The sequence below is a fragment of the Phocoena sinus genome, chromosome X (assembly GCF_008692025.1).
Source record: "Phocoena sinus isolate mPhoSin1 chromosome X, mPhoSin1.pri, whole genome shotgun sequence".
NCBI classification, from domain to species: domain Eukaryota; kingdom Metazoa; phylum Chordata; class Mammalia; order Artiodactyla; family Phocoenidae; genus Phocoena; species Phocoena sinus.
In genome coordinates, this window is record NC_045784.1 from 49957543 (window position 1) to 50086215 (window position 128673).

Consider the following 128673-nt stretch of genomic DNA (forward strand, 5'->3'; position numbering starts at 1 on the left):
TGACGAACAACACAATAAATGAAATTTAAAATTCTCTAGAAGGAATCAATAACAGAACAACTGAGGCAGAAGAACAGATAAGTGACCTGGAAGATAAAATAGTGGAAATAACTACTGTAGAGCAGAATAAAGAAAAAAGGATGAAAAGAATTGAGGACAGTCTCAGAGACATCGGGGACAACAATAAACGCACCAACGTTCGAATTATAAGGGTCCAAGAAGAAGAAGAGAGAAAGAAAGGGACTGAGAAAATATTTGAAGAGATTATAGTTGAAAACTTCCCTAACATGGGAAAGGAAATAGTTAAGTCCAGGAAGCACAGAGAGTCCCATACAGCATAAATCCAAGGACAAACATGTTAAGACACATATTAATCAAACTATCAAAATTAAATACAAAGAAAATATATTAAAGGCAGCAAGGGATAAACAACAAATAATATACAAGGGACTCCCCATAAGGTTAACAGCTGATCTTTCAGCAGAAACTCTGCAAGACACAAGGGACTGGCAGGACATATTTAGGGTGAAGAAGGGGAAAAACCTCCAACCAAGATTACTCTACGCAGCAAGGATCTCATTCAGATATGAAGTAGAAATTAAAACCTTTACAGACAAGCATAAGCTAAGAGAATTCAGCACCACCAAACCAGCTTTACAACAAATGCTAAAAGAACTTCTCTAGGCAGGAAACACAAGAGAAGGAAAAGACCTGCAATAACAAACCCAAAAGAAGTAAGTAAATGGTAATAGGAACATAAATATCGATAATCACCTTAAATGTAAATGGATTAACTGCTTCAACCAAAAGACATAGACAGGCTGAATGGATACAAAAACAAGAGGTGTATGTATGCTGTCGACAAGAGACCCACTTCAGACCTAGGGACACATACAGACTGAAAGTGAGGGGATAGCAAAAAATATTATATGCAAATGGAAATCAAAAGAAATCTGGAGTAGAAATTCTCATATCAGACAAAATACCCTTTAAAATAAAGACTCTTATAAGAGACAAAAGAGGAAACTACATAATCATCAAGGGATCAATCCAAGAAGAAGATATAACAATTGTAAATATTTATGCACCCAACATAGGAGCACCTCAATACATAAGGCAAGTGCTAACAGTTATAAAAGGGGTAATGGACAGTAACATAATCATAGTAGGGGACTTTAACATCCCACTTTCACCAATGGACACATCATCCAAAATGAAAATAAGTAGGGAAATACAAGCTTTAAATGATACATGAAACAAGATGGACTTAATTCATATTTATAGGATATTCCATCCAAAAACAACAGAATACACTTTCTTCCCAAGTGCTCATGGAAAATTCTCCAAGATACATCACGTCTTGGGTCACAAATAAACCCTTGGTAAATTTAACCATTTAACCATGAAATCGTATCAAGTATCTTTTCTGAACACAGTGCTATGAGACTAGATGTCAATTACAGGAAAAAAATCTGTAAAAAATATAAACACATGGAGGTTAAACAATACACTACTTAATAATGAAGAGATCACTGAAAAATCAAAGAGGAAATCAAACAATACCTAGAAAAAATGACAATGAAAAGACGATGACTCAAAACCTATGGGATGCAGCAAAACCGTTAATAAGATGGAAGTTTATAGCAATACAATCCTACGTCAAGAAACAAGAAGCATCTCAAACTAGCAACCTAACCTAACACCTAAAGCAATTAGAGAAAGAACAAAAAAGAAACCCAAAGTTTGCAGAATGAAAGAAATCATAAAGATCAGATCAGAAGTATACAAAAAAGAATTGAGGGAAACAATAGGAAAGATCAATAAAACGGAAAGCTGGTCTTTAAGAAGATAAACAAAATTGATAAACAGTTAGCCAGACTCTTCAAGAAAAAAAGGGAGAACACTCAAATCAACAGAATTAGAAATGAAAAAGGAGAAGTAACAACTGACACTGCAGAAATACAAAAGATCATGAGAGATTACTACAAGCAACTGTATGCCAATAAAATGGACAACCTGGAAGAAATGGACAAATTCTTAGAAAAGCACAACCTTCTGAGACTGAACCAGGAAGAAATAGAAAATATAAACAGACCAATCACAGGCACTGAAATTACGAATATGATTAAAAATCTCCAAACAAACAAAAGCCCGGGACCAGATGCCTACACAGGCGAATTCTATCAAACATTTAGAGAAAGTGCTAACACTTATACTTCTCAAACTCTTCCAAAATATAGCAGAGGAAGGAACACTCCCAAGCTCATTCTACAAGGCCACCATCACCCTGATGCCAAAACTGGACAAAGATGTCACAAAGAAAGAAGACTACAGGCCAATATCAGTGATGAACATAGATGCCAAAATCCTCAACAAAATACTAGCAAACAGAACCCAACAGCACATATAAAGAATCATACATCATGATGAAGTGGGGTTTATCTCAGAAATGCAAGGATTCTTCAATATATGCAAATCAATCAATGTGATACACCATATCAACAAATTGAAGGATAAAAAACAAATGATCATATCAATAGATACAGAAAAATCTTTTTACAAAATTCAACACGCACTTATGAAAGAAACCCTCCAGAAAGTAGGCATAGAGGGAACTTACCTCAACATAACAAAGGCTTTATGTGACAAACCCACAGCCAGCATCATTCTCAATGGTGAAAAACTGAAACCATTTCCTCTAAGATCAGGAACAAGACAAGGTTGTCCACTCTCACCAGTACTATTCCACATAGTTCTGGAAGTTTTAGCCACAGTCATGAGAGAAGAAAAAGAAATAAAAAAGGAATCCAAATCGGAAAAAAAGAAGTAAAACTGTCCCTTTTTGCAAACTACCAATGGCATTTTTCACAAAACTACAGCCAAAAATATCACAATTTTTATGGAAATGCAAAAGATCCCAAATAGCTAAAGCATTCTTGAGAAAGAAAAACAGAGTTGGAGGAATCAGACTCCCTGACTTTAAACTATTCTACAAAGCTAGAGTAATCTAGACATTATGGTACTGGCACAAGAACAGAAATATGTATCAATGGAACAGGATAGAAGTCCCAGAGATTAACCTACGCACATATGGTCATCTTACGTTTGATAAAAGAGGCAAGAATATACAATGGACAGAAGACAGCCTCTTCAAAAATTGGTGCTGGAAAACCTGGAAAGCTACATGTAAAAGAATGAAATTAGTACACTCCCTAACACCATACACAAAAATAAACTCAAAATGGATTAAAGACCTAAATGTAAGGCCAGACACATATATAAACTATAAAACTCTTACTGGAAAACATAGGCAGAACACTCTATGACATAAATCACAGCAAGATCCTTTTTGACCCATCTCCTAGAGAAATGGAAAAAATAATTAAAAATAAATAAATGGGACCTAATGAAACTTAAAAGCTTTTGCACAGCAAAGGAAACCATAAGTAAGACGAAAAGACAGCCCTCAGAATGTGAGAAATTTGCACATTAAGTAAAGGACAAAGGATTAATCTCCAAAATTAACAAGCAGCTCATGCAGCTCAATATCAAAACCAAACAAACAACCCAATCCAAAAATGGGCAGAAGACCTAAATAGACATTTTTCCAAAGAAGATATACAAATTGCCAACAAACACATGAAAGAATGCTCAACATCACTAATCATTAGAGAAATTCTAATCAAAACTACAATTAAGTCTAACCTCACACCAGCCAGAATGGTCATCATGAAAAAATCTACAAACAATAAATTCTGGAGAGGGTGTGGAGAAAAGGGAACCCTCTTGCACTGTTGGTGGGAATTTAAATTGATACAGCCACTATGGAGAACACTATGGAGGTTCCTTAGAAAACTAAAAATAGAACTACCATATGACCCAACAATCCCACTACTGGGCATATATACTGAGAAAACCATAATTCAAAAATAGTCATGTACCACAATGTTCATTACAGCTCTATTTCCAATAGCCAGGACATGGAAGCAACCTAGGTGTCCATCGACAGATGAATGGATAAAGAAGATGTGGCACATATATATACAATGGAATATTACTCAGCCATATAAAGAAACAAAATTGAGTTATTTGTAGTTAGGTGGTTGGACCTAGATCTGTAATACAGAGTGAAGTCAGAAAGAGAAAAACAAATACCTTATGATAACACACATATACACTACTATGTATAAAATAGATGTCTAATGAGAACCTACTGTATAGCACAGGGAACTCTACTCAATGCTCTGTAATGACCTAAATTGGAAGGAAATCCAAAAAAGGGGGATTATGTATACATATAGCTGATTCACTTTGCTCTACAGCAGAAACTAACACAACTTATATTGTAATGCATGTATACTCCAATAAAAATTAATTTTAAAAATCCAGACCTAAATGTCCATCAGCAGATGAATGGATAAAGAAGACATGGTATATATACAATGGAATATTACTCAGCCATAAAAAAGAAATGGAATTGAGTTATTTGTAGTGAGGTGGATGGACCTAGAGTCTGTCATACAGAATGAAGTAAGTCAGAAAGAGAAAAAAAATACCGTATGCTAACACATATATATGGAACCTTAAAAAAATAGCTCTGAAGAACTTAGGGGCAGGACAGGAATAAAGACTGATACATAGAGAATGGACTTCAGAACACGGGGAGGGAGAAGGGTAAGCTGGGGCGAAGTGAGAGAGTAGCATTGACATATATACACTACCAAATGTAAAATAGGTAGCTAGTGGGAAGCAGCTGCATAGCACAGGGAGATCAGCTTAGTGCTTTGTACCCACCTAGAAGGGTGGGATATGGAAGGTGGGAGGGAGACGCAAGAGGGAGGATATATGGGGATATACGTATATGTATAGCTGATTCACTTTGTTATAAAGCAGAAACTAAAACACCATTTTAAAGCAATTATACTCCAATAAAGATGTTTAAAAAAATTAAATAATGCCATCTGCAATAAAATGGATTGCCATAGATCATCATACTAAGTAAGTCAACAGAGAAAGACAAGTATCATATGATATCACTTATATGTGGAATCTAAAAAGATGATACAAATGAACTTATTTACAAAACACAAACTCACATACTTAGAAAACACTCAATGTTTACCAAAGGAGAAATGGGGGGGATAAAATAGGAATTTGGGATTAGCAGATACAGCCTACTATATATAAAAGAAATAACAAGGACCTACTGTATAGCACAGGGAACTATATTCAATATCTTGTTGTAACATTTAATGGAAAATAATCGGAGAAAGTATATATATATATATATATATATATATATATATATATATATATATATAGCTGAATCACTTGATGTATGCCTGAAAATTTGTACATCAACTATACTGCAATTTAAATATTCCAAAAACTAAAATAAAATCCACACATAGCATACACACCTTACCCTGTATCCAGGGTAGTCCCTAGGATGTGTACAAACTGGGGCACCTTGGGGGAGAAGCAGTTGTAGTACTAAACATGCCCAGAGGATGTCGGTCTTTTCCAGCCATCTAATAACTATCCTTGACTCACCATTGTACTGATGCAGTACAATGGTGAGTCAAGGATTAGTACAGAGTAAAATTTTAAATCCAGCCATACTGGTAGTCTCTATATTTCCATCAGTCACTTTTCTCCTTTCCTTAATTAGCCAAATGCATTCCAATCCTGAAGTTATATAAACAGAAAGAAGTGGCTCAAAAAAGATAAGGAATTTGAAAGTGGGGCACTGTACAGTTTTTTCAAGTCACATTTCCACTGACGAAGAGGGCAGCAAATTCTCAGAGTGCAAAATTGACCTGTCAGATACCTTGTTCCTTCTTGATTCTGAGTCTCTGGAATTTTGAAAGTGAATGGTGCAATCAGAAGTTCTTGCATAAAGAAAGTTGTACTTCATTTTTCCCCCCATGGATTGGTTTTGAGAAACAAACATCCCTCAACCAAAACAAAATCTATCAAGTATCATTACACTAAAGTTGACTTTCAAGTGAAGATTGAGAAAGTACATCTCTTTCAATCCCCCTTCACCTTAACAATCAAACCATGAACCTACCTAACTGATCCTGAAGAACAAAGAAAAGATGAATTCTAATGAAGAGAATGTCAGACTTCAGTTTTGGCATAAACATGTTTATGCTTCATTCTCTGTGCTTTTTACTACACTCAGTGTAGCATAGTTATATTGACAAGGCAAAGGAAGTCTCCTTTTCATTTCAACTTTTAAGGAAATGACTGATTTGACAAATCCAGTAAACTACCAGTAATTTCAGTTTCAGTTTATGTTGCTGTCTTGAAACAGTATAATTGCCAATTAAAGTTTTCGTATAACCACACTTACCTGTTTCTATCACATTTCAGTGATAGGTGAATCCCGAGGAAAAATGGGACTGTTCTTCACATTGCAAAACTTTTGGCTATCCTGGTTCCATGTTTCTGTTTAGGTTACCCTGTCCTACACACGAAGGCCCTCACTTTTGGATCCTTGTCTATGTGAATACTGTAGATATGCTGGTTCTGCATATGCATCCTATTTCCCCCCCTCTAAAGTTGGAAAAGTCCAGCAATGTAAACTATCATTGAAGCAAAACCTGAAACCAGGATAGCCAACCATTTTACAAGGTGAAGAACAGTGTTTGTGTGCTGTGGGCTCCATGCTTGGAACAACCCCATTTTCCCACAGGACTCACTAATCATTGACATCTTATATTGAAATCTGACAAAATCAGGTAAGTATGGTACATGATGTGTACACCAGTTATGTAGGGCAGAATTTGAAGAAGTAAGATTTCCCTGGACAACAGAAAGATGTGGGAGTTATTTGTGTCAGCAGAAGGAAAAGTCAACCTGCAGAGACACCACTACTACAGTAATTCATAAAGTACTGGGATCCATGTTTCAGTTAATAATTGATAGTTTATTTGGAAGGTTGAGATAACTTATCTCTCACACAGACTAATTGCAAAAGAACATTTTGAAATATGGACTGGGAAGAAGAAGTACACTTTTCCTTATTCAGTTAGCTATTAGGTATGCTATTATTTAACCCTGGCTGTCTTCTTTGAGAGAGGTGTTGTTTATTTTTGTTATTTTTTTACCTTACGATGTTGCCAATATTGGCTATATTTAGAGTATCCGTCTTCCATCCATAGGCTTTGTCCCCTCCTGGCTGTCACCCAGCACCAGGGTGTGTTTTGGGGGCAGGAAGGTTATAAAGAAATCAGTAATTGTTGCTAGAGTTGAGGATTTGATACCAGCATGCCCTCAGCAATCCCTATATTCAAGTTCCAGGCTATGGATTATCCCACTAGCAGACTCATTTATCCCTGACCTAACTCAGCTGCTCTCCTCACTAATCACTGTAGGTCTCAGTATTCACAGTAGGGACCTTGCCTACCATCTTCCCCCAGTCTGGGTGTCTTCTTTTTTTTTTTTTTTTTTTTTTAAACATCTTTATTGGGGTATAATTGCTTTACAATGGTGTGTTAGTTTCTGATTCACAACAAAGTGAATCAGCTATACATATACATATGTTCCCATATGTCTTCCCTCTTGCGTCTCCCTCCCTCCCACTCTCCCCTTCCCACCCTTCCAGGCTGTCACAAAGCACCGAGCTAATATCCCTGTGCCTTGCGGCTGCTTCCCCCCAGCTATCTACCTTACTACGTTTGTTAGTGTGTATATGTCCATGACTCTCTCTCGCCCTGTCAAAACTCACCCCTCCCCCTCCCCATATCCTTAAGTCCGTTCTCCAGTAGGTCTGCGTCTTTATTCCTATCTTACCCCTAGGTTCTTCATGACATTTTTTTCCCTTAAATTCCATATATATGTGTTAGCATACGGTATTTGTCTTTTTCTTTCTGACTTACTTCACTCTGTATGACAGATTCTAGGTCTATCCATCTCATTACAAATAGCTCAATTTCATTTCTTTTTAAGGCTGAGTAATATTCCATTGTGTATATGTGCCACATCTTCTTTATCCATTCATCCGATGATGGGCGCTTAGGTTGTTTCCATGTCCTGGCTATTGTAAATAGAGCTGCAATGAACATTTTGGTACATGACTCTCTTTGAATTTTGGTTTTCTCAGGGTATATGCCAAGTAGTGGGATTGCTGGGTCATATGGTAATTCTATTTGTAGTTTTTTAAGGAACCTCCATACTGTTCTCCACAGTGGCTGAACCAATTCACATTCCCACCAGCAGTGCAAGAGTGTCCCCTTTTCTCCACACCCTCTCCAGCATTTATTGTTTCTTGATTTTTTGATGATGGCCATTCTGACTGGTGTGAGATGATATCTCATTGTAGTTTTGATTTGCATTTCTCTAATGATTAATGATGTTGAGCATTCTTTCATGTGTTTGTTGGCATTCTGTATATCTTCTTTGGAGAAATGTCTATTTAGGTCTTCTGCCCATTTTTGGATGGGGTTGTTTGTATTTTTGTTATTGAGCTGCATGAGCTGCTTGTAAATTTTGGAGATTAATCCTTTGTCAGTTGCTTCATTTGCAAATGTTTTCTCCCATTCTGAGGGTTGTCTTTTGGTCTTGGTTATGGTTTCCTTTGCTGTGCAAAAGCTTTGAAGTTTCATTAGGTCCCATTTGTTTATTTTTGTTTTTATTTCCATTACTCTAGGAGGTGGGTCAGAAAGGATCTTGCTGTGATTTATGTCATAGAGTGTTCTTCCTATGTTTTCCTCTAAGAGTTTGATAGTTTCTGGCCTTACATTTAGGTCTTTAATCCATTTTGAGCTTATTTTTGTGTATGGTGTTAGGGAGTGATCTAATCTCATACTTTTCATGTACCTGTCCAGTTTTCCCAGCACCATTTATTGAAGAGGCTGTCCTTTCTCCACTGTACATTCCTGCCTCCTTTATCAAAGATAAGGTGTCCATATGTGCGTGGGTTTATCTCTGGGCTTTCTATCCTGTTCCACTGATCTATCTTTCTGTTTTTGTGCCAGTACCATACTGTCTTGATTACTGTTGCTTTGTAATATAGTCTGAAGTCAGGGAGCCTTATTCCTCCAGCTCCTTTTTTCGTTCTAAAGATTGCTTTGGCTATTCGGGGTCTTTTGTGTTTCCATACAAATTGCAAAATTTTTTGTTCTAGTTCTGTGAAAAATGCCAGTGGTAGTTTGATAGGGATTGCATTGAATCTGTAGATTGCTTTGGGTAGTAGAGTCATTTTCACAATGTTGATTCTTCCCATCCAAGAACATGGTATATCTCTCCATCTATTTGTATCATCTTTAATTTCTTTCATCAGTGTCTTATAATTTTCTGCATACAGGTCTTTCGTATCCTTAGGTAGGTTTATTCCTAGATATTTTATTCTTTTTGTTGCAATGGTAAATGGGAGTGTTTTCTTGATTTCACTTTCAGATTTTTCATCATTAGTATATAGGAATGCCAGAGATTTCTGTGCATTAATTTTGTATCCTGCTACTTTACCAAATTCATTGATTAGCTCTAGTAGTTTTCTGGTAGCATCTTTAGGATTCTCTATGTATAGTATCATGTCATCTGCAAACAGTGACAGCTTTACTTCTTCTTTTCCGATTTGGATTCCTTTTATTTCCTTTTCTTCTCTGATTGCTGTGGCTAAAACTTCCAAAACTATGTTGAATAAGAGTGGTGAGAGTGGGCAACCTTGTCTTGTTCCTGATTTTAGTGGAAATGCTTTCAGTTTTTCACCATTGAGGATGATGTTTGCTGTGGGCTTGTCATATATGGCTTTTATTATGTTTAGGAAAGTTCCCTCTATGCCTACTTTCTGGAGGGTTTTTATCATAAATGGGTGTTGAATTTTGTCGAAAGCTTTCTCTGCATCTATTGAGATGATCATATGGTTTTTCTCCTTCAATTTGTTAATATAGTTTATCACATTGATAGATTTGCGTATATTGAAGAATCCTTGCATTCCTGGAATAAACCCCACTTGATCATGGTGTATGACCCTTTTAATGTGCTGTTGGATTCTGTTTGCTAGTATTTTGTTGAGGATTTTTGCATCTATGTTCATCAGTGATATTGGCCTGTAGTTTTCTTTCTTTGTGACATCCTTGTCTGGTTTTGGTATCAAGGTGATGGTGGCTTCGTAGAAGGAATTTGGGAGTGTTCCTCCCTCTGCTATATTTTGGAAGAGTTTGAGAAGGATAGGTGTTAGCTCTTCTCTAAACGTTTGATAGAATTCACCTGTGAAGCCATCTGGTCCTGGGCTTTTGTTTGTTGGAAGGTTTTTAATCACAGTTTCAATTTCAGTGCTTGTGATTGGTCTGTTAATATTTTCTATTTCTTCCTGATTCAGTCTTGGCAGGTTGTGCATTTCTAAAAATTTGTCCATTTCTTCCAGATTGTCCATTTTATTGGCATAGAGTTGCTTGTAGTAATCTCTCATGATTTTTTTTATTTCTGCAGTGTCAGTTGTTACTTCTCCTTTTTCATTTCTAATTCTATTGATTTGAGTCTTCTCCCTTTTTTTCTTGATGAGTCTGGCTAGTGGTTTATCTATTTTGTTTATCTTCTCAAAGAACCAGCTTTTAGTTTTATTGATCTTTGCTATTGTTTCCTTCATTTCTTTTTCATTTATTTCTGATCTGATTTTTATGATTTCTTTCCTTCTGCTAGCTTTGGGGTTTTTTTGTTCTTCTTTCTCTAATTGCTTGAGGTGCAAGGTTAGGTTGTTTATTCGAGATGTTTCCTGCTTCTTAAGGTGGGCTTGTATTGCTATAAACTTCCCCCTTAGAACTGCTTTTGCTGCATCCCATAGGTTTTGGGTCGTTGTGTCTCCATTGTCATTTGTTTCTAGGTATTTTTTTATTTCCTCTTTGATTTCTTCAGTGATCACTTCATTATTAAGTAGTGTATTGTTTAGCCTCCATGTGTTTGTATTTTTTACAGATCTTTTCCTATAATTGATATCTAGTCTCATGGCGTTGTGGTCGGAAAAGATACTTGATACAATTTCCGTTTTCTTAAATTTACCAAGGCTTGATTTGTGACCCAAGATATGATCTATCCTGGAGAATGTTCCATGAGCACTTGAGAAAAATGTGTATTCTGTTGTTTTTGGATGGAGTGTCCTATAAATATCAATTAAGTCCATCTTGTTTAATGTATCATTTAAAGCTTGTGTTTCCTTATTTATTTTCATTTTGGATGATCTGTCCATGGGTGAAAGTGGGGTGTTAAAGTCCCCTACTATGAATGTGTTACTGTTGATCTCCCCTTTTATGGTTGTTAGTATTTGCCTTATGTATTGAGGTGCTCCTATGTTGGGTGCATAAATATTTACAATTGTTATATCTTCTTCTTGGATCGATCCCTTGATCATTATGTAGTGTCCTTCTTTGTCCCTTTTAATAGTCCTTATTTTAAAGTCTATTTTGTCTGATATGAGAATTGCTACTCCAGCTTTCTTTTGGTTTCCATTTGCATGGAATATCTTTTTCCATCCCCTTACTTTCAGTCTGTATGTGTCTCTAGTTCTGAAGTGGGTCTCTTGTAGACAGCATATATAAGGGTCTTGTTTTTGTATCCATTCAGCCAATCTGTGTCTTTTGGTGGGAGCATTTAGTCCATTTACATTTAAGGTAATTATCGATATGTATGTTCCTATTTCCATTTTATATATTGTTTTGGGTTCGCTACTATAGGTCATTTCCTTCTCTTGTGTTTCGTGTCTAGAGAAGTTCCTTTAGCATTTGTTGTAAAGCTGGTTTGGTGGTGCTGAACTCTCTCAGCTTTTGCTTGTCTGTAAAGGTTTTAATTTCTCCATCAAATGTGAATGAGATCCTTGCTGGGTAGAGTAGTCTTGGTTTCAGGCTATTCTCCTTCATCACTTTCAGTATGTCCTGCCATTCCCTTCTGGCTTGTAGGGTTTCTGCTGAGAGGTCCGCTGTTAACCTTATGGGGATTCCCTTGTGTGTTATTTGTTGTTTTTCCCTTGCTGCTTTTAATATGCTTTCTTTGTATTTAATTTTTGACAGTTTGATTAATATGTGTCTTGGCGTGTTTCTCCTTGTATTTATCCTGTATGGGACCCTCTGTGCTTCCTGGACTTGATTAACTATTTCCTTTCCCATATTAGGGAAGTTTTCAACTATAATCTCTTCAAATATTTTCTCAGTCCCTTTCTTTCTTTCTTCTTCTTCTGGAACCCCTATAATTCGAATGTTGGTGCGTTTCATGTTGTCCCAGAGGTCTCTGAGACTGTCCTCAGTTCTTTTCATTCTTTTTTCTTTATTCTGCTCTGCAGTAGTTATTTCCACTACTTTATCTTCCAGGTCACTTATCCGTTCTTCTGCCTCAGTTATTCTGCTATTGATCCTATCTAGAGTGATTTTAATTTCATTTATTGCATTGTTCATCGTTGCTTGTTTCATCTTTAGTTCTTGTAGGTCCTTGTTAACTGTTTCTTGCATTTTGTCCATTCTACTTCCAAGATTTCGGATCATCCTTACTATCATTATTCTGAATTCTTTTTCAGGTAGATTGCCTATTTCCTCTTCATTTGTTAGGTCTGGTGGGTTTTTATCTTGCTCCTTCATCTGCTGTGTGTTTTTCTGTCTTCTCATTTTGCTTATCTTACTGTGTTTGGGGTCTCCTTTTTGCAGGCTGCACTTTCGTAGTTCCCGTTGTTTTTGATGTCTGTCTCCAGTGGCTAAGGTTGTTTCAGTGGGTTGTGTAGGCTTCCTGGTGGAGGGGACTAGTGCCTGTGTTGTGCTGGATGAGGCTGGATCTTGTCTCTCTAGTGGGCAGGTTCACGTCTGGTGGTGTGTTTTGGGGTGTCTGTGGCCTTATTATGATTTTAGGCAGCCTCTCTGCTAATGGGTGGGGTTGTGTTCCTGTTTTGCTAGTTGTTTGGCATAGGTTGTCCAGCACTGTGGCTTGCTGGTCGTTGAGTGAAGCTGGGTGCTGGTGTTAAGATGGAGGTCTCTGGGAGATTTCCGCTGTTTAATATTATGTGGAGCTGGGAGGTCTCTTGTTGACCAGTGACCTGAAGTTGGCTCTCCTACCTCAGAGGCAGAGCCCTGACTCCTGGCTGGAGCACCAAGAGCCTTTCATCCACACGGCTCAGAATAAAAGGGAGAAAAAGTAGAGAGAATTAGTAGAAGTATGAGGAAAGAAAGAAGGAAAGGAGGAAAGGAAGGAAGGAAGAAAGAAGCAAAGAAGGAAAGAAAGGGAGGGAGGGAGGGAGGGAGGAAGGAAGGAAGGAGGGAAAGAAGGAAAAAAAGACAGAAAGAAAGATGATACAGTAAAAATAAAATAAAGTATAATATAGTTATTGAATTAAAAAATATTTAGAAAAAAAAAAAAGGGACGGATAGAACCTTAGGACAAATGTTGGAAGCAAAGCTATACAGAGAAAATCTTACACAGAAGCATACACATACACCTTCACAAAAAGAGGTAAAGGGGGAAAAATCATAAATCCTGCTCCCTGAGACCACCTCCTCAATTTGGGGTGATTCGTTGTCTAAAGGAGGGAGGGAAGGAAGGAAAGAAAGAAAGAACGAAGGTAAAGTATAATAAAGTTATTACAATTAAACTTAATTATTAAGAAAAAGAATTTTTAAAAAAAAGTCATGGACGGATAGAGCCCTAGGACAAATGGTGGAAGCTAGAGTATACAGACTAGATGTCACACAGGAGCATACACGTACACCTTCACAAAAGGAGGAAAAGGGAAAAAAATCATAGATTTCGCTCCTAAATTCCACCTCTTCAATTTGGGATCATTCCTTGTCTATTCAGGTATTCCACAGATGCAGGGTATATCAAGTTGATTGTGGAGCTTTAATCCGCTGCTTCTGTGGCTGCTGGGAGAGATTTCCCTTTCTCTTCTTTGTTTTCACAGCTCACAGGAGCTCAGCTTTGGATTTGGCCCTGCCTCTGCGTGTAGGTCGCTGGAGGGCGTCTGTTTTTTCGCTCAGCCAGGACGGGGTTAAAGGAGCCGCTGATTCGGGGCCTCCGGCTCACTCAGGCCGGGGGTTGGGGGATGGGGGTAGGAGGGGCACTACGTGCGGGGCGGGCCTGCAGCTGCAGAGGCAGCGTGACGTTGCGGCAGAGGCCGGCGTGACGTTGCACCAGCCTGAGACCCGCCGTGCGTACTCCCGGGGAAGTTGTCCCTGGATCCCGGGAACCTGGCAGTGGCGGGCTGCACAGGCTCCGCGGAAGAGGGGTGTGGAGAGTGACCTGTGCTCGCACACAGGCCCCTTGGTGGCGGCAGCAGCAGCCTTAGCGTCTCCCGCCCGTCTCTGGGGTCCGCGGTTTTAGCCGCGGCTCGCGCCCGTCTCTGGGGTTTGCGCTTTCAGCCGCGGCTTGCGCCCGTCTCGGGGGCTCGCGCCCTCAGCCGCGGCTCGCGCCCGTCTCTGGGGTTTGCGCTTTCAGCCGCGGCTCGCGCCCGTCTCGGGGGCTCGCGCCCTCAGCCGCGGCTCGCGCCCGTCTCTGGAGTTCCTTTAAGCAGCGCTCTTAAACCCCTCTCCTCGCGCACCAGGAGACAAAGAGGGAAGAAAAAGTCTCTTGCCTCTTCGGCCGGTGCAGGCTTTTCCCCGAACTCCCTCCCGGCTAGTCGTGGTGCACTAACCCCTTCAGGCTATGTTCAAGCCGCCAACCCCAGTCCTCTCCCTGAGCTCCGTCCAAAACCAAAACCCGAGCCTCAGCTCGCAGCCCCGCCCGCCCCGGTGGGTGAGCAGCAAGCCTCTCGGGTTGGTGAGTGCTGGTCGGCACCGATCGTCTGTGCAGGAATCTCCCCGCTTTGCCCTCCGCACCCGTCGCTGTGCACTACTCCGCGGTCCCGAAACAACCCCCTCTGCCTCCCGCAGTCTCCGCCCGCGGAGGGGCTTCCTAGTGTGTGGAAACTTTTCCTCCTTCACAGCTCCCTCCCACTGGTGCAGGTGCCGTCCTTATTCTTTTGTCTCTGTTTTTTCTTTTGCCCTACCCAGTTACGTGGGGAGTTTCTTGCCTTTTGGGAGGTCTGAGGTCTTCTGCCAGCCTTCAGTAGGAGTTCTGTAGGAGTTGTTCCACGTGTGGATGTATTTCTGGTGTATCCGTGGGGAGGAAGGCGATCTCCGCGTCTTACTCTTCCGCCATCTTCAAGGTCCCCCCTGGGTGTCTTCTTGCACCTCTTTCTCTGAACCCCCTTTTTGCTCTATCTCCAGTTAGCTGATTATAATCACTGAAAACATTTTCTAACCTGATTTTCATAAAAGTGTCCTTACTCATAGCCAAAGCCATCCACCAGCCAAACAACACTGGATAGACTGGGTTGATCTCACAGGAAGATGGAAGAAGGCAGGGTGGCTGGTATATGATTGTCTTGGTTCATTAATCGAAGGATTCTGGGGGATGAGCCTCCCAGTCATTCCCAAACAGTAACAATTTGTCTTTCCAATCCTAGCTGTATGAATGCTAAAGACAGGTTTGAAATTACTTTTAGTGTCAATAAAATACTAATCAGCCCCTTACCCTCTAGCATGCTCCTAAGATACATCCCCAGTATGTTTAGAGCAAAGCGTGTCTTATTTGCTCCTAGGTTGACCAACGCCCGGTTATTCTCTGAATCTCAGCCCTGGCACTGCACCCAGCCTGCCATGGCCACAGGGTCACTGCTTTTCATCATGACCTGGAACTCCTGGAATCTATGATTAGATAGATGGTCCTGCAAACAAGCTCCTATTGAGAAGTGCATTTAGGCTTTTCCAGTCCTTCTCTAAAAGTTCTGTGTGCAGCTGCTCCATCAACGTGAGCTACAGATGGGCTTGCTTACAAGCCAGGTATCCAGCAGGTATATACATATACATGTACACCCAAACCTATGCCGTGAATAAACATCATCTCAAAGACTCACAGTCTAAACCCATGAGGAAACGGGTTCAATAATGAGCCACAGACCACTTCATAACTACCCTCAGCTACACAGACACCCAGGAGAAGCTTTAAAATGCCACCTATACAGGCATGATTTGCCACCCACATATGCATCCATCCTTCTCTTCAGGATACAACCTGAGGAAAGGTTTATTTTTCTAGTGACAAATATTTAACACCTTTGGAGTAAGCCAGTCCTGAATTTGAGTCAGAGTTCTGCTCTTTATTATTGCTATGGCTATGACATCATTTTCTTACCTATAAAATAAGAATGACAACCACGTCTTAGAGTAGTTATGAAAATTAAATGAGTGGGTATATATGAAGCTTTTGATAGACAACTTAGTTCAAAGAAAGACTCAATTCTGCTTTGAAATAGAATTAAACCCCTTTAAAAACGAGGGAAAAGGTGGTGTGGGAATAACACATTTCTTCGAACCATCCATTCATTCAGCAAGTGGGGTTTTTTTGAGCATATTACATTTTCTGCACAAACCAGGTACTAAAGCTGTTCTGAGTGAATAAGACACAAGCTTATAGTTTACATACAGCACAATAATAAAATCATTTATTGAGTAAAAAACAAAAAAGAATAGGTGTTAACTCTTTTCTAAAGGTTTGGTAGAATTTGCCTATGAAGTCTTCGAGTCCTGTACTTTTGTTTGCTGGCATTTTTTAAATCACAGATTTAATTTCAGTACTTCTAATTGATCTGTTTATATTTTCTTTTTTTCCTGCTTCTGTCATGGAAGATTGCACTTTTCTAAGAATTTACCCAATTCTTCTAGGTTGTCCATTTTATTGGCATATAGTTTCTTGTAGTAGTCTCTTATGATCCTTTTTATTTCTGTGGTGTTCATTGTAACTCATTTTTGATTCTAATTTTATAGATCGGGGCCCCTTCCATTGTTTTCTTGATGCGTATGGCTAAAGGTTTATCAATTTTGTTTATCTTTTCAAAGAACCAGATTTTAGTTTCATTTATCTTTTTTTTTTTTTTTTTTTTTTTTTTTTTTTCCGTACGGGGGCCTCTCACTGTTGTGGCCTCTCTCCCGTTGCAAAGCACAGGCTCCGGACGCGCAGGCTCAGCGGCCATGGCTCATGGGCCCAGCCGCTCCACGGCATGTGGGATCCTCCCGGACCGGGGCACGAACCCGTGTCCCCTGTATCAGCAGGCGGACTCTCAACCACTGTGCCACCAGGGAAGCCCTCATTTATCTTTTCTATTTTTTTCTTAGTCTCTATTTCATTTATTACTGCTCTGATCTTTATGATTTCTTTCCTTCTAGTAATGTTTGGTTTTGTTTGTTCTTTCTCTAGTTGCTTTAAGTGTAAACTTAGGTTGTTTACTTGAGATTTTTCTTGTTTCCTGATGTAAGCTTGTATCACGATAAACTTCCCTCATAGAACTACTTTTGTGTCTCCCATAGGTTTAGGATCATTGTGTTTTTTATTTTCATTTGTCTGTAGATATTTTGTATTTCCCCTGTGATTACTTCAGTGATCCATTGGTCATTTAGTAGCATATTGTTTGGCCTCCACGTGTTTGTGTTTTTTGCAGTATTTTTCTTCTATTTGATTTTTAATCTCGTAGTCTTGTGGATGGAAAACATGCCTGATATGATTTCACATTTTCTTAAATTTACTGAAGCTTGCTTTGTCTCCCAGACTGTGATCTATCCTGAAGAATGATCCATGTACCCTTGAAAAGAATGTGTGTATGCTGTTTTTGGATGGAATGATCTATAAACATCAACCAAATCCTTCCGGTCTAATATGTCATTAAAGTCCTGTGTTTCCTTACTGATTTCTGTCTTGTGTTTCTTTATTGATTTGTGTCTAGATGATCTGTCCATTGATGTAAGCAGGGTGTCAAGGTCTCCCACTATTATTGTGTTACTGTCAATTTCTTCTTTTATGGCTGTTAATATTTGCCTTATATATTGAGGTATTCTTATGTTGGGTGCATATATATTAACAATTGTTATATCTTCTTCTTGAGTTGATCCCTTGGTCATTATGTAGTATCCATCTTTGTCTCTTGCAACAGTCTGCATTTTAAAGTCTATTTTGTGTGATATGAATATTGCTACTCCAGCTTTCTTTTGATTTTCATTTGCATGGAATACATTACTCCATCCCTTAACTTTCAGTCTGTATGTGTATCTACATTAGAAGTGGGTCTGTTGGAGAAATAATATATATGGATTGTGGATTTGTACCCATTCATCCAGTCTATGACTTTCAGTGGGAGCATTTAATCCATTTATATATAAGGTAATTAATATGTATATTTTAAAAATATGTATAATGTATATATTCTTATTTCCATTTTATTAACTTTTCTAGATTTTTTTAGGTTTTTTTTTCTTTTCCTCTTTTGTTCTCTTCTCTTGTGATTTGATGACTATGTTTAGTGTTATGTGGTATTCCTTTTCTTTATTATGTACATATCTATTATAGATTTGGTTTTATTTTTTAAACATCTTTAATGGAGTATAATTGCTTTGAAATGTTGTGTTAGTTTCTGCTGTATAACAAAATGAATCAGCTATATGGATACATATATCCACTTATAACCTCCCTCTTGAGTCTCCTTCCCACTTTCCTTATCCCACCACTCTAGATGGTCTCTAAGCAACTGTCTGATCTCCCAGGGCTATGTACCTGCTTCCCACTAGCTACCTACTTTACATTTGGTAGTGTATATATGTCCATGTCACTCTCTTACTACGTCCCAGCTTACCCTTCCCCCTCCCCATGTCCTCAAGTCTATTATCTATGTCTGTGTCTTTATTCCTGTCCAAACCCTAGGTACTTCAGAACCACTGTTGTTGGGTTTTTTTTTTTTAGATTCCATATATATGTGTCAACATATGGTATTTGTTTTTCTCTTTCTGACTTACTTCACTCTGTATGACAGACTCTAGGTTCATCCACCTCACTACAAATGACTCAATTTGTTTCCTTTTTGGCTGAGTAATATCCCATTGTATATATGTGCCACATGATCTTTATCCATTCATCTGTTGAAGGACATTTAGGTTGCTTCCATCTCCTGGCTATTGTAAATAGAGCTGCAATTAACATTTTGGTACATGACACTTTTTGAATTATGGTTTTCTCAGGGTATATGCCCAGTAGTGGGATTGCTGGGTTGTATGGTAGTTCTATTTTTAGTTTTTTAAGGAACATCCATACTGTTCTTCATAGTGGCTGTACCAATTCACATTCCAACCAACAGTGCAAGAGGGTTCCCCTTTCTCCACAACCTCTCCAGCATTTACTGTTTGTAGATTTTTTAAGGATGGCCATTCATTTTTTTTTTTTGAGAAAGAATTACTTTGTTATTTATTTATTTATTTTAACATCTTTATTGGGGTACAATTGCTTTACAATGGTGTGTTAGTTTCTGCTCTATAACAAAGTGAATCAGTTATATATATACATATGTTCCCATATGTCCTCCCTCTTGCATCTCCCTCCCTCCCACTCTCCCTATCCCACCCCTCCAGGCTGTCACAAAGCACCGAGCTAATATTCCCGTGCCATGCGGCTGCTTCCCACTAGCTATCTACCTTACTACGTTTGTTAGTGTGCGTATATCCATGACTCTCTCTCGCCCTGTCGAAGCTCACCCTTCCCCCTCCCCATATCCTCAAGTCCGTTCTCCAGTAGGTCTGCGTCTCTATTCCCGTCCCACCCCTAGGTTCTTCATGACATCCTTTTTTTTCTTAAATTCCATATACATGTGTTAGCATACAGTATTTGTCTTTTTCTTTCTGACTTACTTCACTCTGTATTACAGACTCTAGGTCTATCCATCTCATTACAAATAACTCAATCTCGATTCTTTTTAAGGCTGAGTAATATTCCATTGTATATATGTGCCACATCTTCTTTATCCATTCATCCGATGATGGGCACTTAGGTTGCTTCCATCTCCGGGCTATTGTAAACAGAGCTGCAATGAACATTTTGGTACATGACTCTTTTTGAATTTTGGTTTTCTCAGGGTATATGCCCAGTAGTGGGATTGCTGGGTCATATGGTAATTCTATTTGTAGATTTTAAGGAACCTCCATACTGTTCTCCATAGTGGCTGAACCAATTCACATTCCCACCAGCAGTGCAAGAGTGTCCCCTTTTCTCCACACCCTCTCCAGCATTTATTGTTTATAGATTTTTTTGATGATGGCCATTCTGACTGGTGTGAGATGATATCTCATTGTAGTTTTGATTTGCATTTCTCTAATGATTAATGATGTTGAGTATTCTTTCATGTCTTTGTTGGCAGTCTGTATATCTTCTTTGGAGAAATGTCTATTTAGGTCTTCTGCCCATTTTTGGATTTGGTTGTTTTTTTGTTATTGAGCTGCATGAGCTTCTTGTAAACTTTGGAGATTAATCCTTTGTCAGTTGCTTCATTTGCAAATATATTCTCCCATTCTGAGGGTTGTCTTTTGGTCTTGTTTATAGTTTCCTTTGCTGTGCAAAAGCTTTGAAGTTTCATTAGGTCCCATTTGTTTATTTTTGTTTTTGTTTCCATTACTCTAGGAGGTGGGTCAGAAAGGATCTTGCTGTGATTTATGACATAGAGTGTTTTGCCTATGTTTTCCTCTAAGAGTTTGATAGTTTCTGGCCTTACATTTAGGTCTTTAATCCATTTTGAGCTTATTTTTGTGTATGGTGTTAGGGAGTGATCTAATCTCATACTTTTACATGTACCTGTCCAGTTTTCCCAGCACCACTTATTGGAGAGGCTGTCCTTTCTCCACTGTACATTCCTACCACCTTTATCAAAGATAAGGTATCCATATTTGCATGGGTTTATCTCTGGGCTTTCTATCCTGTTCCATTGATCGATCTTTCTGTTTTTGTGCCAGTACCATACTGTCTTCATTACTGTAGCTTTGTAGTATAGTCTGAAGTCAGGGAGACTGATTCCTCCAGCTCCTTTTTTCGTTATCAAGATTGCTTTGGCTATTCGGGGTCTTTTGTGTTTCCATACAACTTGCGAAATTTTTTGTTCTAGTTCTGTGAAAAATGCCAGGGATAGTTTGATAGGGATTGCATTGAATCTGTAGATTGCTTTGGGTAGTAGAGTCATTTTCACAATGTTGATTCTTCCCATCCAAGAACATGGTATCCATCTATTTGTATCATCTTTCATTTCTTTCATCAGTGTCTTATAATTTTCTGCATACAGGTCTTTTGAGTCCTTAGGTAGGTTTATTCCTAGATATTTTATTCTTTTTGTTGCAATGGTAAATGGGAGTGTTTTCTTGATTTCACTTTCAGATTATTCATTATTAGTATATAGGAATGCCAGAGATTTCTGTGCATTAATTTTGTATCCTGCTACTTTACCAAATTCATTGATTAGCCCTAGTAGTTTTCTGGTAGCATCTTTAGGATTCTCTATGTATAGTATCATGTCATCTGCCAACAGTGAAGCTTTACTTCTTCTTTTTCGATTTGGATTCTTTTCATTTCCTTTTGTTCTCTGATTGCTGGGGCTAAAACTTCCAAAACTATGTTGAATAAGAGTGGTGAGAGTGGGCAACCTTGTCTTATTCCTGATATTAGTGGAAATGCTTTCAGTTTTTCACCATTGAGGATGATGTTTGCTGTGGGCTTGTCATAATTGGCCTTTATTATGTTGAGGAAAGTTCCCTCTATGCCTACTTTCTGCAGAGTTTTTATCATAAATAGGTGTTGAATTATGTCAAAAGCTTTCTCTGCGTCTATTGAGATTATCATATGGTTTTTCTCCTTCAATTTGTTGATATGGTTTATCACATTGATAGATTTTCGTATATTGAAGAATACTTGCATTCCTGGAATAAACCCCAATTGATCATGGTGTATGATCCTTTTAACGTACTGTTGGATTCTGTTTGCTAGTATTTTGTTGAGGATTTTTGCATCTATGTTCATCAGTGATATTGGCCTGTAATTTTCTTTCTTTGTGACATCTTTGTCTGGTTTTGGTATCAAGGTGGTGGTGGCCTCGTAGAAGGAATTTGGGAGTGTTCCTCCCTCTGCTATATTTTGGAAGAGTTTGAGAAGGACAGGTGTTAGCTCTTCTCTAAACGTTTGATAGAATTCACCTGTGAAGCCATCTGGTCCTGGGCTTTTGTTTGTTGGAAGATTTTTAATCACAGTTTCAATTTCACTGTTTGTGATTCGTCTGTTCATATTTTCTATTTCTTCCTGATTCAGTCTTGGCAGGTGTTCATTTCTAAGAATTTGTCCATTTCTTCCAGATTGTCCATTTTATTGACATAGTGTTGCTTGTAGTAATCTCTCTCATGATTTTTGTTATTTCTGCGGTGTCAGTTGTTACTTCTCCTTTTTCATTTCTAATTCTATTGATTTGAGTCTTCTCCCTATTTTCTTGATGAGTCTGGCTAATGGTTTATCTATTTTGTTTATGTTCTCAAAGAACCAGCTTTTAGTTTTATTGATCTTTGCTATCGTTTCCTTCATTTCTTTTTCATTTATTTCTGATCTGATTTTTATGATTTCTTTCCTTCTGCTAGATTTGGGGTCTTTTTGTTCTTCTTTCTCTAATTGCTTGAGGTGCAAGGTTAGGTTGTTTATTCGAGATGTTTCTTGCTTCTTAAGGTGGGCTTGTATTGCTGTAAACTTCCCCCTTAGAACTGCTTTTGCTGCATCCCATAGGTTTTGGGTCGTGTGTCTCCACTATCATTTGTTTATAAGTATTTTTTTATTTCCTCTTTGATATCTTCAGTGATCACTTCATTATTAAGTAGTGTATTGTTTAGCTCCATGTGTTTGTATTTTTTACAGATCTTTTCCTGTAATTGATATCTAGTCTCATGGCGTTGTGGTCAGAAAAGATACTTGATACAATTTCAATTTTCTTAAATTTACCAAGGCTTGATTTGTGACCCAAGATATGATCTATCCTGGAGAATGTTTCATGAGCACTTGAGAAAAATGTGTATTCTGTTGTTTTTGGATGGAGTGTCCTATAAATATCAATTAAGTCCATCTTGTTTAATGTATCATTTAAAGCTTGTGTTTTCTTATTTATTTTCATTTTGGATGATCTGTCCATTGGTGAAAGTGGGGTGTTAAAATCCCCTACTATGAATGTGTTACTGTCGATCTCTCCTTTTATGGCTGTTAGTATTTACCTTATGTATTGAGGTGCTCCTATGTTGGGTGCATAAATATTTACAATTGTTATATCTTCTTCTTGGATCGATCCCTTGATCATTATGTAGTGTCCTTCTTTGTCCCATTTAAGAGTCCTTATTTTAAAGTCTATTTTGTCTGATATGAGAATTGCTACTCCAGCTTTCTTTTGGTTTCCATTTGCATGGAATATCTTTTTCCATCCCCTTACTTTCAGTCTTTATGTGTCTCTAGGTCTGAAGTGGGTCTCTTGTAGACAGCATATATAAGGGTCTTGTTTTTGTATCCATTCAGCCAATCTGTGTCTTTTGGTGGGAGCATTTAGTCCATTTACATTTAAGGTAATTATCGATATGTATGTTCCTATCCCATTTTCTAAATTGTTTTGGGTTCATTATTATAGGTCTTTTCCTTCTCTTGTGTTTCCTGCCTAGAGAAGTTCCTTTAGCATTTGTTGTAAAGCTGGTTTGGTGGTGCTGAACTCTCTCAGCTTTTGCTTGTCTGTAAAGTTTTTAATTTCTCCATCAAATCTGAATGAGATCCTTGCTGGGTAGAGTAGTCTTGGTTGCAGGTTTTTCTCCTTCATCACTTTCAGTATGTCCTGCCACTCCCTTCTGGCTTGTAGGGTTTCTGCTGAGAGATCAGCTGTTAATCTTATGGGGATTCCCTTGTGTGTTATTTGTTGTTTTTCCCTTGCTGCTTTTAATATGCTTTCTTTGTATTTAATTTTTGACAGTTTGATTAATATGTGTCTTGGCGTATTTCTCCTTGTATTTATCCTGTATGGGACTCTCTGTGCTTCCTGGACTTGATTAATTATTTCCTTTCCCATGTTAGGGAAGTTTTCAACTATAATCTCTTCAAATATTTTCTCAGTCCCTTTCTTTTTCTCTTCTTCTTCTGGAACCCCTATAATTCGAATATTGGTGCGTTTAATGTTGTCCCAGAGGTCTCTGAGACTGTCCTCAGTTCTTTTCATTCTTTTTTCTTTATTCTGTTCTGCAGTTGTTATTTCCACTACTTTATCTTCCAGGTCACTTATCCGTTCTTCTGCCTCAGTTATTCTGCTATTGATCCCTTCTAGAGTATTTTTAATTTCATTTATTGCGTTGTTCATCGTTGCTTGTTTCATCTTTATTTCTTCTAGGTCCTTGTTAAATGTTTCTTGCATTTTATCCATTCTACTTCCAAGATTTCGGATCATCCTTACTATCATTATTCTGAATTCTTTTTTAGGTAGACTGCCTATTTCCTCTTCATTTGTTAGGTCTGGTGCATTTTTATCTTGCTCTTTCATCTGCTGTGTGTTTTTCTGTCTTCTCATTTAGCTTATCTTACTGTGTTTGGGTTCTCCTTTTTGCAGGCTGCAGGTTTGTAGTTCCCGTTGTTTTTGATGTCTGTCTCCAGTGGCTAAGGTTGTTTCAGTGGGTTGTGTAGGCTTCCTGGTGGAGGGGACTAGTGCCTGTATTGTGGTGGATGGGGCTGGATCTTGTCTCTCTAGTGGGCAGGTTCACGTCTGGTGGTGTGTTTTGGGGTGTCTGTGGCCTTATTATGATTTTAGGCAGCCTCTCTGCTAATGGGTAGGGTTGTGTTCCTGTTTTGCTAGTTGTTTGGCATAGGTTGTCCAGCACTGTGGCTTGCTGGTCGTTGAGTGAAGCTGGGTGCTGGTGTTAAGATGGAGGTCTCTGGGAGATTTCCGCCATTTAATATTGTGTGGAGCTGGGAGGTCTCTTGTTGACCAGTGACCTGAAGTTGGCTCTCCTACCTCAGAGGCAGTGTCCTGACTCCTGGCTGGAGCACGAAGAGCCTTTCATCCACACGGCTCAGAATAAAAGGGAGAAAAAGTAGAGAGAATTAATAGAAGTATGAGGAAAGAAAGAAGGAAAGGAGGAAAGGAAGGAAGGAAGAAAGAAGCACAGAAGGAAATAAAGGAGGGAGGGAGGGAGGAAGGATGGAAGGAAGGAGGGAAAGAAGGAAAAAAGACAGAAAGAAAAGATACAGTAAAAATAATATAAAGTATAATATAGTTATTGAATTAAAAAATATTTAGAAAAAAAAAGGGACGGATAGAACCTTAGGACAAATGTTGGAAGCAAAGCTATACAGAGAAAATCTTACACAGAAGCATACACATACACCCTCACAAAAAGAGGTAAAGGGGGAAAAAATCATAAATCTTGCTCTCAGAGGCCACCTCCTCAATTTGGGGTGATTCGTTGTCTAAAGGAGGGAGAGAAGGAAGGAAAGAAAGAAAGAAAGAACGAAGGTAAAGTATAATAAAGTTATTACAATTAAAATTAATTATTAAGAGAAAAAATTTTTTTAAAAACCATGGACGGATAGAGCCCTAGGACAAATGGTGGAAGCAAGACTATACAGACAAGATCTCATACAGAAGCATACACGTACCCATTCACAAAAATAGGAAAAGGGAAAAAAATCATAGATCTCGCTCCTAGAGTCCACCTCTTCAATTTGGGATCATTCCTTATCTATTAAGGTATTCCACAGATGCAGGGTATATCAAGTTGATTGTGGAGCTTTAATCCGCTGCTTCTGAGGCTGCTGGGAGAGATTTCCCTTTCTCTTCTTTGTTCTCACAGCTCACAGGAGCTCAGCTTTGGATTTGGCCCTGCCTCTGCGTGTAGGTGGCTGGAGGGCGTCTGTTTTTTGCTCAGACAGGACGGGGTTAAAGGAGCCGCTGATTCGGGGGCTCCGGCTCACTCAGGCCGGGGGTTGGCGGGGGAAGGAGGGGCACTGCGTGCGGGGCGGGCCTGTGGCGGCAGAGGCCGGCGTGACGTTGCACCAGCCTGAGGCCCGCTGTGCGTTCTCCCGGGGAAGTTGTCCCTGGATCCCGGGAACCTGGCAGTGGTGGGCTGCACAGGTTCTGCGGAAGAGGGGTGTGGAGAGTGACCTGTGCTCGCACACAGGCTTCTTGGTGGCGGCAGCAGCAGCCTTAGCGTCTCCCGCCCGTCTCTGGGGTTCGCGCTTTTAGCCGCGGCTCGCACCCGTCTCTGGAGTTCCTTTAAGCAGCGCTCTTCAACCCCTCGCCTCGCGCTCCAGGAAACAAAGAGGGAAGAAAAAGTCGCTTGCCTCTTCGGCAGGTGCAGACTTTTCCCTGGACTTCCTCCCGGCTAGCCGTGGTGCACTAATCCCTTCAGGCTATGTTCAAGCCGCCAACCCCAGTCCTCTCCCTGCGCTCCATCCGAAACTGAAACCCGAGCCTCAGCTCGCAGCCCCGCCTGCCCCGGCGGGTGAGCAGACAAACCTCTCGGGCTGGTGAGTGCCGGTCGGCACCTATCCTCTGTGCTGGAATCTCCCCGCTTTGCCCTCCGCAGCCGTCGCTGTGCACTCCTCCACGGTCCCGAATCTCCCCCCTCCGCCTCCCGCAGTCTCCGCCCGCGAAGGGGCTTCCTAGTGTGTGGAAACTTTTCCTCCTTCACAGCTCCCTCCCACTGGTGCAGGTGCCGTCCTTATTCTTTTGTCCCTGTTTTTTCTTTTGCCCTACCCAGGTACGTGGGGAGTTTCTTGCCTTTTGGGAGGTCTGAGATCTTCTTCCAGCCTTCAGTAGGTGTTCTGTAGGAGCTGTTCCATGTGTAGATGTATTTCTGGTGTATCCGTGAGGAGGAAGGCGATCTCCGCGTCTTACTCTTCCGCCATCTTCAAGCCGTCCTCAAGGATGGCCATTCTGACTCGTGTGAGATGATATCTCATTGTAGTTTTGATTTGCATTGCTCTCATGATTAATGATCTTGAGCATTCTTTCATGTATTTGTTGCAAATCTGTATATCTTCTCTGGAGAAATATCTATTTCGGTCTTCTGCCCATGTTTGGATTGGGTTGTTTGTTTGCAAATATTTTCTCTCATTCTGAGGGTTGTATTTTGGTCTTGTTTATGGTTTCCTTTGGTGTGCAAAAGTTTTGAAGTTTCATTAGGTCCCATTTGTTTATTTTTGTTTTATTTCCATTTCTCTAGGAGGTGGGTCAAAAATGATCTTACTGTGATTTACGTCAAAAAGCGTTCTGCCCCTGATTTCCTGTAAGAGTTTTATAGTGTCTAGCTTTACATTTAGGTCTTCAATACATTTTGAGTTTATTTTTGTGTATGGTGCTAGGAAGTGTTCTAATTTCATTCCTTTACATGAAACTGTCCAGTTTCCCAGAACCACTTATTAAAGAGGCTGTCTTTTCTCCATTGTATATTCTTGCCTCTTTTATGAAATATAAGGTGACCATACGTGCATGAAATTACCTCTGAGATTTCTATCCTGTTCCATTGACCTATATTTCTGTTTTTGTGCCAGCAGCATACTGCCTTGTTTACTGTAACTTTGTAGTATAGACTGAAGACCAGGAGCCTGATTCCTCCAACTCCATTTGACTTTCTCAAGATTCTCTGACTCTTCAGGGTCTTTTGTGTTTCCATACAAATTGTGAAATTTTTTTTCTAGTTCTGTGAAAAATGCCAGTGGTAATTCGATAGGGATTGCACTGAATCTGTAGATTGCTTTGGATAGTATAGTCATTTTCACAAAGTTGATTCTTCCAATCTAACAATATGGTTTATCTCCCCATCTGTTTATATTGTCTTTATGTCTTTCATCAGTGTCTTATTGTTTCCTGCATCCACGTCTTTTGTCTCCTTAGGTAGGTTTATTCCTACGAATTTTATTCTTTTCTCTGAAATGGTAAATGGGAGTGTTTCCTTAATTTCTCTTTCAGATTTTTCATCATTAGGGTATAGGAATGCCAGAGATTTCAGTGCATTAATTTTGTATACTGCTACTTTACCAGATTCACTGATTAGCTCTAGTAGTTTTCTGGTAGCATCTTTGCAATACTCTATGTATAGTATCATGTCATCTGCAAACAGTGACAGTTTTTCTTCCTCTTTTCTGATTTGGATTCCTTTTATTTCTTTTTCTTCTCTGTTTGGTGAGGCAAAAACTTCCAAAACTATGTTGAATAATAGTGGTGAATATGGGTAACCTTGTCTTGTTCCTGATCTTAGAGAAAATGGTTTCAGTTTTTCTCCATTGAGAATGATGTTGGCTGTGGATTTTTCATATATGGCTTTTATTATGCTGAGGTATGTTCCCTCTATGCCTAATGTCTGGAGAGTTTTTATCATAACTGGGTGTTGAAATTTGTCAAAAGCTTTTTCTGCCTCTATTTTGATTATCATATGCTTTTTATACTTTGTTTTGTTAATATGGTGTATCACACTGTTTCATTTGCATATACTGAAGAATCCTTGCATTCCTCGGATAAACCCCACTTGATCATGTTGTATGATCCTGTTAAAGTGCTGCTGGATTCTGTTTGCTAGTATTTTGTGAGGATTTTTGCCTCTATGTTCATCAGTGATATTGGTCTGTAGTTTCCTTTCTTTGTCACAGCTTTGTCTGCCTTTCGTATCAGAGTGATGGTGGCCTCATAGAATGAGTTTGGGAGTGTTTCTCCCTCTGCTATACTTTGGAAGAGTTTGAGAAGGATAAGTGTTAGCTCTTCTCTAAATACTTGATAGAATTTGCCTGTGAATCTATGTGATCCTAGGCTTTTGCTTGTTGGAAGACATTTAATCAAGGCTTTTGCATGTTGGAAGACTTTTAATCAAAGTCTCAATTTCAGTGCTTGGGATTGGTCTGCTCATATTTTGTACTTCTTCCTGGTTCAGTCTCGGAAGTTTATGCTTTCCTAGGAATTTCTCCAGTTTGTCCATTTTTTGGGCATATAATTGCTTGTAGTAACCTCTCATGATCCTTTGTATTTCTGCAGTGTCAGTTGTTACTTCTTCATTTTTAACTCTGTTAATTTGAGCTTTCTCTCTTTTTTCCTTCATTAGTCTGGCTAACGGTTTATCCATTTTATTTATCTTCTCAAAGAACCAGCTTTTAGATATATTGATCTCTGCAATTGTTTCCTTCATTTCTTTTTGATTTATTTCTGATCTGATCTTTATGATTTGTTTCCTTCTGCTAACTGTGGTTCTTTTTGTTCTTTCTCTAATCGTGTTAGGTGCAAGGTTAGATTGTTTATTTGAGATGTTTCTCGTTTCTTCAAGTAGGATTGTCTTGCTATAAACTTCCCTCTTGGAACTGTTTTTGCTACATCTCATAGATTTGGGGTTGTCATGTTTACATTGTCACTTGTTTCTAGGTATTTTTTGATTTCCTCTTTGATTTCTTCTGTGATCTCTTGGTTATTTAGTAGCATATTTTTTAGCCTCCATTTGTTTGTATTTTTCACGTTTGTTTTTCCTGTAATTGATATCATAGTCTCATAGTGTTGTGGTCAGGAAAGATACTTGATAGGATTTCCATTTTCTTAAGTTTACCAAGGCTTGACTTATGACCCAAGATATGATATATCCTGGAGAATGTTTCATGGGCACTTGAGAAGAAACTGTATTCTGTTGTTTTTTGATTGAATGTCCTATACATATCAATTAAGTACATCTTGTGTAATGTATCATTTAAAGCTTGTGTTTCCTTTTTTATTTTCATTTCAGTTGTTCTGTCCATTGGTGAAAGTGGGGTGTTAAAGTCCCATACTATGATTGTGTTAGTGTCTATTACCCCTTTAATAGCTGTTAGCACTTGCCTTATGTATTGAGGTGCTCCTCTGTTGGCTGCATAAATATTTACAATTGTTATATCTTCTTCTTGGATTGATCCCTTGATCATTATGTAGTGTCCTTCTTTGTCTCTTATAATAGTCTTTACTTTAAAGTTTACTTTTTCTGATATGAGAATTGCTTCTACAGCTTTCTTTTGATTTCCATTTGCATGGAATATCTTTTTTCATTCCCTCACTTTCAGTCTGTGTGTGTCCCTAGGTCTGAAATGGGTCTCTTGTTGACAGCATAATGCGTGTCTTGTTTTTGTATCTATTCAGCCAGTTTGTGTCTTTTGGTTGGTGCATTTAATCCGTTTACATTTAAGGTAATAATCGATATGTATGTTCCTATTACCATTTTCTTAATTGTTTTGGGTTTGTTATTGTAGTCTTTTTCATCTCTTGCGTTTCCTGCCTACAGAAGTTCCTTTAGCGTTTGTTTTAAAGCTGGTTTGGTGGTGCTGATTTCTCTTAACTTTTTCTTTCTGTATAGATTTAAATTTCTCCATCAAATCTGAATGAGATCCTTGCTGGGTAGAGTAATCTTGGTTGTATATTGTTCCTTTTCATTACTCTAAATATGTCCTGCCACTCCCTTGTGTTTTGCAGTTTCTGCTGAAAGATCCGCTGTTAACATTATGGAGACTCCCTTGTATGTTACTTCGTGATTTTCCCTTCCTGTTTTTAATTTTTTTTCTTTGTATTTAATTTTTGATAGTTTGATTAATACTATCATACTTGTGCCTTGGCGTATTTCTCCTTGGATTTTTCCTGTATGCGACTCACTGCGCTTCATGGACTTGTTGGCTACTTCCTTTCCCATCTTAGTGACGTTTTCAACTATAATGTCTTGAAATATTTTCTCAGTCCCTTTCTTTTCCTCTTCTTCTGGGACCTCTATAATTCGAATGTTGGTGTTTCTAATGTTGTCCCACAGGTCTCTGAGACTGTCCTCAGTTCTTTTCATTCTTTTTTCTTTATTCTGCTCTGTGGTAGTTATTTGCACTATTTTATCTTCCAGGTCACTTATCCATTCTTCTGCCTCAGTTATTCTGCTATTGATTCCTTCTAGAGACTTTTTAATTTCATTTATTGTGTTGTTCATCATTGTTTGTTTGCTTTTTAGTTCTTCTATGTCCTTGTTAAATGTTTCTTGTATTTTCTCCATTCTATTTCCAAGATTTTTGATTATCCTTACTCTGAATTCTTTTTCATTTAGGCTGCCTACTTCCCCTTAATCTGTTTCATCTGGCGTGGTTTTACCTTACTCCTTCATCTGCTGTGTGTTTGTCTTCTCATTTTCTTTAACTTACTGTGTTTGAGATCTCCTTTTCACAGTCTTCAGGTTTGTAGTTCTCCTTCTTTTAGTTGTTTGCCCCCAGTTGTTAATGTTGGTTCAGTAGCTTGTTTAGGCTTCCTGGTGGAGGGGACTGGTGCCTTTGTTCTGGGGGGTGTGGCTGGATATCGGCTTTCTGGTGAGCAGGGCCCTGTCTGGTGGTATGTTTGTCGTGTCAGTGAACTTAGTATTATTTTAGGCAGCCTCTCTGCTAATGGGTGGAGTTGTGTTCCTGTCTTGCTAGTTGTTTGGCATGGGCTGTCCAGCACAGGAGCTTGCTATCCGTTGGGTGGAGCTGGCTCTAAGCATTGAGATGGACATCTCTGGGAGAGCTGTTGCCAACTGATATTACGTGGGGCCAGTAGGTTTCTGTTGGTCCAATATCCTGAACTCGGTTCTCCCTCCTAAGAGGCTCAGATCTGACACCAGGCCAGTGCACTGAGACCCTGTCAGACATACAGACAAGTTTGTAGGGACTTGCTTGCCTTTTGGGAATTCTGAGTTCTAGCAGCATTCAGTAGGTGTTCTGTAGGAGTTGTTACACATGTAGATGTATTTTTGATGTATTGTGGGGAGGAAGGTGATGTCCACGTCTTACTCCTCCATTATCTTGAATGTCCCTGCCATTATACATGTTCGATTTGTGGTTCCCATGAGGTTTTTGCATAGCAGTCTATCTCTCTCTCTCTCTCTCTCTCTATATATATATATATATATATATACATATATATATTTGTTTCAGGATGCTGATTATTTTTTTTTACATCTTTATTGGAATATAAATGCTTTACAATGATGTGTTAGTTTCTGCTTTATAACAAAGGGAATCAGTTATACATATACATATGTTCCCATACCTCTTCCCTCTTGCGTCTCCCTCCCTCCCACCAGCACAATCCCACACCTCTAGGTGGTCACAAAACACTGAGCTGATCTCCCTGTGCTATGAGGTGGCTTCCCACTAACTATCTATTTTAAATTAGGGAGTGTATATATGTCTATGCCACTCTCTCACTTTATCATAGCTTACACTTTTCTGATATCCTCAAATCCATTCTCTAGAAGGTCTGTATCTTTATTCACGTCTTAACCCAAGGTTCTTCATGACATTTCTTTTCTTAGATTCCATATATATGTGTTAGCATATGGTATTACTCTTTCTCTTTCTGACTTACTTCACTCTGTATGACAGATTTTAGGTCCATCCACCTGACTACAAAAAACTCAATTTCGTTTCTTTATTTTTTTTAACATCTTTATTGGGATATAATTGCTTTACAATGGTGTGTTAGTTTCTGCTTTATAACAAAGTGAATCAGTTATACATATACATATGTTCCCATAACTCTTCCCTCTTGCGTCTCCCTCCTTCCAACCCTCCCTATCCCACCCCTCCAGGCGGTCACAAAGCACCAAGCTGATCTCCCTGTGCTATGCGGCTGCTTCCCAATAGCGATCTACCTTACGCTTGGTAGTGTATATATGTCCATGCCTCTCTCTCGCTTTGTCACAGCTCACCCTTCCCCCTCCCCATATCCTCAAGTCCATTCTCTAGTAGGTCAGTGTCTTGATTCCTGTCTTACCCCTAGGTCCTTCAAGACATTTTTTTCCTTAAATTCCATATATATGTGTTAGCATACAGTATTTGTCTTTCTCTTTCTGACTTACTTCACTCTGTATGACACACTCTAGGTCTATCCACTTCATTATAAATAGCTCAGTTTCGTTTCTTTTTATGGCTGAGTAATATTCCATTATATATATGTGCCACATCTTCTTTATCCATTCATCCGATGATGGGCACTTAGGTTGCTTCCAACTCCGAGCTATTGTGAATAGAGCTACAAAGAACATTTTGGTACATGACTCTTTTTGAATTATGGTTTTCTCAGGGTATATGCCCAGTAGTGGGATTGGTGGGTGGTATGATAGTTTTATTTGTAGTTTTTTAAGGAACCCCATACTATTCTCCATAGTGGCTGAACCAATTCACATTCCCAACAGCAGTGCAAGAGTGTTCCCTTTTGTCCACACCCTCTCCAGCATTTATTGTTTCCAGATTTTTTGATGATGCTCATTCAGACCTCGGTGAGATGATATCTCATTGTAGTTTTTATTTGCATTTCTCTAGTAATTAATGGTGTTGAGCATTCTTTCATGTTTTTGTTGGCAGTCTCTATATCTTTGGAGAAATGTCTATTTAGGTCTTCTGCCCAGTTTTGGATTGGGTTGTTTGTTTTTTTTGATATTGAGCTGCATGAGCTGCTTGTAAATTTTGGAGATTAATCCTTTGTCAGTCGCTTCACTAGCAAATATTTTCTCCCATTCCGAGGGTTGTCTTTTGGTCTTGTTTATGGTTTCCTTTGCTGTTCAAAAGCTTTGAAGTTTCATTAGGTCCCATTTGTTTATTTTTATTTCTATTTCCATTTCTCTAGGGGATGAGTCAAAAAGGATCTTGCTGTGATTTATATCATAGAGTGTTCTGCCTATGTTTTCCTCTAAGAGTTTGATAGTTTCTGGCCTTATATTTAGGTCTTTAATCCATTTTGAGCTTATTTTTGTGTATGGTGTTTCGCAGTGTTCTAATCTCATACTTTTACATGTACCTGTCCACTTTTCCCAGCACCACTTATTGAAGAGGCTGTCCTTTCTCCACTGTATATTCCTACCTCCTTTATCAAAGATAAGGTGACCATATGTGTGTGGGTTTATCTCTGGGCTTTTGATCCTGCTCCATTGATCGATATTTGTATTTCTGTGCCAGTACCATACTGTCCTGATCACTGTAGCTTTGTAGTATAGTCTGAAGTCAGGAAGCCTGATTCCTCCAGCTCCATCTTTCATTCTCAAGATTGCTTTGGCTATTTGGGGTCTTTCATGTTTCCATAGAAATTGTGAAATTTCTTGTTCTAGTTCTGCGAAAAATGCCAGTGGTAATTTGATAGGGATTGCATTGAATCTGTACATTCCTTTGGGTAGTAGAGTCATTTTCACAATGCTTATTCTTCCAATCCAAGAACATGGTATGTCTCCCATCTATTTATCTCATCTTTAATTAATTTCATCAGTGTCTTACAATTTTCTGCATACAGGTCTTTTGTCTCCTTAGTTAGATTTATTCCTGATATTTTATTCTTTTCGTTGCAATGGTTAATGGGAGTGTTTTCTTAATTTCACTTTCAGATTTTTCATCATTAGTGTATAACAATGCCAGAGATTTCTGTGCATTAATTTTATATCCTGCTACTTTACCAAATTCATTGATTAGCTCTAGTAGTTTTCTGGTAGCATCTTTAGGATTCTCTATGTATAGTGTCATGTCATCTGCAAACAGTGACAGATTTAATTCTCCTTTTCCAATTTGGATTCCTTTTATTTCCTTTTCTTCTATGATTGCTGTGACAAAAATGTCCAAAACCATGTTGAATAAGAGTGGTGAGAGTGGGCAACAGTTTCTTGTTCCTGTTCTTAGTGGAAATGCTTTCACTCTTTCACTCTTGAGGACGAGTTGGCTGTGTGTTTGTCATATATGGCCTTCATTATGTTGAGGAAAGTTCCCTCTATGCCTACTTTCTGCAGGGTTTTTATCATAAATTGCTGTTGAATTTTGTCAAAAACTTTCTCTGTATCTATTGAGATGATCATATGGTTTTCTCCTTGAATTTGTTAATATGGTGTATCACGTTGATTGATTTCCGTATATTGAAGAATCCTTGCATTCCTGGAATAAAACCCACTTGATTGTGGTGTATGATCCTTTTAATGTGCTGTTGGACTCTGTTTGCTAGTATTTTGTTGAGGATTTTTGCATCTATGTTCATCAGTGATATTGGCCTGTAGTTTTCTTTCTTTCTGACATACTTGTCTGGTTTCGGTATGAGGGTGATGGTGGCCTCATAGAATGAGTTTGAGAGTGTTCCTCCCTCTGCTACATTTTGGAAGAGTTTGAGTGGATAGGTGTTAGCTCTTCTCTAAATGTTTGATAGAATTCTCCTCTGAAGCCAACTGGTTCTGGGCTTTTGTTTGCTGGACAATTTTTAGTCACAGTTTCAATTTCAGTGCTTGTGATTGGTCTGTTCATATTTTCTATTTCTTCTTTATTCAGTCTTGGCAGCTTGTGCATTTCTAACCAATTGTCCATTTCTTCCAGGTTGTCCATTTCATTGGCATACAGTTGCTTGTAGTAATCTCTCATGATCTTTTGTATTTCTGCAGTGTCAGTTCTTACTTCTCCTTTTTCATTTCTAATTCTATTGATTTGAGTCTTCTCCTTTTTTTTCCTGATGAGTCTGGCTAATGGTTTATCATTTATTTTTATCTTCTCAAAGAACCTGCTTTTAGTTTTATTGATCTTTCCTATCGTTTCCTTCATTTCTTTTTCCTTTATTTCTGATCTGATCTTTATGATTTCTTTCCTTCTGCTTACTTTGGGGTTTTTTTGTTCTTTCTCTAACTGCTTTAGGTGCAAGGTTAGGTTCTTTATTCGAGAAGTTTCCTGTTTCTTAAGGTAAGATTTAATTGCTCTAAACTTCCCTCTTAGAACTGCTAACTGCATCCCATAGATTTTGGGTCTTTGTGTCTCCATTGTCATTTGTTTCTAGGTATTTTTTGATTTCCTCTTTGATTTCTTCAGAGATCACTTCGTTATTAAGTAGTGTATTGTTTAGCCTCCATGTGTTTGTATTTTTTAAAGATCTTTTCCTGTAATTGATATTTAGTCTCATAGCATTGTGGTCGGAAAAGATACTTGATACAATTTCAATTTTCTTAAATTTACCAAGGCTTGATTTGTGACCCAAGATATCTATCCTGGAGAATGTTCTAAGAGCACTTGAGAAAAATGTGTATTCTGTTGTTTTTGGATGGAATGTCCTATAAATATCAATTAAGTCCATCTTATTTAATGTATCATTTAAATCTTGTTTTTCCTTATTTATTTTCATTTTGAGTAAGGTGTAAAAATGTAGGTCTTTTAGAATGTATCCGACTATCAGTTTAAAACAAGTAGGTATACTTTTAAGTCAACACATGTGGACATGATGGTAAACGTAAATCAAACCCAGCTGTAGATACACAAATATTAGAGCAGAAGAAACCCAAACATACCAATAAAGAAAATCATTTAACCACAATTGAAGAGAATAAAAGAGGAAGAGAACAATAGAGAAGGGAGGGAGGAATCAAGATGGTGGAGTAAGTGGACATGGAGCTCACCCCCCTCCCCATGAACACATGAAGAATACATCTACATGTGGAAGAATACTCACTGAAAACTAACTGGAAACTGGAAGAAGGACTCCTGTTACAACCATGTCTGTAAGAAAGATACACATGTTATCAGGTAGGAAGGGAAGAAAACTGATTGAGTTGAGACCTGAGCCCTTGGGAGAGGATTTATAAGAAAAAGGAGATTACACAGCTGGACACCTCCCCTGGTGAGTGAGTAGTTCAAGCCACAGATTGGGTGACCCTGTCCTGAGGTCTTTCATGGCGGAAACAAGTATCCATAGTTGGTTGGAGCATCTCTGTGACTAAGAGAAGTGTGATGTGAAGCCTGGACTCCACTCAAAAGCAGTGTTCCAGCACTGGCTAACTTCTGAGACAGGGAAGCTGCTGGGTTTCCTATGACCACCAAGCCGTACATCCCAGCCAAAACCCAGCAAGTGTTTCAGCCCCCACACTCCATGACACAGTGTGGCACTGGTTATAAGTCAGCCATGACAAGGAAGAAGACAACAATGGGATGTAGAAGTGACCCAATCCCGGGGTGGAGCCCTGGTGGGGTGTCATGTGCCATTGTTTGTCCATATTCAAGCAGTAACACAGAAGCAGCCCAGACGTCGGATGATTGCAATTCCACCATGGCTCATTCCTGATATATGCAAAAAGGTCATGCAGGCACTGCCTACATTGTGGAGTGGTTCCACAACTGGACAGGAGAGGTTGAGCCTGGGGACAGTGATCAACTATGGAAGACAAAGGGAACTTGCCCCCAAAGCAGGGTGGAGAGAGGTGTAATCAAGTTTCTGGGTTTCCCATGACTGCCTTTTGTTATACCCCAGCCTGAGCACAGCAAACACCCCGCTCTACTCAGTCCATGCAACAGCACAACAGTGTACATGGGGCACCCATGATTAGGGAAAAGACTAGACCTTAGGAAACAGAGGAATCCTGGTTCCAGGGTGGAACCTGAGTGGTGCAGTGGCAACCACTGTTGACACCCCCTTAAGCAGCTCCTCAGAAGTCACTAGATCTGTGATGGTGATTGCTCTACCACAGCTCACCTCCTGATACACAAAAAAGTTCCACATGAGCTCAAGCCAGAACTGCTGATCTGTTCCACAACAGGGTAGGGGTGGTGGAGGCTGAGGGCAGTGATCAGCTCTGAGGGACAAAGGGGCCTTGCACCCCTGGTTGCATCTGAACAGAACCACCTGTAGAGGTAGCACTTAAGAACTCTATGGATGCCACTTGCTCCTACAATCACCTACTCTGGAACAAAAGTCCTTGTGTGGGGAGAGAAAAAAACACACATGTAAAGGAAACAGCCAGATCAGGTAGAACCACAGGGCTTCTACTCCAGCAACTTGGGATCAGTCCCCATCCCCAATAAGGCAGTGATGGCCACTGAGCAGAGAGGAAGTTCTTCCTCACACACATTGCCAGGTCTAGTCCATCCATCTCCAAGTCCACTCCATACAAAAGTGATATCTGCCAACACACCCTGAGGAAAAACGTGACATACGTCCACTTCAAATATTTCCACCAAAGGCATTGGACACATGAAGTCTGTACAGGGAAGCTTCCACATAAGAACAACCCTTCAAGACCACAATAGGTAAGTGTCCCACCTAAATTCATAGGGGTTGAGAAAGTAAAACAAAATGAAAAGGCAAAGGAACTACATTCAACTGAAAGAGCAAGAGTAATTCCCTGAAAAAATAAATAATAAAACAGAAATAAACAATTTACTGAATAAATAATTCAAAACAATGGAAATAAAAGGGATGACTAAATTAGAGAAAATAATTGATGTACACAGTAAACATTTTAAAAGGAAGTAGAAAATATGAAAAAGAACTACAATTAATCAATAGTTTAAATAAAAAACACACAAGAAAGAATGAATAGCAGACTAAGTGATACAAAAGAATGCATACGTGATCTGGAAGAAAGAATAATGGAAATCACTCAATCAGAATAGCAGGAAAAAAAACATATTTTAAAACATGAAAGCAGGCACACGGCCTGGAAAGCTGAGGTGTTGGGCGCCGCAGTTTCACACTAGGATCTCTGGTCTGAAGAGCCGGGTGCACTGCAAATGAAACTAGACAAGCGCAAAGGAAAAGAAAAAAGAAGATACAACAGAAATACATCTACACGTGGAACAACTCCTACAGAACACCTACTGAATGCTGGTAGAAGATCTCAGACTTCCCAAAAGGCAAGAAACTCCCCACGTACCTGGGTAGAGCAAAACAAAAAAGAATAAACAGAGGCAAAAGGATAGGGACGGGACCTGCACCAGTGGGAGAGAGCTGTGAAGGAGGAAAGGTTTCCACACACTAGGAAGACCCTTCGTGGGCAGAGACTGCGGGTGGCGGAGGGGGAAAGCTTCGGAGCCGCAGAGGAGAGCACAGCAACAGGAGTGCGGAGGGCAAAGCGGAGAGATTCCCGCACAGAGGGTTGGTGCCGACCGGCACTGACCAGCCCGAGAGGCTTGTTTGCTCACCCTCCGAGGCAGGCGGGGCTGTGAGCTGAGACTCGGGCTTTTGTTAGCGCAGGGAGAGGACTGGTGTTGGTAGCATGAACACAGCCTGCAGGGGTTTAGTGCACCACGGTTAGCAGGGAGGGAGTCTGGGGAAAAGTCTGGACCTGCTGAAGAGGCAAGAGACTTTTTCTTCCCTCTTTGTTTCCTGCTGTGCGGGCAGAGGGGATTAAGAGTGCTACTTAAAAGAGCTCCAGAGATGGGTGCGAGCCGCAGCTAAAAGCGCGGACCACAGAGACGGGCATGAGACGCTGAGGCTGCTGCTGCCGCCACTAAGAAGCCTGTGTGAGAGCACAGATCACTATGCCCAACACCCTTCCCGGGAGGCTGTGCAGCCCGCTACTGCCAGGGTCCGGGATCCAGGGACAGCTTCCCCGGGAGGACGCACGGTACACCTAAGTCTGGTGCAAAGACACGCTGGCTTCTGCCACCGCAGGCACGCCCCGCATCGTGCCCCACCCTCCCCCCAGCATCAGTGACCCAGAGCCCGCGAATCAGGGGCTCCTGTAACCCCGTCCTGTCGGAGCAAAGAACAGAAGCCCTCCGGCGACCTAAACGTACAGGCAGGGCCTAATAAAAAGCTGAGCCCCGGGAGCTGTGCAGACAAAGAAGAGAAAGAGAAATCTCTCCCAGCAGCCTTAGAATCAGTGTATTAAAGCTCCACAATCAACTAGATGTACCTTGCATCTGTGGAATACATGAATAGACAATGAATCATCCCAAATTGAGGAGGTGGACTTGAGAGAAAGATTTATTATTTTTTCCCCTTTTCCTCTTTTTGTGAGAGTGTATGTGTACGCTTTTGTGTGAGATTTTGTCTGTATAGCTTTGCTTTCACCATTTGTCCAAGGGTTCTATCCCTCCGTTTTTATTTGATTTCTTTTTCCTTTCTAAAAAAACTTTTTTCTAGGACTTCCCTGGTGGTGCAGTGGTTGGCAGTCCACCTGCCAATGCAGGGGACGTGGGTTTGTGCCCCGGTCCAGGAAGCTTCCACATGCTACACAGAGGCTGGGCCCGTGAGCCATGGCCACTGAGGCTGTGCGTCCAGACCCTGTGTTCCACAGCGGGAGAGGCCACAGCAGTGAGAGGCCTGTGTACGGCAAAAGAAAATAAGTAAATAAATTCTTAATAGTTACTTTTTATTTTAATAACTTTATTTTATTATATCTTACTTTATTTTATTTTACCCTCTTTCTTTCTTTATTTCTTTCAACTTTATCTCCCTTTTATTCTGAGCCGTGAGGATGAAAGTCTCTTGGTGCTGCAGCCAGGAGTCAGTGCTGAGCCTCTGAGGTGGGAGAGCCAACTTCAGGACACTGATCCACAAGAGACCACCCAGCCCCATGTAATATCAAATGGCGAAAATCTCCCAGATATCTCCATCTCAACATGAACACCCAGCGTCACTCAACGAAAAGCAAGCTACAGTGCTGCACACTCTATGCAAAACAACTAGCAAGACAGGAACACAACACCGTCCATTAGCAGAGAGGCTGACTTAAATCATAATAAGTCTACAGACACCCCAAAACACACCACCAGACGTGAACCTGCCCACCAGAAAGACAAGACCCAGCCTCATCCACCAGAACACAGGCACTAGTCCCCTCCACCAGGAAGCCTACACATCCCAATGAACCAACTTTAGCCACTGGGGACTGACACCAAAAACAACGGGAACTACAAACCAGCAGCATGCAAAAAGGAGACCCAAAGCACAGTAAGATAAGCAAAATGAGAAGACAGAGAAACACAAAGCAAATGAAGGAGAAAGATAAAAACCAACCAGACTTAACTAAAGAAGAGGAAATAGGCAGTCTAACTGAAAAAGAATTCAGAATAATAATAGTAAAGATTATCCAAAATCTTGGAAATAGAATAGAGAAAACGCAAGAAACATTCAATAAAGGCCTAGGAAAACTAAAGATGACACAAGCAACGATGAAAAGCACAATAAATGAAATTAAAAATACTCTAAAAGGGATCAATAGCAGAATAACTGAGGCAGAAGAACGGATCAGTTCCTGGAAGATAAAATAGTGGAAATAACTACTGCAGAGCAGAATAAAGAAAAGGTAATGAAAAGAACTGAGGACAGTATCAGACACTTCTAAGACAACATTAAACGCACCAACATTCGAACTATACCGGTTCCAGAAGAAGAAGAGAAAAAGAAAGGGACTTCTTTCTAGAATATTTGAAGAGATTATAGTTGAAATTTTCACAAATATGGGACAGGAATTAGCTAATCAACTCCAGGAAGAACAGAGAGTCCCATAAAGGATAAATCCAAGGAGAAACATGCCAAGACACATATTAATCAAACTGTCAAAAATTAAATACAAAGAAAACATAATAAAGCATCAAGGGAAAAACAACCAATAATACACAAGGGAATCCCCATAAGGTTAACAGCTACTCTTTCAGCAGAAACTCTGCAAGCCAGAGGGACAGGCAGGAAATATTTAAAGTGATGAAGGAGAAGAACCTACAACCAAGATTACTCTTCCCAGCAAGGATCTCATTCAGATTGGATGGAGAAATTTAAAACCTTAGAGACAAGCAAAAGCTGAGAGAGTTCAGCACCACCAAACCAGCTTTACAACAAATGCAAAAGAATCTTCTCTAGGCAAGAAACACAAGAGAAGGAAAAGACCTACAATAACAAACCCAAAACAATTAAGAAAATGGGAATAGGAACATACATATCGATAATTGCCTTAAATGAATATGGATTAAATGCTCCCACCAAAACACACAGATTGGCTGCAGGGATACAAAAACAAGAGCTATATATATGCTGTCTGCAAGTAACCCACATCACACCTAGGGACACATACAGACTAAAAGTGAGGGAATGGAAAACGTTATTCCATGAAAATGGAAACCAAAAGAAAGCTGGAGTAGCAATACTCATATCAGACAAAATAGACTTTAAAATAAAGACGATTACAAGAGACAAAGAAGGACACTACTTAATAATTAAGGGATTGATCCAAGAAGGAGATATAACAATTGTAAATATTTATGCTCCCAATATAGGAACACCTCAATAAATAAGGCAAACACTAACAGCCATTAAATGGGAACTCGACAGTAACACATTCACAGTAGGGGACTTTAACACCTCACTTTCACCAATGAAATGATCATCCAAAATAAAAATAAATAAGGAAAGAGAAGCTTTAAATGATACATTAAACAAGATGGATTTAATTGATATTTATAGGACATTCCAACCAAAAATAACAGTATAAACATTTTTCTCAAGTGCTCATGGAACATTCTCCAGGATAGATCATATCTTGGGTCACAAATCAAGCCTTGGTAAATTTAAGAAAATCGAACTTGTATCAAATATCTTTTCCGATGACAACGCTATGAGACAAGACATGAATTACAGGAAAAGATCTGTAAAAAAAATACAAACACATGGAGGCTAAACAATACACTACTTAATAACGAAGTGATCCCTGAAGAAATCAATCAGGAAATTAAAAAATACCTAGAAATAAACGACAATGGAGACACAACGACCCAAAACCTATGGGGTACAGCAAAAGTAGTTCTAAGAGGAAAGTTTATAGCAATATAAGCCTACCTTACAAAACAGGAAACATATCGAATAAACAACCTAACCTTGCACCTAAAGCAATTAGAAGAAGAAAAACAAAAAAAACCTCAAAGTTAGCAGAAAGAAAGAAATCATAAAAATCAGATCAGAAATAAATGAAAAAGAAATGCAGGAAATGATAGCAAAGATCAATAAAACTAAAAGCTGGTTCTTTGAAAAGATAAACAAAATGGATAAACCATTAGCCAGACTCATCAAGAAAAAAAGGGAGAAGACGCAAATCAATAGAATTAGAAATGAAAAAGGAGAAGTAACAACTGACACTGCAGAAATACAAAAGATCATGAGAGATTACTACAAGCAACTCTATGCCAATAAAATGGACAACCTGAAAGAAATGGACAAATTCTTAGAAATGCACAACCTCCAAAGACTGAATCAGGAAGAAATAGAAAATATGAACAGACCAATCACAAACAGTGAAATTGAAACTGTTATTAAAAATCTTCCAACAAACAAAAGCCCAGGACCAGATGGCTTCACAGACAAATTCTATCAAACATTTGGAGAAGACGTAACACCTATGCTTCTCAAACTCTTCCAAAATATAGCAGAGGGAGGAACACTCCCAAACTCCTTCTACAAGGCCACCATCACCCTGATACAAAAACCAGACAAGGATGTCACAAAGAAAGAATACTATAGGCCATTATCACTGATGAAAATAGATGCAAAAATCCTCAACAAAATACTGGCAAACAGAATCCAACAGCACAGGAAACAGATCATACACCATGATCAAGAGGGGTTTACTCCAGAAATGCAAGGATTCTTCAGTATATGCAAATCAACCAAAGTGATACACCATATTAACAAACTGAAGGAGAAAAACCATATGATCATCTCAATAGATGCAGAGAAAGTTTTCGACAAAACTCAACACCCATTTATGATAAAAACCCTGCAGAAAGTAGGCATAGAGGGAACTTTCCTCAACATAATGAAGGCCACATATGACAAACCCACAGGCAACATCGTCCTCAGTGGTGAAAAACTGAAAGTATTTCCACTAAGATCAGGAACAAGACAAGGTTAACCACTCTCACCACTCTTATTCAACATAGTTTTGGAAGTTTTAGCCACAGCAATCAGAGAAGAAAAGGAAATAAAAGGAATCCAAATCAGAAAAGAAGTAAAGCTGTCACTGTTTGCAGATGACATGATACTATAAATAGGGTATCCTAAAAAATGTTACCAGAAAACTGCTAGAGCTAATCAATGAATTTGGTAAAGTAGCAGGATACAAAATTAATTCACAGAAATCTCTGGCATTCCTATACACTAATGATGCAAAATCTGAAAGTGAAATCAAGAAAACACTCCCATTTACCATTGCAACAAAAAGAATAAAATATCTAGGAATAAACCTACCTAAGGACACAAAAGACCTGTATGCAGAATATTATAAAACACTGATGAAAGGAATTAAAGATGATACAAACAGATGGAGAGATGTACCATGTTCCTGGATTGGAAGAATCAACACTGTGAAAATGAATCTACTACTCAAAGGAATGTACAGATTCACTGCAATCCCTATCAAACTCCCACTGGCATTTTTCACAGAACTAGAACAAAAAATTTCACAATTTGTATGGAAAAACAAAAGACCCTGAATAGTCAAAGCAATATTGAGAACGAAAAACGGAGCTGGAGGAATCAGGCTCCTGGACTTCAGACTATACTACAAAGCTACAGTGATCAAGACAGTATGGTACTGGCACAAAAACAGAAAGATGGATCAATGGAACAGGATGGAAAGACCAGAGATAAACTCACGCACATATGGTCACCTTATCTTTGATAAAGGAGGCAGGAATATACAGTGGAGAAAGGACAGCCTCTTCAATAAATGGTGCTGGGAAAACTGGACAGGTACATGTAAAAGGATGAAATTAGATCACTCCCTAAAACCATACACAAAAATAAGCTCAAAATGGATTAAAGACCTAAATGTAAGGCCAGAAACTATCAAACTCTTAGACGAAAACATAGGCAGAACACTCTATGACATAAATCACAGCACGATCCTTTTTGACCCACCTCCTAGAGAAATGAAAATAAAAACAAAAATAAACAAATGGGACCTAATGAAACTTCAAAGCTTTTGAACAGCAAAGGAAACCATAAACAAGACCAAAAGACAACCCTCAGAATGGGAGAAAATATTTGCCAATGAAGCAACTGACAAAGGATTAATCTCCAAAATTTATAAGCAGCCCATGCAGCTCAATAACAAAAAAACAAACAACCCAGTCCAAAAATGGGCAGAAGACCTAAATAGACATGTCTCTAAAGAACATATACGGACTACCAACAGACATCTGAAAGAATGTTCAACATCACTAATCATTACAGAAATGCAAATCAAAACTACAATGAGATATCATCTCACACCAGTGAGAATGGTCATCAACAAAAAATCTAGAAACAATAAATGCTGGAGAGGGTGTGGAGAAAAGGGGAACCCTCTTGCACTCTTGGTGGAAATGTGGATTGATGCAGCCACTGTGGAGAACAGTATGGAGGTTCCTTAAAAACTACAAATAGAACTACCATATGACCCAGAAATCCCACTACTGGGCATATACCCTGAGAGAACCATAATTCAAAAATAATCATGTACCATAATATTCATTGCAGCTATATTTACAATAGCCCGGAGATGAAGGCAACTTAAGTGTCCATCATCGGATGATTGGATAAAGAAAATGTGGCACATATATACAATGGAATATTACTCAGCCATAAAAAGAAACGAAATTGAGCTGTTTGTAATGAGGTGGAGAGACCTAGAGTCTGTCATACAGAGTGAGGTAAGTCAGAAAGAGAGAAACAAATACCGTATGCTAACACATATATATGGAATTTAAGAAAAAAAGTGTCATGAAGAGGCTAGGTGTAAGACAGGGAATTAAGACACAGACCTACTAGAGAATGCACTTGAGGATATGGGGAGGGGGAAGCGTAAATTGTGACAAAGCGAGAGAGAGGCATGGACAAATATACACTACAAAACGAAAAGTAGATAGCTAGTGGGAAGCAACCGCATAGCACAGCGAGATCAGCTGGGTACTTTGTGACTGCCTGGAGGGTTGGGATAGGGAGGGTGGGAGGGCGGGAGATGCAAGAGGGAAGAGATATGGGAACATATGTATATGTATAACTGATTCACTTTGTTATAAGGCAGAAATTAACACATCACTGTAAAGCAATTATACTCCAATAAAGATGTAAAAAATAAATAAATATATAAGCAATTAGGATATATTGAACAGCACAGGAAAATATCACCATTATTTTGTCATAAGTTTAAATGGAGTATTAGCTATAAAAATATTGAAAAACGATGTTGTACACCTAAACTAATATAATAGTGTAAATCAAGTATACTTCAATTATAAAAAAAAAGAAAGAGAAAAGCCGTGCCTCCTTGCAAGGCCTCAATATCCTCATCTGTAAATTGAGGAGGCTGAATGAAATGATTCTTATATCACACAGGCCCGATATTCTATGATTCCAAAATTGCCACTTACCCTAAAATACAGTAAGCAGTTGCTAAAATTGCATTAAACTGAATACAAAATATTTCATCTGTAGTACTGGAATGAATTTACAAATAACAAGAACTTCAGAACTTCCAATGAAAACATTCACTCTCTCTCTCCCTGAAAGATTGTGTAAAATGACGAAGGACTTTCTAAACATCGTCCAGTGCAAAGAGGTTGGATTTATGAACTTTAACATCACTTAAAGGGGAAATTATATTATGATCCCTAAAGCACTTAATCCAAAAGACAGGACATGTAAGTGAGGAAAACTCAAGAAGTGAGGAAGCCTTCCTCCAGGAGGTAGACTGAATACCTCTCCCTTTCAGTACAGACTAAATAGCTTCTAACATTCAGAGTATATAAAGGAGGGGAGTAACTATGGTGGAGAAACCTGGCAGACACCACTTTAACCAAGTAACCAAGGTCAACACGACCAGTGATAAGTCATGTACCTCTTATGCCTTCGGAAAGACACTACCCCTCTGTGACGTTCTTCCCCCAAAATCCATAACTCTGGTCTAATCATGAAGAAATATAAGGCAACCCAAATTCAGGAACATTCTACAAAATGCCTGAATGGTGCTTTTCAAAACTGTCCAAGTCAGAAAACCAAGGTAAGCCTGAGAAATTTTTACAGATAAGACATTAAGGGGACATGATAACTAAATGCCACAGGATATACTGGAATGGATCCTGGTACAGAAAAAAAAGACATTAATGGAAAAAATGGCAAAATGCAAATAAAGTCTATAATCTAGTTAACAGTATTATACCAATGTTCATTTCTTAGTTTTGATAAATGGACCATAGCTATATAAGATCTTAACATTAGGGAAATCTGGGTGAAGAGTATCCAGGAATTCTCTGTACTTTATTTTAGCAACTTTTCTGTAAAGTTAAAATTATCTCAAAATAAAAAGCTAAGAAAAGGACTACAAGGGATAGACAAATTTATTAATGCTGAAAATGTGTCAACTAACAATGAATATGGCATTCCTCTTTGGATGTAAGACTTACTTATTTAAACATAAGATTTTAAATTTGCACATAATTAAACCTGAATGAAATGTCAAAAAAATTTAAGAAAATTGAAATTGTACCAAGTATCTTTTCCGACCACAATACTATGAGACTAGGTATCAATTACAGGAAAAGATCTGTAAAAAATCCAAACACATGGAGGGTAAACAATACATTACTTAATAACGAAGTGATCCCTGAAGAAATCAAAGAGGAAATCAAAAAATTCCTAGAAACAAATGACAATGGACACACGATGACCCAAAACCTATGGGATGCAGCAAAAGCAGTTCTAAGACGGAAGCTTATAGCAATACAATCCTACCTTAAGAACAGGAAACATCTCGAATAAACAACCTAACCTTACACCTAAAGCAATTAGAGGAAGAAGAAAAAAAACACCCCAAAGAAACGATAAAGATCAGATCACAAATCAACAAAAAAGAAATGAAGGAAACGATAGCAAAGATCAATAAAACTAAAAGCTGTTTTCCTGAGAAGATAAACAAAATCAATAAACCATTAGACAGAATCAACAAGAAAAAAAGGGAGAAGACTCAAATCAATAGAGTTAGAAATGAAAAAGGAGAAGTGACAACTGACAGGGCAGAAATACAAAAGATCATGAGAGATTTCTACGAGCAACTCTATGCCAATAAAATGGACAACCTGGAAGAAATGGACAAATCCTTAGAAATGCACAACCTGCCAAGACTTAATCAGGAAGAAATAGAAAACATGAACAGACCACTCACAAGCACTGAAATTCAAACTGTGATTTAAAATCTTCCAACAAACAAAAGCCCAGAACCAGACGGCTTCACAGGCGAATTCTATCAAATATATAGAAAAGAGTTCACACCTATCATTCTCAAACTCTTCCAAAATATAGCAGAGGGAGGAACACTCCCAAACTCATTCTACGAGGCCACTATCACCCTGATACCAAAACCAGACAAGGATGTAACAAAGAAAGAAAAATACAGGCCAATATCATTGATGAACACAGATGCAAAAATCTTCAACAAAATACTACCAAACAGAATCCAACAGCACATTAAGAGGATCATGCACCATGATCAAGTGGGGTTTATTCCAGGAATGCAAAGATACTTTAATATACACAAATCATTCAATGTGATACACCATATTAACCAACTGAAGGTGAAAAAATATATGGTCATCTGAATAGACGCAGAGAAAGCTTTCGACAAAATTCAACACCCATTGATGATAAAAACCGTCCAGAAAGAAGGCATAGAGGGAACGTTCCTCAACATAATAAAAGCCATATATAACAAACCTACAGCCAACATCGTCCTCAATGGTGAAAAACTGAAAGTATTTCCACTAAGATCACAAACAACACAAGGTTGCCCACTCTCACCATTCTTATTCAACATAGTTTTGGAAGTATTAGCCACAGAAATCAGAGAAAAAATAGAAATAAAAGGAATCCAAATGGGAAAAGAAGTAAAGCTGTCACTGTTTGCAGATGACGTGATACTATACATAGAGAATCCTAAAGAGGCTACCAGAAAACTACTAGAGCTAATCAATGAATTTGGTAAAGTAGCAGATACAAAATTACTGCACAAAATCTCTGACATTCCTATACACTAATGATGAAAAATCTGAATGCGAAATCAAGAAAACACTCCTATTTTCCATTGCAACAAAAATAATAAAATATCTAGGAATAAACCTATGTAAGAAGACAAAAGACATGTATGCAGAAAATTATAAGACATTGATGAAATAAATTAAAGATGAGACAAATAGATGGAGAGATATACCATGTTCTTGGATTGGAAGAAGCAACATTGTGAAAATGACTCTACTACCCAAAGCAATCTACAGATTCAATGCAATCCCTATCACACTAGCACTGGCATTTTCACATAACTAGAACAAAAAATTTCACAATTTTTATGGAAACACAAAAGACCCCGAATAGTCAAAGCAATCTTGAGAACGAAAAACGGTGCTGGAGGGATCAGGCTTTCTGTCTTCAGACTATACTACAAAGCTACATTAAACAAGACAGTATGGTACTGGCACAAAAACAGAAAGATGGATCAATGGAACAGGATAGAAAGCCCAGAGATAAACCCACGCACATATGGTCACCTCATCTTTGATAAAGGAGGGAGGAATGTACAGTGGAGAAAGGAAAGTATCTTCAATAATTGGTGCTGTGAAAACTGGACAGGTGCATGTAAAACTATGAGATTAAATCACTCCCTAACACCATACACAAAAATAAGTTCAAAATAGATTAAAGACCTAAATTTAAGGCCAGAAGCTATCAAACTCTTAGAGGAAAATATAGGCAGAACACTCTATGACATAAGTCAGAGCAAGATCCTTTTGGACCCATCCTCAACAGAAATGGAAATAAAAATAAACAATAGGGACCTAATGAAACTTCAAAGCTTTTGCACAGCAAAGGAAACCATAAACAAGACCAAAAGACAACCCTCAGAATGGGAGAAAATATTTGCAAATGAAGCAACTGACAAAGGATTAATCTCCAAAATGTACAAGCAGCTCATGGAGCTCAATAACAAAAAAACAAACAACCCAATCCAAAAATGGGCAGAAAACCTAAACAGACATTTCTCCGAAGAAGATATACAGAGTTCCAACAAACACATGGAAGAATGCTGAACATCATTAATCATTAGAGAAAGGCAAATCAAAACTACAATGATATATCTTCTCACACCAGATAGAATGGCTATCATCAAAAATTCTAGAAACAGGGTTTCCCTGGTGGCACAGTGATTGAGAGTCCGCCTGCCGATGCAGGGGACACGGGTTCATGCCCCAGTCCAGGAAGATCCCACTTGCCATGGAGAGACTTGGCCCGTGAGCCATGGCCACTGAGCCTGCGCATCCAGAGCCTGTGCTCTGCAACGGGAGAGGCCACAGCAGTACGAGACTTACGTTCCACCAAAAAAAAAAAAAAAAATCCCAAAACAATAATTGCTGGAGAGAGTGTGGAGAAAAGGGAACACTCTTGCACTGCTGGTGGGAATGTGAATTGGTTCAGCCACTATGGAGAACAGTATGGAGGTTCCTTAAAAAACTACAAATAGAACTGCCATATGACCCAGCAATCCCACTACTGGGCATATACCCTGAGAAAACCAAAATTCAAAAAGAGTCATGTACCAAAATGTTCATTGCAGCTCTATTTACAATAGCCCGGAGATGGAAACAACCTAAGTGCCCATCATTGGATGAATGGATAAAGAAGATGTGGCACATATATACAATGGAATATTACTCAGCAATAAAAAGAAACGGAATTGAGCTATTTGTAATGAGGTGGATAGACCTAGAGTCTGTCATACGGAGTGAAGTAAGTCAGAAAGAGAAAGACAAATACTGTATGCTAACACATATATATGGAATTTAAGGGGGAAAAATGTCATGAAGAACCTAGGGGTAAGACAGGAATAAAGATAGAGACCTACTGGAGAATGGACTTGAGGATATGGGGAGGGGGAAGCGTGAGCTGTGACAAAGCAAGAGAGAGGCATGGACATATACACACTACCAAACGTAAGATAGATAGCTAGTGGGAATCAGCCGCATAGCACAGGGATATCAGCTCGGTGCTTTGTGACTGCTTGGAGGGGTGGGATAGGGAGGGTGGGAGGGAGGGAGATGCAAGAGGGAAGAGAAATGGGAACATATGTATATGTATAACTGATTCACTTTGTTATAAAGCAGAAAGTAACACACCATTGTAAAGCAATTATACTCCAATAAAGATGTTATAAAAAAAAAAAAAGAAAAGGGAACACTCTTGCAGTGCTGGTGGGAATGTGGATTGGTACAGCCACTATGGAGAACAGTATGGAGGTTCCTTAAAAAACTGCAAATAGAACTACCATATGACCCAGCAATCCCACTACTGGGCATATACCCTGTGAAAACCATAATTCAAAAAGAGTCATGTACCAAAATGTTCATTGCAGCTCTATTTACAATAGCCAGGAGATGGAAACAACCTAAGTCTCCATCGACAGATCAATGGATAAAGAAGATGTGGCATGGGCTTCCCTGGTGGCGCAGTGGTTGGGAGTCCGCCTGCCGATGCAGGGGACACGGGTTCGTGCCCCGGTCTGGGAAGATCCCACATGCCGCGGAGCGGCTGGGCCCGTGAGCCATGGCCGCTGAGCCTGCGCGTCCGGAGCCTGTCCTCCGCAACGGGAGAGGCCACAACAGTGAGAGGCCCGCGTAACGCATAAAAAAAAAAAAAAAAAAAGAAGATGTGGCACATATATACAATGGAATATTACTCAGCCATAAAAAGAAACAAAACTGTCTTATTTGTAGTTAGGTGGATGGACCTAGAGTCTGTCATACAGAGTGAAGTAAGTCAGAAAGAGAAAGACAAATACCATATGCTAACACATATGTATGGAATCTAAGAAAGAAAAATGTCATGAAGAACCTAGGGGTAAGAGAGAAATAAAGATACAGACCTACTAGAGAATGGACTTGAGGATATGGGGAGGGGGAAGGGTAAGCTGTGACAAAGTGAGAGAGTGGCATGGACATATATACACTACCAAACATAAAATAGATATCTAGTGGGAAGCAGCCGCATAGCACAGGGAGATCACCTCGGTGCTTTGTGACCACCTGGAGGGGTGGGATGGGGATGCTCAGAGGGAGGGAGATGCAAGAGGGTAGAGATATGGGAACATATGCATATGTATAACTGATTCACTTTGTTATAAAGCAGAAACTAACACACCAATGTAAAGGAATTATTCTCCAATAAAGATGTAGAAAAAAAAAAAAGAAGAAAGAGGGTTCCCTTTTCTGCACACCGTCTCCAGCATTTATTATTTGTAGATTTTCAATGATGGCCATTCTATCTGCTGTGAGGTGATACCTCATTGTAGTTTTGATTTGAATTTCTCAAATGATTAGTCATGTTGAGCATTCTTTCATGTGATTGAAGGCAATAACTGTATCTTCTTTGAAAAAATGTCTATTTAGGTTTTCTGCCAATTTTTGGATTGGGTTGTTTGTTTTTTTGATATTGAGCTACATGAGCTGCTTGCAAATTTTGGAGATTGATCCTTTGTCACTTGCTTCATTTGCAAATATTTTCTCCGATTCTATGGGTTGTCTTTTCCCCTCATTTACGGTTTCCATTCCTGTGCAAAAGCTTTTAATTTCATTAGGTCTCATTTGTTTTTCTTTCCATTTCTCTAGGAAGTGGGTCAAAAAGGATCTTGCTGTGATTTATGTCATAGAGTGTTCTGCCTATGTTTTCCTCTAAGAGTTTGATAGTTTCTGGCCTTACATTTAGGTCTTTAATTCATTTTGAGCTTATTTTTGTGTATGGTGTTAGGGAGTGATCTAATCTCATACTTTTACATGTACCTGTCCAGTTTTCCCAGCACCACTTATTGAGGAGGCTGTCCTTTCTCCACTGTACATTCCTGCTTCCTTTATTAAAGATAAGGTGACCATATGTGCATGGGTTTATCTCTGGGCTTTCTATCCAGTTCCATTGATCTTATTTTCTGTTTTTGTTCCAGTACCATATTTTCTGGATTACCATAGCTTTGTAGTATCGTCTGAAGTCAGGGAGTCTGATTCCTCCAGCTGTACTTTTCATTCTCAAGATTGCTATGGCTCTTCAGGATCTTTTATGTTTACATACAAATTGTGAAATTTTTGTTCTAGTTCTGTGAAAAATACCATTGGTAGTTTTACAGGGACTGCATTGAATCTGTAGATTACTTTGGGTAGTATAGTCATTTCACAGTGTTGATTCTTCCAGTCCAAGAACATGGTATATCTCTCAATCTGTTTGTATCATCTAAAATTTCTTTCATCAGTGTCTTACAGTTTTCTGCATACAGATTTTTTCTCCTTAGGTAGGTTTATTCCTAGATATTTTATTCTTTTTGTTGCAATGGTAAATGGGAGTGTTTTCTTAAATTCACTTTCAGATTTGTTATCATTAGTGTATAGGAATGCCAGAGATTTCTGTGCCTTAATTTTGTATCTTGCTACTTTACCAAATTCCTTGATTAGCTCTAGTAATTTTCTGGTAACATCTTTGGGATTCTCTATGTATAGTATCATGTTATCTGCGAACAGTGACAGATTTACTTCTCCTTTTCCCATTTGGATTCCTTTTATTTCTTTTTCTTCTCTGATTGCTGTGGCTAAAACTTCCAAAACTATGTTGAATAATAGTGGTGAGAGTGCGCAACTTTGTCTTCTTCCTGATCTTAGTGGAAATGCTTTCAGTTTTTCACCATTGAGGATGATGTTGATTGTGGTTTTTTCATATATTGCCTTTATTATGTTGTGGAAAGTTCCTTCTATGCCTACTTTCTGCAGGGTTTTTATCATAAATTGGTGTTGAATTTTGTCGGAAGCTTTCTCTGCATTTATTGAGATGATCATATGGTTTTTCTCCTTCAATTTGTTAATATGGTGTATCACGTTGATTGATTTGCATATATTTAAGAATCCTTGCATCCATGGGATAAGTCCCCCTTGATCATGGTGTATAATCCTTTTAATGTGTTGTTGTACCCTGTTTTGTAGTATTTTGTTGAGCATTTTTGCATCTATATTCATCAGTGATATTGGCCTGTAATTTTTTTTTTTGTAGTATCTTTGTCTGGTTTTGGTATCAGGGTGATGTTGGCTTCATAGAATGAGTTTGGGAGTGTTCCTTCCTCTGAAATTTTTTGGAAGAGTTTGAGAAGGATGGGTGTTAGCTCTTCTCTAAATATTTGACAGACTTCACATGTGAAGCTATCTGGTCCTGGACTTTTGTTTGTTGGAAGATTTTTTTTTTTTTTTTTTTTTTTTTTGTGGTATGCTGGCCTCTCAGTCTTGTGGCCTCTCTCGTTGTGGAGCACAGTCTCCGGATGCTCAGGCTCAGCAGCCATGGCTCACGGGCCCAGCTGCACCGTGGCATGTGGAATCCTCCCGGACTGGGGTACAAACCCATGTCCCTTGCATTGGCAGGTGCACTCTCATCCACTGCTCCACCAGGGAAGCCCTGGAAGACATTTAATCACAGTTTCAATTTCATTACTTGGGATTTGTCGGTTCATATTTTATATTTCTTCCTGCTTCAGTCTCGGAAGCTTGTGCTTTTCTAAGAATTTTTCCATTTCTTCCATGTTGTCCATTTTTTTTGGCATAGAGTTTATTGTAGTAGTCCTTTACGATGCTTTGTATTTCTGCGGTGTCTGTTGTAACTTCTCCTTTTTCCTTTCTAATTTTATTGATTTGAGTCTTCTTCTTTTTCTTGATGTGTCTGCCTAATGGTTTATTAATTTTGTTTATCTTCTCAAAGAACCAGCTTTTAGTTTTATTGATCTTTGCTACTGTTTTCTTTTTTTCTATTTCATTTATTTCTGCTTGATATTTATGATTTCTTTCCTTCTACTAACTTTGGGTTTTGTTTGTTCTTCTTTCTCTAATTCCTTAAGGTGAAATGTTAGAAATTTTATTTGTATTTCTTGTTTCTTGATGTAGGCTTGTATTGCTATAAACTTGCCTCTTTATACCAAACTGCTTTTGCTGCATCCCTTAGGTTTAGGATTGCCGTGTTTTCATTGTAATTTGTCTGTAGGTATTTTTCTTGATTTCCTCTGATTTCTTTAGTGATCTCTTGGTTATTTAGTAACATATTGTTTAGGCACCATGTGTTTGTGTTTTTTCTGTTTTTTCCCTGTAATTGATTTCTAATCTCATAACATTGTGGTCAGAAAAGAATCTTGATATGATTTCAATTTACTGAGGCTTGATTTGTGACCCAAGATGTGATCTATCCTAGAGAACGTTCTGTGTGCACTTGAGAAGCAAGTGTAATCTGCTCTTTTGGATGGAATTTTCTATAAGTAGCAATTAAACCTATCTGGTCTACTGTGTCATTTAAAGCCTGTTTTCTTTATTAACTTCCTTTTGGATGATCTGTCCATTGGTGTAAGTGAGGTGTTAAATGTCCCCCACTATTATTGTGTTACTGTCAATTTCCTCTTTTATAGCTGTTAGCAGTTTCCTTATGTATTGAGGTGTTCCTATGTTGGGTGCATATATATTTATAATTTTTATATTTTCTTCTTGGATTGATCCCTTGATCATTATGTAGTGTCCTTCCTTGTGTCTTTTAACAGTCTTTATTTTAAACTCATTTTATCTGATATAAGTATTGCTATTCCAGCTTTCTTTTGATTTCCATGGAATATCTTTTCACATCCTCTCATTTTCAGTCTCTATGTGTCCCTAGGTCTGAACTGGGTCTCTTTTAGACAGCATATATATGGGTCTTGTTTTTGTATCCATTCAGCGAGCCTGTGTCTTTTGGTTGGAGCATTTATTCCATTCGTGTTTAAGGTAATTATCCATATGTATGTTCCTATTACCATTTTTGTAATTGTTATGGGTGGGTTTTTTTTGTAGGTTCTGTTCATCTCTTGTGTTTCCAACTTAGATAAGTTCCTTTAGCATTTCTTTTAGAGCTGGTTTGTTGGTGCTGAATTCTCTTAGCTTTTGCTTGTCTGTAAAGCTTTTGATTTCTCCATCAAATCTGAATGAGATCCGTGTTGTGTAGAATAATCTTGGTTGTAGGTTCTTCCCTTTCATCACTTTAAATATGTCATGTCACTCCCTTCTGGCTTGTAGAGTTTCTGCTGAGAAATCAGCTGTTACCCTTATGGGAGTTCCTTTGTATGTTTTTTGTAGTTTTTCCCTTGTTGCTATCAGTAATTTGTCTTTGTCTTTCATTTTTGTCAATTTGATTACTATGTGTCTCGGCATCTTTCTCCTTGAGTTTATCCTGCCTGGGACACTCTGTGCTTCCTGGACATGATTAACTATTTCCTTTCCCATGTTACGGAATCTTTCACTATAATCTCTTCAAATATTTTCTCGGGTCCTTTCTCTCTCTCTTCTCCTTCTGGGACCCCTATAATGCGAATGTTGTTGCTTTTAATGTTGTCCCAGAAGTCTGTGAAGGCTGAGTGAAATCTTTAATGAATGAAGACTTTAATGTTTTCCCAGAAGTCTGAAGGCTGTTTTCATTTCTTTTCATTCTTTATTCTATTCTGTGGCAGTGAATTCCACCATCTGTCTTCCAGGTCATTTATCCGTTCTTCTGCCTCAGTTATTCTGCTATTGATTCCTTCTAGTTTATTTTTCACTTCAGTTATTGTATTATTGATCCCTGTTCATTTGTTCTTTAATTCTTCTAGGTGTTTGTTCTTTAATTCTTCTAGGTATTTGTTCTTTAATTCTTCTAGGTCTTTGTTAAAACTTTTTGCATCTTCTCGATCTTTGCCTCCATTCTTGTTCTGAGGTCCTGGATCATCTTCACTATCATTATTCTGAATTCTTTTTCTGGAAGGTTGCCTATCTCCACTTCATTTAGTTGTTTTCCTGGGGTTTTATCTTGTTCCTTCATCTGGTACATAGCTCTCTGCCTTTTCATCTTGTCTATCTTTCTGTGAATGTGGTTTTTGTTGCACAGGCTGCAGGATTCTAGTTCTTCTTGCTTCTGCTGTCTGCTCTCTGGTGTATGAGGTTATCTAAGAGGCTTGTGCAAGGTTCCTGATGGGAGGGACTGGTGGTGGATAGAGCTGGGTGTTGCTCTGGTGGGCAGAGCTCAGTAAAACTTTAATCCGCTTGTCTGCTAATGGGTGGAGCTGGGTTCTCTCCCTGTTGGTTGTTTAGCCTGAGTCAACCCAACACTGGAACCTACCCGGACTCCTCGGTGGGGCTAATGGCCAACTCTGGGAGGGCTCACGCCAAGGAGTACTTCCCAGATCTTCTGCTGCCAGTGTTCTTGTCCTCACGTTGAGCCACAGCTACCCTCAGCCACTGCAGGAGACCCTCCAACACTAGCAGGTAGGTCTGGTTCTTTCTCTAGGGGGTCACTGTTCCTTCCCCTGGTCCCGATGAACACACTACTTTGTGTGTGCCCTCCAATAGTGGAGTCCCTGTTTCCCCCAGTCCTGTCAAAGTCATGCAATCAAATCCCACTAGCTTTCAAAGTCTGATTCTCTAGGAATTCCTCCTCCCGTTGCCGGACCCCCAGGTTGGAAAGCCTGATGTGGGGCTCAGAACTTTCATTCCAGTGGGTGGACTTCTGTGCTATATGTGTTCTTTGTGAGTCACCCACCCAGTAGTTATGGAAGTTGATTTTATTGTGATTGCGCCCCTCCTCCCATCTCATTGTGACTCCTCCTTTGTCTTTGGATGTGGGGTATCTTTTTTGGTGAGTTCCAGTGTCTTCCTGTTGATGACTGTTCAGCAGTTAGTTGTGATTCCGGTGTCTTCATAAGAGGGAGTAAGCGCACGTCCTTCTACTCCGCCATCTTGTTATTTCTATGATTCCATTTATATGAAATATCCAGAATAGTCAAATCCATAGAGACAGAAAATAGATTAGCGGTTTCCAGTGGCTGTGGGATGGAGGATTGGGAGTGACTGCTAATTGGTACATGTTTTCTTTTTGAAGTGATAAAGATATTCTGGAATTAGATAGTGGTAATGGATGCACAATTTTGTGTATACTTTAAAATGCTGAATTGTATACTATAAAAAGGTGAATTTATAGTATATGGATTAATTTTCAATTTTAAAAACTGGAAATAACCAAAGTATCCACAAACATCCATGAATAGATAATTATTTAAATAAAAAATTATGGTAAGTCCATACAATGGGTTTGTGTGCAGCCATTAAAAGGACCTTTAAAAATGAGAATAAAGAACATGTTACATGGAAAAATCACCAAGCTACATGGTTAACTTTAAAAAAACACCCTACCAAAATGGTGAATGTATGATCACCTTTGTGAAATGAAAAGCAACACATATGCAGGTAGATGCAACTCTCACACACATATCTGTGTGTATGTGTGTGTTTGTGTAAACATATACAAATTTATATTCTGCTCTTCTCCACGCTATTAATTATTGAATCATGACTACAATGGCCAACTTTGGATATTTTTACTTTTCATTGGATCTTTCTGCAGTATCAATTTTTTCTAATCTTACACCATTTTATCTCTTTTACTTATTTAATCTTTTGAATGTTTATAGAGGCTATCTAGATAGAGAGATAATAGATCTTCTTACTTTCTTCTTTGTGTTTCATAGAATTCTAAAAAATTCTAAGTGAAATATTACATTTAAAACCTGAAGTAAGGGCTTCCCTGGTGGTGCAGTGGTTAAGAGTCCGCCTGCCGATGCAGGGGATGCAGGTTCGTGCCCCGGTCCGGGAGGATCCCGCATTCCGCAGAGCAGCTGGGCCCGTGAGCCGTGGTCTCTGAGCCTGTGCGTCCGGAGTCTGTGTTCCACAGGGGAAGGGACCGCAGCAAGTGAGAGGCCTGCGTGCCGGAAAAAAAAAATAAAAAACCTGAAGTAAAACACACACACAAAAATACATGTAGTCTTCCTCCAAATCATTCTTATTTTTCATTTTATGAGAATGTTATAGGGACCCCATGGTTCTTACCCTTAGATTTTTACCTTAAAAAAATTAACAGAGAAGTCCTTTATATTTGTTCAAAGAAGAGAAAAATTCTTGGCCTTAAGATGAAAGCTAATTTCCAGAAAAAACACAATGAATCAACGAACTCCTCAATTAAAAAACCCTAAATGAAAACAGATTACTATCGCCCAGAGGGTTCAGTTTTGTTCTCTGTTGTCATCCTTTGAGCACTTGAAATTATGAAAGGAATTCAGATCTATAGTCCTTCACCTTGGCAATGCCCTCTTCTTGTTCCATGTTTCACATGCAGCTAGTTCATCAATGTTGAAAAAAAAAAGGCTGAACTTGGAGAAAATGATGGGGAAAAATCATTTTGAAACATAGAAGTAAAAGGCTTTAGTTTTCCATTCTAGTATAACAAAAAAAAACACAAAAATCCAGTTGTGAGTATAATGGCGGTTGACAGGGCTGGGGAGAGGGGAAATTGTGAAGTTGTTTAATGGGTATAAAAAATTCTGGACTTTGGTTGTACAACTCTGTGAATATACTTAGCATGACTGAACTGTACACTTAAAAAGGTTAATATGGTCAATTTTACGTTATATGCATTTTAATGCAGTTTAAAATAAAAATAAATAAATCCATTTAAAGTATAAATGGTTCGGGTTGATGTCAGCAGCTCTAAGTTGGGAACATTTTCAACTCAAGTCAAATGTTTCCCATAAATCAAACCCACCTGGATTTGATACAATTTTTAATTCCGGTCATTTTACTAAAATAGGCACATATTTCTCTTAATTTACTAAAACTATAGCTATAAAACAACTTAATTTCCAATTTTACTCTTAAAGTCTTTTGTCTTGCAAGATTTAGAGACCCCTGTAAAAAGATTGTGAAAATATTACTACATTTACTTTGGGAAATAATAAATAGTCTGATATACACACACACACACACACACACACACACACAAAACTCCAAGGTTTGACTTGTACAACTGGGTAGAAGTGTGACATTCACTGAAATGAAGAGTAGGAAAGGAGCAAGTTTGGAGGATTAGGGCTAAATCAACTGTTCTCAAAAGGTATGATTTCCCCCCCAGGGGACATTTGGGAGTACCTGGAGACATTTCTGGTTACCACACCTGGAGGCAGTTGCGGGATGTGGGGGGCATGCTATTGCCCTGGGTTGGGATACTGTTAAACATCCTACAGTGCACAGGACAGGCTCCCACCAGAAAGAGTGATATGTCCCCAAATGTCAATAGTGCCAAGAGTGAGAAACCTTGGGTTGGCACCCTCTCTTCTGAATCAGCCTTTGCAGCAGGCTTCTCCTCTTCTGACTTTAATTGCTCAGTAGTCTGCCTTTAGCAGCCCACTTCTCTTTTCCTCTACATTTTCTCTTGGGAACATCACTCATGACTTCAACTACCAATTCTATGTTGCTAACTCCCACATCTTTATGCCTAGTCCCAACTGTTCTTCTAGCTCTAGAGCATTTTTTCTTTGTATTTCCCTTCACATCTTTTCATTAACTTACTGCTACGTTTCTTGTCTTTATAAGTAGCATCTGCTAGAAAACCACAGGGTCATTTATTTCCCAAACATTTACTGAGTATCTAGTTTGTGTAAAGGGCAGCACTAGTATTTGGAAGAAGGTAGTGATGGTGGAGATGAGAGGTAATCATAGTAAGTGTCTTAAATGCATTATCCCTGATTATGGCAATAGTTTTACAAGGAAGAAATTATTATCTCCTGGAAACGAAAGCCTCAAGTGCTTAATCAACGACTTAACTATCACAGAGCTTGTAAATAGCAGAGTATTTTAAAAGTCAGTTCTATTTTGACATTAAGGATTGAACTCTCTACATTAAAAAACACTGGGGACAGTGCTGGAAAAGTGTGTCCATAGCCAAAGGGAGATGGATGTGAATGAGGAAGGTCTAAGAAGTTCCAATAGCCTTTTATTCTAAGCCACAGTGCACCCTCTTCCGGTTGCTTACCGTATATCCCAGAATATAATACACCAGCCATAGGAGGATGAATCATTATTTTCCTTAACTCTAGAAAAGATAAAAAATTGACAACGAAAGTATGACATACTATCAATTGTCAGAGATTTCCTAGATGTTGAAATATTTTTTAAAAGATAAGCCTTCAGAGATTTCTAATTTGTTAAAATATGAAGAAGAAAGTAATCTTAGATTCTATGACATACGATGAATTTGTTTTCTACATTCAATTTCCACGGTCAGTGCTGGTGGCTGGTGTGCTATTCTGCACTTTAGTCAACTAAGACGTTTGTATATTGCTTTCTAAATGGTCGTAGATTGTTTCATGGCTCTGTGTTGTGCTTCTGCAACTAGATCGTAAAGCTCTTAGCTCTTCAATCACCTCTTTGTTCTCCTCCCCCCCGCCGCCCCGCCCCCACACCAAGCGCCTTTCAACAATCTACGCAGAGTTTACCACTTATGAGTAAACCTAAATTTCTTGTAACTTAGAAATTCATAGATAGTATAAGACTGTTCAGAGATTTAGTTACACTGGGAGGCGAGATGGGGAAAACATTATATTAAATATGAGTATCGTTTTTTTAAAGACCCATCCTTGTAGAAACGTTAAAATGTGGTGGGGTAGGGAGCGAGGAGGAGAGGGGATATACGTCTCAGGATACAGGAAATACGGAAAAAGCGAAACCGGGAGGAAGCTCTGTGCCTGGAGGGGACCCGCCGCCATCTCCGGTCTCTTGGCTTCTCCAGGGCCCACCGGAGAGAGCTGACACCCGGGTCCTATAATCCTTATGGGGGACCAAACTTGTACCTCCGGGAGATCCACGCTCCAGCCTGGAAACACGCGGGAAATCAAGCCTCCAAAAAAGCGCTGCCTCCTAGCTCCACGTTGGGATTATCCAGAAGGAACCCCCAACGGAGGTAGTACCCCTCTCCCTTCCACACCTCCTCCAGCATCACCGGGCCTGAAGTCGCACCCACCTTCTCCGGAGAAATAGTACAATATACTTCTCTCACCCCAAACCAGGTCAGATTCTTTCTCATTTGGGATATCCAGGCTCTCTGAAACTTAATTATATATTTTCCCAGATCTCCTTCTCCCTTTCCCTATTCTCTCCAGGATTTCAAAGTTGAAGAAAGAACATGCAGGCATTAAATAGCTCTTCCACAAAATATGTGGGGGTGAATTTATGGATATTTAATAACATTAAGTAATTATTTTAATATATTAGCTATGACAATCGTGGTTATATTTTTAAGAAGTAGACTTAATCTTTTGATATGCTTGAAAGTAATTCAGTAGGGCTCAGGTGAGGGGTACAAACAAAATGTTCATGAGTTAATAATTGTTAAAGCTGAGTGACGTATACATGGGGATTCATTAAACTGTTCTTGCTACTTTTGTGTATATTTGAAACTTTTCCATTCAAAAAATGATTGGTTCAAGATCAATAACAACATTATATTGAAGGCCTAATTCCTATGGCTAGCACTGTGGTAGCAGTATTGTAAGGTGAGCCTTCAGAGGTGTGTGCTTCTCTATATGGCAGGAGAATTCAATTAGTAAAAAACAAAAAGTTACAATATAGCAACTCAAACCCAAGTGCCATAATGTTTGCTTGTTCAAGGTATTTAGGAAACACGGGGGTGTGGGGGATGAGATGAACCAAATCATTCTGCCTGGTAGTAATCTTGAGCCATCAAAGAGGAAGGGGTAACTCTGGGTGGACCTTAAAGGGTGAGTGACATCTCCCATGTGGAGGGGGAGAGAATGTTTTTCTGGCTTACCTTTCCCAAGGCAGGCTTGTTCTAGGAAAACTTGGCTATAACTCTGAATGTATGAGAAGAACTAGGTGAGATAGAGTGCTGCAGGGCTTTAAATGTTATGCTAAGGATTATGCAGTTTAATCCATAAGCAGTGGAAACCACTGAAGATTTTCAAGGAAGTATTGTATTTTAGCAGTCCAGTTTTTACTATCAGAAAAATGATCTTCTATTTAGATGAGCTTATAGAATACAAAAAATAAACTCTGACCAAAACCTCACAGATTCTTGTAATCCAAAGGAGACAGGGCATCCTTTCTCCATTCATGCAACAAACCTTTAAGAAGCCCTTGCAATGGACTAGGCATTATGCTGGGAGCTGTAGGGGATGGATAACCAAAGCACATAGGAATGAAACAGATATTTGAATAAATAGGTCAATGAATGATGGGATAACAGTGGCAACTAAGGGAGTTCTGAACTTGGGGCTTGGTGGTAGTGCATAGAAAAAGAATGAGCTCTATTGTGCTTGGAAGCATCACCCAGTCATTCCTTACTGCCTGATTTCCCTCAACTTTACCTCTTTGTTCAAAGGGGTAGAGTTGGGGCTGGGAGGCACCATAGGGATAGCAATCCTCAAACAGAAAACAAAGAAGGCTGTACAGGGCAAAAAGTGCAAGAGCTACATAATTTCCTCCAGTTACTCAAATCATTGAAAATTATAATAATAGCAAATACTTACTGAACATCTTTATGTGCCAGACACTGTTCTACAAAGCTTCCTAAAGTCTCTGCTCATAATTGCTATGCAATAGATCCCTTCTACTACTGTCTATATAACTGTTTTTCATGAATATATAACTGCAATGTGGGTATGGTAAAGCATAAGGACTTGAGGAGCCCAGGGGAAAGAGATGAACAGTAACAGAAGAAATGATTTAATGTTATTTTATTATTTTTCAGTCTTTGAGGGATTGCAGTATGACTCCATTTCCTTGGTGCATCCATAAAATAGTTATTCAGTGAAGACAATGAAGATTATTGACAATGCTACCCTGCTTTTCTGATGTCCTGCTTCAGGAAGTTGTGATTTTTAAGGTAATCTCTTTACCAAAAACTTTTTAAGGAAGGAGCAGGAATAAGAGTTGATTATGACACATTAAATATAACTAGCCAAACAAAAAGCTAGCACCAAATGATAAATTGAAACCACTTTCTACATTATATGAAAGCATATATACCATATAATAATAATGTTATCTATAAGCTGTTTTGCTATATTCATTCCTAATTACCTTATAGTTCCTGCTGTTACTGTGAAATGTATATTTTAAACCACATTTTCAGATTATTGCCCGTAAATGAGAACACGATTGATATTTTTACATACTGATTTTATACACTGTAACCTTTCTGATTTATATCTGTTCTAATAATTTGTAGGTTCTCTGGATTATCTGTTAATTTATTATATTGTGAATAATGGCAGTTTGTTCCTTTCCAATATTTATTTTTTAATTTGTCTTACCGGGCTAGCTAGGATCTTCAGTACAATGAGAAATAGTAGCAGTGACAGAGGATTTCCTTGTCTTGCTCCTGAATTTACAAGGAAACTATACGTGTTTCACCATTTTTAGTAGATTTTCTTTTTCGGGTTAAAGAAATTCCTTTGTATTCTTAGTTTGCTGAGAGCTTTTATTCTGAATGAGTATGGAGTTTTTTCTCCAAATACTTTGTATCTACTGCCATGATCATATGGGGTATTTTCCTCCATTAATATGACACTGTGACTGTGTGATAAATTATAATATTCAGTTTTCGAATGTATTTCCTGCTTTTGGTTTCATCAGGCCTCACCATTGAATATTTTGTCCCCTATTTTTATAATTTTTCCTTTTATCTTTATTTTTTTCTTTACTTTCTTTTTGTTTGCTCTTTTTCTAATTTATTTATTTGGACCATTAGCTCAGTAATTTTAAATCTTCTTTCCTAAAATAAGAATTTATAACGAAGTTTTCCACTACATACCACTTTAGAAGAATTTCACAGGTTTTTATGTGTAGGTTTTTATGTGTAGTATTTTTATTATTATTCAATTATTATTATCTAATTGCTCTTATGATTTCTTTTTTGACTCATGAGTTATTTGGTTTTTTTTCAATTTACATACATATGATCTCTCTTTTAGAAATCATATTGTGAAATCATTAATCCAGTTACAGTTAAACTTCATCTTTATTATTCTTCTGGTAGCAAAAACAAATTATACACTGGCTCCTCATCCCAATAGATTTCAGCAATATAAAACTTTTTCTTTCATTAAATACATAGGGAAACTGATTACGCTATTCAGTGATGGAGTTATTGATGATATTTATACTTGTGATTTTAAACCTTTTATTTTGATCTAATTCTACACTTAAAGAAAAGTTCTGAGAATATTACAAAGAACTCCCATACACCCTTTACCCAGGTTCACCAATTACCATTTTACCATGTTTGCTTTATAATTCTCTATTTCTGTTTCTCCCTCTCACTCTCCCTTCCCCTTTCCCTTCCCTGTCTTAAGCCTCCCCCCTCCCTCCTTCTCTCTCTTTGAACTATTTGAGAGTAACTTGCAGACATCATGCTCCTTTACCTGTAAATACTTCAGTGTATATTTCCTCAGAATAATGCCTTTCTCTTACATAACCTCAGTACCTATGTCAAAAGAGAAATTGGACATTGTTCCAATTTTTTGTTCCATAAACCTTTATTGTCAAGATTATCCACTCATACTCACTGAAAAAGGGATGAGTTTGGGAGAACATGTATTTCAAATGGACAATGTAAGCTCTATTATAGTTCATTTTTTCCAGCTTTATTTTTTTTATTGGAGTATAATTGCTTTAGAGTGTTGTGTTAGCTTCTGCTGTACAATGAAGTGAATCAGAATCAGCTATATGTATACCAATATCCCCTCCCTCTTAAACCTCCCTCCCACCCCTCGCCCCATCTAGGTCGTCACAGAGCACTGAGCTGAGCTCCCTGTGCTATACAGCAGGTTCCCACTAGCTATTTTACACATGGTAGTGTATTTATGTCAAACCTAATCTCCCAATTCGTTCCACCCTCCCCTTCCCCCACCATGTCCACATGTCCTTTCTCTATGTCTACATCTCTATTCCTGCCCTGCAAATAGGTTAATCTGTACCATTTTTCTAGGTTCCACATATATGCGCTAATATACCATATTTCTTTTTTTCTTTCTGGCTTACTTCACTCTATATGACAGACTCTAGTTCCATCCACATCTCCACAAATGACCCAATTTCATTCCTTTTTATGGCTGAGTAATATTCCATTGTATATATGTACCACATCTTCTTTATCCATTCATCTGTCATTGGACATTTGTTTCCATATCATGGCTATTCTAAATAGCGCTGCAATGAACATTGTGGTACATGTGTCCTTTTGAATTATGGTTTTCTCAGGGTATATGCCCAGTAGTGGGATTGCTGGCTCATATGGTAGTTCTATTTTTAGTTTTTTAAGGAACCTCCATACTGTTATATTTGACATATAACATTGTAAGTTTAAAGTGTACAGTGTGATGATTTGCTACATGTATATATTACAAAATGATTACACAGGATAAGATTAGTTAACACATCAATCACCTCATATAGTTACTATTTTTGTGTGTGTGTGGTGAGAACTTTTAAGATCTACTCTCCTAGCAACTTTTAAGTATACAATACAGAATTGTTAACTATAGTCATTATACTATAGTATTAACTCTACTAACTATAGTTATATAACTATATATACTATTAACTATAGTATTAATTACAGTATAATATACATCATGCTTTATATTAGATCCCTAGAACTTATTCATGTTACCACTGAAAGTTTATACCCTTTGACCACTTTCACCCATTTCCCCTACCCTACCACCCCTGGAAACCACCAATATACTCTCTGTTTCTATGAGTTCAGTTTTTTTAGATTCCATGCATAAGTGAGAGCATACAGGATTTATCTTTTTCTGTCTGACTTATTTCACTTTGCCTGATGCCCTCAAGGTTTATCCACTATGTCAGAAATGACAAGATTTCCTTTTTTTTTATAGCTGAATAATGTTCCATTGTGTATTTTTTTTTCTTTGTCCATTCATCTGTCAGTGGACACTTAGTTTGTTTCCACATCTTGGTTATTGTAAATAATGATGCAGTAAACATAGGGGTTGCAGATATCTCGAGATCGTGATTTCATTTCCTTCAGATATACCGAGGAGTGGAATTGCTGGATCATATGGTAGTTCTATATTTCAGTTCACATTCCCATCAAGGGATATGCAAGGGTTCACTTTTCTCTATATCATCACCAGCATTTGTTATCTCCTGCTTTTGTTAACAGCCATTCTAAAAAGTGTGAGATATCTCATTGTGTTTTTGATTTGTATTTCCCTGATGATTAGTGATGTTGAGTACCTTTTCATGTGCCTGTTAGCCAGATATGTCTTCTTTGGGAAAATGTCTATTTAAGTCTTTTGCACCTTTTTGAATTAGATTACTTGTTTTTCTGGTATTGAGTTGTATCAGTTCCTTATATATTCTGGATATTAATTTCTTATCAGATATATGTTTTAAAAATATTTTCTCCCATTCCATAGTTTGCTTTTTCATTTTGTCAATCATTTCTTTTTCTGTGCAGAAGCTTTTTAGTTTGGTATAGTCCCATTTGTTTATTTTTTGCTTTTGTTGCTTATGCTTCGGGTGTCATATCCATAAAATCATTGCAAAGACAAATATCAAGAAGATTTTTCCCTGTTTTCTTCTAGGAATTTCATGGTTTCAGATCCTTACCTTTAAGTCTTTAATCTATCTTGAATTAATTTTTGCGAGTGGTATAAGATTGGGCTCCAGTTTTATTCTTTTTCATGTGAATATTCAGTTTCCTCAGCATTATTTATGAAATAGACTATCTTTTCTCCATTAAGTACTCTCAGATCCCTTGTCAAATATTAGTGGACTGTATATGTAGCATTTTATTCTGGGCTCCCGATTCTGTTCCAAGGTCTGTATGTCTGTTTTTATGTCAGCACCATACTCCTTTGATTACTATAGTTTTGTAGTATATGAAATTGGGGTTCCAATATTATTATCTAGGCCATATTCCAATTTCACCTATTTATCCCAATAATGTCTTTTATAGCTATTTTCTTTTCCTGATCAAAATTTCAATCCAAGATGATGCATTGCATTTAGTTCGCATGTCTCTTCAGTTTTTTATTATTATTAACCTGGAACAGTTCAACCTTTCTTTGTCTCTCATGACATTGACAATTTAAAAGACTACAGAACAATTATTTTGTAGATTGTTCCTAAGTTTAAATTTGCATGCCAGTTCCTCATTATTATGTATAGATTATGCATTTTGGCAGGAATGTCAGAGAAGTAATATATTGTTCTTAGGGCAGCATATCAGTGACATATAATATTGATTTGACCCCTTAGAAGAAATGTTAACCTTGATTACTTTGTTCAGATGATGTTTGCTAGATTAATCCACTATAAAGTTCCGTTTTCCTCTTTGTAGTTAATAATTTTGCTGGGGGTACTTTGAAATTGTGTAGATATCCTATTCCTCATCAAACTAAAATCCACTGGCCTTAATATCTATTGATAATTCTTTACCAAATCAGTTATTACTATGAAGGCTGCAAAATGGTCATTTTCAAACATCATCATTTTTACTACATTAGTTTGTATTCTACTTCAAGGAAGAGCTTTTTTCCCCCCTCCATCTATTTATTTATTTATCTTAGTTTGGCACACAGATTTTTTTACTTTATTTCATGAATACGCTATTGCTATCATAATTTATTTTAATGCTCAAATTGTCCCAGTGGCAGCCCATTCAACCTGGATTCTCTGATTATTTGACATATTCCCATCATTCTTTGATATATACTTTGAGTTCAATATTTCCTTACTTTTTTACTTTCATGTTTGTCTGGTGTTTCCTGACTCATTGACCATTTCTCTATGGATCTCTGGTACCATTTAGTGGGAGACAGTATTTGGAAACCAAGACATAGGTACATGGATTTTTTTTAACTTTTAAAAAATTTTTTCATACAATTATAAAGATTACTTTCCATTTACAGTTATTACAAAATATTGGCTATATTCCCCACATTGTACAACACATCTTTGAGCCTATGTTATACCCAATGGTTCGTACCTCCCACTCCTCCACCCTATACTGCCCCTCCCCCTTCTCCCCACTGGTGACCACTAGTTTGTTCTCTATATCTGTGAGTCTGCTCCTTTTTTGTTATATTCACTACTTTGTTGTATTTTTTAGATTCCACATATAAGTGATATCATACAGTATTTGTCTTTCTCTGTCTGACTTATTTCACTTAGCATAATGCCCTCCAAGTCCATCCATGTTGCTGTAGATGACAAAATTTCATTCTTTTTTATGGCTGAGTCATATTCCATTGTGTGTGTGTGTGTGTGTGTGTGTGTGTGTGTGTGTGTGTGTGTGTATACCCAATTTTATCCATTCATCTGTTGATGGACACTTAGGTTGCTTCCATATCTTGGCAATTATAATGCTGCTAGGAACATTGGGGTTGCATGTATCTTTTCAAATGACTGGGTTTTTTTTGTTGGATATATACCCAAGAGTGGAATTGTTGGGTCATATGGTAGTACTATTTTTAGTTTTTTGAGAAACCTCCATACTGTTTTCCACAGTAGCTGCACCAATTTACATTCCCAACAAGAGTATAAAATGGTCCCTTTTTTCCACATGTTCACCAACATTTTTTATTTGTGCTCTTTTCAATGATAGCCATTCTGATAGGTGTGAAGTGGTATCTTGTGGGTTTGATTTGCATTTCCCTGATGATTAGTGATGTTGAGCATGTTTTCATGTGCCTGTTGGCCACCTGCATTTCCTCTTTGGATAAATGTCTATTTAGTTCTTCTGCCCATTTTTTAGTTGTGTTGTTTTTATGATGTTCAACTGTATGAGCTGTTTATATATGTTGGTTGTTAATCCCTCATAGGTCATACCATTTTCAAATATTTTCTCCCATTCACTAATCTGTCTTTTCATTTTGTCAATGGTTTCCTTGGCTCTTCAAAAGCTTTTAAACGTGATTAGGTCCCATTTGTTTATTTTTGCTTTTATTTCCTTTACTTTAGGAGACAGATCCAAAAAAATATTGCTGTGATTTATGTCAAAGAGTATTCTGCTTGTGTTTTCCTCTAGGAGTTTTATAGTATCCAATCTTACATTTAGGTCTTTAATCCATTTTGAGTTTGTTTTTGTATATGGTGTTAGAGAATGTTGTAATTTCATTCTTTTATATGTAGCTGTCCAGATTTCCTAGCACTACTTATTGAAGAGACTGTCTTTTCTCCACTGTGTATTCCTGCCTCCTTTGTCATTGATTAATTGACTGTGAGTGTGTAGGTTTATTTCTGGGATTTCTATCCTGTTGCATTGATCTACATGTCTGTTTTGTTCTAGTAGCATATGATTTGGATTAGTGTAGCTTTGTAGTATAGTCTGAAGTCAGGGAGCATGATTCCTCCACCTCTGTTCTTTCTTCTGGAGATTGTTTTGGCTATTATGGGTCTTTTGTGTTTCCATAAAAATTTTATGATTTTTGGTTCAGGTTCTATGGAAAATGCCACTGGTACTTTCATAGGGAATGCAATGAATCTTCAGATTGCCTTGGATAATATGGTCATTTTAACAACATTGATTTTTCCAACCCAAGAATCTGGTATATCTTTCCATGTTTTTATGTCTTCAATTTCTTTCATCAGTGTCTTACAGTTTTTGGAGTACAGGTCTTTTGCCTCCCTAACTAGGTTTAGTCCTAGGTATTTTATTCTTTTTGTTGCAGTGGTAAATGGGAGTGTTTCCTTAATTTATCTTTCAGATATTTCATCATTAGTGTATAGGAATGGAAGGGATCTCTGTGCATTAATTACCTGACCAAATTCACTGATCAGCTCTAGTAGTTTCCTGGTAACATCTTTAGGATTCTCTATGTGCAGTATCGTGTCATCAGCAGTGACAGCTTTACTTCTTCTCTTCTGATTTGGATTCCTTTTATTTCCTTTTCATCTCTGATTGCTGTGGCTAAAACTTCCAGAACTATGTTGAATAATAGTGGTGAGAATAGAAAACCTTGTCATGTTCCTGATCTTAGAGGAAATGGTTTCAGTTTTTCACCATTGAGAATGATGTTGGCTGTGGGTTTGTCATACATAGTCTTTATTATGTTGAAGTAAGCTCCCTCTATACATACTTTCTGAAGCGTTCTTATCATAAATGGGTGTTGAATTTTGTCCAAAACTTTTTCTGCATCTATTGAGATGATCATATGGATTTTTCTCCTTCAGTTTGTTAATGCGGTTTATCACATTGATTGATTTGCTTATATTGAAGAACCCTTGCATTACTGGGATAAACCCCAGTTGATCATGGTGCATGATCCTTTTCATGTGTTTTGGATTCTGTTTGCTAGTATTCTGTTGAGGATTTTTGCATCTATGTTCATCAGTGATATTGGCCTGTAGTGTTCTTTCTTTGTGACATCTTTGTCTAATTTGGGGATCAGGGTGATATGACCTCGTAGAATTACTTTGGGAGTGTTCTTCCGTCTGCTATATTTTAGAAGAGTTTCAGAAGGATGGGTGGTAGCTCTTCTCTAAATGTTTGATAGAATTCACCTGTGAAGCCATCTGGTACTCGGCTTTTGTTTGTTGGAAGATTTTGAAAAACAGTCTCAATTTCAGTGCTTCAATTGCTCTGTTTATATTTTATATTTCTTCCTGATTCAGTTTTGGAAGGTTGTGCTTTTCTAAGAATTTGTCCATTTCTTCCAGGTTGTCCAATTTATTGGTATATAGTTGCTTGTAGTAATATCTCAAGATCCTTTGTGTTTCCTCAGTATCAGGTGTTACTTCTCATTTTTCATTTTGAATTCTATTGATATGAGCCTTCTACCTTTTTTCTTTTTTTTTTAATTTATTTAATTAATTTATTTATTTGGCTGTGTTGGGTCTTCGTTTCTGTGTGAGGGCTTTCTCTAGTTGTGGCAAGTAGGGGCCACTCTTCATCGCGGTGCGCGGGCTTCTCACTGTCGCGGCCTCTCTTGTTGCAGAGCACAGGCTCCAGACGCGCAGGCTCAGTAGTTGTGGTGCACGGGCTTAGTTGCTCCGCAGCATGTGGGATCTTCCCAGACCAGGGTTCGAACCTGTGTTCCCTGCATTTGCAGGCAGATTCTCAACCACTGTGCCACCAGGGAAGCCCCTCCCTTTTTTTCTTCATGAGCCTGGCTAATGGGTTTTCAATTTTGTTTATCTTCTCAATGAATCACCTTTTATTTCATAGATCTTCACTATTGTTTCCTTCATTTTGTTTACATTTATTTCTGATCTGATCGTCATGATTTCTTTCCTACTGCCAATTTTGGGTTTTTTTGTTCTTCTTTCTCTAATTGCTTTAGGTATAAGGTTAGGTTGTGTATTTAAGATGTTTCTGCTTTCCTGAGGTAGGATTCTATTGCTATAATCTTCCCTCTTAGAACTGCTTTTGCTGCATCCCATAGGTTTTGGGTTGTCATGTTTTCATTGTAATTAGTTTCTAAGTATTTTTTTATTTCCTCCTTGATTTCTTCAGTTATCCCTTGGTTATTTAGTAATGTATTGTTTAGCCTCCATGTGTTTGTTTTTTTTAAAGATTTGTTCCTGTAATTGATATCTAGTTTCATAGTGGTGTAGTAGGAAAAGATACTTGATACGGTTTCAATTTTCATAAATTTACCAAGGCTTGATTTGTGACCCAGGATATGATCGATCATGGAGAATGTTCCATGAGCACTTGAGAAGAAACTGTATTCTGTCTTTTTTGGATGGAATCTCCTATAAATATCAATTAAGTCCATCTTCTTTAATGTATCATTTAAAGCTTGTGTTTCCTTATTTATTTTCCTGCTTTTTTTACACTTTTTTGAATTTTATTTAATTTATTTTTTTATACGGCAGGTTCTTATTAGTTATCCATTTTATACATATTAGTGTATATTTGTCAATCCCAATCTCCCAGTTTGTCACACCAAACACCCCTCCCACGACTTTCCCCCTTTGGTGTCCATACGTTTTTTCTCTACATCTCTGTCTCTATTTCTGCCCTGCAAACCGCTTCATCTGTATCATTTTTCTAGATCCCACATATATGCATTAATATACAATATTTGTTTTCCTCTTTCTGACTTACTTCACTCTGTATGTCAGTCTCTCGATCCATCCATGTCTCGGCAAGTGACCCAGTTTTGTTCCTTTACATGGCTGAGTAATAGTCCACTGTACATATGTACCACATCTTCTTTATCCATTCATCTGTCAATGGGCATTTAGGTTGTTTCCATGACATGGCTATTGTAAATAGTGCTGCAATTAACATTAGGGTGCATGTGTCTTTTTTTTTTTTTTTTTTTTTTCCAGTACGCGGGCCTCTCACTGCTGTGGCCTCTCCCGTTGCGGAGCACAGGCTCTGGACGCGCAGGCTCAGCGGCCATGGCTCACGAGCGCAGCCGCTCCATGGCATGTGGGATCCTCCTGGACCAGGGCACAAACCCATGTCCCCTGCATCGGCAGGTGGACTCTCAACCACTGCGCCACCAGGGAAGCCCGCATGTGTCTTTTTGAATTATGATTTTCTCTGGGTATATGCTCAGTAGTGGGATTGCTGAGTCATATGGTAATTCTACTTTTAGTTTTTTAAGGGACCTCCATACTGACTGTATCAATTTACATTCCCACAGCAGTGCAAGAGGGTTCCCTTTTCTCCACACCCTCTCCAGCATGTGCTGTTTGTAGATTTTCTGATGATGCCCATTCTAACTGGGGTGAGGTGATACCTAATGGTAGTTTTGATTTGCATTTCTCTAATAATTAGTGATGTTGAGAAGCTTATCATAAGCTTCTTGGCCATCTGTATGTCTTCTTTGGACAAATGTCTATTTAGGGCTTCTGCCCAGTTTTGGATTGTGTTGTTTTTTTAATATTGAGCTGCATGAGCTCTTTATACATTTTGGAGATTAATCCTTTGTCAGTTGATTCATTTGCAAATATTTCTTCCCATTCTGAGGGTTGTCTTTTCGTCTTGTTTGTAGCTTCCTTTGCTTTGGAAACGCTTTGAAGTTTCATTAGGTCCCATTTGTTTATTTTTGGTTTTATTTCCATTACTCTGGGAGGTGGATCAAAAAAATCTTTCTGTGATTTTTGTCAAAGAGTATTCTTCCTATGTTTTGCTCTAAGAGTTTTATAATCTCCAGTCTTACATTTAAGTCTCCAATCCAGTTTGAATTTATTTTTGTGTATGGTGTTAGGGAGTGTTATTAATTTCATTCTTTTACATGTTGCTGTCCAGTTTTCCCAGCACCACTTATTGAAGAGACTGTCTTTTCTCCATTGTTAATCATTGCCTCCTTTGTCACAGATTAGCTGACCATAGGTAGGTGGGTTAATCTCTGGGCTTTCTATCCTGATCCTTTCATCTATTTCTGTTTTTCTGCCAATATCATATTGTCTTGATTACTGTGGCTTTGTGGCATAGTCAGAAGTCAGGGAGTCTGATTCCTCCAGCTCCGTATTTTTCCCTCATGACTGCTTTAGCTATTCAGGGTCTTCTGCATCTCTGTAAATATTTTAAGATTTCTTGTTGTAGTTCTGTAAAAAATGCCACTGTTATTTTGATAGGATTGCATTGAATTTTGAGATTGCTTTGGGTAGTATAGTCATTTTCACAATGTTGATTCTTCTGATCCAAGAACATGGTATATCTCTTCATCTGTTTGTATCATCTTTAATTCCTTTCATCAGTGTCTTATAGTTTTCTGCATACAGCTCTTCTGTCTCCTTAGGTAGGTTTATTCCTAGGTTTTATTTTTTTAACATCTTTATTGGGGTATAATTGCTTTACAATGGTGTGTTAGTTTCTGCTTTATAACAAAGTGAATCAGTTATACATATACATATGTTCCCATATCTCTTCCCTCTTGCGTCTCCCTCCCTCTCACCCTCCCTATCCCACCCCCCAGGCAGTCACAAAGCACCAAGCTGATATCCCCGTGCCATGCGGCTGCTTCCCACTAGCTATCTACTTTACGTTTGTTAGTGTATATATGTCCATGCCTCTCTCTCGCCCTGTCACAGCTCACCCATCCCCCTCCCCATATCCTCAAGTCCATTCTCCGGTAGGTCTGTGTCTTTATTCCCGTCTTACTCCTAGGTTCTTCATGACATTTTTTTTCTTAAATTCCATATATATGTATTAGCATACGGTATTTGTCTTTCTCTTTCTGACTTACTTCACTCTGTATGACAGACTCTAGGTCTATCCACCTCATTACAAATAGCTCAATTTCGTTTCTTTTTATGGCTGAGTAATATTCCATTGTTTACATGTGCCACATCTTCTTTATCCATTCATCCGATGATGGGCACTTAGGTTGTTTCCATCTCGGGGCTATTGTAAATAGAGCTGCAATGAATATTTTGGTACATGACTCTTTTTGAATTTTGGTTTTCTCAGGGTATATGCCCATTAGTGGGATTGCTGGGTCATATGGTAGTTCTATTTGTAGTTTTTTAAGGAACCTCCATACTGTTCTCCATAGTGGCTGAACCAATTCACATTCCCACCAGCAGTGCAAGAGTGTTCCCTTTTCTCCTCACCCTCTCCAGCATTTATTATTTCTAGATTTTTTGATGATGGCCATTCTGACTGGTGTGAGATGATATCTCATTGTAGTTTTGATTTGCATTTCTCTAATGATTAATGATGTTGAAGATTCTTTCATGTGTTTGTTGGCAGTCTGTATATCTTCTTTGGAGAAATGTCTATTTAGGTCTTCTGCCCATTTTTGGATTGGGTTGTTTGTTTTTTTGTTATTGAGCTCCATGAGCTGCTTGTAAATTTTGGAAATTAATCCTTTGTCAGTTGCTTCATTTGCAAATATTTTCTCCCATTCTGAGGGTTGTCTTTTGGTCTTGTTTATGGTTTCCTTTGCTGTGCAAAAGCTTTGAAATTTCATTAGGTACCATTTGTTTATTTTTGTTTTTATTTCCATTTCTCTAGGAGGTGGGTCAAAAAGGATCTTGCTGTGATTTATGTCATAGAGTGTTCTGCCTATGTTTTCCTCTAAGAGTTTGATAGTTTCTGGCCTTACGTTTAGGTCTTTAATCCATTTTGAGCTTATTTTTGTGTATGGTGTTAGGGAGAGATCTAATCTCATACTTTTACATGTACCTGTCCAGTTTTCCCAGCACCACTTATTGAAGAGGCTGTCCTTTCTGCACTGTACATTCTTGCCACCTTTATCAAAGATAAGATGTCCATATGTGCGTTGGTTTATCTATGGGCTTTCTATCCTGTTCCATTGATCTATCTTTCTGTTTTTGTGCCAGTACTCTACTGTCTTGATTTCTGTAGCTTTGTAGTATAGTCTGAAGTCAGGGAGCCTGATTCCTCAAGCTCCTTTTTCGTTCTCAAGATTGCTTTTGCTATTCGGGATCTTTTGTGTTTCCATAAAAATTGTGGTATTTTTTGTTCTAGTTCTGTGAAAAATGCCAGTGGTGGTTTCATAGGGATTGCATTGAATCTGTAGATTGCTTTGGGTAGTAGAGTCATTTTCACAATGTTGATTCCTCCAATCCAAGAACATGGTATATCTCTCCATCTATTTGTATCATCTTTAATTTCTTTCATCAGCATCTTATAATTTTCTACATACAGGTCTTTTTCTCCTTATGTAGGTTTATACCTAGATATTTTATTCTTTTTGTTGCAATGGTAAATGGGAGTGTTTCCCTAATTTCTCTTTCAGATTTTACATCATTAGTGTATAGGAATGCCAGAGAATTCTGTGTATAAATTTGGTATCCTGCAACTTTACCAAATTCATTGCTTAGCTCTAGTAGTTTTCTGTTGGCATCTTTAGGATTCTCCACGTATAGTATCATGCCATCTGCAAACAGTGATAGTTTAATTCTTCTTTTCTAATTTGTATTCCTTTTATTTCTTTTTCGTCTCTGATTGCCGTGGTACGACTGCCAAAACTATGTTGAATAACAGTGGTGAGAGTGAAAATTATTGTCTTGTTCCTGATCTAAGAGGAAATGCTTTCAGTTTTTCACCATTGAGAATGATTTTGCTGTGAATCTGTCGTATATGGCCTTTATTATGTCGAAGTAGGTTACCTAATGCCCCCTTTCTGCAGGGTTTTTATCATAAATGGGTGTTGAATTTTGTCCAAAGCTTTTTCTGCCTCTATTGAGATGATCATAATGGTTTTTCTTCTTCAGTTTGTTAATATGGTGTATCACATCAGTGGAAATGCGTACACTGAAGAATTCTTGCATCGCTGGGATAAATGCCACTTGACCATAGTATATGACCCTTTTAATGTGTTGTTGGATTCTGTTTCCTAGTGTTTTGTTGAGGATTTTGCATCTATATTCAACAGTATATTGGTCTGTAATTTTCTTTTGTTGTAGTGTCTTTCTCTGGTTTTGGTGTCAGGGTGATGGTGGCCACATAGAATGAGTTTCAGAGTGTTCCTACATCTGCAATATTTTGGAAGAGTTAGAGAAGGATGGGTTTTAGCTCTTCTCTAAATATGTGGTAGTATTCTCCTGTGAAGTCATGGATTCCTGGACTTTTGTTTGTTGTAAGATTTTTAATCCGTTTCAATTTCATTACTTGTGATTGGTCTTTTCTTATTTTCTATTTCTCCTTATTTTTTTTTACATCTTTATTGGAGTATAATTACTTTACAATGGTGTGTTAGTTTCTGCTTTTTTTTAAAATCATCTTTATTGGAGTATAATTGCTTTACAATGGTGTGTTAGTTTCCACTTTATAACAAAGTGAATCACTTATACATATACATATGTTCCCATATGTCTTCCCTCTTGTGTCTCCCTCCCTCCCATCCTCTCTGTCCCACCCCTCCAAACGGTCACAAAGCACAGAGCTGATCTCCCTGTGCTATGCGGCTGCTTCCCACTAGCTCTCTACCTTACGTTTGGTAGTTTATATATGTCCATGCCTCTCTCTCACATTGTCACAGTTTGCCCTTCCCCCACCCTATAACCTCAAGTCTGTTCTCTAGTAGGTCTCTCTCTTTATTCCTGTCTTACCCCTAGTTTCTTCATAACATTTTTTTCTTAAATTCCACATATATGTGTTAGCATACAGTATTTGTCTTTCTCTTTCTGACTTACTTCACTCTGTATGACAGACTCTAGGTCTATCCACCTCATTACAAATAACTCAACTTCGTTACTTTTTATGGCTGAGTAATATTCCATTCTATACATGGGCCACATCTTCTTTATCCATTCATCCGATGATGAACACTTAGGTTGTTTCCATCTCCGGACTATTGTAAATAGAGCTACAATGAACATTTTGGTACATGACTCTTTTTGAATTACGGTTTTCTCAAGGTATATGCCCATTAGTGGGATTACTGGGTCATATAGTAGTTCTATTTGTAGTTTTTTAAGGAACTTCCATACTCTTCTCCATAGTGGCTGTACCAATTCACATTCCCACCAGCAGTGGAAGAGTGTTCCCTTTCCTTCACACCCTCTCCAGCATTTATTGTTTCTAGATTTTTTGATGATGGCCATTGCGACTGGTGTGAGGTGATATCTCATTGTAGTTTTGTGTTCTTTTTTGCGGTATGCAGGCCTCCCACTGTTGTGGCCTCTCCAGTTGCAGAGCACAGGATCCGGACGCACAGGCTCAGCGGCCATAGCTCATGGGCCCAGCTGCTCCGGGATATGTGGGGTCTTCCCAGACCGAGGAACAAACCCATGTCCCCTGCATCGGCAGGCAGACTCTCAACCACTGCGCCACCAGGGAAGGCCCTCATTGTACTTTTGATTTGCATTTCTCTAATGATTAATGACTTTGAGCAATCTTTCATGTGTTTGTTGGCAGTCTATATATCCTCTTTGGAGATATGTCTGTTTAGGTCTTGTGCCGAGTTTTTGAATGGGTTGTTTCTTTCTTTGTTATTGAGCTGCATGAGCTGCTTGTAAATTTTGGAGATTAATCCTTTGTCAGTTGCCTCATTGGCAAATATATTCTCCCATTCTGAGGGTTGTTTTTTGGTCTGGTTTATGGATTCCTTGGCTGTGCAAAAGCTTTGAAGTTTCATTAGGTCCCATTTGTTTATTTTTGTTTTTACTTCCATTTCTCTAGGAGGTGGGTCAAAAAGGATCTTGCTGTAATTTATGTCATAGAGTGTTCTGCCTATATTTTCCTCTAAGAGTTTGATAGTTTCTGGCCTTACATTTAGGTCTTTAATCCATTTTGAGCTTATTTTTGTGTATGGTATTAGGGAGTGATCTAGTCTCATACTTTTACATGTACCTGTCCAGATTTACCAACACCAATTATTGAAGAGGCTGTCCTTTCTCCACTCTATATTCCTGCCTCCTTTATCAAAAATAAGGTAACCATATGTGCATGGATTTATCTCTGTGTTTTCTAACCTGTTCCATTGATCTTTCTATTTTTGTGCCAGTACCATATTGTCTTGATTACTGTAGCTTTGTAGTATAGGCTAAAGTCAGGGAGCCTGATTCCTCCAGCTCCGTTTTGCATTCTCAAGATTGCTTTGGCTATTTGGGGTCTTTTGTGTTTCCATACAAATTGTGAAATTTTTTATTCTACTTCTTTGAAAAATGCCAGTGGTACTTTGATAGGAATTGCATTGAACCTGTAGATTGTTTTGGGTAGTAGAGTCATTTTCACAATGTTGATTTTTCCAATCCAAGGACATGGTATATCTCTCCATCTATTTCTCTCACCTTTAATTTCTTTCATCAGTGTCTTATAATATTCTGCATACAGGTCTTTTTTCTCCTTAGGTAGGTTTATTTCTGGATATTTTGTTCTTTTTGTTGCAATGGTAGCTGGAATGTTTTCTTAATTTCACTTTCAGATATTTCATCATTAGTGTATAACAATGCCAGAGATTTCTGTGCATTAATTGTGTATCCTGCTACTTTACCAAATTCATTGATTAGCTCTGGTAGTTTTCTGGTAGCCTGTTTAGGATTCTCTATGTATAGTATCATGTCATCTGCAAACAGTGACAGCTTTACTTCTGCTTTTCCTATTTGGATTCCTTTTATTTCTTTGTCTTTCTGATTACTGTGGATAAAACTTCCAAAACTATGTTGAATAAGAGTGGTGAGAGTGGGCAACCTTGTCTTGTTCCTGTTCTTAGTGGAAATGCTTTCAGTTTTTCACCATTGAGGACGATGTTGACTGTGGGTTTGTCCTATATGGCCTTTATTATGTTGAGGAAAGTTCTCTCTATGCCTACTTTCTGCAGGGTTTTTATCATAAATGCGTGTTGAATTTTGTCAAAAGCTTTCTCTGCATCTATTGAGTTGATCATATGGTTTTTCTCCTTCAATTTGTTACTATGGTTTATCACATTGATTGATTTGCGTACATTGAAGAATCCTTGCATCCCTGGAATAAACCCCACTTGATAGTGGTGTATGATCCTTTTAATGTACTGTTGGATTCTGTTTGCTAGTATTTTGTTGAGGATTTTTGCATCTATGTTCATCACTGATATTGGCCTGTAGTGTTCTTTCTTTGTGACATCATTGTCTGGTTTTGGTATCCGGGTGATGCTGGCCTTGTAGAATGAATTTTGGAGTGTTCATCCCTCTGCTATATTTTGGAAGAGTTTGAGAAGGATAGATGTTACCTCTTCTCCAAATGTTTGATAGAATTCGCCTGTGAAGCCACCTGGTCCTGGGTTTTTGTTTGTTGGAAGATTTTTAATCACAGTTAAAATTTTAGTGCTTGTGATTGATCTGTTCATATTTTCTATTTCTTCCTGATTCAGTCTTGGCAGGTTGTGCATTTCTAAGAATTTGTCCATTTCTTCCAGTATTTCCAATTTATTGGCATAGAGTTGCTTGTAGTAATCTCTCATGATCTTTTGTATTTCTGCAGTGTCAGTTGTTACTTCTCCTTTTTCATTTCTAAGTCTACTGATTTGAGTCTTCTCCCTTTTTTTTCTAGATGAGTCTGGCTAATGGTTTATCTATTTTTTTTATATTCTCAAAGAACCAGATTTTAGTTTTATAGCTCTTTGCTATCATTTCCTTCTTTTCTTTTTCATGTATTTCTGATTAAATTTTAATGATTTCTTTCCTTCTGCTAAATTTGGGGATTTTTGTTCTTCGTTCTCTAATTGCCTTAGGTGCAAGGTTAGGTTGTTTATTCAAAATGTTTCCTGTTTCTTAAGGTGGACTTGCATTGCTATAAATTTCCCTCTTAGAACTGCTTTTGTTGCATCCCGTAGGTTTCAGCTTGTCATGTCTCCATTGTCATACGTTTCTAGGTATTGTTTGGCTTTCTGCTGAAAGATCAGCTGTTCTGCTATTGGTCCCATCTAGAGTATTTTTAATTTCATTTATTGTGTTGTTCATCATTGTTTGTTTCATCTTCAGTTCTTCTAGGTCCTTGTTAAATATTTCTTGCATTTTGTTTATTCTATTTCCGAGATTTTGGATCATCTTTACTATCATTATTCTGAATTGTTTTTCAGGTAGACTGCCTATTTCCTCTTCATTTGTTAAGTCCGGTGAGATTTTATCTTGCTCCTTCATGTGTGGTGTGTTTTTGTGCCTTCTCATTTTGCTTATCTTACTGTTTTTGGCATCTCCTTTTTGCAGGCTGCAGGTTCGTAGTTCCCGTTGTTTTTGGTGTGTGTCCCCAGTGGCTAAGATTGGTTCAGTGGGTTGTGTAGGCTTCCTGGTGGAGGGCGGTAGTGCCTGTGTTCTGATAGATGAGGCTGGATCTTGTCTTTCTGGTGGGCAGGTCCATGTCTGGTGGTGTGTTTGGGGTGTCTGTAGATTTGTTATGATTTTAGGCAGGCTCTCTACTAATGGGTGGGATTGTGTTTCTGTTTTGCTAGTTGTTTGGCATAGGGTGTGTAGCATTGTAGCTTGCTGGTCGTTGAGTGAAGCTGGGTGCTGGCGTTGAGATGGAGATCTCTGGGAGATTTTCACCATTTCATATTATGTGGAGCTTGGAGGTCTCTTTTTGACCAGATTCCTGAAGTTGGCTCTCTCACCTCAGAGGCACAGCACTGACTCCTGGCTGCAGCCCCAAGAGCATTTCATCCATGCAGCTCAGAGTAAAAGGGAGAAAACGTAGAAAGAAAGCATTAGTAGAAGTAGAAAGAAAGAACAAAAGAATAGAGAAAGAAAGAAAGGAAGGAAGGAAGAAAGAAGGAGAGAAAGAAAGGAGGGAGGGAGGGGTGTAGGGAGGAAGGAAGAAAGGAAGAAAGGCAGGAAGGAAGGAAAAAAGAAAGAAAGAAAAAAGATAAAGTAAAATAAAATAAAGTAAAATATAATAAAATTATTAAAATAAATAATTATTAAGTAAAAAATTTTAAATGGACTGATAGAACCCTAGGACAAATGGTGGATGCAAAGCTATACAGACAAAATCTCATACAGAAGCATAAATATACACACTCACAAAAAGAGGAAAAGGGGAAAAAGTCATAAATCTTTCTCTCAAAGTCCGCCTCCTCAATTTGGGATGATTCGTTGTCTAAAGGTGGGAAGGAAGGAAAGAAAGAAGGAAAGAAAGAAGATAAAGTAAAATAAAATTATTAAAATAAAAAATAATTATTAAGAAAAAAATTTTTTAAAAAAGACGGATAGAACTGTAGGACAATTGGTGGAAGCAAAGTTATACAGACAAAATCTCACACAGAAGCATACACATACACACTCACAAAGAGAGGTAAAGGGAAAAAAATCATAAATCTTGCTCTCAAAGTCCACCTCCTCAATTTGGAATGATTCGTTGTCAATTCATGTATTCCACAGATGCAGGATACATCAAGTTGATTGTCGAGCTTTAATCCGCTGCTTCTGAGGCTTCTGGGAGAGTTTTCCCTTTCTCTTCTTTGTTCTCACAGCTCCCAGAGGCTCAGGTTTGGATTTGGCCCCGCCTCTGCGTGTAGGTCGCCAGAGGGCACCTTTTTTTCCGCTCAGACAGGACGGGGTTAAAGGAGCCACTGATTCCGGGGCTCTGGCTCACTCAGGCCTGGGGAAGTGTGGGTCACGGAGTGCGGGGCGAGCCTGCAGCAGCAGACACCAGCATTCCATTGCACCAGCCTGAGGCACGCCATGCATTCTCTTGAGGAAGTTGTCCCTGGATCCTGGGACCCTGGCAGTGGCGGGCTGCAGACTACCAGGGAGGTGTGGATAGCGACCTGTGCCCGCACACAGGCTTCTTGGTGGCAGCAGAAGCAGCCCTAGCGTTTCCTGCCTGTCTCTGTGGTCCGCGCTTTTAGCCGCGGCTTGCACCAGTCTCTGGAGCTCCTTTAAGCAGCGTTCTTATTCCCCTGTCCTCACGTACCAGGAAACAAAGAGGGAAGAAAAAGTCTCTTGCCTCTTCGGCAGCTCCAGACCTTTTCCTGGACTCCCTCCTGGCTAACCGTGGTGCACTAACCCCTTCAGGCTGTGTTCACACAGCCAACACCAGTCCTCTCCCTGTGCTCCAACCAAAGCCCGAGCCTCAGCTCGCAGCCCCGCCCGCCCCGCCAGGTGAGCAGACTAGCCTCTCGGGCTTGTGAGTGCCAGTCAGTACCAATCCTCTGTGCGGGAATCTCCCCACTTTGCCCTCCGCACCCCTGTTGCTGTGCTCTCCTCCATGGCTCTGAAGCTAACCCCTCCACCACCCGCAGCCTCCGCCCGTGAAGGGGCTTCCTAGTGTGTGGAAACGTTTCCTCCTTCACAGCTCCCTCCCACTGGTGCAGGTCCCGTCCCTATTCTTTTGTCTTTGTTTTTTCTTTTGTCTTTTGCCCTACCCAGGTACGTGGGGAGTTTCTTTCCTTTTGGGAGGTCTGAGGTCTTCTGCCAGCGTTCAGTAGGTGTTCTGTAGGAGTTGTTCCACGTGTAGATGTATTTCTGGTGTATCTGTGGGGAGGAAGGTGATCTCCGCGTCTTACTCTTCCGCCATCTTCCCCTCTGGTTCTAATTCTTCTTAATTCAGTCTTGGAAGGTTATACCTTTCTAAGAATTTCTCCATTTTTTTCCAGGTTGTGCATTTTATTGGCATAGAGTTCCTTGTAGTAGTCTCTTACGATGCTTTGTATTTCTGCAGTGTCTGTTGTAACTTCTCCATTTTCATTTCTAATTTTATTGGAGTTCTCTCCCTCTTTTTCTAGATAAGTCTGGATAATGGTTTATCAATTTTGTTTATCTTCTCAGGGAACCTGCTTTTAGTTTTATTCATCTGTGCTATTGTTTTCTTTGTTTCTATTTCATTAATTTTTGCTCTGATCTTTATGATTTCTTTCCTTTTACTAACTTTGAGCTTTGTTTGCTCTTCTTTCTCTAATTCCTTTTGGTGTATGGTTAGATTTTTTGAGATTTTTCTTCTTTGCAGAGGAAGCCTTGTATTACTATAAACTTCCCTCTTAGAACTGCTTTTGCTGCATTCCAAAGGTTTTGAGTCATCATGTTTTCATGGTCATTTTTTTCTCGGTATTTTTTTATTTCCTCTTTGATTTCTTCAGTGATCTCTTGGTTATTTAGTAGTGTATTATTTAGCCTCTATGTGTTTTTATGTTTTACAGAATTTTTCCTGTAATTGATATCTAGTCTCATAGTGTTGTGGTTGGGGAAGTGAGTTAATATGATTTCAATTGTCTTAAATTTACCAACGCGTACCCTAGATATGATGTATCCTGGAGAATATTCCATGAACACTTGACCATAAAGTGTATTCTGTTGCTTTCGGATGGAATGTCCTATAAATATCAATTAAGTCCATCTTGTTTAATGTATCATTTAAAGCTTGGGTTTCCTTATTTACTTTCATTTTGGATGATCAGTCCATTGGTGAAAGTGGTGTGTTAAAATCCCCTACTATAATTGTGTTACTGTCAAGTTCCCCTTTTAAGGCTGTTAACATTTGCCTTATATATGTTGGGTGCATAAGTATTTACAATTGTTATATTTTCTTCTTGGATTGATCCCTTGATCATTATGTAGTGTCCTTCTTTGTTTCTTGTAATTGTCTGTACTTTAAAGTCTATTTTGTCTGATATGAGAATAGCTACTCCAGCTTTGTTTTTTTTTTGTTTTTTTGTTTTGTTGTTTTTTTGGTACACGGGCCTCTCACTGTTGTGGTCTCTCCCGTTGCAGAGGACAGGCTCCAGACTCACAGGCTCAGCGGCCATGGCTCACGGGCCCAGCTGCTCCATGGCATGTGGGATCTTCCCAGACCAGGGCAGGAACTCATGTCCCATGCATCGGCAGGTGGACTCTCAACCACTGTGCCACCAGGGAAGCCCTCCAGCTTTGTTTTGATTTCCATTTCCATGGAATATCTTTTTCCATCCCCTCAGTTTCAGTCTATATGTGTCCTTATGTCTGAAGTGGGTCTCTTGTGGACAACATGTATATGGGTCTTGTTTTTGTATCCATTTAGCCAGTCTATGTCTTTTGGTGGAGCATTTAAACCATTTGCATTTATGGTAGTTATCAATATGTATGTTCCTATTAACATTTTCTTAATTGTTTTGGGTTTGTTATTGTAGGTCTTTTCCTTCTCTTGTGTTTCCTGCCTAGAGAAGTTCCTTTAGCATGTGTTGTAAAGCTGGTTTAGTGGTGATGAATTCTCTTACCTTTTGCTTGTCTGTAAAGCTTTTACTTTCTCCATCAAATCTGAATGAGATCCTTGCTGGTTAGTGTAATCTTGGTTGTAGGTTTTTCCCTTTCCTCACTTTAAATATGTCCTGCCACTCCCTTGTGTCTTTCAGAGTTTCTGCTGAAAGATCAGCTGTTAACCTTCTGGGGATTCTATTGTATGTTATTTTCCCTTTGCTGCTTTTAATATTTTTTCTTTGTATTTAATTTTTGATAGTTTGATTAATTTGTGTATTGGTGTGTTTCTCCTTGGATTTATCCTGTATGGGATTCTCTGTGCTTCCTGTACTTGATTGACCATTTCCTTTCCCATATTAAGGACGTTTTCAACTATAATATGTTCAAATATTTTCTCACACCCTTCTTTTCTTCTTCTTCATAGACCCCTATACTTTGAATGTTGGTGTGTTGAATGTTGTACCAGAGTCTCTGAGACTCAATTCTTTTCATTCTTTTTTCTTTATTCTGCTCTGCAGTAGTTTTTCCACTATATTATCTTCCAGGTCACTTAGCCATTCTTCTGCCTCAGTTATTCTGCCATTGATTCCTTCTAGAGAATTTTTAATTTCATTTATTGTGTTGTTCATCATTGTTTGTTTGCTCTTTATTTCTTCTAGGTCTTTGTGAAACATTTTTTGTATTTTCTCGATTCTATTTCTGAGATTCTGGATCATCTTTACTATCATTACTCTGAATTCTTTTTCAGGTAGGCTGCCTATTTCCTCATATTTTTGGTGGGTGGGTTTTTACCTTCCTTCTTCATCTGCTGTGTATTTCTCTGTCTTCTCATCTTACTTAACTTACTGTGTTTTGAGTCTCCTTTTCACAGGCTGCATGTTCATAGTTCCCATTGTTTTTGGTGTCTGGCCCCAGTGAATAATGTTGGTTCATTAGGTTGTGTAGGCTTCCTGGTGGAGGGAACTGGTGCCTGTGTTCTGGTGGCTGAGGCTGGATCTTCTCTTTCTGGTGGGCAGGACCATGTCCGGTGGTGTGTTTTGGCATGTCTGTGATATTATGATTTTAGGCAACCTCTCTGCTAATAGGTGGGATTGTATTCCTGTCTTGCTTGTTGTTTGGCATAGGGTGTCCAGCACTGTAGATTGCTGGTCGTTGAGTGGAGCTGGGTCTTAGTGTTGAGATGGATATCTCTGAGAGATCTTTTGCTGTTTGATAGTATGTGGAGCCCAGAGGTCTCTGATGGACCAGTGTCCTGAACTCGGCTCTCCCACCTTCAGAGGCACAGGCCTGTCACCCAGATGGAGCACCAAGACCCTGTCAGCTACACGTCTCAGAAGAAAAGAGAAAATAATGAAAGAAAGAAAAATAAATAAAGTTATTAAAATAAAATTTATAGTAAATATTACAATTTAAACTCTTTAAAAGTTATGAAAAAAAGGAAAGAAAGTAGAGAGCAACCAAACCAAAAAACAAATCCACCAATGATAACAAGCACTGAAAACTATACTAAAAAAAACAAAAATAAAAATGGACAGCCAGAACGCTTGGACAAATGGTAACAGCAAATCTATACAGACAAAATCACACCCAGAAACATACACATACATACTCACAACAAGAGAAAAAAGAAAAAAATTATATATATATATATATATATAAAGAAAAGAAAAGAAAGGAAGAGAACAACCAAATCAATAAACAAATCTACCAATGATAATAAACTCTAAATAATAAACTAAGATAAACATAAAACGAGAAACAAATTAGATGTAGAAAGCAAACCCGAAGTCTAAAGGTGATCCCAAAATCCACTGCCTCAATTTTAGGATGATTCGTTGTCTATTCAGGAATTCCAGAGATGCAGGATACATCAAGTTGATTGTGGCAATTTAATCCGCTACTCCTGAGTCTGCTGGAAGAAATTTCCCTTTCTCTTCTTTGTTTGCACCGCTGCTTGGGTTCAGCTTTGGATTTGACCCCATCTCTGCGTGTAGGTTGCCTGAGGGTGTCTTTTCTTCACTCAGCCAGGACGGGGTTAAAGTAACAGCTGACTAGGGGGCTCTGGCTCACTCAGTCCGGGGCGGAGGGAGGGATACGGAATGTGGGACAAGCCTGCGTCAGCAGAGGCGGGGGTGTGAGGTTGCAATAGCCTGAGGCATGCCATGTGTTCTCCTGGGGAATTTGTCCCTGGATCACGGGACCCTGACAGTGGCGGACTGCACAGGCTCTTGGGAGGGGAGGTGTAGATAGTGACCTGTGCTTGCACACAGGCTTCCTGGTGGTTGCAGAAGCAGACTTAACATTTCATGCCCATCTCTGGTGTCTACACTGATAGCCACAGCTCGCACCTGTCTCTCGGGCTCATTTACGCAGTGCTCTGAATCCCCTCTCCTCACACACCCTGAAACAATGGTCTCCTTTCTCATAGGCTGTTACAGACTTTTTCCTGGACTCCCTCCTGGCTAGCTGTGGCACACTAGCCCCCTTCAGGCTGTGTTCACGCAGCCAATCCCAGGTCTCTCCCTGAGATCTGATCTCTGAAGCTGGAGCCTCACCTCCCATCCCCCACCTGACCCAGGGGGCTTTCTCAAGCTGGTGAGTGCTGGTTGGCACTGATCATCTGTGTGGGAATCTCTCTGCTTTGCCCTCTGCACCTTTATTGCTGCCCTTTCCTCCAAGGCTCTGAAGCTTCCCTCTGCCACCTCCCTTCTCTGCCAGTGAAGGGGCTCCCTAGTGTGTGGAAACTTTTCATCCTGCACAGCTGCCTCCCAGAGGTGCAGGTCCCTTCCCTATTCTTTTGTCTCTGTTTTTTCTTTTGCCCTACACAGGTACATAGGGAGTTTCTTGCCTTTGGGGAAGTCTGAGTTCTTCTGCCAACATTCAGTAGGTATTTTATAGGAGTCGTTCCACATGTAGATGTATTTCTGACATATTTCTGGGGAGAAAGGTGATCTCCACATCTTACTCCTCTGCCATCTTGAAGGTCACATGGATATTTTTTAGCTTAATATTTTGTTACTCTTTTCCATTTAATTGCACTTAGTACAGACAACATGGTTTACATGATACTGATTTTTAGTATATGTTGAGATTTGCTTTATGTTCTAGAGAACATGATGAATTTATAAGTGTTTCCTGTGTGCCTGAAAATATTTTGTATATTCTAATTGTTTCATGTAGCATTCTATAAAAGTCCATTAAACTTGTTAATTGTATTGTTTGTCTTCTATATTACTGTTAATTCTGTTTGTCTGCTACATCTATCCATTATTGATAGCAATTAAAAATCTCCCACTGTAATTGTAGATTTGTCAAATTCTTGTAGTTCTGTAAGTTTTTGCTTTATATATTCAATGCTTTATTATTATGTGCATACTAGTCTAAAATAGACACACCTTTTATCTTTTATAGTGACTCATTTGACCTTTTTGAATTTAAAGTCTACTTTGTTTGATAGACTATTTTGGATGATATTTCTGTTTTCTATCCTTTTACTTACTTAATTTCTTTATTTCCTTTCTTTTATTTTTCAGAGAATTTTTTGCCAAAAAAATTGAATGCATTGGTTTACTTCTGAATTACCAGTAGGATTTATAATTAGAATTAAGGATAAACTTTATAGCTCCAAACATTATTTTCTTCACCAATTTTTATGAAACTTCAACTCTTCAGGAACATCAAAAGCCATCTTTCATGTAGCTACATCAATTGTTTATTTTTCTACATATTTTTTTCTCTTTGTAGATATATATATAGAGAGATATATATATATAGAGATATATATGTATATACACACACACACTTTTTTTTGCTGAACCTTTTGGAAGTAACTTGCAGCTATTGTGACACTTCAACCTTAAACACTTTGATGTGTATCTCTTAGGAGCGAGTGCATTACTATTATCACACTCAGAAAAATTCAACATTGATGCAATTACCTAATATACTATTCATGTCAAAGTTCTCCAGTTGTCCTAACAATATCCTTTATATATTTTTATTTGTTTTGATCCAGGATCCAGTCAAGAATCATGCACCATATTTAGCTGTCATGCCCCTTTAGTCTTTTAAAATCTCGAATTACACCTTCCCATCCTTTTCTTTTAATTTTTCATTACATTGGCATTTTGGATGAGTCCAGGCAGTTGTCCTACATTCATCCCACAATCCAAACTTGTCTGCTTTCCCAAGATTAATTTGAGCATTTTTAGTAAGAAGTCTACATAGGTGATGATCTGTCCTTGCTATTGCATCACATCAAGAGGCACAAAATGCCATTTGGTCCCATTCATTATTGACAATGTTAAGTTTGTTGACCTTGTTTAAAGACTTTTTTAAGAGCAGTTTTAAGTTCACAAAAAAATTGAGAGGAAGGAACAGAGATTTCCCATATGCCCACTGCCCCTACACATGCATAGCGCCTTCTCCATTATTAACATCTCGTACCAGACTTGTACATTTGTCACATTTGATGAACGTACATTGACATATCATTATATTCCAAAGTCCATAGTTATATTTTTACTCTTGAACAATATACATTCTTGCTGTTATACATTCTATGAGTTCGCACAAATGTATAATGACATGTATTCATCATACAGAGTAGTTTCAGTGCCTTTAATATCTTCTGTGCTCCACCTATTCATCCCACCGCCTCAACCCCTGGCAACCACTGATCTTTTTAGAGACTCCATGGTTTTACCTTTTCCAGAATGTCGTGTAGTTGAAATCATACATTATGTAGCCTATTCAGATTGTCCTCTTTCCCTTAGTAATATGCATTTATGCTTCCTCCATGTCTTTTCATGACCTGTTAGCTCATTTATTTTCAATGCTGAATAACATTCCATTGTCTGGATGTACCAGTTTATTTGTCCATTCATCTACTGAAGGCTGCATCCAAGTTTTGGCAAGTATGAATGAGGCTGCTATAAACTGCCATGTGCAGGTTTTTGTGTGGATATGAGTTTTTAACTCTTTTGGATAAACATCAAGAATCATGATTTTTTATATTTATAGTTATATTTATACATTTATTTCTTCTTTTATATGTACACATATATTTTTTGAAACATTAGACAATAAGTTGCCTCATGACTCAAAAACACTTCAGTATGTGTTTCCTAAAGACCTTATTTATTTTTTACCAATTATGCCAATAAATGTCCTTTAGGTAAAGAGAAAGAAAAGAAAATCTGGTCCAGGATCCACTCCAGAATCATATGTTGCATTTAGTTGTCATGTCTGTTTAATTTTCTTTAAGCTGCAATAATTTCTTAGACTTTCTTTGTCTAAGAAAAAATGTTTTTGAAGATATAACACAGTTATTTTATAGAATTTCCTTTGATTTCAGTTTTCCGAGCTTTCCTCATGGTTAGATTCAGCTTATGTACTTTTGTCAAGGAATACCACTGAAATGAGGTTTTTTTCTTCTCAGTGTTTTATATTAGGTGGTGCACAATGTCAAATTGTTCTTTAACTTTTAATTTCTTGTTACAGAATGCTGTTCAGGAGATTTCAGAATGTAAGGCTTTGATGCCCTTCAGTGACTTTATGAATAGCTATGTGGATACTTTTTACTTTCTCCTTGGGAAATAGTCACACTTTTTTGGAAACAGGAGGAATTATAGTTTATAAATAGCATCATATTCCTTGTCTACGTTTATAGAAGTGCTCAGCATTAAAGGGAGTTCTCATGTCTATTCTGCCATAATATTTTCCTTCCTCAGAGCATTTATCTAGTAGCCTGGCTGGTTGTCTGTCCATTTCTATCTCCCAGAAAAGATTTTTTTTTTCCATTTCTCTCTCCCAGAAGAGGTTAGTTTGTTTTCTTTCTTTTTTTTTTTTAAGAGAAAGAAGGTTTATTCAGGGAGATACACACTCCATAGACAGAGTGTGGGCCGTTTCAGAAGGCAAGAGGCCTCAAAATATGGGGTGGTCAGTTTTTATGGGCTGGGTAATTTCATAGGCTAATGAGTGGTAGGATTATTGCAACTATTTTGGCAAAGGGGCGGGGATTTCCAAGAATTGTGCCACTGCCCACTTTTTCACGTTTTATGGTCGGCCTCAGAACTGCCATGGCACCTGTGGGTGTGTCTTTTAGCATGCTAGTGTATTACGATGAGCATATAATGAGGCCCAAGGTCTACTGGAAGTTGAATCTTCCGCCATCTTGGACCTAGATGGTTCTAACCAGTTTATGTCGTATCCTCAAGGGCTATGTCATTCTTTTAGAGGTTGCGCCATGCCTCCTTCTCTCCTGTTTCCTTCCCCCCTCAGAGATTTTACTCCCATAATCTTCTGGGAAGCAGAGGGGTGATGGTCTCTCTTCTGTAGCTGCTTGAGAGCTGACTAGAAGTGTTAACCCTGCCTGTCAGGGAACAAAACTCTCTGGATGCCTGATCTAGTGACCCCAATGGTAGGATGGCTTCTTGTTTTGAGTCAGAGGGTAGTAAGGACTGGAATCCTGGAATCCTCATGTAGCCAACATCTTGATGTCGAACTGTTGTAACTGCTTCTGTAGCCTTCCTATGAATCTTCTTGAAGATGAAGCACTTTTTGCAACAGCATCAGTACAACAATAACTGTTTATAAATGACAAAAGACTAAAGCATCCATGGTTAAACATCTGATTACAGTGAAATCGATAAAGAAGCTTGGTTACTGTTGTGACATACAACATTTTAAGATAACAACTACAACTATAACAGTATACCAGGACATATCTAAATTTCAGAAAATTTATATAATTTTTAGAATGTCTATATTAATGCCATTCATCCATACAGTGAATTTTAAGTAGGTTTATTGCTCATATGATAATGTTCTCCATGTAATTTAACATACCAAATAATACTAGTTAAATATCTTTTGTTAAGATACCTCAGGGGCCCTCTAAAGCATCCCAAAGTTAGCTGGAAGTCAAAAGAAATTTAATTAAAATTTGTTACTTGGGAAGTTTGTGAAAAACTTTCAAAACACTTGGTCAAATAAGATCATAGGTCACTGTGAGACAATACTTATTCCTTAACCAAAGTTAAAAGAGATCTCAAAAGCAAATACAGATCACTTAAAGGCAAAGAAACTCATGCAACCTGTTACTAAAAGCAGCATTTTAAGAAAACTTTGGAGGGAGAAACCAAATCCATTCTTGCCCCAGCCCACTCCCAACAAAATCCATTTACCCAACTAAATTTCCTTTTCCTTTTCCACAAACTTTTGACAACTTTTTGTATCTATGTTACTTTTTCCATTTTCTTTCCATTTAGGAGCAACCAGCTGTAGGACAAAAATTGCTCTTTTCCCTTAAGAGAATGTAATGCCCTTCCTCACACCTTCTTTTGTTTAAAATACACACTCTACATTCCTTAAGCAACCATAAACAGTGTTCTGCACCAGGACTTTGTAGATTGGTAAACATAAATACTAATGATTTCTAAAAACATATGCTTTCTTATAGAGAATAACTCAGGGTGGCACCAAATATATTTATCATTAGTGCTAAATACCTTTAGTTTCTCTGTTCAGTAATTTATATCTCAGTAACTTATTTTATTTGGGAATAACCTAGCTATCAAATAAACTTCCATCACTTAACTTAGAACAACTCTAAATATCAAGTAAATTTCCAAATATCTGGAGAGACTCTTTAATTTTTATTGTAGTATAGTTGATTTAAAATGTTGTGTTAGTTTCTGCTGTACAGCAAAATGGATCAGTTATATACATATACATATATCCATTCTTTTTTAGATTCTTTTCCCATATAGGTAATTACAGATTACTGAGTAGAGTTCCCTGTGCTATGCAATACGTCCTTCTTGGTTATCTATCTTATATATATTAGTGTGTATACGTCAATCCCAATCTCCAAATTTATCCCTCCCCCCATCCCCCTGGGTAACCATAAATTTGTTTTCTATATCTGGGACTCTATTTCTGTTTTGGAGGTAAGATCATTTGTACCATATTTTTAGATTCCACATATAAGTGATAACATATGATATTTGTCTTTCTCTGTCTGATTTACTTCACTCATTATGACAATCTCTAGGTCCATCTATGTTGCTGCAAATGGCGTTACTTCATTCCTTTTTATGGCTGAGTCATATTCCATTGTATATATGTACCACATCTTCTTTATCCATTCCTCTGTTGATGGACATTTATGTTGCTTCCATGTCCTGGCTATTTTAAATAGTGCTGTGGTGAACATCGGGGTGCATGTATCTTTTTGAATTATGGTTTTCTCCAGATATATGCCCAGAGTAGATGACTGGTCATAGGGTAACTACTTTTTAATTTTTGTTCTCCATAGTGGCTGTACCAATTTACATTCGCACCAACAGTGTAGGAGGGTTCCCTTTTCTCCACACCCTGGAGAGATTATTTTTAAGTACACATTCCTAAAACATAATTATTCCTAAAAAGTTCATCCAGATTGGGGAAGACGGTGGAAGAGTAAGATGTGGAGACCACCTTCCTCCCCACAGATACATCAGAAATACATCTTCATGTGGAACAACTCCTACTGAACACTGACAGAAAACCTCAGACCTCCCAAAAGGCAAGAAACTCCCCATGTACCTGGGTAGGGCAAAAGAAAAATGAATAAACAGAGACAAAAGAATAGGGATGGGACCTGCACCAGTGGGACAGAGCTGTGAAGGAGGAAAGGTTTCCACACACTAGGAAGACCCTTCACGGGTGGAGACTGCTGGTGCCAGAGGGGGGAAGCTGAGGAGCTGCGGAGGAGAGCACAGCAACAGGTGTGTGGAGGGCAAAGCAGAGAGATTTCCACACAGAGGATCAGTGCCGACCGGCACTCACCAGCCCAAGAGGCTTTTCTGCTCACCCGGCGGGGCAGGCGGGGGCTGGGAGCTGAGGCTCGGGCTTTCGTCAGATCACAGGGAGAGGACTGGGGTTGGCGGCATGAACACTGCCTGAACGGGCTAGTGCGCCACACCTAGCCGGGAGGGAGTCCAGGAAAAAGTCTGGACCTGCTGAAGAGGCAAGAGACTTTTTCTTCCCTTTTTCCCACTGCGCAAGGAGAGGGTATTAAAAGCGCTGTTTAAAGGAGCTCCAGAGATGTGCGCGAGCGGCGGCTATCACCGTGGACCCCAGAGACAGGCATGAGACACTGAGGTTGCTACTGCCACCACTAAGAATCCTGTGTGTGAGCACTGGTCACTATCCCCACTATCCCTCCCGGAAGGCTGTGGAGCCCGCCACTGCCAGGGTACCAGGATCCAGGGACAAGTTCCCCAGGAGAACGCACGGCGTGCCTCAGGCTGGTGCAACGTTACACTGTCCTCTGCCACCGCAGGCTCATCCCGCATCGTGCCCCTCCCTCCCTACGGCCTCAGTGAGCCAGAGACCCCGAATCAGTGGCTCCTTTAACTCTGTCCTGTCTGAGTGAAGAACAGACGCCATCCAGCAAACTAAGCTTAACCCTGGGAGCTGTGTGAACAGGAAAGAGAAAGGGAAATCTCTCCCAGCAGGCTCAGGACCAGCAGATTAAATCTCCACAATCAACTGGATGTACTCTGCATCTGCGGAATACCTGAATACACAACGAATCATCCCAAATTAATGAGGTGGACTTTGAGAGCAAGATTTATTATTGTTCCCCTTTTCCTCTTTTTGTGAGTGTGTAAGTGTATGATTCTGTGTGAGATTTTGTCTGTATAGCTTTGCTTTTACCATTTGTCCTACGTTTCTATCCATCCGTGTTTTTGTTTTTAATTTTCAAAAAAAAATTTTTTCTAGGGCTTCCCTGGTGGCGCAGTGGTTGGGAGTCCGCCTGCCGATGCACGGTATGCGGGTTCATGCCCCCGTACAGAAAGATCCCACATTCTGTGGAGCGGCTGGGACTGGGAGCAAAGGCCGCTGAGCCTGTGCGTCCGGACCCTGTGCTTCACAACGGGAGGGGCCACAGCAGAGAGAGGGCCGCGTACGGCAAAAAACAAACAAAAAATTGCTTAATACTTATTTTTTATGTTAATTTATTTTATTTTGCCTTTATTTTATTTTCTTTTATCCCCTTTCTTGCTTTACTTCTACTTTTTCTCCCTTTTATTCTGAGCCATGTGGATGAAAGGCTCTGGTGCTACAGCCAGGAGTCAGTGCTGTGCCTCTGTGGTGAGAGAGTCAACTTCAGGACACTGGTCCACAAGGAACCACCCAGCTCCACGTAATATCAAATAGTGAAAATCTCCCAGAGATCTCCATCTCAGCATCAACACCCAGCTTCACTCAACCACCAGCAACTACAGTGCTGGACACCCTATGCCAAACAACTAGCAAGACAGGAAAACAAAACCACCCATTAGCAGAGAGGCTGACTAAAATAATAATAAGTCCACAGACACCCCAAAGCACACCACCAGACATGGACCTACCCACCAAAAAGGTAAGATCCAGCCTCATCCACCAGAACAAAGGCACTAGTCCTATCTACCAGGAAGCCTACACAACCCACTGAACCAACTTTATCCATGGGGACAGACACAAAAAATGACGGGAATTACAAACCTGCAGCCTGCAAATAGGAGACCTGAAACACAGTAAGATAAGCAAAATGAGAAGACAGAAATACACACAGCAGTTGAAGGAGCAAGATAAAAACCCAACAAACCTAACTAATGAAGAGGAAATAGGCAGTCTACCTGCAAAAGAACTCAGAATAATGATAGTAAAGATGATCCAAAATCTTGGAAATAGAATAGACAAAATGCAAGAAACATTTAACAAGGACATATAAGAAATAAAGATAAAACAAGCAATGATGAACAACACAATAAATGAAATTAAAAATACTCTAGAAGGGATCAATAGCAGAATAACTGAGGGAGAAGAACAGATAAGTGACCTGGAAGATAAAATAGTGGAAATAACTACTGCACAGCAGAATAAAGGAAAAAGAAGGAAAAGAACTGAGGACAGTCTCAGAGACCTCTGGGACAACATTAAACACACCAACATTCGAATTATAGGGGTTCCAGAAGAAGAAGACAAAAAGAAAGTGACTGAGAAAATATTTGAAGAGATTATAGTTGAAAACTTCCCTAATATGGAAAGGAAATAGTTAATCAAGTCAAGAAAGCACAGAGAGTCCCATACAGGATAAATCCAAGGAGAAACACGCCAAGACACATACTTATCAAACTGTCAAAAATTAAATACAAAGAAAACATATTAAAAGCAGCAAGGGAAAAACAACAAATAACACACAAGGAAATCCCCATAAGGTTAACAGCTGATCTTTCAGCAGAAAATCTGCAAGCCAGAAAGGAGTGGCAGGATATATTTAAAGTGATGAAGGACAAGAACCTACAACCAAGATTACTCTACCCAGCAAGGATCTCATTCAGATTTGATGGAGAAATTAAGATCTTCAGAGACAAGCAAAAGCTGAGAGAGTTCAGCACCACCAAACCAGCTTTACAATAAATGCTAATGGATCTTCTCTACACAGGAAACACAAGAGAAGGAAAAGAGCTACAATAATGAACACAAAACAATAAAGAAAATGGGAATAGGAACATACATATCGATAATTACCTTAAATGTAAATGGATTAAATGCTTCCACCAAAAGAAACAGACTGGATGAATGGATACAAAATAAGACCCAAATATATGCTGTGGACAAGAGACCCACGTCGGACCTAGAGACACACAGACTGAAAGTGAGGGGATGGAAAAAGATGTTCCATGCAAATGGAAACCAAAAGAAAGCTGGAGTAGCAATTCTCATATCAGAGAAAACAGACTTTAAAATAAAGAGTATTAGAAGAGACAAAGAAGGACACTACATAATAATCAACAGATTGATTCAAGAAGAAGATATAACAATTGTTAATATTTATGCATCCAACATAGGAGCACCTCAATACATAAGGCAAATACTAACAGCCATAAAAGGGGAAATCGACAGTAACACATTCATAGTAGGGAACTTTAACACCCCACTTTCACCCATGGACAGATCATCCAAAATGAAAATAAATAAGGAAACACAAGCTTTAAATGATACATTAAACAAGATGGACTTAATGGATATTTATAGGACATTCCATCCAAAAACAACAGAATACACATTTTTCTCAAGTGCTCATGGAACATTCTCCAGGATAGATCATTTCTTGGGTCACAAATCAAGCCTTGGTAAACTTAATAAAATTGAAATTGTATCAAGTATCTTTTCAAACCACAATGCTATGAGACTAGGTATCAATGAAAGGAAAAGATCTGTAAAAGATACAAACACATGGAGGCTAAACAATACACTGCTTAACAAAGAAGTGATCACTGAGGAAATCAAAAAATACCTAGAAACAAATGACAATGGGCACACAGTGACCCAAAACCTATGGGATGTAGCAAAAGCAGTTCTAAGAGGGAAGTTTATAACAATACAATCCTACCTTAAGAAACAGGAGACATCTCGAATAAACAACCTAACATTACACATAAAGCAATTAAAGAAAGAAGAACAAAAACCCCCAAAGTTAGTAGAAGGAAAGAAATCATAATGATTAGACCAGAAATAAATGAAAAAGAAATGAAGGAAATGATAGCAAAGATCAATAAAACTAAAAACTGCTTCTATGAGAAGATAAAAATAATTGATAAACCATTAGCCAGACTCATCAAGAAAAAAAGGGAGAACACTCAAATCTATAGAATTAGAAATGAAAAAGGAGAAGTAACAACTGACACTGCAGAAATACGAAAGATCATGTGAGATTACTACAAGCAACTATATGACAATAAAATGGAAAACCTGGAAGAAATGGACAAATTCTTAGAAATGCACAACCTGCCAAGACTGAATCAGGAAGAAATAGAAAATATGAACAAACGAATCACAAGCACTGAAATTCAAACTGTGAACAAAAATCTTCCAACAAACAAAAGCCCAGGACCAGATGGCTTCACAGGCGAATTCTAGCAAACTTTAGAGAACGGCTCACACCTATCCTTCTCAAAATCTTCTAAAATATAGCAGAGGGAGGAACACTCCCAAACTCATTCTATGAGGCCACGATCACCCTGTCACCAAAACCAGACAAGGATGTCACAAAGAAAGAAGACTACAGGCCAATATCAGTGATGAACATAGATACAAAAATCATCAACAAAATACTAGCAAACAGGATTCAACAGCACATTAAAAGGATCCTACACCGTGATCAAGTGGGGTTTATTCCAGGAATGCAAGGACTCTTCAATATACGCAAGTCACTCAACGTGATACACCATATTTAAAAATTGATGGAAAAAAACCATATGATCATCTCAAGAGACGCAGACAAAGCTTTTCACAAAATTCAACACCGATTTATGATAAAAACCCTGCATAAATTAGGCATAGAGGGAACTTTCCTCAACATAGTAAAGGTCATATATGACAAACCCACAGCCAACATCGTCCTCAATGGTGAAAAACTGAAAGCATTTCCACTAAGCTCAGGAACAAGACAAGGTTGCCCACTCTCAACACTCTTATTCAAAATCGGTTTGGAAATTTAGCCACAGAAATCTGAGAAGAAAAGGAAATAAAATGGATCCAAATCGGAAAAGAAGAAGATGGCAGATGACATGATACTATACATAGAGAATCCTAAAGGTGCTACCAGAAACTACTAGAGCTAATCAATAAATTTGGTAAAGCAGCAGGATACAAAATTAATGCAGAGAAATCTCTGGCATTCCTATACACAAATGAAAAATCTGAAAACGAAATCAAGAAAATACTCACATTCACCATTGCAACAAAAAGCATAAAATATCTAGGATTAAACCTACCTAAGGAGACAACAGACCTCTATGCAGAAAATTATAAGACACTGATGAAACAAATTAAAGACGATACAAATAGACGGAGAGATATACCATGTTCTTGGATTGGAAAAATCAACATTGTGAAAATGACTCTACTACCCAAAGCAATCTACAGATTCAATGCAATCCCAATCAAACTACCACTGGCATTTTTCACAGAACTGTAACAAAAAATTTCACAATTTGTCTGGAATCACAAATGACCAGAATAGCCAAAGCAATCTTGAGAATGAAAAACGAAGCTGGAGTAATCAGGCTCCCTGTCTTCAGACTATACTACAAAGCTACAGTAATCAAGACAGTATGGTACTGGCACAAAAACAGAAAGATAGATCAATGGAACAGGATAGAAAGCCCAGAGATAAACCCACTCACATATGGTCACCTTATCTTTGATAAAGGAGGCAGGAATGTACAGTGGAGAAAGGACAGCCTCCTCAATAATTGGTGATGGGAAAACTGGACAGGTACATGTAAAAGTGTGAGATTAGATCACTCCCTAACACCATACACAGAGTTAAGCTCAAAATGGATTAAAGACCTAAATGTAAGGCCACAAACTATCAAATTCTTAGAGGAAAATATAGGCAGAACACTCTATGACATAAATCACAGCAAGAGCCTTTTTGACCCACCTCCTAGAGAAATGGAAATAAAAACAAAAATAAGCAAATAGGACCTAATGAAACTTCAAAGCTTTTGCACAACAAAGGAAACCATAAACAAGACTAAAAGATAACCCTCAGAATGGGAGAAAATATTTGCAAATGAAGCAACTGAAAAAGGATTAATCTCCAAAGTTTATAAGCAGCTCATGCAGCTCAATAGCAAAAAAACAAACAAACAAATCCAAAAATGGACAGAAGACCTAAAAAGAAATTTCTCCAAAGAAAGTATACAGACTGCCAACATACACATGAAAGACTGATCAACATCATTAATCATTAGAGAAATTCAAATCAAAACTACAATGAGATATCATCTCACACCTGTCAGAATGGCCATCATCAAAAAATCTAGAAAGAATAATTGCTGGAGACGGTGTGGAGAAAAGGGAACACTCTTGCACTTCTGCTGGGAATGTGAATTGGTACAGCCACTATGGAGAGCAGTATGGAGCTTCCTTAAAAACCTACAAATAGAATTACCATATGACCCAGCAATCCCACTACTGGGCATATACCCTGAGAAAACCAAAATTCAAAAAGAGTCATGTACCAAAATGTTCATTGCAGCTCTATTTACAATAGCCCAGAGGTGGAAACAACCTAAGCGCCCATCATCGGATGAATGGATAAAGAAGATGTGGCACATATACACAATGGAATATTACTCAGCCTTAAAAAGAAATGAAATTGAGCTATTTGTAATGAGATGGATAGACCTAGAGTCTGTCATACAGAGTGAAGTAAGTCAGAAAGAAAAAGACAAATACCGTATGCTAACACATATATATGGAATTTAAGGGAAAAAAATGTCATGAAGAACCTAGGGGTAAGACAGGAATAAAGACGCAGACCTACTGGAGAACGGACTTGAGGATATGGGGAGGGGGAAGGGTGAGTTTTGACAGGGCGAGAGAGAGTCATGGACATATACACACTAACAAACGTAGTAAGGTAGATAGCTGGGGGGAAGCAGCTGCAAGGCACAGGGATATTAGCTCGGTGCTTTGTGACAGCCTGGAAGGGTGGGATAGGGAGAGTGGGAGGGAGGGAGACGCAAAGAGGGAAGACATATGGGAACATATGTATATGTATAGCTGATTCACTTTGTTATAAAGCAGAAACTAACACACCATTGTAAAGCAATTATACCCCAATAAAGATGTTTAAAAAAAAAAAAACTGCAAATAGAACTGCCATATGACCCAGCAATCCCACTACTGTGCATATACCCTGAGAAAACCATGATTGAAAAAGAGTCATGTACCAAAATGTTCATTGCAGCTCTATTTAAAATAGCCCAGAGATGGAAACAACTTAAGTGCCCATCATCAGATGAATGCATAAAGATGTGGCACATATATACAATGGAATATTACTCAGCCATGAAAAGAAAAGAAATGAGCTATTTGTAATGAGGTGGATAGACCTAGAGTCTTTCATACAGAGTGAAGTAAGTCAGAAAGAGAAAGACAAATACCATATGCTAACACATATATATGGAATTTAAGAAAAAAATGTCATGAAGAACCTAGGGGTAAGACAGGAATAAAGACACAGACCTACTAGAGAACAGACCTGAGGATATTGGGAGGGGAAGGGCGAGCTGTGACAAAGTGAGAGAGAGGCATGGACAATATACACTACCAAACGTAAGGTAGATAGCTAGTGGGAAGCAGCCGCATAGCATACAGAGATCAGCTCTGTGCTTTATGACCGACTGGAGGGGTGGGATAGAGAGGGTGGGACGGAGGGAGACGCAAGATGGAAGAGATATGGGAACATATGTATATGTATAACTGATTCACTTTGTTATGAAGCAGAAACTAACACACCATTGTAAAGCAATTACTCCCCAATAAAGATGTTAAAAAAAAAAAGACACACTCCTACTAGAGAATGGACTTAAGGATATCGGTAGGCGGACGGGTAAGTTGTGACAAAGCAAGAGAGAGGCATGGACATATATACACTACCAAATATAAGGTAGATAGCTAGTGGGAAGCAGCCGCATAGCACAGGGAGATCAGCTCGGTGCTTTGTGACCTCCTGGAGGGGTGGGATAGGGAGGGTAGGAGGGAGGGAGACCCAAGAGGGAAGAGACATGGGAACATAGGTATATGTAGAACTGATTCACTTTGTTATAAAGCAGAAACTAACACACCATTGTAAAGCAATTATACCCTAATAAAGCTGTTAAAAATAATAATAATAAAGATTCTTTCACTTCAGAATTATGAAAAAAGAGACAGATACCATATGCTAACACATATATATGGAATTTAAGAAAAACAAATGTCAGGAAGAACCTAGAGGTAAGACAGGAATAAAGACACAGACCTACTAGAGAAGTGACTTGAGGATATGGGGAGGGGGAAGGGTAAGCTGTGACAAAGTGAGAGAGTGCCATGGGCATATAAACACTACCAAAAGTAAAGTAGATAGCTAGTTGGAAGCAGCTGCATAGCACAGGGAGATGAGCTCAGTGTGTTGTGACCACCTAAAGGTGTGGTATAGGGAGGTTGGGAGAGAGGGAGATGCAAGAGGGAAGAGATATGGGAACATATGTATATGTATAACTGTTTCACTTTGTTATAAAGCAGAAACTAGCAAACCATTGTAAAGCAATTATACTCCAATAAAGATGTAAAAAAAAAAAGAAATGAAGGAAACGATAGCAACGATCAATAAAACTAAAAGCTGGTTTGTTGAGAAGATAAACAAAATTGATAAACCATTAGCCAGACTCATTAACAAAAAAAAGGGAGAAGACTCAAGTGAATAGAATTAGAACCGAAAAAGGAGAAGTAACAACTGACACTGCAGAAATACAAAAGATCATGAGAGATTACTACAAGCAACTCTATGCCTATAAAATGGACAACCTGGAAGAAATGGACAAATTCTTAAAAATGCACAACCTGCTAAGACTGAATCAGGAAGAAATAGACAATATTAATAAACCAATTGCAGCACTGAAATTGAAACTGTGATTTAAAATCTTCCAACAGAACTTCCCTGTTCACGCAGTCATTGGGAGTCCACCTGCCGATGCAGTGGACACAAGTTCATGCACCAGTCAGGGAGGATCCCGGGCACCATGGAATGGCTGTGACCATGAGCCTCGTCCGCTGAGCCTGCGCTTCCGGAGCCTGTGTTCCGTAGCGTGAGAGGCCACTAAAGAGAGAGGCCTGTGTTGTGCACAAAAATAAATAAATAAATCCAACAAACGAAAGCCCAGGACCACATGGCTTCACAGGCGAATTCTATCAAACATTTTGAGAAGAGCTAACACCTATCCTCAAAATCTTCCTAAATATAACAGAGGGGCGAACACTCCGAAACTTATTATATGAGGCCACAATCACCCTGATACCAAAACCAGACAAAGATGTTGCAAAGAAAGAAAACTACAGACCAATATCACTGATGAACACAGATGCAAAACTCCTCAACAAAATACTAGCAGACAAAATACAACAGCACATTAAAAGGATCATACACCATGATCAAGTGGGGTTTATTCCAGGAATGCAAGGATTCTTCAATATACGCAAATCAATCAACGTGATAAACCACATTAATAAATTGAAGGAGAAAAATCATATGATCATCTCAATAGATGCAGAGAAAGCTTTCGACAAAATTCAACATCATTTACGATAAAAACCCTGCAAAAAGTTGGCATAAAGGGAACTTTCCTCAACATAATAAAGGCCATATATGACAAACCCACGGCCAACATTGTCCTCAATAGTGAAAAACTAAAAGCATTTCCACTAAAATCAGGAACAACACAAGGTTGCCCACTCTCACCACTCTTATTCAACATAGTTTTGGAAGTTTTATCCACAGTAATCAGAGAGACAAAGAAATAAAAGGAATCCAAATCGGAAAAGCAGAAGTAAAGCTGTCACTGTTTGCAGATGACATGATACTGTACATAGGGAATCCTAAACAGGCTACCAGAAAACTACCAGAGCTAATCAATGAATTTGGAAAAGTAGCAGGATACACAATTAATGCACAGAAATCTCTGGCATTGTTATACACTAATGATGAAATATCTGAAAGTAAAATTAAGAAAACACTCCAGTTACCATTGCAACAAAAAGAACAAAATATCCAGAAATAAACCTACCTAAGAAGACAAAAGACCTGTATGCAGAATATTATAAGACACTGATGAAAGAAATTAAAGGTGAGAGAAATAGATGGAGAGATATATCATGTTCTTGGATTGGAAAAATCAACATTGTGAAAGTGACTCTACTACCCAAAGCAATCTACAGGTTCAATGCAATTCCTATCAAACTACCACTGGCATTTTTCAAAGAAGTAGAACAAAAATTTTCACAATTTGTATGGAAACACAAAAGACCCCGAATAGCCAAAGCAATCTTGAGAATGAAAAACGGAGCTGGAGGGATCAGGCTCCCTGACTTCAGACTATACTATAAAGCTACAGTAATCAAGACAGTATGGTACTGGCACAAAAACAGAAAGATAGATCAATGGAACAGGATAGAAAGCCCATAGATAAGCCAACGCACATATGGTCACCTTATATTTGATAAAGGGAGCAGGAATGTACAGTGGAGAAAGGACAGACTCTTCAGTAAGTGGTGCTGGGAAAACTGGACAGGTACATGTAAAAGTATGAGATTAGATCACTCCCTAACACCATACACAAAAATAAGCTCAAAATGGATTAAAGACCTAAATGTAAGGCCAGAAACTATCAAAGTCTTAGAGGAAAACATACGCAGAACACTCTATGACACAAATCACAGCAAGATCCTTTTTGACCCACTTCCTAGAGAAATGAAAATAAAAACAAAAATAAACAAATGGGACCTAATGAAACTTTAAAACTTTTGCACACCAAAGGAAACCATAAACAAGACCAAAATACAATCCTCAGAATGGGAAAATTATTTGCAAATGAAGCAACTGACAAAGGATTAATCTCCAAAATTTATAAGCAGCTCATGCAGCTCAATAACAAGAAAACAAACAACCCAATCCAAAAATGGTCAGAAGACATAAATAGATATTTCTCCAAGGAATATATACAGATTGCCAACAAACTCATGAAAGAATGCTCAACATCATTAATCATTAGAGAATTGCAAATCAAAACTACAATGAGATATCATCTCACACCGGTCAGAATGGCCATCATCAATAAATCTAGAAACAATAAATGCTGAAGAGGGTGTGGAGAAAAGGGAACACTCTTGCACTGCTGGTGGGAATGTGAATTGGTACAATCACTATGGAGAAGAGTATGGAGTTTCCTTTAAAAACTACAAATAGAACTACCATATGACCCACCAATCCCACTACTGGGCATATACCCTGAGAAAACCATAATTCAAAAGGAGTCATGTAACAAAATGTTCATTGCAGCTCTATTTACAATAGCCCCGAGATGGATGCAACCTAAGTGTCCATCATTGGATGAATGGATAAAGAAGATGTAGCACATATATACAATGGAATATTACTCAGCCATAAAAAGAAACGAAATTGAGTTATTTTTAGTGAGAAGGATGGACCTAGAGTCTGTCATACAGAGTGAAGTAAGTCAGAAAGAGAAAGACAAATACCGTATGCTAACACATATATATGGAATCTAAGAAAAAAATGTCATGAAGAACCTAGGGGTAAGACGGGAATAAAGACACAGACCTACTAGAGAATGAACTTGAGGATATGGGGGGAGGAAGGTTAAGCTGTGACAAAGTGAGAGAGTGCCATGGACATATATACACCAGCAAACATAAAATAGATAGGTAGTGGGAAGCACCAGCATAGCACAGGAGATCAGCTGGGTGTTTTGTGACCACCTGGATGGGTGGGATCGGGAGGGTGGGAGGGAGGGAGATGCAAGAGTGTGGAGATAAGGGAACATACGTATATGTAGACCTGATTTACTTTGTTATAAAGCAGAAACTAACACACCATTGTAAAGCAATTATACTCCAATAAAGATGTTAAAAAAAAAAAGAACCTAGGGGTAAGGTGGGAATAAAGACACAGATATACTAGAGAATGGACTTGAGTATTTGGGGACGGGGAAGGGTAAGCTGTGACAAAGTGAGTGAGTGGCATGGACATATATACACTACCAAATGTAAAATCGATACCTAGTTGGAAGCAGCCGAATAGCACAGCAAGATCAGCTTGGTGCTTTGTTATCACCTAGAGGGGTGCGATAGGTGGTGCAAGGACAGTTTTTTTTTCTTTCTTTTTCAAAGAATTGGGTGACTATCTCAATGATATTGAAGGACCCATTTATTTATATTGGAATGTTTTAGCTTAGGGGAGAGGGCCTCCCCAAAACTTCCTATCAGGTATGGTTAGTTTAGTCAGATCAGTGGCCTCCTACTTTGGTAATCTATTTACAAACACTTTTGGGAATCCTCCCTGGGTTTAAGAAATTATTTAATTGTGGCCCTCAGTTCAGCCTTTGATCTGAAGAGGCTTGTCTACAGGCTCATGTGATCCCATATTTAAAGATAGCTGGACAATTTTTAGCCCAAATTTTTGTCCATTCAATTTTTATCCTGTAGGCATCCATGGCTTGAATTTTATAAACACACCGAATGGAAGCATTCATGGCATTAGAGTGTCTGAATTTGTCTACCCAAAGGCAAAGAGTTACTGGGAGTCTGGGTACAGAGGATCGCGACCTTTTGTTCTAGCACTGTGAACCAGTTTAACAGCCCATAGTTTAAAAACTTAGACGGGGTGGAATGGAGACCTCTTCTGGTTGGGGACTGAGGTTGATTCTTCTGGCCAAGAGCAACTGTTTCTCTTGGTGGGTCTTTTTTCTGTGAGAGTCTCCAGCTTGGACTGTCTGGAATTTAGTAAGTCCCTTCCCAATGCCAACTTAAAAATAATCACAATGTGAGTGTTGTGAGTTTTTATTTGGGGAAAATGAGAACTATAGCCTGAGAGACAGCATCTCAGGTAGCTCTGAGAAACTGCTCCAGAGAGGTAGGGGGGAAGGTCAGTATATATGTGATTTTGGTGAAGGGGGAGTACATGTGCACATATTTTTTGCAGAAGGTTCTGATAGTCTGGTGAAGGTACTGCTAGTCACGAGGTGCAGAATCACCTTTAAGGATTTTAGTGCTTTTCTAGATATGAGGAGATACAAGAATTGGGCTCATAAAATCGTCTTCTAAAAATATCTAACTGTCTGAAGACCTGTTCTGCCAGTTTTTCCCAGAGCACAGAGTGCCTCATTTTTGCTTTCCACCCTGAACTCCTTTCAGGGGGTGTTGAAAGTCAGCAGCTGCAGCAGCTCATAATTTAATCTTTGTAGAGGTAGAAAGCAAATGTCAACGGCAAGTGACAATTTGTCGTTGACACCAGTAAGGGGACGGGGCACTCAGGTATGAGCAGAAACTGAGGCGCAAAGGTACAATTTCCTATAAAGCAGTTGAGGGGAGGGGTGGATCGCTTGATTTAGGGCTTTCCATCAGTCCACATTATCATACAGGATTGGGGGGACTAGAGTCCTGGGAAATCAGTCAGCACAAAGTAGGTGGCCCACATATCTAATAAGAAGATAACTTTCCTACCTGCCACGTCAAGTGTTACCCGAGGCTCCTCCAGAGAAATGACCAGGTGTGCTTTGAGAGACAGGGAGGGTCCGGGCCCCATCAGTCTTCGTCCTCTTGGCCATGATTGGTTTGGGAGCCTGAGTCCTGTTCGGGACTGGAGGCAGTTCTGCTTCCAGTTGCATTCTAGTTGTATATTGCACAGGGTCCCAGTGGACTTTTCCCATACAGGGAGCATTAGTCTTTCCAGTGGCCCTCCTGGCTACTCTTAAAACAGATGCTTTCTCAGCAAGACAGTGGCTCTGATCTAGCCTTCCTCTATCCTGTCCTCACCAGGGGTCTTCACAAGGGAGGGTAACCCTGAGGTGGTGCAAGTCTTAGGGCTGCCACCAGTAATTGTGCTTTTTTGCTGTTGTCCCTGATGCTGAAAGCTCAGCTCCTCTGTACACAGGCACCAAATTGAATCTCCGAGACAGAGTTTGGGGTGAAGTAGAAAAGGATAGCTTTATTGCTTTGCCAGGCAAAGGGGGACACAGCAGGCTCCCGCCTCAAAAATCTATGTGTCCCAAAGAAGATGTGGCACATATATAGAATGGAATATTACTCAGCCATAAAAAGAAATGAAATTGAGTTATTTGTAGTGAGATGGGTGGACTTAGAGACTGTCATACAGAGTGAAGTAAGTCAGAAAGAGAAAAATAAATACCATATGCTAACACATATATTTGGAATCTAAAAAAAAAAATGGTTCTGAAGACCCTAGGGACAGGACAGGAATAAAGATGCAGACATAGAGAATGGACTTCAGGACACGGGGAGGGGAAGGGTAAGCTGGGATGAAGTGAGAGTGGCATGGACATATATACACTACCCTAATGTAAAATAGATAGCTAGTGGGAAGAAGCTGCATAGCACAGGGAGATCAGCTCAGTGCTTTGTGACCACCTAGAGGGGTGGGATAGGGAGGGTGGGAGGGAGACACAAGAGGGAAGAGATATGGGGTTATATGTATACGTATAGCTGATTCACTTTGTTATAAAGCAGAAACTAACACACCATTGTAAAGCAGTTATACTCCAATAAAGATGTTTGAAAAAAAAAAATGTGTCCCAACCTGGGAGGATTTAAGGGGTTTTATAGCAATAGTTCAAAGGGTGGGCTTGTTGACAAGATTAGGGTGTGTGCAGGGCTCCTCTCCTCTCCTAACCTTGATGAGCTTCTTTGGTCCCTTTAATCTTTTTTATTTTAATTTTAAAAAATTTAAATGATCTTTTTAAAAAAAAAATTTATTTGGGGGGGTTTGGTTTTGGTTTTGATTTTGTGGGGGTTTTTTTGTTGTTCCCTTTACTCTTGCGTCAGGTGGTTTCTTGGCTGCTTCTCCCTTGATTAACAGCTGTTCAAATATGCCCTCTGGAACTCAGGGAAGGTCATGGAGGTCTTACCTATGAGAAACAGGGAGCAAAAAGGCCTTCAAACACGGGAGCTCCACAGAGCCCCCCTCAGTTTCATCCCTGAATCCTTTTTGTGTCTTCAACCCTATCTCAATTGTTAAATACTCCAAAGGCCAAATGCATGAGCTGATTGATGGGGGTCTGGGTTCTCCAGCTCCTCAGATGGGGCATTAGGGGTAGATGATCTGGAAGACTGTCCCAGTTGTATACCTCAAGGAGATGGACTCATAAAGAGATCATCTAAAACATCAGGCTCCTTTGGGGAAGAAGGCACTTTGAAGGGATGTGAGCCAGGCACACCAAGCAGGAGTTATTTAGACTTGGATTTTGGAATAGGGTCATGAACATTTGGATGTATAGGACTTCCCCTCATTTACCTTTCCTTTTAAAAAATAGGCTCAACTGCAAGATGGTATTGTAATTCAATGACCCATCTTTTTTGGCCAGATCTCTTGGTCCCCTAGTTTGTATTTGGGCCATGAATATTGCAAAAGAAAATTAATTTTTTCTTAAACCATCCTGTCTAAATTTTCCCCAATTAGCTAATGTGCATCTTAGTGGGCAGTCCTTCAGGATGCTTGTAGTCACCCCCATTTTTTATTAGGATGTCTTTTTTTTTTTTTAATTAAACATCTTTATTGGGGTATAATTGCTTTACAATGGTGTGTTAGTTTCTGCTTTATAACAAAGTGAATCAGCTATACATATACATATGTTCCCATATGTCTTCCCTCTTGCGTCTCCCTCCCTCCCACTCTCCCCATCCCACCCTTCCAGGCTGTCACAAAGCACGGAGCTAATATCCCTGTGCCTTGCGGCTGCTTCCCCCCATATTAGGATGTCTTGACAAGACGTGGGTCTGCTGCATCCTGGCCAGGTGGTAGTTATTTGTCCTGGTGTTCTCCCAGTGTCAACAGTGGGGTCTCTGTGAGCACCCAAAATCTGCCTGGTCGGTGAGCCTGAGGAGGCCCCTTGGATTAGTCAAGGAAAGGAACAAGAGCCAGTGGGAGAAAAAGCAACCAGAGTCCCAGGGCCTAAATCCTTCAGAGAGGGAGGGAAGAGACCTAGGCCCTGAGCCAACTAAACGGATTACCTTTATCACTGAAACAAAAGAAAGAGAAACAAATAATGTAGAACTGGAGCACCACAAGGCAGTGATAACAATACAAGGCAAAAGCTCCTCTCAGGATATGGTCCTTGTGATGTTGAAGAGGGCTGCCTCTCCACAGAAGTAAAAGAGGTAACACCCAACCTGCTGGCAAAGCTGGCCAGGAGGCTCAAGGATCAACAGAGTCCAAGAAGTCAGGAGAGAAGGAGAATATAAGAGAAATACATGACAGGAGGGAAGGTGTACAGCCATGACTCTTCCCAGAATAGAGAGGAGCTGGCAGGAAGGTGTACAGTCATGATACTTCCTAGGCCAGAGATTCCTAAGCCCACTGAGAAATGTGCTCGACCACTAACCTCTGCTCAGGGGTTGATAGTCTGCCCGCAACCCCCACGAGGGAAGTTTTCACCCACAAAGAAGAGGTTTTTTAACAGCTTCATGTGCAGAATCTCCTTAAGCACCTTTCTCTGTGTGATTAGCCATTTTTTGCCTCTCATTACGCAAGCACCTTCCTATAATACTTTAGATTGATCATCTTTAAAAGGAAAATGTGATATAAGTTCCTTTCTTGGTAATCTTACTTCCTGACATGCTATCATATCTCAGTCCTTCGTCTTTCTTGGAAGTGCACCAGCTTTTTTTGCACTGATTCTGTATTAGTTTTCTATTATTGCCATAACAGATTTATCACAAACTTAGAGGCTTAATACAACACATTTATTATATTATAGTTCTGTAGGTCAGAAATCCGATATGAGTCTCATTGGGTGAAAATCAAGGAGTTGGCTGGCTGCATTTCTTTCTGAGGGTTTTAGGGGGAAATCTGTGTCTTACTCATTTGGTTATTGGCAGAATTCAGTTCCTCTTAACTGTAGGTCTGAGATCCCTGTTTCCTTGCTGGCTGTTGACTGAGGGCTTTTCCCAGCTTCTAGAAGCTACCTGCATTCTTTGGCTTGTTGCATACTTCTTCCATATTCAAAGACAACAACAACAGGTCGAGTCCTTCTCACATTAGAAATTCTCCATTTTCTTTTTTTATCTGAGAGGTATAAACTTTGCAAATTTATATCACCTCGGATATATGTATATGTTTGAACAGCACTACACTAAAAAAATTATGGTGACACTAAGAGAATGTCAGATTACTTTTCTTTTAAAATAATATTTATATGATTTACTTTTGAGGAAAAAATAGAAAACAGAAGCATTTTATGTTGTTGTAAGATAATCTCTTCTGAAATCATAAAATCTGGGTTCAAATATGATTTCTTGATTTTCTAATTATATCACTTGAAGCAAGTCCAGCTTCTGAGTCCAGTTTTCATCTTTTTAAATGAAAATAATGTCTGTCACATTTGACTCATAAGCTATTGTGAAAGTCAAGTGACATAAGTCAAATAAAAGAGCTATGTGCATGTACAATATATTAAATCAATTGCAATTTTAGTTTCAGAGCTCCCAAATCAATATGCGTCAACTCCTCCAAGCTTCCAAGGTCAGCCATACACTACCACACTTGACCTGCAAAAAGGTGAATAAAAGCACATTTTCTTTTTTTTTCTGATTCGGGGGCTCTGGCTCACTCAGGCCAGGGGGAGGGAGGGGCACGGAGTGCAGGGCGAGCCTGCGATGGCAGAGGCCGGCGTGACGTTGCACCAGCCTGAGGCGCGCGTGTGTTCTCCCAGGGAAGTTTTCCCTGGATCACGGGACCCTGGCAGTGGCGGGCTGCACAGTCACCCGGGAGGGGAGGTGTGAATAGTGACCTGTGCTCACACACAGGCTTCTTCGTAGCGGCAGCAGCAGCCTTAGCGTCTCATGCCCGTCTCTAGGGTCCGCGATGTTAGCCGCGGCTCGCGCCCGTCTCTGGAGCTCCTTTAAGCAGCGCTCTTAATACCCTGTCCTCGCGCACCAGGAAACAAAGAGGCAAGAAAAAGTCTCTTGCCTCTTCGGCAGGTCCAGACTTTTTCCCGGACTCCCTCCCGGCTAACCGTGATGCACTAACCCCTTCAGGCTGTGTTCACACCGCCAGTCCTCTCCCTGCGATCCGACGGAAGGCCGAGCCTCAGCTCCCAGCCCCCGCCCGCGCCGGAGGTGAGCAGACAAGCCTCTCGGGCTGGTTGAGTGCTGGTCGGCACCGATCTCTGTGCAGGAATCTCTCCGCTAAAAGCACATTTTCTGACTATTACCCTCAACCATAAAGAATGTATAAAAGTGTCCTCATGGAGCGTAGAGACAGAAATTTTTCTGCACGTGGACTATATGTACCCTGCACCCTCTAGTAAGGGGGGGTATTAATGGAAGCTTTTATCTTCATCCCACAAATTATTTTTCAGCTTTGTTGAGGTATAATCTTTTTTCATTTTTAAAAAAAATATTTGTTATTTATTTATTGGCCACACTGTGCAGCTTGTGGGATCTTAGTTCCCTGACCAGGGATCAAACCCCAGGCCCTTGGCAGTGAAAGCAGGGAGTCCTAACCACTGGACTGCCAGGGAATTTCCCTGTTGAGGCATAATTGACAAAATTGTAAGATATTTAAAGAGTAAGTCGTGGTGATTTGTTATACATATACATTGTGAAAGGATTCCCATCATCTAGTTAATCTGCACATTTATCACCTCGCATTTTTTTTTTTTTTGGTGAGAGCATTTAAGTTCTAATCTCTTAGCAAATTTCAATTATGTAATACAGTGTTATCAACTATAGTTAACATGTTTTACATTAGATCCTCAAACTTTCTTCATCTTATAGTTGAAAATTTGTAACCTTTTACAAACCTGTCTCTATTTCCTCCACACCCTAGCTCCTAGCAACTATTTTTCTACTCTATGTTACTAAGAGTTTGACTTTTTTTTTTTTTTAGATTCCACATATAAGTGATACCATGCAGTGTTTGTCTTTCTCTCTCTGGCTTATTTCACTCAGCATAATGCTGTCAAAATTTATCCGTTATGTCAGAATGTCAGAAATGTCAGAATTTCCTTCATTTTCATGGCTGATTATATATATATATATGTATATATATATATATTATTAATATATTATATATTATATATTAATATATATAATAACTTCTTTATTATATCAGCCTTTGATAGACACTTAGGTTGTTTCCATATCTTGGCTCTTGTGAATAATGCTGTAATGAATATGGGAGTGTAGCTATCTTTTCAATGTCCTGTTTTTATTTCTTTTGGATATATATGCAGAAGTCTCCATTTTCTTTTGTCTTCCCATCTCTCTCTGATTCTCCTGAGGAAAAATTCTCTGCTTTAAGGGGCTCTTGCAACTACAGTGTGACCACCCAGGTAATCCAGAATCATCTCCCCCATCTCAATGTTCTTAATCACATCAGCAAACTTCCTTTTGCCATGGAACTAGGGTGTGAATATCTTTGGATAGCCATAATTCTGCCTACTACAGATTCCATTATAGCAACCAAACTGATATCCAGAGTGTGATACATCTATCCTTTCATTCAATCAATAAAAATATATTGAGTATCTTTTAAATTCTAGGCATTTTTCTAGATGCTAGGGTTACAAAATTAAGACACCTAACTTACCCAAGGAATTCATAAACTGATTTGGTAAGTGCTGTAAGTAGAAATTGGAATAGGGTGTTATAAGGGAAAAGAGGAGGGCATATACTAGTAAGGTCTGGGATGACCTCCTGTGTGAATCAATGACTAAGCAGAGTCTTAATAAAAAGAGTAGAAGTATTAAGTTAGGATGGGTGATGGTAGAGAGACAAATAGTTGGAATAACTTTAAGCAATGAGAATAGAATACCAAAGGTACAGAAGTTTGACATAGCCTGTTCTTGTTGGGGGATGGAGGTGGATGGTAAGCCTATCTACAAGTCAAATAGGTTTCCTAGAGTGGAGAGATGAAACTAGATTAGCAAGCTAGAGCATGAACGTGAAGACCTTATGTGCCTTGCTAGATAGGTTTAAGATAAATATGTAGGAAATGAGAAGTCATTGAAGATTTTTAAAGAAGGTACTATGTTCACATTCATATTTTATATAGATCATACTAGTGATCATATGGAGGATGGTGTAAAGATTGGGGTGAGACCATTTAAGATGCTTTTGTGATAATCCTGACAAGAAATGATAAGGGCCTGAACTCAGTCAATCATAGTTGAGATGGGCTTCCCTGGTGGCACAGTGGTTGAGAGTCTGCCTGCCGATGCAGGGGACACGGGTTCATGCCCAGGTCCGGGAAGATCCCACATGCCTCGGAGCGGCTGGGCCCGTGAGCCGTGGCCGCTGAGCCTGCACATCCGGAGCCTGTGCTCCGCAACGGGAGAGACCACAACAGTGAGAGGCCCGCGTACCACAAAAGAAATAATAATAATATTAGTTGGGATGAATAACAGAGGAATGGATTTGAGAAAGGTTGATGAAGTATTACTAAATACATGACATATCAATCAAGGTTAAACTAGAGAAACAGAGCCAGTAAGAGATACATATTAAGAAATTTATTGCAAAGAATTGACCTATGTGATTTTGGGGACTGGCTAGGCAAGTCTGAAATCCACAGAGCAGTCTCTCAGGAGTTTCAGGCTGGACCTCTGGCACAAACTGAAGTTGGTGTTCATAGGAGATATTTCTTCTCCAGGAAAGTCTCAGGTCTGCTCTTAAGGCCTATCAACTGATTGAATCAGTTACACCCAGATTATCTAGGATAATCTCCTTTACTTAAAGGAGATTACAGACATTAATCACTTGTACAAAATGGTTTCACAGCAATACCTAGATCTGTGCTTGATTGAACGACTGGAAAATCTAACTAGCCAAGTTTACATATTAAAAGACCATCACAAATGGGATGGGGGCCAGTGGAGACAGAATAATAAAGAATGATTCTTAAGTTTCTATCTTGAGTATTAGGTGAAATCACTAACCGAGATATAGAATACAAGAGGAGCAAGTTTTGGACGTTTTGAATAAGATATATCTGTAAAGTTATGAGATTGCAGAACTAGCAGGTAACTACATTTGGAAACCATCAGCATAAAGGTGATAGTTGAACCAGGTGAGTAAGATAGATAATCTAGTAGAGGGTGTATATAGGGAAAAGTTACTAGCTGAGGAGGAAATTCTGGGGACCACCAACATTAAGGGATTATCTAGAAAAAGATGAAAAGCTGAAGTATAAATAGGATGAGGGGAGGATCCAGAAGTTTTTGATGCCCAGTTTTAAGAAAACATGTAGTGAACAGCAGTAGAGGTTCAGTAAGTTTAGTGCTGAAATATAACCATTAATTTGTGAATTAAGTTCATTAGTGAATTTAGCATGAATGGTTTCAATGTTGTTAGGGCAAAAGCCATATTGCAGTGGGTTAAGGAGTGACTAGGAGGTGCCAAATTGAAGCTAGTTGGTGTAGACCACTCATAGGAGATGTTTAACTGAGAAGAGGAAGATAAAAATTAGATGATATAGAAAATGGTAGAAATTTGAGAAAGTGTATTGGCTGAAAGTAACAAGAAAAGAGGGAGAGACTGATGATCTAGGAGAGAAGACAATTCATAATAACTGAGAAGGAAAAGAAATAGGCCTAGTTGTTAGAGGGCGATGCAATGCCAAGGGAAGCACTTGTTTTCTTCTTTGGACGAGAACAGAGTAATGGCTCTCAATGAAGGTAGTATAAACCCAAAGGATGGTTTGAAAGTTTGTGAGAAGCATTTTAGAATATCATAATGGGGACTTTCCTAACAGTCCAGTAGTTAACACTGCGCGATTCCACTGTAGGGGGACGCGGGCTCAATCCCTGGTCGGGGAACTAAGATCCCACATGCCACGTGGCATGGCCAAAAAAAAAAAAAAAGAATATCATAATGATGGAAGGCTTCCTGACATATCGTGGGCAGGGTCAAGATTCCTAAATGTCCTGCAATATGCAGGACAGCCTGCACAAAATTTAATTTTTCTATATCCCATACAACTTGAATAGCCCATTGAATATTCATATAGGTGAAAAGTATGTTTATGTTGATCTAGGCCTTGAATTCAACTCCATTTTATATACAAAGAAGAAAGTTTTAATATACACTGACTTTTCCCAGAATACAACTACCATGTAAACCAACTTAAGATCTTACTTTGTTTTGTTCATGATGTTACCAAGAATGTTCATAATTTTGGAAAATCATGTCACATACAAAAATGCTGCTCTTGGATATTTGAAATAACGGTAATAACACACCTGTATCGGTCATCGTTTGTAGTTGCCACATTTACAGGCATTTTCTGTATATTTTTCTACATATGTCTTTCAGTGTTATGTCCCAGGATTTACGTATTGAAATACATCTTATTTCTTTATAAACTACTTTCTTTGTATTTCTCTTTCATATTACCGATAACAAATTTTTGAAATTTTGTGTATTTAATTTCATGATATTAAAATAAGTATTAAAATATTTAAGAAAGTGGGCTAGATAGGATTGAGAAAACTAACCAGAGGAAAGAAGATAAAAATGGGTGAGAATGTTAATAAACTTTATGTAGAGATGCAGGAATTTGTGAGAATGGCCATGCATTATGCTTTGTGTTAGAGGTTACCATAACTCTAATTGACAAATCTAGTGAATTGTTTTCAGTCCTTATCTTGACCTTCTGTGACATTTAAAATTATCTCCTCTCTTCCTTTCTATGACACACTTCTCTTCCAGTTCTCCTCTTTCATTGTTTTCTCACTTTCCTTTTCTGAATACTCTATCTGGATCCTTAGATTTGGTGGTTCCTGAATCTCCTTGTTTTGATTCTCACTTCTGCTTGACAATCTCACTCACTTCTTTGAGTTAAATTAAACATTATGCAGATGACTCCCAAATCTGTATCTCCAACACAAGTCTTTATGCCAGGCTTCAGACTCATGAAGCCAACTGCCTGCTGGCTTTTTCTATGTGGATGCCTTACCAGCACCTCAAACTGAACACAGCTAAAACTGAACTTTTCATGGCTCCACCAGCAGCACCACAAACATTTTCCTTGTTGGTATTAATACTCCCAAGGCAAAAACGAGGGCATCATGTCATATTTCTCCTTTCACACTTCCACAGTTTAATCTGTCACAAAATCATAATTATTATTCCTTCAAAATATCTCATGAATTTTTCTTCTTTTCCATTCCCAAATCTCCATTCCCATACCCTGGTTTGGACCCTTACCATTTTTCTCCTAAATGACAATAATAGTTTTCTAACTGATCACCAGCTTGTTCCACTACTGCCTGTTGACCCTTGGTACAGCCTCTAGAATTAGTATCTAACCATATTTTTACCTACTTAAAATCCTTTAATGACTTCCTATTTTCTATGATAAAATGTTAGCCTGACCTAAAAGATTCTCTATGATAATCCTCTTACTCAAGCCTTGCTTGTTGCCTCTGATTCCTACCCCCCATCCCAGACTTCTACAACCCTCTTCTTGTATTTTATATTCCACTAAGCTTTCCTTGAACTTTGTTATTTCATTCCCATTTCTTTGTACAGTTGGCTCCCTCTAATATCTTTAGGCCCTTGTCTACCTAATGAATTTTGTTCTTCAAAGCCCTTCTCAGCTGTCCTAGTCTCAGGAAAATATTCTCTCATTTCCTGTCCTCAGTCTCTAGATGTGACTGCTCCCTCTTTGCTACTTCTCTGCCTGGTATTTGTCTATTACTGCACATATCATATACACACTTGGTAGATGCACATTGATTTGAATTGAATTCTCAGGGTAGTATCTTTCCATCTGGTTGATTAGGATTATTAAAAAAGAAATAAAGTACACAACAGAAGTTCATTGGTTTGTTTTCTTTGTTTTGCTTATTAATTGATATATAACTCATAGTAAAGTAATAAATCTTAAGTATATAGCTCAGTGAATTTGTATATGTATTTATACACTTGTGTAAGTACCGCCACTTAAAACAAAATATAGGACATTTCCAGTAACTCAAAAGACCCATTTGTGCCCCTTCCAAGTCAGTACCCTCAAGAAGTAACCACTATTGTTACTTCTATCACCATTGGTTAATTTGGCCTGTTCTTGAACTTTGTATAAACGGAATCACAGAGTATGTGCTCTTTTGACTGACAGGTTTTTGTATGAACTCTTATAAAAACCTTAGAACTCCTGGGCACCCTAATGGTGCCTATGAGGAAATAAGATACTGAAATAGCCCATGAAGGTAATGTTTCAAGAGGGAAACAAAGACTTCAACAACTCTTCAGTCAGAAAAATCAGAAAGTCTATGCCCATTTGGATGGGTATCCTCACAATGAAATAAAATGTTGTAGCACATGTATTATCAATGACAATGCAAAATGAAATATCAAGAATTTCGAAGAAACTGAAGGGAGGAATAGACAGTAATAGTTGGAGAAAAATACTCTACTTTCAATAATGGATAGGACATGTATACAGAAGGCCAATAAAGAAATAGCAGACTTAACACTATAAACAAGTAGACCTAACAGACAAGTATACCACACTCCACCCAACAACAGTAGTGTACACATTTCTCTCAATTGCCAGGAACATTCTCTAGGATAGGCCATGTGTTAGTCCACAAATTTAAATCATACAGTGTATCTTCTCCCACCAAAATTGACTGAAGCTAGAAATTAATAACAGGAAAACTGGAAAATTTACAAATAGATGGAATTAAATAGCACATCCTTAAACAGCAAATGGGTCAAAGAAGAAATCATGAGGGAAATATAATACTGTGAGATAAATTAAAATGAAAACACAATATACCAAATGTATACATTTGGTAAATGTCAACATTAAAAAAGAAGAAAGATCTCAAAACCTGATTTTATAACTTAAGGAACCAAGGAAAGAAAAACAAACCAAACCCAAAGCTAGCAGAAGGAAGGAAATAATAAAAATTAGAGTGTAAATAAAATAGAGAATAGAAAAACAATAGAACAAACAAAACCAGAAGTTGGTTCTTTGAAAAGATCAATAAAATTGAGAAAATATTCCCTGGACCAAGGAAAAAAGGGATAAGACACAACTAACTAAAACAATAACTAAATCAGAAATGAGGGGGGACATTACTACCTTACAGAAATAAAAAAGGATTATAAGAGAGTACTGTGAACAATTGCATACAAACAGGTTAGTTAACCTAAATTAAATGGGCAAATTCCTAAACGTACACAACTTACTGAAACCTACTTAAGAAGAAACAGAAAATCTGAATCAGTAATCAAGAATCTCTCTGATCTTCACTGATAGATTGTACCAAATATTTAAAGAAGAATTAACACCAATCCTTCACAAACTTCCAAAAATAGAAGAGGAGGGAACACTGCCTGTTAATTTATGAGGACAGAATTACCCTGATATAAATGCCAGACAAGAAACCACAGGAAAAAATATATAGACCAATATCCTTTATGAATATAAATACAAATATCCTTAACGAAATACTAGCAAAATGAATCCAACACTGCATTATATATATGGGATGGGGTGGGGGAGAAATAGATTGATTATACACCATGACCAAGTAGGATTTATCTCAGAAATAAAAAAGGGTGGTTCTATATAAGAAAATCACTCAATGTAATACACCACACTAATAAAATGAAGGAAGGAAATACATAATCTCAATTGATGCAGAAAAAGCATTTGACAAAATCCAATACTATTTCATGATTTAAAAATCAGAAAACTAAGAATAGCGAGAACTTCCTCAATGTGATAAAAGACATCTATGAACAACAAACAGCTAACACAATACTTAATGATAACTGATTTAAAGCATTCCTCTTGAGATCAAGAAGGCAAGGAGGCCTGCTTTCACCACTGTGGTTCAACGTTGCACAGGAAATTTTAACAAGAGCAGTTATGAAGAAAAAATAAATAAATAAAAGGCATCCAAATTGGAAAGAAAGAAGTAAGACTATCTCCATTTGCAGATCACATGATCCCCTATATATTAAAAATCCCAAAGGATACACATACCAAAAAACCCTATAAGAGCTAATAAAAGAATTCAGTAAAGTTGCAAGATACAAAATCAACACACAAAATTCAGCTATGTTTCTATACACCAGCAGTGAATAATCCAAAAAGAAAATTAAGAAGGGTCCCTTCTCTACATTGGTGTCTTTATTCCTGTCCTGCCCCTAGGTTCTTCAGAACTTTTTTTTCTTTAGATTCCATATATATGTGTTAGCACACAGTATTTGTTTTTCCCTTTCTGACTTACTTCACTGCTAGTTTCTGCTTTATAACAAAGTGAATCAGCTATACATATACACATATCCCCATATCTAACACACCACTGTAAAGCAATTATTCTCCAATAAACATGTTAAAATAAATAAACAATTTTTAATTTAAAAAAAGAAGAAAACAGTCCTATTTACAAGACTATCCAAAAGAAATAAATACCTAGTAATACATTTAACCAAGTAGGTGAAAGACCTGTATACTGAAAGCTACAAAATATGGATGAAAGAAATTAAAGAAGACAAATGAACGGAAAGACATTCCATGTTCATGGATTAGAAAACTTAATATTGTCAAGATGTCCATACTACTGAAAATGATATACAGGTTCAATGCAGTCCCTATCCAAATTCTTGGGCTTTTTTTTTTGTAGAAATAGAAAAAACTCATCCTAAAATTTATATGGATACTTAAAGAACCCCAAATAGCTAGAAGAATTTTGGAAAAGAACAAAATTGTAGGACTCACACTTCCTGGTTTCAAAACATATTACAAAACTACAGTAATCAAAACAGTGTGGTATTGGCATAAAGACAGACAAATAGACTACTAGCATAGACTAGTGAGCCCAGAAATAAACCTATATGGTCAAATGAACTTCAACAGAGGTGCCAAGACCACTCAATGGAGTAAGGACAGTCTCTTCAACAAATGGTGTTGGGAAAACTGGATATCCACGTGTGCAATATAATTTAAGAAATTCAACTCAAAATGAATCAATGACCTAATTATAAGAGATAAAACATAAAACTCTTAGAAGCAAATGTAAGTCTTTACTTTGGATTTGATAGTAAATGTTTGATTATGACACCAAAAGCAAGAGCAATGAAAGAAAAATAACAAATAGGTGGATTTCATCAAAATTGAGAACTTTGGGGTAGGAAAGGACATAAAGAAAGGGAAAACAACATACAGAATGGGAGAAAATATTTGCAAATCATATATCTGGTAAGGGCCCATATCCAGAATATGAAAAAAACTCTTACAACTCAACAACAAAGAGATGAACAGCCCAAATTTAAGAAGGATGGAGAAACTGTTTTTTTTTTTCAACATCTTTATTAGAGTACAATTGCTCTACAATGGTGTGTTAGCTTCTGCTATATAACAAAGTGAATCAGCTATATGTATACATATAACCCCATATCTCTTCCCTCTTGCGTCTCCCTCCCACCCTCCCTATCCCACCCCTCTAGGTGGTCACAAAGCACTGAGCTGATCTCCCTGTGCTATGCAGCTTCCTCCCACTAGCTATCTATTTTACATTTGGTAGTGTATATATGTCCATGTCTCTCTCTCACCTCATCCCAGCTCACCCCTCCCCCTCCCCGTGTCCTGAAGTCCATTCTCTACATCTATGTTTTTATTCCTGTCCTGCCCCTACGTTCTTCAGAACCCTTTTTTTTTTTTTAGATTCCATATATATGTGTTAGCATATGGTATTTGTTTTTCTCTTTCTGACTGATTTTACTCAGTATGACAGACTCTAGGTCCATCTACCTCACTACAAATAACTCAATTTTGTTTCTTTTTATGGCTGAATAATATTCCATTGTATATATGTGCCACATCTTCTTTATCCATTGATCTGTCGATGGACACTTAGGTTGCTTCCATGAAGGATGCAGAAGTTTGAATAGACATTTCTCTAAAGAAGATATACAAATGGTAATAAGGACTTGAAAACATGCGGAACATCATTGGTCATAAAGGAAATGCAAATCTAAACCAGAACTCTACAAACCCACGAGGATGGCTATAATTGGGGGCAAATAAAGGTAATAAGTGTTGGTGAGGACGTAGAGAAATTGGAATACTGGTACAATTGCTGATAGAAAAGTGAAACGGTGCAGCTGCTATAGAAAGAGTTGAGCTGTTTCTCAAAAAGTTAACATAGAATTACCATACAACCCAGAAATTCCATTCCTATATATACACCCAAAAGAATTGAAACAGGCACTGAAACAAATTCTTACACACTAATGTTCATAGCAGCACTTTTAACAATAGCTAAAATGTGGAAACAACCCAAATCAAGGAAAGAATTGATAAAGAAATTGTGCTATATATATTATATAGATAGATATAATCAACTATTATAATATTCAGCCATAGAAAGCAATGAAGTTCTGATACATGCTAAACATGGACGAACCACAAAAACATTCTAAGTGAAAGAAGGTAGACAGAAAAGGTCACATACTGTATAATTCCATTGATATGAGATGTCCAGAATGGGTAAATCTGTAGAGATGAAAAGCAGCCAGAGGCAGGCAGTTAGTAGGGAAGTGGAAAACTGCTTAATGGGTAGAGAATTTCCTTTTGCTTGATGCAACTGTCTTGAAATTCGATAGAGGTGGAGGTTGCACAGCACTGTGAAAGTGATAGATGTCACTGTTCACTTTAAAATAGTTAATTTGGAGGTATCACCTCAGAATGGACATCAGTCAGAATGGACATCATCAAAAAAATCTACAAACAATAAATGTTGGAGAGGGTGTGGAAAAAAGGGAACCGTCTTGCACTGTTGGTGGGAATGTAAATAGATACAGCCACTATGGAGAACTATGGAGGTTCCTTAAAAACTAAATATAGAACTACCATACGACCCAAAAATCCCACTACTGAGCACATACCCTGAGAAAACCATAATTTAAAAAGAGTCATGTACCACAATGTTCATTGCAGCTCTATTTACAATAGCCAGGACATGGAAGCAACCTAAGTGTACATCGACAGATGAATGGATATAGAAGATGTGGCACACATTTACAATGGAATATTACTCACCACAAAAACAAATGAAATTGAGCTATTTGTAGTGAAGTGGATGGACCCAGAGTCTGTCATACAGAGTGAAGTAAGTCAGAAAGAGAAAAACAAATACCACATGCTAACACAGATATATGGAATCTAAAAAAAAAAAAAAGGTTCTGATGAATCTAAGGGCAGGACAGGAATTAAGATGCAGAAGTAGAGAATGGACTTGAGGACAAGGGAAGGGGAAGGGTAAGCTGGGACGAAGTGAGAGAGTGGCATGGACATATATACACTACCAAATGTAAAATAGATAGCTAGTGGGAAGCAGCCGCATAGCACAGGGAGATCAGCTCTGTGCTTTGTTACCACCTAGAGGGGTGGGATAGGGAAGGTGGGAGGGAGACGCAAGAGGGAGGAGATATGGGGATATATATATATGTATAGCTGATTCACTTTGTTATAAAGCAGAAACTAACACACCATTGTAAAGCAATTATACTCCAATAAAGATGTTAAACAAACAAACAAAAAAAGAATCTGGCTGTCAATGCAGGGGACACAGGTTCGAGCCCTTGTCCAGGAAGATCCCACATGCCGTGGGGCAACTAAGCCCATGCTCCACAGCTACTGATCCTGCACTCTAGAGCCCGCGAGCCACAACTACTGAAGCCCATGCTCCTAGATCCCGTGTTCTGCAACAAGAGAAGGCACCGCAATGAGAAGCCAGTGCACCGCAACGAAGAGTACTCCCAGCTCGTTGCAACTAGAGAAAGCCCACACGCAGCAATGAAGACCTAACACAGACAAAAATAAATAAATAATAAATAAATTCTTAAATAAAATAAAATAGTTAATTTCACGATACTTGAATTTCACCACAGTTGAATAAAAGAGGAAATAAAATAATAAATAACTCTTCATTTGGGAAAGAATACTCACAAGTCTGATACATAAATCAGAAGTCAAAAAAGACAAAAAATAACATATTTAACAAGATAAAATATGAGAATATTTATTCTGCAAAATGCCATAAGAAAAGGCCAGCTAATAGGAAAGAGTTAAAGTCATGTCAAAAGTTAAAATATGTGGGCTTCCCTGGTGGCGCAGTGGTTGAGAGTCCGCCTGGCAATGCAGGGTACACGGGTTCGTGCCCCGGCCCAGGAATATCCCACGTGCCGCAGAGCGGCTGGGCCCATGAGCCATGGCCGCTGAGCCTGCGCGTGTGGAGCCTGTGCTCCGCAACGGAAGAGACCACAACAGTGAGAGGCCCGCGTACCGCAAAAAAAAAAAAAAAAAAGTTAAAATATGTCAAAAATAATCTCATAGTGAAAGAGAAACCAATACATTTGTGGAGTTTGTGAAAAGAAAATGACAGACAAGTGGAAAAATTAAAATATATGTAAGATTTTTAAAATAAGTTTATTTATTTGTTTTTATTTTTGGCTGTGTTGGGTCTTCGTTGCTGTGCAAGGGCTTTCTCTAGCTGCAGTGAGCGGGAGCTACTCTTCGTTGCGGTGCGCGGGCTTCTCATTGTCGTGGCTTCTCTTGTTGCAGAGCACGGTATCTAGGCACACGGGCTTCAGTAGTTGTGGCTCGCGGGCTCTAGAGAACAGGATCAGTAGTTGTGGCGCACGGGCTTAGTTGCTCCGCGGCATGTGGGGTCTTCCCAGACCAGGGCTCGAACCCGTGTCCCCTGCATTGGCAGACAGATTCTTAACCACTGTGCCACCAGGGAAGCCCATATGTAAGATGTTAAAATTTAAAAGAATCTAGACTGTCTCTAGACACATATTAGTGCTTGGGTGGTAAAAATGATTTAAAAAGGAGATCCTCATATGACCCCTGTAAGACGGACTATTATTTTAAATATTAATGATACTAATTTTAAGTAAGAATAGCTCTCTCACACATGGGTAGTATGAGAATACATTGGTGAAGAAATATTGGATGTAATATGCTAATACTTTCCCACATTAGAATTTGTTGTCCACTTAGGATACAGTTGGCCCTCAGTATTGGTGGGTTCCACATCCAGGGATTCAACCAGCTGAGGACTGAAAATATTGGGGAGAAAAATTTCCACAAATTTCCAAAAAGTAAAACTTGTATTTACCCCTCACCAACAAATTTTTACATAGCATTTGCATTGTATTTGGTATTATAAGTAATTTAGAGATGTTATAAGGTATTCCTGAGTTTATGCTTAAGTTACAGACAAATACTACGCCATTTTATACAAGGGATGTGAACATCCCCATATTTCTATACATCTGGGGGGGTCCTATAAATATCGAAGGAAGACTGTATATAACATTTCATGTTGCATTCTTTTTTTTTTCAATGTTTTCCTTATTTTGACAAATCACAGTTGCATATATTTAAAGACTAAAGAGTAATATTCCATACCTTGTAAAATAATTATCAAGACAACTAACACATTCATAACCGCACAGACTTAAAGTTTATGTTCTATTCTCTTACCAAATTTCAAGAATATACTAAATATATATATATATTTTAGTATATTAATTTCAATGATTATTAACTATACTCATAGTGCTATATATTAGATATCCAGAATCATTACCCTTACATATGAAAACCTTACAGCCTGTGACTGACATATCCCCATTTCCCCAAAACTAAGGTGCCTGATGACCACCATTCTACCCACTGCATCTATAAGTTCAGCCTTTTTAGATTCCACACGCAAGTGAAATCATGCAGTATTTATAATTCTGTATATGGATTATTACAATTAGCATAACATGTTCCAGATTAACAACATTAGCAGAGATGACAGGATTTTCCTTATTTAAAGGCTAAATAAGTTTCCATTTTAAAAATGTATATACATTTTTCTTTTCTTCATCCAACAATCATTCAACTGACACATGGGTTATTTCATACTTGACAAATGTGAATAATATTACAATGAACCTGGGAATTGAGATGTATCTCACACACACTAATTTAATTTGTTTTCGATATATACTTACAAGTGGGATTGTTGCATCATATGGTACTACTTTTTAATTGTTTGAACAACATACGAGCTATAGGTTTGGCCAAAAGTTTCCTTCAGATTTTCCCGTATATCTTAAAGAAAAACCCGAACAAATTTTAAGCCGACAAAATACTTTATCAAAGTTTTCTTTCCCTACATCTAAAGGAGAATGAGGAGATAAGAATAAGGGAGAAACAAAAAAAGAAAATCATAACTTACACTATGAACATTTAAACACCATTCCTGAATTGAAGAACTGAAAAAGCATTTAAAATTTTTCATAATGAGACCTCTACAATCAAAAACAACCACAATGAAACACAGTCTATTTCTCAAACAAGAACGAGGAACACATGAACTCAAAAACAACAAACAAAACATATCATACCACTATAAAACTAAAACAAAAAATTGCTTTTTGAAAACCCACACAACCATTCACAAAAACAAAATGTCTACCAAAAATTCACACACAAGAATAAACAAGCCGAGCAAGCACAAATAGGAAACACATATTCCAACAGGAGCGCTCAAAAGTGAATATCAGCATTTCTGTGTTCCATGAGTAAAAACAACTATAGACTTTCCATTCTGTGTAGCTGCCAGTGAAAAAAGGGGCCACATGATTCCACTGAGGCTGGAGGCAGGGCACCCCGGCACTCCCCAGCAGGGACACCGGAGGAAAAGTTGCAGAGTTGCTCTGGACCCACCCCCAAAAATGGCTGACGGGGGAAGCTCCGCTCCCTGGGCTGGACGGTCCGGGAACTGCCTGCTGGGTCCGGGGCCCCGAGAGCTCAGGATTTTCCCCACAGGGTCGCACTGGCGCGCACGGCGCCCTCACAGGCCTCTGAAACCCCGTGGAGGAGACCTCCTGCGCCTTGGGCAGAACCCATTCTGCCCAGCACAGCCTCGCGGTTCCCTGCGCAGGGCAGAAGACACAGCTCGGCTGCCTGGGCTTTTCACATAACGCATTCCGCTGGATGGCACTGTGGCTCCAGAAATGGCAGTCTCCCCTTTCCCTACCCCCACCGAGCCTTCCGCGCCTGCCTTTAAGTTCCAAACAGTGCACGGTGTGTAGTGGTGGCTGTGAAACTATTAGATCACCTACCTCGTCCTGGTCCGCGTCCTCGTCCTCCTCCACCTCCTCCTGCTCCTCCTCCTCCTCTCCCCAACATCATCATCATCATCATCATCATCATCATCAGCAGCAGCAGCAGCAGCAGCAGCAGCAGCCACAGAGGCACCGATATCCCATTATCCTCATCCCCATCCATAGTCCAGCTCACCGACCACCCATGTCACCTTCAGCTGGGCTCTTCACCAACTTGGCCACTTTCCACCAAACCCGCAAGTGTAGCTAGGCAGTTCTTGATTCCCTTGATGCCCTGGTTCACAGTGAACACCGCTGTCGACGACACTGCAGAGATCCCACCAGTGAGCTTGCAGTTTCTTCTTTGTATCTTCTGACTCCTGTCCTGTGGCTTGTCTGCACCGCATCACTTCCTAGGGAGCAACCTCTGTTCTGCTCAAGTTGAGTGCTTCACTGGGACAAAGATCCTGTGGGTCAGTGGCAGACACATCCCGGGAAGGTTCCGAAGGTTGTGAACCCTTCTTTACATGAATCACAAGGCTCCGGAGGTGACCACCGCGCTGCATCCCTGCGTGGAAACCCCGAGCATCCTTTGTGCGCAGGGGTGGGACTTTTGGGGATGGCATGGGTCGCACCGGTGGGCCTACTTGGGGAAGGCCACTTGGCCTCGACTACATTTGTCCACAAGTTCGCTACCACCGGGGTCTTTCTTCCCGCAGGCCTCGCTAGGCAGGCTCTCAGGCTTCAGTTCTGCGCCAGAAGCCCGTCCACATGTCATGCTCAATTCTTTCCAGGTGCCCCTGTGAATTTTTATCCGTTGGGAGAAGGTGGAATACAGGGCGGAGGGGGAGGGGAAGTGGGTCTTGGGGTTTGGAGGGTCATGTGGAAGAAGGGAGCTTTTTGGCTTGCTTTGGCATGGAGATCTCTCTGCTTCTCAACCTAACCTCTGACACTGGCTTAGTGTTCTCCCTGGAAGACCCGTGAGATCTTGCAGGGGAAAGTATGGATCCCCGGTAAACACGCACACACACACACACTCACACTCACACACGGACACGCACATGCACACATCTCAGAAACCACTTCTGAAGAACGACTCAACACCTTACTCGAAGGCTTCCCCTAACCCGTACCCTAATCCTAACACGTACGCTAACACTAACCCGTACCCTAACACTTACGCTAACCTTAAACCGTTGTCGTACCGTAACCTGTACCCTAAACCCGTTCCCTAACCCTAACCCTAAACCTTACCCGAAGCCTTACCCTAAACCGTACCCTCATCCTAACCGTTACACTAACACTAACCCGTACCCTAACACTTACGCTAACCCTAAACCGTTGTCGTACACTAACCTGTACCCTAAACCGTACCCGTTCATACCCTAACCTGTACCCTAAACCGTACCCATTCCCTAACCCTAACCTTAACCATAACCCTAAACCTTACCTGAAGCCTTACCCTAACCCGTACCCTGATTCTAACCCATACACTAATACTAACCCGTACTCTAACACGTACGCTAACCCTAAACCGTTGTCATACACTAACCTGCACCTTAAACCGTACCCGTTTCCTGACCCTAACCCTAACCCTAACATTAACACTAACGCTTACCCTAACCCGTACCATAATCCTAATCCGTACAGTAACACTAACCCGTATCCTAACACGTACGCTAACCCTAAACCGTTGTTGTACCCTAACCTGTACCATAAACCGTACCCGTTCCCTAACCCTAACCCTAACCCTAACCATAACCATAACCCTAACTCTAACCCTAACCCTAACACTAACCCTAACCCCTATCCCTAAATAAAACCCTAACCCTACCTCTAACCCTAACCCCTAACCACAACCACAACCCTAAACCCAACCGTAACCCTAACCCTAACCCT

General features: G+C 38.8%; 1 protein-coding gene and 1 long non-coding RNA gene across 2 annotated transcripts; both read left to right on the forward strand.

Moving 5' to 3' along the window:
• Positions 1 to 56743: 56743 nt before the first annotated feature.
• On the forward strand, positions 56744 to 111185 carry LOC116747989. Its single transcript, XR_004348143.1, has 3 exons — positions 56744 to 56898; positions 63227 to 63361; positions 111119 to 111185. It is a non-coding gene; the product is annotated as an uncharacterized LOC116747989 (long non-coding RNA).
• NBDY (negative regulator of P-body association) lies at positions 61247 to 61497 on the forward strand. Its single transcript, XM_032620705.1, has one exon. It carries the CDS (start codon positions 61291 to 61293, stop codon positions 61495 to 61497), a length of 207 nt encoding a protein of 68 aa, XP_032476596.1. The 5' UTR covers positions 61247 to 61290.
• Positions 111186 to 128673: the final 17488 nt, after the last annotated feature.

Excerpts from the sequence above, each read along its gene's own strand:
- NBDY (XM_032620705.1), top strand. The coding sequence starts at position 61,291 with ATGGGGGACCAAACTTGTACCTCCGGGAGATCCACGCTCCAGCCTGGA.